The 144,179-nt window shown below is 45.3% G+C and overlaps 4 protein-coding genes and 1 pseudogene across 6 annotated transcripts; 2 read left to right on the plus strand and 3 right to left on the minus strand.

The window, feature by feature from the left end:
- Positions 1-28,444: 28,444 nt before the first annotated feature.
- On the minus strand, positions 28,445-31,425 carry CH25H (cholesterol 25-hydroxylase). The gene has a single exon (XM_027597225.1). The coding sequence runs from the start codon at positions 29,821-29,823 to the stop codon at positions 29,020-29,022; it is 804 nt and encodes a 267-aa protein (XP_027453026.1). The 5' UTR covers positions 29,824-31,425; the 3' UTR covers positions 28,445-29,019.
- A 6,321-nt stretch (positions 31,426-37,746) lies between these two features.
- Positions 37,747-105,684, minus strand: LIPA (lipase A, lysosomal acid type). Of its 3 annotated transcripts, XM_035724334.1 has the most exons (11): positions 105,607-105,684; positions 104,663-104,786; positions 65,238-65,349; positions 63,685-63,802; positions 49,265-49,463; positions 48,049-48,158; positions 46,393-46,529; positions 42,649-42,795; positions 41,542-41,613; positions 40,108-40,179; positions 37,747-39,264 (listed from the first exon to the last, which is right to left on the minus strand). In XM_035724334.1, exons 3-11 carry the CDS (start codon positions 65,346-65,348, stop codon positions 39,031-39,033), a joined length of 1,200 nt encoding a protein of 399 aa, XP_035580227.1. In that variant the 5' UTR covers position 65,349; positions 104,663-104,786; positions 105,607-105,684; the 3' UTR covers positions 37,747-39,030. The 3 variants fall into 3 exon arrangements, with proteins under 3 accessions (XP_035580227.1, XP_027452503.1, XP_027452504.1); XM_027596702.2 differs by lacking the exons at positions 104,663-104,786; positions 105,607-105,684 and adding an exon at positions 68,623-68,760; XM_027596703.2 differs by lacking the exons at positions 104,663-104,786; positions 105,607-105,684 and adding an exon at positions 68,623-68,737 and having other exon boundaries at positions 65,238-65,429.
- A 3,391-nt stretch (positions 105,685-109,075) lies between these two features.
- LOC113923676 (interferon-induced protein with tetratricopeptide repeats 2-like) lies at positions 109,076-122,139 on the plus strand. The gene is made up of 2 exons (XM_027596700.2): positions 109,076-110,559; positions 116,802-122,139. Exons 1-2 carry the CDS (start codon positions 110,555-110,557, stop codon positions 118,306-118,308), a joined length of 1,512 nt encoding a protein of 503 aa, XP_027452501.1. The 5' UTR covers positions 109,076-110,554; the 3' UTR covers positions 118,309-122,139.
- LOC113923679 lies at positions 111,942-114,683 on the minus strand (annotated as a pseudogene).
- Positions 122,140-130,740: 8,601 nt separating the features above from the next.
- Positions 130,741-138,853, plus strand: LOC113923677 (interferon-induced protein with tetratricopeptide repeats 2-like). The gene is made up of 2 exons (XM_027596701.1): positions 130,741-130,956; positions 134,961-138,853. Exons 1-2 carry the CDS (start codon positions 130,952-130,954, stop codon positions 136,360-136,362), a joined length of 1,407 nt encoding a protein of 468 aa, XP_027452502.1. The 5' UTR covers positions 130,741-130,951; the 3' UTR covers positions 136,363-138,853.
- Positions 138,854-144,179: the final 5,326 nt, after the last annotated feature.

The following is a 144,179-nucleotide window of genomic DNA, read 5'->3' on the forward strand; positions in this document are numbered from 1 at the left end:
AAGACCCCTCTTGCATTGTCTATATGTCTGTTGCTCCTCAGCCTGTAGCCTTGTTTGCTTGGATATGTGTTCAATTTACCTGCATGGAAGTCATGGCTCTTGAAAAAATTATTTGGGGGGGTTTCCGGAGGCCTAAGGGGAGGATACCCTCCTTCAGAGAGTCTTTACAAATGTACCTAGAATTCTACCAGCTGATAACAACCTCGAATCAAGTCAATCCCTCAAGGTTCCCTGGTACATGAGTTAAGTTATGTGAACCCAACATGCACAAAAGGAGAGAGAAGCATTCTGCAACCACAGATTCCCAAGAATTTCTTTCTTGTTCTTTTTCTGCTGATTTTCTGCCCTTCCCACAACAGCCTTCTCTAAAGTTTCCCAGGACTGAGGAGGTGAGGGATGCTTTCAGTTCTGACTCGCCTTTTTGCCATAGGTCAATTTACAATATAATTCAGGGAAATTGATGGTTAGGCATAAAGTGAGCAGAGAAAAGTTGCCCACACCTTTGGTCACAAAATATGCCAGGGTCTTATAGTAGTGGGGGGAGCTTTTATTGCTCAGCTCAAAATCAAGAGACCATTAAAAAAAAAATTGAGACGTTCAATTCCATGAAAATATTTTTAAAATAACTTTGCTTGGGTAAAATTCACCATGAACAAATCAAAAGCCAAATGAACGAGCTGGGAAAACTAATAACAGTTCATCACAGCAAATGATTAATCCCTCTAGCGTATATAGAATTCCCAGGAATTAAGAAAGAGAATATGTGAGAAAAATGGATAAAGAACACCAACAGATTATGGGAAAAGATATGCAAATGAAAGAAAGTATCACCTTACTCATGACAAGAGAATACATTCAAACTACAGTGAAACAGGGGTGCTTGGGTGGCTCAGTGGTTTAAACATCTGCCTTCGGCTCAGGTCATGATCCCAGGGTCCTGGGATAGAGCCCCGCATCGGGCTCCCCGCTCAGCGGGGAACCTGCTTCTCCCTCTCTTTCCCTGTGCACTCTTTCTCTCAAATAAATAAATAAAATCTTTTTAAAAAAATAAAGGCTATCTGGGAAACAGATATTTCCATATATCACTTTGTGGAAGTGCAAGTTGGTCTGGCCACTATGGAAAGCAGTTTGGCATGATTTATCAAAAGCACAAATGCAGAGGTACACCCTTTGCCATGGGCAAACTCTGGACCTTGACTCTTGATCAAAATCAGTAGAACAAACATTCTGCTAATAACTCTGAGAAAGTGGTTGTTTACATATCTAAGAAAAAATAATTTGCATCTTTATCTAACTTGTGCCAATATGCATTTAAGAGGCTACATGAAATGCTAAGTGGAAAGTGCCAGAGTCTTAGGGAAGAATTAAGAAGAAAACAGAGTATTGGGTGGCATACCCCAAAGGTGCCTTCCAGTCCTGAGAGTCTGTAAGAACAAAAACATTCATAGGTCCAAATGTTGACATAGGAAAGATCTTTCCTGGCGTACTCACTACCCTCCATTCACAGTTTGTTTCAAGGGAATTTGTGTTAAAGATCCCACTCCTAGTGAGACACAGAGAGAGACGGTGCGCACAAATACACTGAGGAGTTAACATTGGTTATTATTAGAATGGAGAGTTTAGGAAATGTTTTTTCTTTCTTTCCATATCCTAGATTACCATCAGCTTGTTTATATTAAATATATTGCTTTTAGTTTTCTAATTTAATTTTTGAATCAGTATTACATTTGTATTGTTCAAAAATATTTAATAAGGAATACAGGACAATCCCCCACCCGTTTCCTCCCCTGCTTGGCCCTTTCTCATATACATTTATCTATAAATGAAAGAGAATAAAGATGTACTTGTATTTCAAACAGGGAAAGCCAGTCCAGGTGGTGAGAGTACCATCCAGGAAGCAAGGAAGGAGCTAATATTTATTGGGCAGCCGCTGAGTTTCTGCACAGAGGTATCTGCAGGTGAGCAGATGTGCTGATCCCTCTGCCAGTCACCACGAGGGACACAAATCCTTGCGAGACCGGATCCAGGCTGGCCTGACCACTTGGGGCAATCGATGCAGGATGAAGCTTCACGGCTGCCTTATAGACGTACCAATACAGATGGGCGCAGAAGACATAACTGAACGAATCTATCATGAACCACATCTTCCAAAGATCGCCAAAGCCAGGGTTGACGCAAACCGATGCCAACCAAAAACCTGGTGATGCTCCGTGAAGTTCCAACATTGGAACACACGCTTCCCCTGTCAGAACACAGGAGCTGCTTAGACGGAAGGGAAAGACAAGTATGTGATTTGGGCCTTGTCCATGTGCCAGGAGACACAGCGGAGAACAGGCAAATCTGAAAGGCCACAGGCCGATGCTGAAGGCAAAGAGCCAAGTATGCAGAACATGGCAGGCAGCTCCCGATCGGCGGCGGGGGGGAGGGGCGGGAGTCGTGTGATGGGGTATTCACGCCTGCGAGCGGGGGTGCGGAGGTCCCGTGTCCCAGTGTGCACCATCATCCAGCCCCAGGCACCATCCAGCTCACACCCTCCCCGGTCAGGAGCAGCTACCCCCGGACACACAGACAAACGAGCTGGCTGGGCAGAGGTCACGTCATGGGCGCTCCAGCAGGACAAGTGACATCAGACTTCTCCCTGATAAGAGACACAGGCTAAAGATGTTTTTTTTTTTTTTTTTTAAGATTTTATTTATTTATTTGACAGAGAGAGACACAGCGAGAGAGGGAACACAAGCAAGGGGAGTGGGAGAGGGAGAAGCAGGCTTCCCGCGGAGCAGGGAGCCGGATGCGGGGCTCGATCCCAGGACCCTGGGACCGTGACCTGAGCCGAAGGCAGACACTTAACCGACTGAGCCACCCAGGCGCCCCTAAAGATGGTTTTTGACGCCAGAACATTCCAGGAGCTAAGATTGCCCTGGAAACTAGGTGACTCTTCACTTTCTCTGAAAAGCTGGTGAATTTTCGTCCCATGTGAAAGTACCCTTAAATTCTTTCATGATGACTGTTTCCGTGGAGATATCTCCCCTTTCCGGTGAGTGACGGCACCTGTCCTATTAGAAATGGAAGTCCAATCTGCAGGCTGAGAAGAAGATGAAGCCCCAGATCAGTCGGTGGGATGAGTGTGCCAAGTCACGCGAGTGTGCCCAGATGCCCCAACACACACCTGCACACCCACACAACATGCACACACTACACACAGGCACAAAACACACACACTGAGGAACACACACACACACACTTACACACAACCTCATGACATAACACCGCACACAAACCCCACACCACGCGTACTATTCTATCTCACACACACACATACACACACTAGGAATACACCACCCACATGCACACACACCAAACCACACACATACACAAGGCAAACCATCACCTTTTGCTGTTTACGTGTCTTCCTCTCACACACGATCATAAACACAAAGGAGACAAACACTCTTGTCTCTTTTATCTCTGATCTCTAGGGTTTCCTGGCTCCTGATTCTGTCTGTGTGACCAGCGGCATGGTGTTTCCTCAGTAAAGGCTGAAATCTGGCACCTGCCACCTTGAAGGTTAAAGGTGAGATTTCTTTATGTATGACCTAATACGGAGTCATATTTTCTCTGGCTTCTAGCTGTCTCGCTTCCCACATCCACTCATCTCAGGCTATGTTAAGGGAAGATGAAAATGAGAAACCACATAACAGTAGGAGGGAACAGAGGTGAGGGGGCTGGAGTGTGGTATCCGTGGATTTGAACCACGTATAGCCACGTGGCCTTGAGTGAGCTGAGGAATATCCACACGCTTCGCTTTTCCCACTTGCAAACTGAGGATGATATTAGCAGCAACTCCCCCTAACAGTTGTCAGGATTAAATACTATAATGTGCTCTCCCAAGCACCTGACACCCTCCCTTGGGTTCAGTGAGTGCTGAATAAACATTAGCTATGTTTTTATTAGTTCCCAAAAGATATCAGGAACTCTAGAAGCCAGACGATCCAACCCCTGACTTTCATGTGGACACAAGCTGGAACAATTTCTGGAAGAAGAAAGGTCACAGTCATTTCAGCTAACAAAAAGTAATGCGGACTGTGTGTTCATGCGTTCTCCTGAAGAATGCCAAGTGTGGTGGAATCCTACATCTGTGGTCTGTGCCTTATTCGCTATAACTACATTCTAGGGTCTTACTGGGCAGAACAGCAATACAACCCAGCAAAGCAGATTAAGGAAAGGGGCATAGGAATAAAAACTTCCCAGGGAATCCATGAAAACACCCAAAGTTTTCAACAATCTTCAAAGAAGACTTTGAGGCAAAAAATTCTGTCTTATCTTTCTACGTATTTGGAACGATTTTCTGCACATGCCTTTCCTTTAAAATGGGGCTAAAAGAGAGCAAATTGATTCTGCTGATTCTGCTAAGTTCATCCTAATCCTTCCTACATTCAGCAAGAGAAGTGTGGCTTGTGATTTTATTCATGGAGAAGTACTACGAAGAGAAAAATCTCACACTCCAACTCAGGATGGTCTATCTTTAGTAACCCTACCATGGCCTTCACTATTTCTTCCATTAACAGCTAGAATTGACTGGGCAAATTTCCTGCCTTGATGAACAGTCACCCCTGAGAAGCCACACAAAATGAGGGAATTATGACCCCCATCATGATACTCTAAGTTCATTTTTTCACATCCCTATGAACACTTGATCCCTTGGGGCGAGGGATGTGGGGCAAGACTAGCCTCTGGATAGCAACCTCAGATCTACTCCAAGGACAAACAATATCCTTCCAGAAAACTTGAGGACAAATGTTGCCTGCTATGGTCTGAATGTTTGCATACCCCGCAGAATTCATAAGTTGAAATTCTAACGCCCTGTAGATGATGGTCTTAGGAGGTGGTCTTTAAGAGGTTCTTGGGTCATAAGCCCTCGTGAATGGGATTAGCGTTCTCTTAGAAGAGACCTCATAGAGATCCCTACCCCGTCCACCAAGTCCAGAAATGGTGAAAAGGCATGGACTACAAATTGGTCTCTCATCCAGCCATGCTGGTGCCCTGACCTTGGACTTGCCAGCCTCCAGAACTATGAGAATACATTTCTGTTGTTTACAAGCCACCCAGTCTGTGGTCTTTAGGTATAGCAGCTTGAATGGACGAAGACTCTTGCTGGTTCAAAAGTGAGGTATTGGAGGATCCTGCTTTGGGCTTATTTATGGATTTGTTCCATTTGTTTCCCCATTGGGGAAGAATATGGAGAGGCCATGGGGTAGGTTTCAGCACTTGACCACCAACTTTTGGGCTAGGTACACACACACACACACACACACACACACACACACCCGGAGATCAGTCGCCATGGAAACGAAAGTGAATCTGAATAGTCAGAAAAAGTAACCTCAAATCTCAGAGAGGAAACTTCAGATCAGAGCACATGAAAGTATGCCGAGGGCAGTAAGAGTCCATGCAAGGGCTTCATGACACCTTCCCCAACTGGCCTCTGCCTTGGACATATCAAAATTCCTCAATAGAGGGCCATGTTGATGGGGGGTGGAAAGTCTGGCTCAGGTAACCTAAGTCCAACTACATTGTTCCGGGAACAATACTCACCAAAGGAGATCCCCACACAGAGAGAATGTGAGTGGAAAGAGGGAAGGAGAGGGCGCGAACAGGGAGCTAGGAAGACCCAAACTCTACTAGACCCTTGACTACACGGGGAGAAAGAAGGAGACAGGGTAAGACTCTCAGTAGTCCTTAGGTGCTTCTGCAATCCATTCTCACAATCTAGCCTACGTTTTTGGGGAAAACAAATAGCAGAAGATTTGGAGGCAGGCCAGTCTTATCTGGCATTTCTATAACTCTGACACCACTTTGTTAGAAAACCAGTTTTCTTTAGCTTGCTCTGTAATCCATGATTCATCTTCCGGAGGTGCAACATTTTCCAGAAATTTCAGGGTCTGATGGTTATCTTATACATAATTTTTACAGAAAAAATTGTGACAACTGAGGTTTCCATCTGGGACACATGTGCAACGTCCACAAATTCCTTTCTTCTCCCACTTTTGCTAGAAGCCCCGGATCTCGAATCCCTCATGCTGTTTCTGATGGCTACATTATTAATGTGGAGAATGCCATTTCAGTTTTTGTGTCCTAAATAGGGAGCAGGAGACTTTGAATAAAACGGGACCAAATGGTTTGTTGTAAGAAGGAGAACTTAAGGGATGATCCAAAAAGAGACAGGAGACTCATCTTCAAGATGCTATGCTCCAACCCCACCACCTATTCTCTCCCCTTCTCCTACCCCTCCCCATTCCCTGTAAACTCAAATAAAATCAGCTCTTGGACTTATCATTCATGGTCTGCAAAATCACCTTTATCTTTATCCTTTCTTTGTGAGGATTCCATTCACTTCCATGTCTTAACTGAAACCTGTCTTTCCCCTGAGAATGCCGCCCTCCCAACCCCACAGCCTGGATCTGAAGATGGGTAACTGGATGTCTCTCTTGCCCCTTAATCCAACTTGCAACCATTCTCCCTCACTCCCCCGGAAATCACCTAGCTTCGATTCCCCATCACCAGATTACAACCATACCACCCTCTATCCATCGGTCACACTCATCTGAGGATCCCTGGGACACTCCTCCCCATTCTGTGAAGAATTAACTCCTGGCTCACTGTCATTCTCTCCAAATCTCTATAAAAAAAAAAAAAAAAAAAACCCTCATCTTTCCAATTCCCTGATTTCTGAATTTCATGACCTTCTGTCCTACAATGATCTTGTCCACAAACACTACCTTAGTCGCTCACTTCCATAGTCATGACCTAGACGTTGTCATGACCAATACCTGCTTTCCCACCAGAATCTAGTATCAGTCATCTCGTTTTTCAACCACTGCACCACCTCTCTCTGCACCTGACTCTCCCTAAAAACCCACCTCCATGAGTCCTTTGACCCCCACCAAGACCCATAATGCTTAGGTTCTTCTCACATTTCAGGAGCCCCGCTCAGTCATGTCTTTACTCTCCTCCTTCCCCAGGCTAAATGCCATGGTCAATCATTATAACCATTCCCCTGCTTTCTCCTCATCTTCCTTACCTTCTGTTTGACAGAGTTCTTTAGCAAAACCCCAAGCTTTATTCAATCAGAATCTCCACCTACTTTATACCTGCTCCCACACAGCTACTTGGACTGGAGGAAAAAGACACAATCGTGTTGATGGTCATGTTAAATTCATAACCACTAACTCCAAATGGAAACTTAATGTTGCTTGGCAATCACATTATTTTCCCCTGGTCTGTTCACTTTTCCACTCTCTGAGATGGTTGTTTTATTCCCTGCCCTCTTTCCTCAAACTTCCAGCCCCTCTTCCCTTATCTTCTCTCTCAGTTGATAATCTTGACTTGTACTTCACTGAGAAAACAGAAGCAAGCATAAGGAAACTTCCACAAGCTGCCCCCACTGTGTCTACCTACCTGTCGGCATGAACGCCCACATGGCTGCCTTCCTCTCCCCCTGTTGGTGTGGAAAAGAACTTCCCATACTTCCAGTGAAGGCCAGCACCTCCCTGAGAAGGACTGTGGTTCCCACCCCTCTTCTATCCTCAGGGATACTGCTCCCACGGTTCTCCACTTCCCTCCATCATGAATCCCGATGGCCATAGACTCTTCTGTTCTGTCACTGATCTTTGAAGAATTCTCGACTCCACCTTCCTCATTCTCTCTTTTTTTGATAGTAAAGTTCTATGAGATTTTCCCAAACTCACTGCCCCTGATTTCTCTCTTCCCATTATCTCTTGGCCACACTCCAATCAGATTTCACTCTGACCACTCAACCAAAACGTCTCTTGTTGAGATCCCCAAATTTTTCTATGTTGCAAAATCCAGTGGGCAGTGCTCACCTGTCTGCTTGCTCGAACCATCAGGGGCATTTGACACAGGAGCTCCCTCCCTCCTTCGAGCTAGTTCCCCTTCACCTGGCTTCGAAGACACAACATGTGCCTGGCCTTCTTCCCATGTCTCCATCCGCTCCTCTTTGCCCTCCCTTGTTCTTGCCTCATGCTAAGTATTGGAGGTATGTCTTCTCTTTTCTATCTATGCCTTTTTCTTTGTGCATCTCATTGCGTTTCAAGGATTTTAATGCTTTCTGTATGCTGATCACTCTCAAATTCATATTGCTGGCCCATAGTTCTCCCTTGAGCCCTAGATTCAAGTATAATCTGCTAAAATAGCATCATATCCATCTGTATTTCTGGGACATTTTATTTAGTTTTATTAAATTTTTAATTTTAATTCCAGGAGAGTTAACATACAGTGTTCTCTTAGGTTCAGGGGTACAATATACCGATTCAACAGTTCTATACATGACTCAGTGCACATCACGATAAGTGTGCTACTTAATCCCCATCACCTATTTCCCCCTTCCCCCCCGGCCCACCTCCCCTCTGGGAACCATCAGTTTGTTCTCTATAGTTAAGAGGCTGTTTCTTGGTTTGCCTCTCTCTTTTTCTTCCTTTGTTTGTTTGTTTTGTTTCTTAAATTCCACATATGAGTGAAATCATATGGTATTTGTCTTTCTCTGACTGACTTGTTTCATTTTGTATTATACTCTCTAGATCCATCCATGTTGTCACAAATGGCAAAATTTCTTTCTTTTGATGGCTGAGTAATATTCTATTGTATATCTACGCCACATCTTCTTTATTCATTCATCAGTCTACAGACACTTGAGCTGCCTTCATAATTTAGCTACTGTAAACAATGCTGCTATAAAGATAGGGGTGCATGTATCCCTTTGAATTAGTGTTCTTGTATTCTTTGGGTAAATACCCCATAGTGTGATTGCTAGAGCATAGGGTAGTTCTATTCTCAACTTTCTGAGGAACCTCCATATTGTTTTCCACAGTGGCTGCACCAGTTTACATTCCCACCAACGGCGCATGAGGGTTCCTTTTTCTCCACATCCTCACCAACACTTGCTGTTCTACGGACATTTTAAACTTAATATATCAAACACTGAGTGCCTACCTCTCCGCCATCCCAAATGCTACTGCTTCCATAAATGTACTCACCTTAGTAAAACCCAAATCGCGTTCTTCCAGTTTCTCAAGCCAAACTCTCCTATTTCTCTCACACTTCACATTCAATCTGTCACTAAATCCTGTCTGTTCCCCCCTCAGAATTCCTCCAAAATTCAGCGCTCTTCATCATCTCACTGCTACACCCTGGTCAAAGCCACCACCTTTTCCCAACTCCCAACTCTCTACTCAATTTCAGACTTGCTTCCGTCGCCTGTTCTCCACACAGCAGCCAGAGTGAGCATGTTAATCTGAGTCAGAACACGTCACTCCTCTGTGCAACCCTCTCCCATGGTTTCCCATGGAGGGAAGACGTCCTGGTCTCTCTGACTCCCTCCTGTATCCTCCTGGGTGCTCATTTCACTTGAGCCTTTTTGTTCCTCACCAACTGTAAGCATGAGTCCACCTCAAGTCATTACCACTGGGGGTCCCTCTAACTGGAATTCCCTTCAGCTAGGTCCACAGCCCCCTCCCTTCCTTTGGCTGTTATTCAAATGGTACCTTCTTAGTGAAACCTTCCCTCACTACCCCTATATAAAACTGTGACAACTCCACACCATCCTAGCGGGGGGGTGGGCGGGGGGGAAGGGGGAAATAGGTGATGGGGATTAAGTAGCGCACTTATCGTGATGTGCACTGAGTCATGTATAGAACTGTTGAATCAGTATATTGTACACCTGAACCTAATAGAACACTGTATGTTAACTCTCCTGGAATTAAAATTAAACATGTCCTCTAACTCTTTTCTGGCCTTAATTTTCCCCTCAGCACTGAGATATCTCAAACATACTGTGCATTTTTCTTATACATCCTGGTTATTGTCTGTCTCCCCACTGTGAAGTAGGTTCCGTGCAGGTTTGTTTACTCATAACCATATCCCCAGTGCTTACAACAGTCTCTGGCACAAGGTAGATGCTCATTTGGCGAAGGAATTAATAAATTAATGAAAACATGCTTACATATTTGTTAGGTATTGAAGATTAGAGTGGGAGCAAAAGTCCACTGAAATACAATTCCTGCCTTTCAGGTGTTAATAGTTCTGAAGAGGTGATGATAAAGGCACGCCAGTCACTATAACACAGGGCAATGTGTGATGAGTGCCATGACACGTGGCAAAGAAGAGATGGAGAAATTGCAAGGCAGGTTGAGAAGGCTGAGGATGTGTGGTGAATTAGCCACTTTGTGCCAAGGAAGGCAGGCTTGGATTTGATTAATCAAGGTTGAACTGATCTGAGATAGAAGCACTCCCATGTTCATTACAGCATTATTCACAATAGCCAAGATGTGAAAACAATCCAAATGCCCACCAGGGGTTAAATGGATTAAAAACGTGGTACATTTACACAATGGAATATTATTTGGCCATGAGAAAGAGGATATCCTCCCATTTGTGACAACATGGATGGACCTTGAGCACATTATGCTAAGCGAGGTAAGCCAGACAGAGAAAAAAAAGTACTGTATGCTATCACTTTATGTGGAATCTAATAAAGTCAAACCTGTAAAACACAGTGAGTAAAATGGCAGTTACCAGATGATGTTGGGGGGCGGGGGTGATGGTGTTTAAGGGTACAAACTTATAACAGGTATTAAATAAGCCACAGAGATCTATGCACAGTATAATGAATGTAGACAATAATATTGTGCTCTAATTATATCATGTGATAAATATTGCTACATTGGCAGTCATATTATACTATATAAACATATCAAAGTTACATATCAAAGTTTGTTACTTTGTAACAAAGTTACAAACTTTGTAACTTTGATATGTTTAAGGTGCTATACACCTTAAACTTACACAATGTTTACCTGTTAGATTTACTCAATAAAAAAAGAGAACAAGAAAGTAAATAAAAGAAAATGTAGCAACTTCAAACAACTTCAAAATTCAGATCTTGAAGTCAGTATATGGTCTGTAGTGAAACTGAATGGAGGATCTGTTAAGAATATGACTTCAGGGTCAACATTTTAAGCTAGGCCAAGTAAATGAAATTTTCATCTATGTGTATAACTTTTAATCCAGTGGTCCCTAAGGGCTTTTGCATTCCATGACTGGATGAAAATCAACTTTATTAAACTCTGTGAAAGCAAGTTTAATATGGGCAGGGGAAGGAGAGACACAAAGGGGACAGACCACGGTCCCAAAGGGGCCACTCTGTTGAGTAACGCTTATGTGGTTATAGAAGAAAGAGCCCCAGTGTTAAGAAGCAAGATCTCTTCAACAAGTGGGATTTCTTTGTTGGGGGGAAGGGAGGATGGAGGCTAATATTGCCTAAGCTTATCAAGGTGACCTTCTGGAAGAGGCTGAATATTTGACAGGCTTACAGGATGGGAAACCCCTGAGGAAAAGGGTAAAATGAGGCAAAGGAGGTTGGAATTTGCCAGAACTAAAGAAGTAGCCAAAGCAGGGACAGATGGTGGAAGTCTGAAGGAGGTCAGCCAAGGTCAGAGCAAGGTTACATTGCCCAAGGTCATGGAATGACACACCACTGCTGATGCTCAGCCCCACGCCCAGAGTGTGGTCTTGCCAGGCATGAAAATCTTGAAATACAGTTGGTCCTCATTAGTCACAGATTCTGTATTTGCAAATTTGCCTACTTGCTAAAATTTACTTTTAACCCCCACATCAATTCTCTTGGCCTTTTCACAGTCGTCCGTGGACATGTGCAGAGCAGAAAAAAAAAAAAAAGTCACCTGACATGAATGCTCCCAGCTGAGGTTGAACAAGGTGACATGCAGTCTTCCTGTCTCAGGGCTCACACTGCAAACAGATGACCTTTTCAAGGTCCGTGTAGTGCTACACTGTTTGCGTTTTTGGGTGTTTTGTGGGTGACTGCACTATTTTAAATGGCCCCCAGACACAGGGCTGAAGTGCTAGTTTTCCTAAGTACAGAAAGACTATAATGTGCCTTATGGAGAAAATAAGCTTAGTTCAGGGCTGAGTTGAGTACAGTGTGAATGAATCAATAATACATAATAAATAAGGTGTCTTTAAACCCATAAAAAACATGGTTGTCAGCTGATAAAAATGTTGTGGCTAGAGGCTCTCAGGGCCTCACCTTGTATTTCCCAGAGGAGCCATGGTCAGTGTTGGCTGATTCAGAGTTCAAAGGAAACTTACATCACACGATGACCTCAATGGATAAGAATCAACTGTGCTTCCACGTTCTCTAGTAAACAGCTCGTCATCCTGCACCCTCAGTTCGCCCGGATGCCTTGGCTGCTTTGTCCTCTCCTCACTCACACCCATCCTTCTAGACTTATTTATTAATGGAGCCTCTATAACTGGTTGATGTCCATGCTTCCCTCCAGGAAATAAAATAAGTCCTCCATTAGCCACAAGTCACCAAAGGAACTTTTATTCAATCAAAGTTGTGCAAGTGCTTTCCTTTAAAAGAGCGTGCACAAGAGAGAGCAGAGACAACTCATAAGAAAAATTAACGATTTTGTTAAAATAACTAATACCCTGCCATCCATGAATTTTCAGCCAATATCCTGACAAATGAGACTGAGTTTCAGAATTACTAAGTTCCCAGGGTTCCAAGTTAAAAGAGAGAGAGAGAGAAGTGAAGGTGGTAAGAGGTGAAGAAAAAATCTGATTATTGAGATAAGACTCCAGAATTTGCCAAGTTAGGATCATTTTAGTGGTTAGATGCCACTGAGAGAATTAGGGTTTGGTAGCAATGGAACATTGAAGAACTGTCCTGATTTTGTTAATGAGACTATTCCTCAGGCCCCAGAATCTCAAAACACCTGTGTTCAAATCCTGGCTTTGCCATATATTTACCATAGGAACCTTGATAAGCCTACTCCTAAATTGGTTAAATGTAAGTAATGCAAGTTCCACTCTCAACGGGGATCTGGGAGAATGAAAACAGACGAGGCAGACAGAATATAGAGCCCAGAACCAGGCACAGAGAAAGGCCTCCAAGATTGTTAACAAGTATCATTCCACTCCATTTCCCGTAACATATAAATAATACATGCTTGTGGTTTTTTTTTAAAGATTTATTTATTTATTTTGAGAGAGTGAGAAAGAGCACATGAGGGGGGGAGGGTCAGAGGGAGAAGCAGGCTCCTCGCCAAGCAGGGAGCCCGTTGCGGGACTCGATCCCGGGACTCCAGGATCATGACCTGAGCCGAAGGCAGTCGCTTAACCAACTGAGCCACCCAGGCGCCCTTATGTTTTGAAAAATTGGAAATCAAAGAGCATATTGGACCTACAACCTGGCTCTTTCGGGTCTTCAGCTTACTGAAGTCATCGTCACATGAGTTAATTCCTTAAAATAAATCTCTTTCTCTAGGTATAAAAAAAAGCATAGGAAAGAACACAATTGTAATCTTAAATTGTGATCTTAATATCCAGATTACCTCTTTAAAAGATTAGGTGTATATTTTTTAGACCTGATATATTATAAACAATATCTACAAATGTTGTAGGCACATATGTGTAATTTTAGGGGTAAAAAGCATATATTTCAATTCTTTGATGAGGAAAATAATTGGTTTCCCAGTGATTTCCTCATGTAAAGATTCGAAGTGTTGTTTATCTGAGGAGTATTTAAGAATTGGAAGGCAGGTATCAGTCAAGGGCAAGTTTCATGCAAATGCCAACAGTGATCTCTAGAAGGAACTTCTAGCCGTATGTATGGCTCTTCCTGCCATTTTTCTGTCTCCACAAAGCCCTCAGTTCATACTCTCATTGCTTGATTCTAATTTATCAGACAGCTGCAGGATGGCCATCTAGCTGGCATTCCCAAAAGGGAAAGAACCACTCGATGCTTGTCAGAACACAGCTTCGCTTTCAGTCCAGAGGACCACTGCAAACTGTCTTGACCTATGTGCCAAGGAAAGAAAATGCTTCCAGGCCCTTCCCATGAGAGTAGATGTTCTGTCGTGGGTGAACTTTTTCACAGCAGTACTTTGAGCAGAGCTCAGCCTTCTGGGCAGGGAAAGAGTGGTTTCCTCTTGGACTAATATGGCTCTATATTTATCTAGTTATGCTGGCATCCATGTTCCTATACTCAGTCTTTTCCAGATAACAGACTAGCACTGATTGGACCCTTGATATTTCTTTCCCCTCCTTCCCATACAGTGACGTGCTCTCCAGAGTCCCCTCTGAGAAAATTATCTGCCTGGGAAACAAGCCAGCTACTTTACATTTCCCATCTATCGTCATGACAATTTATAGCTGTTGTATTTCTGGTGGCATAATAGAATATATCAGAGCTGGAAGGAAGTTAGAGATTGAGGCTCATAAACGAAAAATGTCAGAACACACACCAAGGACTAAAGAGGGAGGTGAGTTGTACGAGGCTATAGTTAATGGAGTAAGGGTCATGCGGATGAATAAAACCCATCATTTTTTTTTTTAACTTCTACTCTAGAGGTCTTGATCACCCAGCTATATTCTATTCTGTACTTGCAGAAGATTATTTTTAAGAATCCCTGCTCACAGACAATTCCATCCATGAAAAATTTAGTGATTCTCAAAGGAAGAAGGGGGAATTACTGAATTGGGGCAAGATGGAATTTTGAGATTTTTAATGTTAATTAAAAGGGAGACATATGGGGACGTGTGGGTGGCTCAGCTGGTTAAGTTTCAGCCTTCGGCTCAGGTCATGATCCCGGGGTCCTGGGATCGAGTCCCGCATTTGGCTCCTTGCTCAGCAGGGAAGCCTACTTCTCCCTCTCTCTCTGCCACTCCCCCTGCTTGTGCTCTCTCTCTCTGACAAGTAAATAAATAAAATCTTCAAAAAAAAAGGGGGAGACATATGTTCCCAAAAGATTGAAAAACATTGTTTCTGTAAGAGAACTCTATCAAAAGTCTTCTTGGCAGGAATCTTCAGTTGAATGTTTTTAAGTTCTATGAATTTTGGTGTGGTGTTTCCCACTTAGCTATTTCTGAGTAAGAGCTGACAAGAGTGAGGGATGATTGAGGGATGACAGACCTCATCAATCATCTGGGGATGTTTTGCCTATAAAAGACTGATTATTCAGTATTTTGTTGAAACAAAAGATACCATCACTGATCCATTCCAATGAGACATGATGTGACTAATTCACACCTCCTAAAAAGATGCCACTGTTGCTCAGAACATTCTGGAGGTGGTGGCGGTGGGGGCGAGAAGGGAGTTCCCTTTCTAACCTGCCTTCAGAGGCTTTTGTCTGCTACATATTATTTCAACCATCCTCTAAGGTATTAAAATTTTTTTTTGACCTTGAAACTGATTATGGAATGAGCATCATTTCAAATGATATTTCTTTGTTTCAAAAATTACTTAATATTCTAGATTTCAGTCAGATGTGAAATGTAAGAAACGAAACAAGCAAACAAGGAAAGAAACGAATCAAAACAGACTCTTAGCTACAGAGAATAAACTGGTGGTGACCTGGGGGTGGGGTGGCCGGGTGCAGCGGGGGGCGGAGATGGGTGAAACAGGTGCTGGGGATGAAGGAGGGCACTTGTCTTGATGAGCACTGAGTAATATATAAAATTGTTGGATCACTATATTGCACACCTGAGACCAATATAACACTGTATGTTAACTATACTGGAATTAAAATAAAATAAAATTGATACTCTAAATACACTTATTATACAAATATCAGTTGTTATTACCATCTAAAGGTTATGCCTTTATAGTCATAATATTTAGCTACTAGGGAAATATCATAATCACAAAGGAATTTGGTTTTTCCATCCTGTCCTGCTGGTAGGTTTCAATAGTCTCCTAATAAAATGGCTTTCTTGAAAGAATGTGGTTACAGAGATTCCCAGTGCATTGTTGTGTCACTCTTCCTACATTCTTTTTTTTTTTTTTTTTTTTTTTTTTTTAAAGATTTTATTTATTTATTTGAGAGACAGAGAATGAGAGAGAGAGAGAGAGCACGAGAGGGAAGAGGGTCAGAGGGAGAAGCAGACTCCCCGCTGAGCAGGGAGCCCGATGCGGGACTCGATCCCAGGACTCCAGGATCATGACCTGAGCCGAAGGCAGTCGCTTAACCAACTGAGCCACCCAGGCGCCCTCTTCCTACATTCTTTTGAACACATTCCAACTATGACTTTGGGACCATTCCAGGGTTTGAATAAAAATGTGTCAAGAGAGCAAATCCGGGCGACTGCTATAGTTGGGGTCACCTTCCCAAGGCCTCCACCTGGCAAGCCCCATGCAGGGCATGGGCTGGAAAGCCTGCAGAGGTGGAATTTCCCATCGTGGGAGCCTCTGGAGGAATAGAATGCATTGGGGCTGACTTCGAAGTTGGTGCGGGGATTCTTACTTTGCCCAGAATTCACAAAATCTAGAAGGATAGCTGTCACCTCCAAGAACACACAGTTACCTCTCATCTCCTGCACCTTTCACCCACGGCAATCAGGGTTTCTCAAATTATGTGAGCCATTTGTAAAAGGGCTCCTGGTTCCTACCCAAGACCTGCTGAATCAGAACCTCTAGTGTACCACCCAAAATTTATGTTGTTTACCACTTCCTGGAGTGATTCTTAGGCACTCTAAAATTTGAAAACCACGGTTTACAGGTTCTTACGGCCAACTTCAAGGGAAGGTATGAACTCAACCTGACAATATATCAGGGTACAGCTTCATTAAGGTGGGAAATTCATTAGTGTTAACCAATTTTGTTCCTCGGTAGGCCTCATTTTCTCCAGGGAGGCAACTGATGAGGACATCAAGTCACAGAAGGCCCGCATGCTTTCTCCTTAAGATACTTACTTTCCCGTGCTCCCTTGGTTTTAGGTACTTTTGTCACTCAAATGCAGATTTTGGAAAATACAGCCACTTATTTAACAGACGGCTGGATCAATTAGCACTTACCATGAGCTCGGTCGTATGCTTGTCACCAACCATACAGAAAGAAGTAAGTTAGAATCCTTCCCATCAAGAGTTCACACCCTAACCCCCTCTTCCTTGACCTCCTCTGGAATTGCTCAAGAACAAACACCTCATTTCCCACAATGAAATTCTAGAAATTCCCTAGACCCCTGGGTTTTCACTGTGTTCCTTCAAGCTCTTGAAGTGCCTCAGATGTTCTCCCGGAGGACATGTGGGTGACAGATCAAGTAGGCTCTGTGTGACCACCTCACCATTCAACCATAACAGCTCCGACTGTCTCTCCTTATGTTTTATATCGTAGCCACATGAAATTTCAGTTAAGACAAGAAAGAAAAGTGGTAAACTTGTCACCCTCGAACATTTTCAAGTATTTCAAGTATTTGTCTCCAACAAAGAGTTTCCAATGCCATATTCCACTCCCCCCTTCTTGTCTTGTTGGATGTTTCTGGTTAATCAGAGGGAGCACCTCCCATGGTGCTTACACTGTGTAAACTCTTTTCCCACTAGCTAAAATTTGATTAAAGGTGTATACCCTCAGGGAGCTGGAGGCAGTCAGAAACACTAAAATTCAATGGAATTACTGCCATTGTATTTCACTTGGAAGACATTTTTGGAACCATGTCAAGACACACAAGGAACTTGGAAACCTCAAAACTTAACTCTCCGTCTCCTGAATTCTCTCTCTCATTCCAACCTGTCTCAGTCCGATCTCTGTGCTCAACTCCTCCTTGAGCTGTGGGTCAGCACCAGCTTCCACTGAATTAAAAGATGTATCTATTTTCTTTTTTTTTTAAAGATTTTATTTATTTGACAGAGAGAGACACAGCGAGAGAGGGAACACAAGCAGGGGGAGTGGGAGAGGGAGAAGCAGGCTTCCCGCGGAGCAAGGAACCTGATGCAGGGCTCGATCCCAGGACCCTGGGATCACGACCTGAGCCGAAGGCAGACGCTTAATGACTGAGCCACCCAGGCGCCCCAAGACGTATCTATTTTCAATGATAATATTTACCTTTCACATCAAGAGCAGCCTACTCCAAGCTCATTCAATTGTTCACAAGAACTTAGATGTTGAAAGAGAACAGGACGTCCCTCTTTGTCATTGGTTCATGATGGGCCTTAACGCATATGGTTCTATCACCAGACACATTTAGATGCAAAAGACTTGAGCCCCCGCCGAAGACCACATTTGAAGACAGAAGTAGGAGAGGGAACCATGTGGGGGTGTAAGCATAGTTTTCTGAGAGGATAAAGTTATTTCCAAGTCCCTGAGGACGAATATAGCATCATAATCTGGCAGAATGGGGCGCCTGGGTGGCTCAGTCGTTAAGCGTCTGCCTTCGGCCCAGGTCATGATCCCAGGGTCCTGGGATCGAGCCCCGCATTGGACTCCCTGCTCAGCGGGGAGCCTGCTTCTCCCTCTCCCTCTGCCTGCCGCTCGCCCTGCTTGTGCTCTCTCTCTCTGTCAAATAAATAAATAAAATCTTTAAAAAAATAGTAATAATCTGGCTGAGTGACCGTCAATAGTCGGCGCTGTTTGTGCTCTACCTCCACTCAGTAGGTCATAGGGGGTTGTGAATACCTGTTGGTCTTGGGGTAGTTGTTGCTGAAGCAATTCTTGACAGAGGACAGTTGGAGTTCTGCCCCTTACTGTTTATGTTGCCTCTTGTAAATGAGGTAGAATGGGGGAGAATTACAGAAAGGGCTACTTCAGGATGAGGCAGCTTACAATGACATAGATTTATCCTGCCAGAATACTCTCTGGACTTAGCTTAAAATCACTGTGATAATTTGGAGAGGTTTTAAATGTTCTCTACATTGCCATAGTGGATCTTTTCACTAAGGAATTGAAAAAAAAAAAAAAAGAAGAAGGATTTAAGTCTCCATGGCCTCCAAATGGATGCAGCGGTTGCTATGGGAATCCTGGGAAGGAAAGCTCAAACACGGTCCAGACTCTTATTTGCTTTGTGAACTTGGACATCGTGTTGGACATCTCTAGCCTTGTATTCCAGATTTGTCTTTTGCAAGACATGAAATTATCTGTCACAAGGTTGTAATACAGATCAAAGCTCCCAACTGTGAAAGCATTCTATAAAACCCAAATACATGTAAGGGAAGTAGAATAACCTTTTTGTTACTATTCCTGAGGTCGTTAAATAAAACCACTAAATGTGCCTAGCCCAGAGCACAGACCTTGCTCAGATCTACTGAAAGTTAGTATTTCTACTGCCTCCTTTGCGTGCAAACAGCATTATCGAAGCTTGGCTGCTAGGGAAAGACCTCAGTAAACCAGAGCATCTAGGAAGTGGGGCTAGAGAAAAAAAGAAACACGCCCCAGTGGAAACTATTCATGTCCTCTATCTCATCCCTAAACTCACATTTCCTCTTGTGTCTGAATAAAGGCACTTCTCACAGCCTAAGGCACAGAGCAGTGCTGAGCTGCATTTTCTGGAAATGAGACATGAGGGAGTTTATTTCACAGAAGACGGCCTCTAAGACTTGGAGTGGCTGACGTACACACAAGGACATGAAGAAACTCTTCGAGGATGAACTCAAAGAAGATAAGTGGCTTTTGCCCATGTTCTGGCATCATACCATCAAATGCAGCGAGGCAATTCACAGTCGCTGCTTGGAGGGTGGCAGGCATGTAGGCACATGCAGAAGGTAAATACCCAAAGATAGTACAAACGCAGGCATGTCCATCACCATCATGTTGAGAAAATCACACCACATGCTAAGATGTAGTGTGGTCAGGCCCCTTCAGGTCATTTACTCAGAATTTTCAAAGAATGGAAAGTACCTCCAAGAACAATTACAGGAAGGAATGCAGGGTTGAAGATGTGGTTGCAGCAAAATCTTCTCTGCTTTCTGAACAAAACCCATTAACTGCTCCGGAGTCTCATCATATGTGTCTGCAGGTTGTGCACTGCGCATCTCCAGGGCGCGCTGTTTGAATTGATACCGATGAAAATGTCACTCCCTGGAGTTGTTCAGTGTACAACCTGCATGGCTGTGCATGGCAGGCTCAGGAGAGCATCTCCATCATTTCAGGCATGGAGTAGAGGGGAGGTGTGTGGAAGAAAGAGGCATTGCTTAAAATTGACTTTGTATCCTGGTTCCCGTATACACTCTGGGCATTATTTTTTTTAAAGATTTTATTTATATATTTGACAGAGAGAGAGCACAAGCAGGGGGGGAGGGTAGAGGGAGAAGCAGACTCCCCACTGAGCAGGAAGCCCAACGCAGGGCTCGATCCCAGGACCCTGGGATCATGACCTGAGCCGAAGGCAGATGCTTAACCGACGGAGCCACCCAGGTGCCCCTCACTCTGGGCATGATTATGAGCAAGTCATGTAACCACTCTGAGTCTTGATTTCCTCTGTAAAAAAGTGACAATGAAAAAGATCCTACAAGTTTGATAGGGTTAAATGAGGGCTAAATGAGACCAGGTAGATAATAGTGCCTCCCCCATGGAAGGGACTAAGAAATGACAGTTATCAGTATTGACTCGGACTGCCAAGCAGACACTGAAGGAAACAGGCTTCCTCTATTTATAAAGAGAGATAATTATAATAATAGTACCCGGTATTTAAGTAGCATTTTACATATTACTATCAAAATAGCTTTTTTTCTTTTTTTTGTAGGCACGATGAGTAGATCCATTTTACAGATCACTTAAGTCACTTGCCCAAAGTCACCAAGTCAGGAAGTGAAAAGCCAAAACTCAAATCCCTGCTTTTGACTAAAAGGTCAATGTCCCTGGCTCTGAATGATTCAGCAGGAAACAATGGGCTAGGGGGAAGCATTTGAAGGAGGCTCAATGAGCAAAGTAGGGTTAGCCGTTGAGTTTCGTTGGCAGTGGGTCTCATGAACTCACTGATAGATGGCTATTTAAGATGCTTCCTTTTTCCCATCAGCCACCTTGGGACTGCTTTTGTGCAACCCAGGGACAAGAAGACAGAGCCTCAGCTCTCTCAGGCCATACAGACTTTACTAGAAGAGAAGAACAGAAACGTGCAATTCAAAAGTTGGCTCCAACCTTAATTCCTTCTATTTCACCAGGAAATGTGTGTTGTTTTCTCATCTCGATAAGAGGTGTGTGTGATGTGCCAAAATTGGAACCAGTTCAATCGCAACAAAAGGCCAAATTTCCAAGGGAGGTTACGATCCCTACCCCGGGCCTGGCCCAGAGTTGGAATCACCACTGCACACCTAAAACAACACACTCATGAAAACCAAGGACTCTGGCATCTAATTGCTTGGGTTTTTTTCCTGCTGTGTAAAACCTCGTACGTCGATTTTCTTTTCCTCTCTAAAACTGAGATCGTGGTTACTGAACACACTTTTTTTTTAAACCACCTGAGCCACCCAGGTGCCCCCTGAATATGCTTTTAACAAGGGAAGGAGGTTACATGGAGAAAGCAAGTAGGAGAACACTTGCCACAGAGTAGGTGCTCAATAAATTAGGAGTGCGTAATAATCCTAGACGTTTCTACATCTCATGTAACAGAGTTCAAAATACACGAAGCAAAAACTGATAGAACCAAGAGAAGAAACAGACACACCTGCAACTATAAGCAGAGATTTCAAAACCCATTTTCAGTCATTAATAGAACAAGTAGAAGGAAAACCAACATATAGGGGATAACAGAGAGTTTATGTCATTTTAACTTACCTTAATCCGAACTCCCACTCCTGTGCTCAGCGGTGGCCTTGGAGAAACAGCCCACGTTCCCAGTACAGGAATCCAGGTCCAGGCAGAAGAATGGACTCCATTCACAAAGAATCACAGTTGTTGGTTTTGACCAGCCTTGTGTTTTCCCTCTTGAGGATGGGCTCCACTTACTTGCCTTTATCTAGTCTTAACTCACAACTCACAGCTCGCCACAGTGCTGAGCCAACTGCCCTGGGGGGTGGAATTTGTCAATAACGTTTACAGGTAAATGTATCTGTCACTGCTGCTCGGGGAGTTCAACAAGCCATCAACTAACCAAAAGCTTGGAAAGCAATTCACCCAAATTAGGAAAATTAGGAAAAGAAAGATGCATTGTGGAAAAAAACTCTGAAAAGTTCCAAAATATTCCCGGGAATCTAAAGGTCATACATAAAACCCAGGGCTTGTGTGTATGCTCAAGAAAGATGGGGAAAGGCCCTGAGCTTTCACCTCTGACTGACCTTCAGGCTCCGGGCAAGCAGGAAACGAAGATGAAGGCAGAGTTGTAAGCTGCCAGGCTGACGGTTCAAAGTGTGTCCTAACAGAGTCCGCTTGCAGTGACTGGGGTATTTGTTGCTTCCAGGCATTTCAGGCTTTGGATAAACCACTAAACAAACTCAACAACGACAATCAGCGGGAACAACACAACCTTCAGAGGAGAAAGAGTCTCATTTATGGAGCTGCCATCCCATAATATTTGAAATGTCTGCTTTTCACAAAAATTACGAGCCATGCAAAGAAACAATCAAGTATGGCTCATTCACAGGAGGGGAAAGCAACTAAAAGACGCTGTCCCTAAGGAAACACTGTGGACTTAGTAGACAAAGACTTTATTTCTTTAAAGACTTAGTTATTTATTTGAGATAGAGAAAGAGCGAGCAGGGGCTGGGGCGCAGAGGGAGAGGAAGAGAGAGAATCCCAAGCAGACCCTGAGCTGAGCGCCGGAGCCTGACGCAGGGCTCAGTCTCACGACCCTGAGATAATGACCTGAGCCGAAACCAAGAGTCAGATGCTTAACTGACTGCACCACCCAGATGCCCCAACAAAAACTTTAAATCAACTGTCTTAAATATGCTTAAAGTTTTGTATATCACATATCTGATAAGGGTCTGGTGTCCAGAATATATAAAGAACTCTTACAACTCAGTAACAAAGACCAAAAATAAAAAGGCAAAGGACTTTAATAGGCATTTCTTCAAAGAAGATATACAAATGACCAGTAAGCACATGAGCAAATGCTTGACATCTTTAGTCATTAAGGAAATACAAATCAAACCACAGCAAAAGACCACTTTATGCCCACGAGAATGGCTACATTTTTTAAACACCCATGCATTTCTGGTGGGAATGAGAAATAACACATTTAGTTTTAGAACAGTGTGGCAATTTCTCAATAAAGTGTTACCGTATGGCCCAGTAATCCCAATCCTGGTTACACCCAAGAGACATGAAAACATATGTCCCCACAAAAAAATCTGCATGAATGTTCATAGCAGCATTATTCACAATAGCAGCCAAAGGGGGAAACGGCCCAAATGTCAAACAGCTGGTCAATGGATAGACAAAATGTAGTATACCCATACAATGAAATATTCAACAATAAAGAAGAATAGGTACTGATAGATGCTACAACATGGATGAACCTCGAACATGTCATTTTACTTGAAAGAAGTCAGTCGAAAAAGGCCACACATTGTGTGATTCCACTCACACAGCCTCTGGCCATCACTTAGGATGTACCTATTTGGTGTCCACTCACAACTCCTAGACTGGTTGGCATCTAAGGGATTTCCTCCTTCCACCTGAAGTCAGAAAGATGTCACAGAACCTTTGTGGTTTTTTTTTTTTTTTAAGAGTTTATTTATTTGAGAGAGAGAGATAGCAAGGGAGAACATGAGCAGGGAGGAGAGGGAGAAGCAGGCTTCCCGCGGAGCAGGGAGCCCGATGCGGGGCTCGATCCCAGGACCCTGAGATCATGACCTGAGTCAAAGGCAGACGCTTAACGACTGAGCCCCCCAGGCGCCCCAGAACCCTTGTGTTTTAACCATGGTATCTTTGTGTACGAGAACCACAGTGACATCTCAACAGCAAAGAAGAGACATTTCATGGAAAGTCATGAAATGCAAAGGCAGGAACCATAGCAGGCTTAACACCTAGAACGGGGCATAGAGACCCCTCAGGAACCAAAGCAGCCGGCTGCTGTCTTTACTCTCCTTCCCCTCACTCTCTTTCCAGGGATGTGTGCATCTCATCGCTCCTCCCTGAAAATCTGCTCATCCTTCCTTTGTTCTGTAGACGAGCTTCCCGGTGCATCTCCATTCACAGGGCCCAAGATGGTAGCCCAAAATGGTCATCTCGACCCCCTTGTTTACATGTCGTAAATTCCTGGGAGAGAGTCTATTTATTCCTCTGTGAAACAGATTTCCGACCAGGTCCAGAAAGCTGTGGCCACAATAGACGGATCATGTAGTACAACATGGCTACAGGAATCTAACCTGGCTGTGTACATGATGGGGGGAGGGGAGGTCCTCAGAGAAAGGGGTCTCAATTTTGTAGGCTCTCAAGTAGGTCTTCTTCCTTGTGAGGGTGTCTATTTCCAATAGGTCAGGAGTACAGATGGGCAAAAGATAGATCTTAGACTCTGTAGGTGTGTGTGTGCTTATCATGTTATTGTGATGTCCCCCGCCATATTTTTCTCATGGTGAATTGGCTCCAAAGCTAAAATTCATAAATGATTAATCATCATTGACATGATCATCATTATTTTTCAGTATAATTGATGTATAATAAGCTACATATATTTAAAGTATACAATTTGATACATTTCAACATATCTATATATACACCCATGAAAGCAGCACTACACAATCAAGATAGTGAACATAACCGTCTTCCCTAAAAGTTTCCTCGTGCCCCATGGTGATACATCTTTGAGGCCCACTCCCTCCCCTGAACAACTGCTGACCCACTTCCTGTCACAATGGATTCACTTGCGTTTTCGGAAGTTTTATGTGAATAGAACCATAGAGGACATACTCTTTCTGTCTGGCTTCCCTTAATTATCGTAATTATAAGATTCATCCTTGTTGTCGCAGGTACAAATAGTCTCATTCCTCATTGCTGAGTTCATTGTACTCCATGATATGGATGCTTTCTTAAACATTCTCTAGACAGAGATTGTCAGGGTTCACAGGGACATAGTAAAAGTTCACACCGATTACCCGCAAAACTATATGGCGGGATAGATCTTAGCCAAGTGCGGAATAAACACCTCACTCAAGTTGCTAAAAGTTAGCAGAGCTAATTATGTTGTGTTTATGCGAGTGATTAACAAAGACTATGGATTGCAACAATTTCTACTCAGCAGGAGGCTCTGAGGATCTGAGGGTGGGAGGGAATCAGCAGGGAGGCACCGGGGGGAGCACAGGTCTTAGTTCTAGCCCAGCTGTGTGACCCAGGAGAAGTCACTTCCCATGCCTGAGCCTCAGTTTCCTTATTCGCCAAATAGGGAAACCGGACAGTGCTGTCTCAGCCTTAGCATTTGTACAATCTCCTTGGCTTGACAGTGTCAGCCCGTGAGCTATCTTCCCTCGGCTCTGCTGGATCTCATCAAACCCACTTCCAAGGATGAGCCCTCTTGTCCATTTTCACTGGGAACTCAAAGTGCCTGGTAGGGGGTAAGTTTTTTTCCACTTAGTGTCCAAATACAGGAGGCTTCTTTCAAAAGCCCTGAGCTCCCAAATTCTAGTTCTGTAGCCAGCTGCAGCTCTTGGCTTGGCATTCATCCTTGGCACCGAGAGAAAGAAGAGCCCTCTTCTGGAGCGTCTCAGCCCGGGGTTCCTTCTGCAAACTCGCTGCCCGGGGGCCAGCTTCCTCTGTCTCTGGTCACTCGGAAGTGCCCTCCCCTCCTGTATTCTCCTGAGATTTAGCAGGGAGGCAAGAACCAGGGCTTAAAGGGGGGAGGATTTCAAGGAAGGGAGGTCGGCATGAGCCCTCGAGGCAGGGCGATGGAGGAAGGGGGGATGCAGGATTGCTGTGGCAGAGATGGATGGAGACAGGAGCCGCATCACCTCAGCACCTTCCAGACATGCCCAAGGTCCACGTCATCACACAGTGCACGCGGAGCATCCATTCCTCCCTCAGCATCCACCTGCTCTGTCTCCTTAGGTCTCCACAGCAGCCTGAGGACCAAGGCAACCCACTTCCCGTTTACCCCCAACCTCCACCCATTTCACAGAGAGGGAAACTGATGTCCCAAGGGACTCAATGGTTTCCCGCAAAATGGAAAATCAGGGAGCTCAGCCACAGCCTGTTCGGGCTTCAAACCCCAAAGCCTGCATGCCAGACACTGACTGAGCACCTGCCAAGGAATCAAAGATCTGTAATCCGTGGCCTCGTCTTTCAGACACCTCTCTCTCCAATAGCAAAGGCAGAGAGTGGAGTTTCCAAAAGAGGGGCCAAGGAAGGGCTGTAGGCACGAGGAGAGGGGGCAGGAGGCTCCTGCTGCAGGGAGCGAGGAGAACCTTGCTTTTCCTCCGTCCTGCCCTTTCTGTCAGCCCGCCGAGCAAGCTGCCCATAGAAGCTGGGGAAGACAGACAACTTAAGTTTCTCTTCTTGTTTTGAGTCGTGATCAAAAAGTACAGAAAAAGGAAATAAGCAAAAGATATTTAGAGGGAGGAAATGCCCTTGGGCTTTTTTCTAAAAATTTCTGTTCACATTAACTTGCACTTTTTTTTTTAACTTTCGTAAACCCTTTAATGCATCCTAGCTGAAGAAGAGACTGAGAGACTCTGAATGACTGGCTTTCTGGTCTGGTACCCCAAAAAAGGGTTAACTGTGATTATACCTGCAGTGGAAATGAGTTCACTGAGTGGGGATGGAAGTTACTCTACTTCACACTGTTCTCAAGTGTTTGAAATTTTTCCATGAGCCTGTTAGTCTCCAGAGACATCCACATCCAAGTAATGGGCTGGGGGGGGAGGGGGGCAGGGTCTGAGGGCAGTGGCTGGGGAGGAATAGCAGACAGAGGCCATTGGTTGGTGTTGCGGGGCAATTGTGGAGAGTTTCACAAGCATCCAAAGACCTGAGTTCAAGAACTGGCTCCAACGTCTAGTGCTCTAATAACCGGGAGCAAGTCAGCAAGTCACTTAACCTTGTGCAGGTACCAATTCTCCATCCGTAACACGGGACAGTCATCATAATGGTAATAATAGCAACCATCCTATCTCCCTTCGAAAGTAAGGAGCAAGTGAAACAATGTGAGAGTGTGAACATGCACGCAGAAGTGAAGTATTTCACTCTTATTATTACGAGGCTCTTCAACTATCTGAAAAACTGCTCCTCCTCTCCTCTCCCCTTCCTCGCCTGCCAAGGTATTAAAAACCGATAAAACATCCATTGAGAGAAAGTGTTTCCAGACCCAAATAATTTCCACGGGTACAATTTGCCCGAAATGCAAAATTTCCTTATACACTGAAGCTACATGAGACATTTTACAAAGTCTTTGAGTGAGCTGTGATAAATTGTCATTATCTCAGATTTGTAGGCATTTGGGGGGGGGGGTGCCCGGAGCTGCTCAAAACAACTGATAGTTGTGCCATGTACTTCACGCCTGCACGTTGCTTCCTCTGTTTTTTCTCTGCGCAGTCTGTTGCTCATCACACTCCCTCCAAGGCAGCACGCTCCTCTTACCTCTGACGGCCTGTTTGCACGGACCTCACTTTTACACATCAATATAATCCTTAAGACCTGGTGTGGAGCCTCTGCAGACAGAGGAGGAGGTAGCTTTGGTGAAGAAGCCCAAAGAGCACATGTTTTGGGAGGGAACATGAAAAAATCAGCAGAGCAGCAGGGCATTCCGACTGCAACTTTGCCAAAGATTGGGAAAGCATGAACACACTTCCCAGCAATCTCATTTGGCAGGTTGTGGAAACCAGGTCTTTAGATGGATGCTTCACCTTTAAACAGGACAGTTTGGTTCATATATAATGAGCCTAGAATTACATGCAAAGTTGCCATTCTTTATACTTTTCTGTCTGAATTGTCTTGATGTTTTACTTTCCCCTATATAACCCTAAGCCAAAGAGAAAATGAAAACAATTAGGTAGCAGCCGCTTGGGATGAGGTACATGACGGGTAACAGGTGTGTGGTCGGTCATAGGGACATTTACTGTGGCATATAATCTGGTAGAACATCTGGAACACAATCCCCTTTTACAGATGAGGAACCAGGGACCTGGGGCCAAATTTCACTTTTTCTCTCTTTGACAAAGGGGTATGTAACTTGCATGTATGTCTTTACTTAAGAAAAGCAAATACCCCAAAATCCCCAGTTGCAGAGCTGTGTGTATGATGGGTCACTTACTCTAGATGGATTCATAAAAAAAGGAGGGCTGACTCAGAATCTCTTTCTCTATCAGCCCTTCTCATGCACAGATTTGACTCGCCAGTTTTGCAAAGCAAGGCACTCCACTCATTCTATTCATCCCCCAACACCACTGTCCTCCAAATAATCAAGTGGTTGAGCAGGGTTGATCTCTCTGAAACTTGAAAGGGTATTTCTTTGAGTTGCTTGCTATGCAGAAACCAGCTGAAAATTATTCAGAACAATAGTGGTTTTCCCTCTGTGCAATGACTGGACCCAAACAAATTGATCCCTTCTCCCGCCTCCGCCTCGCCTACAAATCCCCCACAAAACAGCCCACCACCAGATTCCTCTCCTTCTAGGGCTGATGGAGGCTCTGAAAGACACCTGCCGGCCCAGCTCCCTCTTCTGGTTTTAGTATCCGTCAGTCTAAATGCCAGTGAAACAGTAGCCGGGACTGGTTTGGTTTATGTTCTGTTCTTTTTTTTTTTTTTTTAAATACAAATAACATTTCTTTCAATATAAATATACAGTTACATGAAAAAATAGAAAAAAGCACACCGATTGTGATTACTGTCCAGCAGGAACATGTTTTGTGGCTAATAGAGTCAGAGATCACATTCTCCATAAGAACACGTTATTTTAGCCTATTTCTAGGACACTTTCAAACATAAGACCTTCCTTGTCTGACAGTCAAATCCTCTTTGAGATGATTTAAATATGCCAGTGATGAGTGTCTAACATATCCAGGAATCAAGGCTATTGAAGTGAGCTAGAATCTGACTCCAAGAATACAACTGTCAATACACGGAAACGATATAAATCACTTCATCAGACTGTGAAAATACATCCGATTTTAAATCTCCAGCAGGTAATCAATTACTTACAAAAAACAAAACAAGACACAACAGCTCAGGTGTGTTTCTCCTGACTGAAGCTGAAGTGCCCTGCGGCAGTCCTGGGTCGGGGGGGGGGCGTGGGGAAGGGGGCGTCCCCCCCCCCCCGGGGTATACCAGCCCGGCCGGGAGGCTGCGAGTCACTTGGACCGAAGAGTGCCCAGGATTCTGTCCCAGTGCGTGAAGTAAGGGGCAAAGTTGCAGTTGAACTGCGAGTGGTGCAGGTCGTGGTGCGTGACGCCGCCGTACCACCCGAAGGGTACCAGTCTGTGCGTGGACCAGGGGAAGTCGTAGCCGGAGTGGTCCTCCACCGACAGCCAGATGTTGAGCACGTGGAACACCAGGACGGTGAGCGGATGGCACTGCAGCAGCGTGACGTTCACCGCGTCGAAGAAGCCCAAGGAGAACAGCTCCCAGGCGCTCATGTACTGCGTGGCCAGGGCGAACGAGGCCGAGTTGCGGTGGTGCATCTTGTGGAAGGTGCGGTAGAGCCAGGGCACCTTGTGATGGAGCACGTGCCACGCGAAGAACTCCGCGTCGAAGAGGAGCAGGCAGCCCAGGACGTGGCGCGCCAGCTGCAGCAGCTCGGGGGCTTCGCGGGGCCAGGGGGCCGGGCCGCAGGCCCAGGACAGCAGCGTCAAGGGGAGCACGAACACGGCGTGCTGGTAGAGGGTCTGCCCCAGGCAGGGCAGCATCTGCCGCGCCGTCGGCGAGAAGTCCGGGTGGATCTTGTAGCGCCGCAGCGCGGGCACCCAGGGGCACAGAACGTCCAGCACCACGAAGGGCAGGCAGAAGCCCACGTACGTGCTGATGGAAAAGATGACCGCGAACAGGGGCGACTGCGTGAGCGCGTCCCGGGCGCGCAGCTGGTCCCAGAGCGGCTGCAGGACCAGCTGGTCCGAGCTGCCGAGGATGTGGAGCTCAGACGTGTTGCGGCAGCTCATGGTGAGGCTGTGCCGGGGCCGCTCGGGTCCCGCCGACTTTTCTTAGCGCCGCGGCCCCGCCCCGAGTGATGTCAGCCGCCTCCTCTCTCCCCCATTCCCGGCCGGGCCGAGCTTGCAGAAATAAACAGCCCCACAGAGAGCCGCGCTCCGTTGCCAAAATGTACGTCTACGGCGGCGCTGAATCGACTTTTCTATGCGCAGTATGTAATGTTACTTACTAACTTTTTACGTGCACGCACATTTATGTTCCGTTTTTTTTTTCCAACCGCTGTACCGTGTACGCGCGATACAACGCGCAGATCTTCAGTGCGGTGTCTACAAATTTTGACACCTTAATTCCTCTGCCACTATCACTCCCGAACAAGATAGAGAATGTTTGCGCCACCACGGTAAAGAGCTCCTTCTCAGTCGGTGCGCAATCGCTTGTATTTTTTAAATGCATACATATAATTGCGTCTGTGTGCTTTCCTAAAGAGGCAGCCATCACTGCATTTTTTAAAACTTTTAAAAGCGACGTACCTTCTGTATTTCCGATCTTTCTGTCGGCACACCTCGTATCGATCTAACGATCTGCGAGCGGCACACCGACCTTCCCGCAGGGGGAACCGTCGGGCGCCCGGGCGCGCGCAGCGGCGATCGGCGATCGGCGCGGGAAGTCGGAGCGGACGGCCGGCGGGACCCGAACCTCTCCGGTTCCAGCGTCTCGGAGCGCAGCTCTCGCCGCCGGCTCGCCGCAGGCTCCCGGTCTCACTGCGCGCGGACTCCCCACGCCGGGTCCGCTCACCCGGGCGGCCGCTCGTTTCTTTCACCGCGGCGAGCGCTGAGCCCAGACCAGCGACCCCGACCAGGAGGCACGGCGACAGGGCGGGGACCGGGGCTGTGAGGCTTCAATTAAAAAAAAAAAAAAGTGCTGGGTTTTAACATCCACAGCCTGCCCGGATCTGGCTACAAAGACGCTATGTCTCAATCTGGGATGGAAGCAATGAAAGCAGTAAACCACCCGCCTTGTTCCTCAACGGAGCATCCGTGCATCCGTGCGCGGGACGCTGTGCCCCGAGCGGAGGAGGCGCGCCTACCCTGCGCTCCTCTCGGCGGGCTTCGCGGGGCCAGGCTGCCGCTGGTCCTCAACCCGCGTTCCCCCGACCCACCCCTGGCGCCCAGAGCCCGACTGCGTGGCAACCCCTCCCCACCTCCGCGGCTCTCGGGGGACCGAGCGGGAGGAGGTCGGTACTGGGCGAGCTCGGGGGTCACCGGGGACCCGCGTAGAAAACCACCCCCGCCTTAGACCCGGGTGGCTGCCACGCGACACAAGAGTCCCCTAGAGGATAGAAGTTGGGGACGAACACTTTGAAGGCGGGCCCACTCGGAACTAATTCTAGCTTTGCCTCCTGGGTCTGTGAGGTTGGGGTACGGCGCTTCACTCCCGGAGGCTTTGCATTTTCTTGTCCACCTCCCACCCCGCTAAAGGAAAATAAGAGTAGCCATCGCATGAGGTTATCACAAGCATTAAAATGGGAAAACAACAACAACAAAAATAACACTACAACGTCTGCCAGGCATTAGCTAAGTGTTTCATTTGAAGGGATTTCATTCGTGGCTGGGAACCCCAAGCTGCCGGGAAGAGGCATCGCCATCAGTGCTGTGGCCCTTACAGAAGCAAAAGCAGAGCGCTTAGCACACAGCACGCTTGCAAAGTAAGACGCCTATTATTTTAAATTTGTGCTCCACATTTTACCTAAAGAACCGAGGAAGTTTACAATTTAATAAAATCGTGTAAGGAGAAATAAAAGATGTAAAGCCACGTATTAGGAGGACCGGTATATGGACCTAGAAATATAACAATATATAGGGTATATATATATGATATATCATAAGCCAGTTCATAATATTTAATGATATATATATTTTTTAAGGATTTTATTTATTTATTTATTTGACAGAGAGAGGGAGAGAGACAGTGAGAGAGGGAACACAAGCAGGGGCAGAGGCAGAGGGAGAAGCAGGCTTCCTGCGGAGCAGGCAGCCCAATGCGGGGCTCGATCCCAGGACCCCGGGATCATGACCCGAGCCGAAGGAAGACGCTTAACGACTGAGCCACCCAGGCGCCCCATATTTAATGATATATTAATATCTAATAATGTATCGGGTGTTATACACACGCCCTATAACATATATCATAAGCCGGTTCATAATATTTAATGATATATTAATATCTAGTAAGGTATTGGGTGTTATACACACACCCTGTAACAAACCAGGTCATAATTCAGAACTTCCTAGGTGGCCTTTGTCCCTGAACCACCACTGATGGAATACACATACTCCCTAGATGCCCATTCTCTGGGGCCTCCAGCCTCTGGCTATACTGCAGCTTTGTTTTCTTTGAAACTTCAGTGTGGGGCGCCTGGGTGGCCCAGATGGTTAAGCGTCTGCCTTCGGCTCAGGTCATGATCCCAGGGTCCTGGGATGGAGTCCCGCATCGGGCTCCCTGCTCCTTGGGAGACTGCTTCTCCCTCTGCCTCTCTCTCTCTCTCTCTCTCTCTCTCTCTCTGTCTGTCTCTGTCTCTCATGAATAAATAAATAAAATCTTAAAAAAATGTTTATAAAAAAAGAAACTTCAGTGTGCTAAGAATATTATGATATTCTACTTGTGTATTGATGAGACAAAGGTCCAGAAACAGCTCCGAGTCTCTTGACAGGCAATGCAAACATGGAAAGAGGGTGGATTTTCTAACTGCTTGGATATCTGGCTGGTAGAAGAACTGGGTACGATGAGGCCCCTGGCCTCCCTTGCTGGTGAATGTCTAGCACATAGACAACCTGCCGCTTCTAGGCTCCTCTTCAATCTTCCCCTCCTCCAAGGCTCTTTCCGATTCACCTTTAGGGCAACCCAGGAACTTCTTCCTTTCCCATTCCTGGCAGACAAGACTTGCCCTTGAACTTTGCGTGGCTCCAGCAGCATCTCAGAGAGAAGAGGAAGGGCTTGGTCTCCTTCGCTCTTGGACCCCTCAGTGCTCCAAAGGGACTGTCAGAGCTCACTTTCTCAGACTTACAAGTGAATTCTGCTTAGAGGTAAATTATCACTCAGATTTGCCCTCCAAAGAAAATTAACTCAATCTTCAAACTTCCATTCAGCACACACTGTCCGCTTCTTGTGGTGTCAGCCATCATGCTTCGGTGCTTTGGATACTCCTGTGGATTTTTTAAGTGGGTGGCATTGGCAGACTTGCTTAATTCGGACTTAGCTACTAGGTTGCTGTCCGGACTGCCCCTTTGAGCCCCCAGCCCCACCCAACCCATTCTTTGCCTTCTTCAGTTCTTCCATCGTCTATCACTAAGCCTGTTAGAATACTCTCCACGGGCCGGTTGCTTAGAGCCCTGTGCAGCAAGATCCAGAAGCCTCGGCCGCCCCCTGCTTGGCCCAGGCTCTCCCCTCTTGCTCACAGCACTTTGAACAGGCATCCACCGGCGTCCCTGCCTTTCCAGCCCATCAGCTGCCCGGGACAGAAGTCTGTGTCCCATATACAAATGCAACCATCCCGGAGAAAGTAGTCAGTTAAAATCGCATCGTTGTCCACTCGATGTCATAGGGAGGATGCCAGGAAAGGTAAGCGCAACATTACGGGCACCCAAGACAGCACCACTTAAATGGACCCAAATGAAATCAAACCCTGTTTCGTCTTGACTAAAGTGGTACCATTTCCTCAACTGGCAAATGTGCACCTTTAAGCACTTCATGAACACAAAATATATTTAACAGCTTTCTATGTGAATAGTTCTTTTTAGGGCACAGGTACTATCTTTTAGGATTTTTTTCTTCCCACAGTACCAAGCATTATACCTTGCACATAGCGAGCATTCAAAAGACATCTGTGGACTCAATGCTTGTTTTTAAACATACTAGCTCTAAATCGAAGCTAAAAAAGTTTTGTTTTGTTTGTTTGTTTGTTTTTGGCTAGAGCACTGCTTGGTGTGGTTTAGCTACTTATCTACTGGGATGGTTTTCCATAGAAGCGGGTATTTACCGAGCTCTGGTGGTATTAGGACTTCAGCCATACTATTGCTTGTGCTTCCCCAGTTGACTTTGACTTCTTATGTATCATTTTTAAGTTGGCATGGTCTTTCTGACAAGGTTGGAGGACGGGATTCTTTTCTTCTCCAGCTACCCCAGAGATCAAATCATTTTTATGAGTGCAGCAATCGAGTCTGTGCATATTTAACACAATCTCGAAGTTATTGGGTATTACTCAGCAGAAGACTTTGGATACTGCCCCCACCCCCACAAATAGAACACGTACTTGGATTACCAATGACATCCTCTCTTTTTCTATGTGACCTTTATGGTTTTTTTCTTTCCAGAATTAGAGAGGATGTTCTTTGATCTAACTGAAACACATACTGCCAGATATCAGAGATGAGAAGTGGGTTATAATGCCTTACAGCTGTAACACATAAGACTCACAGAGGATGGAGTAATCTCAAAGATTAATCTCAAAGATTAAAATGTAATCCCTTGAGGCACCTGGGTTGTTTTGTCGGTTGGGCGGCTGCCTTCGGCTCAGGTCATGATCCCGGGGTCCTGGGATGGAGCCCCAAGTTGGACTCCCTGCTCAGCGGGGAGCCTGCTTCTCCCTCTCCCTCTGCCTGCCGCTCCCCCTGCTCCCCTCTTTCTGTCAGATAAGTAAATAAAATGCTAAAAAAAATGTAATCCCTTGTTATAAAAATGAAGGCTTCTTGTCAGAAAAGTCAGGACTAGCTAGGGTTGAATAGAAAGTTACAGCCAACATGAAAGCAGAATCTTTTGTCAGTTTCAAGGTAGATACTTCTACAAAAGGACTTTGGTGTTGGAATGAGGCACTGAAGTTTCACTTACAGGGAAGTTTCCAAAAGACTCAGAAAACACTACTTACCCACACCAAAACAGAAGATACTGATGAAGAATGTGGGAGATGTTAGCTCCCCCAAGAGACTCCTTGACACCCTATTACACACAGATGCTGATTCATATTTGGTTTCAAACACTTTCTCTTTATGTTTTTTATCCATCCACCTAAGTGTGTGCTTCTACTGAAATTGTCAGAATGCTCATCAACCCCTTTAAAATATTTAAAGCATGTAAAAATCATCTCCATTAAAAGGCATCCCATTGCCTGTAAAGCAGAGAAAATACCTCACCTACCAAGGGAGTTGCTGCAAAATTCAGGCCTTGTGAGAAGGTTTTAAAAATCAGAAGGCACAATATAAAATGCAAAGTATTTTTTAGTATCACTAAAACAAATTGGCAGAAAGAGTTTTACTTGCTTAGTTTGGAATTGAACTTGAAATCTGCACCTAGCACGGTGTGATACTCAGTAAATACTCTTGAATGAATTACTGATGAGCTTTTTAAAAAATCAGAGGGGCACCTGGGTGGCTCAGTCGGTTTAGCGTCTGCCTTTGGCTCAGGTCATGATCTCAAGGTCCTGGGATCGAGCCTGTTTCTTCCTCTCCCTCTGCTCCTCCCCCAGCTCATGCTCTCTCCTGCCCTTGCTCTCTCTCAAATAAACAAATAAAATCTTTAAAAAGTAATAAAATAATAAAATAAATAAAAATCAGAATAATTATTGTCACCTAATGTTGCCTTTTGGGGGGGTCACATTTTGAAAATATCTCCCTATATTAAAAACTAAATGACAAAAGTTAAAAATACATATATTTTCAATGTTTACATTGAACACATTAACACCTCTAATAAAATAATCTTCATTATCTGGAAATCGTATCAATAGTCTCAATTTTGGTCCTTCATAAGTGTGAGACCTAGGTTAAAGCCTCCCCCGCTGCCCCCTCCCTGTCTGAGGTTCTGACCGTTCTTTTACCCATCAGGCAAATTTTCATCTTCATGTCACATCTGGGGCACAGCTCTTCTTTGAGGACATTTTTCAGATATTATGAATTAGGCCTGAATTGGTCATAATCCTGGCTAGAAATGACCAGAGACATGGTTGGTCTCACCAGTCCTCAAATTACCAACTGGCTCTCGAATTAGCAAAATGCCCCGCCTCGCCCAGAGGAAGACACTAGAGAAAGCCTCCTTACAGAAAGAAAAGGTTTGGCAGCAAAGTCAAGGGCGCCCTCTGATGGCGAATAAAAGAAATGACTCTGTTCTCAACTGTACCTTCATTTGGCGGCTTTGCCCCCAGTGACTATGGGGTCTTTGAGTTCCAAGTTGGCAGTGTATTAATTAGTCTTTCTTGCCCTAGAGATCTGTGGATATCTTTGTGTGCTGCTCAAAGGAATATGTATCAAACCAAGTTGAAGAGTCAGAAGTCCTACCAACTGGTAACAGGACATTTTTTTTTTTTCTTAAAGATTTTATTTATTTATTTGAGAGAGAGAATGAGGTAGAGAGAGAGCATGAGAAGGGAAAGGGTCAGAGGGAGAAGCAGACTCCCTGCTGAGCAGGGAGCCCGATGTGGGACTCGATCCCGGGACTCCAGGATCATGACCTGAGCCGAAGGCAGTCGCTTAACCAACTGAGCCACCCAGGCGCCCGGTAACAGGACTTCTTAAGGCACAAACTCCTACCTTGTATTGCACTCAGGCGAAGATAAAACAAGACCGTTTTGTTAAACAATAAAACTGGGTGGCTCAGTCTGTTAAGCAACTGTTTTCGGCTCAGGCCATGATCCCGGGGTCCTGGGACTGAGCCCCACATCGGGCTCCCTGCTCAGCAGGGTCTGCTTCTTCCTCTCTCTCCCTCCACCCTTCTCCCTACCCCCACTCATGCTCTCTCTCAAATAAATAAAAATCTTTTTAAAAAAAACAATAAAATAAAACAACGATGAAACATTAAATGCAGCCAGGGTTGTAAGGATATAAAGGACCTATGCAGCAGTGTCACAGCACTGTACCAAGAACAGCTATGCCACATCTCTACCTCTAGGCGGGCCCCACACTGAAGAAAACTCCCCAGAGAAAAGTCTGGAAAGAAGAGAAACTCTCACCAGTAAGAGGTGGACTGTATGGAATGGACCCCCTCCCCCTGCTCATCCATATCACCTCGTGTGTGAAAGCTTTACTCACTCATTGTCAAGGGAGTCTGGGGGCGCCCCCGTGGCAGCAACCCAAGCTAGAGACAGCAAGTCACCTATGGTGCGGAAGCCATTCTCGGTCGGGCAAGCGCTCTCCCACTAGTGCTGGAAAACAGCAAACAAAAATACCTATTCACTGTCCCTTTCTTTCCAGCCCTACCCAAGATTCTTGTACCTGGTTGGCCAAACTGGTTTGCTTTGATCAAAGGAGAAAGAAGGTTGGGGGTGGGGTACATAAAGCCTGTGGGGAAGGTGGCATCTTCCTGCGCATGTACATCCTGTGCATCCAGTACACTTGGACTCTTTTCTGTGGGTGCCATGAGGAAACACTGATTCTGCTTCAGTCCTTAGACCCTCCCGGGTGTTACTTGTGCATCTAATTTCATTTAGCGAACTGGGAAAGTCTCTCACTTTTCACACATCTTGTGAGTCCACATGTATTTTTTGACTCACTATATTCCAGGCTTTGTGTTCGATTCTGGGTATATAGAGATAAATAAGATGGACCTTCTGCCCTCAAGCTCAGAGAGTAGTGGAAGAGATCCCATCAGATGCCCTCCCCCTAAGATCTATGCTTTGGGGATCCTATGGCATGAACGACTTGTCTCTGCCTCCTTCAAGGAGAGAGTTAATGGGCAGTCCCTGAATCCACGGTCCTATCTGCGGATGGGTCAGTCTCTGCTCGCTCTCCACTCAGCCTCACGAGCTCAATGGACCCTGCGGGGTAAGGTTGAGAGCCAGAGTTTCCAACCGATCTCCCAACCCCCCTTAGTTTGAGAACGCTCTCTCCTCACTGTGGGAGGGGATCCAAGGTTCACGGGCAATAAAGGAGAACACGCACATACCTACAGTCCTTCCAGCTAGGAGGCTACTGAGTTTTATTGAAAAGTTCAAATAAGACTTCTTAAGTATTACAAAGTAGTTATCGCGCTGTCTGCATACATTAGCCAGTTTCAAGTATTATTATCGCAGCTAAAAGAACTGTATCAGGAAAACATCTCAACTGTATTCCGTCCATCTGTCAATATTGCAAGGACAATGTGCAGCAAGAAAAGCAGGTGAATAAGGGCTTCCCGAACTAGGAACGCAAATCAGGAGTACTGAAAATATGGTCATGTGCAAAACTAAAAAACAGAAAGAATCCCTGAGCATTTGTCTTAAAACATTCACGCTCACATTTCTTTCATGTGAAAATGAGTAGGACACTCCTCCTGGGCAGCCCCTGGGCTTCTACTTCCCACACAGGAGCACTGAGCTAGGGCAGCTAAGAGAATGCATTGATTTTGCAGAAAAGAGTGGTACTGTCTCCCCACAGGACTTGTCTTCTCACACACGTGAATTTACGGCCCACCACACAATTATGAGTTCATGAATACAGATGGTCGCCTGCAACAGTCTTCAAGCTATTTAAAATAGAGGGCTGGGTTTTTTTTGTTTGTTTGCTTTTTAAATGAATGTCATTTATTTTCTGAAGATTCCAGCAAATTATTTGGCTTGATCTGAGCAATTTAAACATTTGCTAAATAATGACTATCATGGTTAGGTTTGATAAAATTCCTCATAGAATCTTCGCAACTGGCCCGGCTGCGGTGTCACAGGATTAGACTGTGTGCCTACTGCACGAGAGCAGGAGTACTTGTCATTTAGCTCCCTAGTGACCGCAAGGCCACTGGACTGAAGAGCCCTTTAAGGCAAAGAGGTAAAAACTGAGTACATGCGGAGCTTTTTCAAATCGGTGTCAGGTTATTTACCAACGGACCACACACCCTAAAAACTCCAACACCTACTTGGCGTGTCCTGTGTGACCGCAAGAAGGCAATATTGTAAGGATAAGTTGTAAGGATATCCAGAATGGTTAGGATCTTTTACAAGTCAGTGGTATTTTTAAAAAAGTCTTCAAGAGGCCGCACTACCTTCTGAGATGCTAGCCTCGACTAGGCCATGATTAAACAAAAAAGGTGCAATTTCTAATTCTGGAGGCACTTGAACGACGTCAATCATAATTTGATCAGAGACAAAAATGCAAGCAGCCTGGGAAAGACAGACAGCTATTTTAGAGGAAGAAAGCACACACACTTGAACGTGGCCGAACACCCAACGTGACGGTCCACTTCTGCAGCATGCCTCACGTCTCTCAAGGGTATTTCTTCATTAGATCCACCACATCATTATAGAGCCGCCAAGGGGCATCCAAGCCCCAGATAAAGTCCAGGTGCTCCCACTCCGGGATGAGCTTGCTGTACACCAAGTTGGTGATCTGTGGCAGTAAGATGCCGATGTCGCTGACGTCCGCCAGGGAGTCCTGGCCCCCACTCCAGACGGCCGTGGGCACCAGCATGTCCTTCACGTTGTAAGGGGGAGGGTAAGTCTGTAATAAAACCGACAGAAGGCTTTGTTGGCATTTTACTTTATAGAAACACAGCCAAATAATCCCCCGTGAGATACTGATTAGTAAATGTGACAGTGGAAGACCCAAGTTTTGAAAACTGTCCTCAGTTTTCAAGTTACGGTTACCAGAACCAAAAGACACCTAGCTTTTCCCCCAAGGGCAGAATCCTAGCTAGAAGAGCTTCCAGCTGTCGAGTGCCCTGGAGGAAGGGGCTCCTCTCCCTGCTGGTGGTCATGAAACCCTGGAAGCCAAGGGGTTGGGTGGTGGCTCTGGAGTCCTGCCTCCTACTGTCTCTTCTTCTCCGTCTGGGGTGCGACACATCACAGGAATTCTGTAGCCTCGGTTCCCTCACCTTCCATGACAATAGCCACCACATCTGTCACACAGGCACTGCGAGAATTAAACAAGAAAAGTAGGGGCAGAGTGCCTCCCACTTCAGAGCACCCGGGCCTCAGAATATGGTCCGTGTCTTTGTATGTGGAAGGCAAGGCGTAGGCGATGGAGTCTGGCCAAGGCCCACCAGCTGCCAGGGAGCAGACCGAGGCTAGTCTGACTCTGAAGTCTGTGTTCCTGGTCACGACGAAGCACGTGTGACCGTGACCGTTGTTACAGACTCAGGGAACAGGACTGAGAGGGGAGGCCCAGGCCACAACACCAACCACAAAGCTCGGGTTGTTCCGGAAGACGGACGGAAACCCACAGCATCTACTCAACTCTCCCCAGCATGTCCCGCAGCAGCTGCCCCCCCACCCCCACCCCCCAGCCCCGTGACTCCAGCTGGCTTCCCTGGTGGGTTTAATTCTAGACTTTTGAAGCCTTTACCTGGTTGTAATGGAAATAATTCCTGGCATGGCTTCCCCAGTCAAAGGCTTGAAACTTCTGGAATTTAATAAACTAAAAAGAAGATAATTTGGGGGAACATGTTATCTGACACAGAAGTTTGAGAAAGCCTCACAGGTGGCTACTTAGCTGTATCCTCAAAAGTCCCATTTTACACTGTACCCAGATTTACTCTTTATTTCCAAAGTGTAATTTAAAATAAAATGGTGGGGGGGGGGGGGCGCCTGGTGGCTCAGTCTGTCGAGTCCAGTGCTTGACTTCAGTTCAGGTCATGATCTCAGGGTTGTGAGATCGAGCCCCGTTTCGGGCTTCCTGCTCAGTGGGGAGCCTGCTTGTCCCTCTCCCGTGCTGCCCCCTGCTGGTGCTTCCTCTCTCTCAAATGAATAATAAAAAAAAAAAAAAGTTAGGGGCGCCTGGGTGGCTCAGTCGGTTAAGTGTCTGCCTTTGGCTCAGGTCCTGGGATCGAGCCCCACATCGGGCTCCCTGCTCAGTGAGGAGTCTTCTTCTCCCTCTGCCTCTCCCCCTGCTCTCTCTCTCTCTCTTGCTCTCGCTCTCTCTCTCAAATAAATATTAAAAAAATAAAAGTTAGGAAGGCAATTCCTACAAAAATATGTCCTGAGGTGGAAATAAGTCCCTGATATACTGTTAGGTGGGGAAAAGGCAAGTTATAAAAGAATAAGTAGAAGAAAATAATTAATCTATTTCTACAACTATTATTTCTATCTGCATCTTTAGCCAGTTCTTTCTGAAATGATCTGCAGCAAGAGGTAGAGAGTAGAATGCAGAGACACTTCCTATCTCTGGGTACACATTCTCTGTCTCTGCGTCTGATTGCCAAGTCTTGTTTTTTAATTGTGAAGAGAATTTTCGTTATCTTTTTCCTATACGTAATTACTAAATTTTCTAGAATGAACATGCACTGCTTTTGTGTATGTGATAAAACAATCAAAACTGCATTTTAAAAGTGAGTGGTTCCTATTTACGCCCATGACTGGTTTCGCTCTGGTGTATCCACTAATGGTTTCAGTATGTCGTGTTCATGGGTTCGTGACGACATCGCAGCCTCCCTCTCAAAGCTGCTCCCAAATCTTGCTTTGTGAAGCAACTCCGAAATAAAATAAATCCAGGACTCAGTGAAAAACTGACAGAGGGGAGGGGTGGGGAGGGGCGGGATGGGGAGGGGCGAGGAAGTCAAGCCCAACAGCAGTTGGATGAACTCGCCCGTAGTACACGGGCACAATGACAGGAACCCAGGACTCTGGGGCAGGAAACCAGCTCCCATTTGCAAGCAGCCTGGTTCAGTGCAGGACAGGAAGGGCTTGGGAAGGGCTCGCAGAGAAGTGCTTCATGGGGAGCACAGAACTCTCTCTAAGGCTGACTTTACACAAGCCCCGGGTGCACCCCGGGGATGCCTACCTGGCCCCAGTGCACAATGTTTTGCACAGAAGTTCCGGCAGGAGAATGTGCCACATAGACGGGCACTCTGGACTGCAAAAGAAACATGGTGAAATGAAGACTGAACACAGCATGAAGGAGGCACTGATGATAAACATCTTTTGCGTTTCAGAGCCACAATCTCAAATACAGGAGATTAAGAGCAAGGAAAAAAGTTCTAGTTCTTTGATGACAAATATGTCCTATAAGAATACGTACAACCACACACGTGCAGAATACATACGAAGGAAGCAGAGCAACATGGTAGCTAACTGTAGGGCTGTGTGGGCTGAGCTTACTGGTCGTTTTGATTTTCTTCTTCAAGCTTTTCTGAATTTCCAACATTTCATATAATAATCAGACCTTGTTTTTATCATCGGAAACAAGAAAAATTAATACTGTAAAAAAAAAAAAATTCCCTAGAGCCTTCATTCTAGAATTTTAAGGCCTGTTTTCAAAATGCAACATTACCAATGACAAATATATTTAGAAATACCAGCAAAGGGGCGCCTGGGTGGCTCAGGCGGTTAAGCATCTGCCTTCGGCTCAAGTCATGATCCCAAGGTCCTGGGACTGAGCCCCACATTGGGCTCCCTGCTCGGCGGGGAGTCGGCTTCTCCCTCTGCCTCTGCCCCTCCCCCTCGCTCGTGCTCCTTCTCTTGCTCTCTCTCAAAATAAATAAAATTTTCTTTAAAAAAAAAAAAAAGCATTAGAAACACCGGCATATTGCTGGCCGAGGGTCTACATTTTATAAAATAAGTAAATACGTGTGTACACACACACACACAAATTTAAATACTTACCATAATCTCTTAAAAGAAACAGATCACTGGAATGAATATAAATACCAGGACTTAAATTACGACAAGTGTCCTCATTCAGTAGGAAGTTGCTAACAGCAGGCCTGAGGAGCACTGCACACAGCATCCCAGGCACCTGCCAAAGCTACTTCCGTGCCTCTTCAACGAGAGACCCGTGAGCACTCTGAGGGAGTCGTCCTCACTTCTCTCACATCCTCCAGCACAAAGACGCATCTTCACAGATAAAACAAACTCACGGACAGTAAACACTGGCCGTAAACACACATACCATGTTTAAGTTCCTCTCGTTAAATCCGCAGAGAATAAAAAAGGCATTTCCACAGAGCTCCTTCAGAATGACATGACTGCAAACATGTATGCTCAGCCACTTCAAAACCGTACTCTGGGGAAAAAATTCTTTGACCCCAAACATGTCCTATAAAATAAAAGGGAACCGAAGAATATCTCAGCATTTCATTCTGGCAGACAAGCCTCCCTGACCCACCTCAGCGACACACGCCAGGCGTCTCCCTGTGTGACCCCAGAAAAGAAATGGCAACCAGCGGATGGTCGCACCAGGACACGCACATGATACGTTTACTAAGGCCAAAGCAGATGTTAGGGAGGTGTATTTAAAGTCTCCTGTGAAGGGAAGAGGCAGAAAATCAAATCAGTTCACAGCAGACTCTTCACCACGGGAAGGAACATTAGTGATCACCCATCCCAGGGCCATCCCCAAAAGGTGTCATGGGCTGGTGGGCTCGTAGTGACTCCCAAGAGAGAGCCAAGACCGGTCAACAGTGTGTCTGCGTAGGACCCATACATCCCATCCAATTCTACTGGCCAGGGAGCTGATTCCGGCCCCCTGCCTGTTGTCTTTTCCTTTTAACACTTTTTTCTTGCGCTAAAGCGTGCGTAACACAAAATTTACCGTTTGGGCCATTTTTAAGTGTTCAGGGGCGTTAGGACACTCACATTATTGTGCAACTAGCACCACTACCCATCTCCAGAGCTCTTCCAACACCTCAAGCTGAAGCCCTGCTCCCATTAAACAAGAACTCCTCATTCCTCCCCTCACCAGCACTGCCTAGTCTTATAAATAAAGTTTTATTGACACATACACAGGCACACTCCTTTTTCTCCACTTTTGTCTCTGGCTGTTTTCACACTATAGTGGCAGAGTGCACAAGTTCCAACACAGAACGTAGGAGCCACAAAGCCAACAGTATTTACTATATGGACCTTTAGAGAAAGTCTGCTGACTCCTGGTGTACATAAGCCCTGACCAACGGCCCCTGAACTTATGCGCCAGTACTTCTGGGGCAATCGCTATGCCCACAAAGATCTTCGCATACTGGTGCAATGGGAAACAGGAGAAAGATCTTCCATATATTGAACCCAAATGTATCCCCCTATAAGTTACACTTCTGCTGATGCCTACCCCGTGGAGGGACGAGCAGGAGTGAAAAATTCAAATGCCTCCCAAGGCAGTGTCCGCCCACCCCAGGAAAAAGAAAAAAAGGTATGTTGAGGTCCTAATTCCCAGTAGCTCAGCATGTGACCTTATCTGGAGACAGGGTCTTTACAGAGGTCATCAAGGGAAGATGCGGTGATCAGGGTGGACCCCAATGCAGTAGGGCTGGGGTCCTTACAGAAAGGAGAAATGTGGGCAGAGACAGACACACACACACACGGGGCATACACATATGTGGACATGAAGGCAGAAATGCGAGTGATGCTCTTATAAGCCAAGGAATGCCAAGCAAGGCACCAGAAGCCAGAGGGAGGCTTCGAGAGTGCTAAAAGCCCCAGGGAACTGTAAATCGTATGCCCAGCCTAAGGGTGCAACTGCTTGGTGATACAGAGCACCCTTTTCTCCCCCACCAACCCCCAGCCAAAAAATAATCAATGATCAAGATTTCAGCATTAGATATGCTTTTCAAAGGGTGTGACTAATTTGAAGTTTTAACACTGTATGGGCCATATTCAGCACTTCTTTAGGGAAATTCCGTCCACGTACACACAGCCTGTGACTGTGTGTCAAGTCTGTCGACTACAAGACAGCCAATCAACATCTAAACACAGATACTGGGTCTCCCTGAATGTGCCTCTTCTCCGGACTAATCACATGACAAGTAGCTGGGGAACACTGAGAAACATCGCGTGCAGAGAAGGTCATACCGCAGGAAAAGGCATCAGTATTTAAAACTCCTGGCTTTGAGTCTACATAATAGTCACATGTGATAAATGCAGAGATTTTTGAGGTTCTCTCCTAAAAACAAGAGGCTGGTGCATCACCGACCTAGAGGGCAATAAGCCACGCTTTCCTTTGGACTGACCAGGGATGTGAAGTTGACCCTGAGCTTCAGAACTGCTACCTGAACGCCACTGTGGTACACTCCCCTGTGAATTCTGTCCAAGCAGGACCGCACGTAGAGAAAAAGAAAGATCCATCTTACACACTTACAGGCCCGCTCAGATCAATCTTGATGTCTTTCTAATTCATATCTTTGTATTCTGAGAGTTAGGGCACTAAGCTTCCGTGGGGGCAACGCAGATTTCCCAGAGCAGATCATTCAAAGGTTTTATGAACATTAATTTTTTCGCTCTGTCACTGTCCCAGGATATCAGAAAACACCACTGCCGGGAACAGTGACTCCCAAAGACCAGTCTGTTTCGTCTCTACTAGGATCCGGTGGGGTGCTCTGTGAAAACGCAGATCCTGGGCCCCTCTCCCGATTTCATGAGCCACCGTCTCCAAGCTGGGGAGTGGGGAGGTCTGTATCCTTACAAAGCTACTAGATCACACTCTCCAAGAATTAAATTAAATCAGAAACCCTCCTAGGACATCGCCATTGCAGTTCTTCGGAAAGAAGGGCACAGGGATGCGGCAATGGGAAATGAGCAACCACCTAAAGTCTGGTGAAGGAAGCTGGAATTCCTGATAACGGAGTGCTTCCTACGCGGCCGTTTAGAACGTGATGTTGTTTTGTGCAGTAACATGATAGCTCTCCAAGTGTGAAACACGGAATCTGCAGAACAATATACATAGTTGGCTACCGTCTTCATTAAAACAAAACACTACATTTCTCTCGGGATCTGTGTACATATTTAAATTCACACGCAAGGTCTATAGGAAAAGACCCACCCTGAGCACTGTGTTCAATTCTGAGGAGTGAGAGCGGCCTCGGTAATGGAAGAGGACTTTATGTACAATTTCTGAATGGTTTATAATGAAAACTGAAGAGTCTATATGACCCGAGACATTAAAAATAAATTCGGTTAGAGGGGGCCACATCTTATCTGTGTGTCTGGTCACTGGTGCAGAGAATCCATCTCAGGTGAGGGTCGGATTCTGAGATCCGAGTACAGTCTATATTCCCCATGAACATCTCTTAAGTGGCCAATATGTTACACCTGCTCCTGTATGGGATTTCATGTGTGTGCATAAAAGTATCATACATGAAACCCAGAGAGTGTGTGTGCATGACGGGCCATCTGGCCTCAGCTGGCTCTCAGCTCGTCCTCCTGAAAACTGCTTCCTCCTTGAGCAGGGCTTGGGGGTCACACCGTTCTAGGGGTGAGGTTACCGGTTTGTGTTAGGGGCCATGTTAGGAAATGTTAATAGGAACAGCGTCTTTCGATGGTCCTCAGCACGGCCAGGGTGGTCCCCTCTCCCATCCCCCGCCTGATCCCAATACCCGCGGGCTCACCGCGCACGATAAAGAGCAACTCCGGGAGTTTACCTTCTCCCGGACTCCCCTGGGCTCCCTTTGTGTGGTGGGTGGAGAGCGCCGACAAGTTCCCCCGGAGAACATGGTGCTCCCCGGCGGGGTCAGTGATACACCTTACCCCCCAGAACCTGGAGGTAGGGGTGAAGGGGGAAAGAAACACGATGGGGAGAAGCTGCCCCACTGTTCCATCGGCAGCAAAATAGAGAGGAGGAAGGCGCCGATTCTCCCTCGAAAGGCCAGTCCTTCAGGTCTGAAAAGGGAGTCTGTGGGGCAAGAGAGGGTGGGGGGAGCCCAAGTACCTTCAAGAGAAATTCTGGAAATCCTCCTAATTTACAGAGAGGGCTAGTGGAGAACGAAACTGAAGCCACAGGAGCCAGGGCAAAAAACATTTTCACCTTTCTGGCCAGCTCGGGGATCCGTGAAAATGCTATAAAACCTGTAGGAACAAAAGGGAAAGGACCGGAATTCGATCTCGTAGGCCTTTGCTCTGGAAAAGGCAAAGGTGGGCGTGCCTGACGCCCTCTAGTGGCAGCCTGAGAACCATGCAAGCAACGCCACCGCCAGCAAGAGGCCGAACACTCCCGCGGGGGCCTCTGAACTCAGTGCGCACTGAGTTTGAGTAAACTAGTAAATCAAGTACTTGTTAAGTGCTTGACTCAATCTTCAACCTACCTACGCACTGGAAGAGAGCCAGAATATGTCCCTGCTCCCCGAGTCATGTAAGCCGAGCAAAGGAAAGACGCCCTAGCAGGGCACCCCACCACCCAGCCCCAGGAACGATTTACAGAGGCGTTCCGATCAGTCGCCAATGACTCAGAAGGAACCTACACATTTAGAATGTTCTAGCTCTAAAATATCTTTCAGCTTCCTCTTGGGTCACTCCTTGCCTTGAACTTGGCCCCAGAGTGTCACTTCAGAAGGCAAATGAGGCAAGGGTCACAAGTAGAGAAGTCATGGGAGAAGATTATAAAATGAAGAAAAATGCTTAACTCGACTCTTAAGGAAGGTACACGCATCCGTGTTGCCTTCTGTCTGTAGCCTCTCAAACTGGCTACGAGTGTGTTCGGAGGCAGTGAGGGTGCGGACATTTAACCAAACACGTCAAGACTCTTAAGAGCAGGCCTACCTTTCACTGACTGATTCTGCTTCTTAGGAATGCATTCTAAGGAGACTGTGTGATAGAAACACAGAATCTAATCTTAGCACACACTAAAAGAAGGAATTAAATTAATTATGGGACAGGGCCCTAGGCGCTAATCAGAGGAACTCTTATTTGCTAGAATCATAGGCAATTTTTATTTTCTTTAAACTCTGCCAAAAAAAATTTCTTAAGTAGGCCCCACATCCAGCATGGAGCCCAACACGGGGCTTGAACTCATGACCCTGAGATCAAGACCTAAGCTGAGTTGGATGCCTAACCGACTGAGCCACCCAGGCGCCCCGAAATTTTTTTGTTTTTGTACACAATGAATACACCTTCCTTTTATAATCAGCATAAATAAAAAATGCGTATGACTTTCTGAAACTATTTTAGAGACGAAGCATAACATGGCACGTTTGTAGTTAGTTTTATTCCACGTAAGAATCAGTGTACTTTATTTTCTGTTTAAAAGTCTCTGCGCTTAGAACACCCTTGTTTCCTATCCTCTCATATCCCCATACTGCTAAACCAGGAAACTACGTGCTAGGCTGTGGCTTCCATTAATTCCTTCCATGTCAAGAGAACCATACACCACGTCTAGCCATTGATACTGATATGAAAGTCTGAATTTCCAGAGAACATTGTGAACTATTACTCCGGATTCCCTGCCCTTCCCCTCTTCATTATTTCTGCTTGGCATTAAAACAAAAAACGGACACACACTTCTATTCAAACTAACGTTATTTTTTTACATTTCACGTCTAAGGACAGACGCCAACTCCGTACCAAGCTCCAGTCTTTATCACATACATACCTATCGTGGTGCCTTGAGAGTGACCCACATAATACACTTGTTCTTGACCAGTTTTATTCAGAACGAAGTTAATCGAAGCTGGCAGGTCATAATTTGCCATTTCATCATAACTGGAATCCAAAAAAGGAACACTTTCATTAAGACATCGCATGCAAACACAAGCACACACCAACACAACCACCCGCAAACAGAGAGGACACAGTGGGGTGAGCACCCAAAAGCTGAGCCCAGCTGCGTAAAGCAGCACTGAGCGCAGAAGACATCGACGGGACTGTGCGGGCCCCCCACCACCGTCCTCCTCTTTCATACAGTAAACTAGTTTTACCCTTTCTTGAACTCTTCCATACGTGCGATCAAACAGTATGTGTGTGTGTGCGTCTCTGGCTACATCCATGCTGTTGCGTAGCCGCTAGCCGTTCACTGTGTAAATACACAGCACTCCATCTGTCCATTCATTGCTGATGGGCATTTGGTAGTTTCGGACTTTTCACTATTACAAATGGCGTGACAACATATATATCCCCGCGCGTGCCTTTGGGAAAAGCTCCCATTCTTGCATTTCCTGTCTTTAGGTAAGCCGTGGTTTTACAAACGGGAAACAAGCCCGAAGGAGTCTATGGCTCTGACCTTCTCTAATACCAGGTACCAAGACACCGCCCTGGACCCGTGCACGGGTGCTGTTTGTCATCAGGAGATGCGTGAGCAGACGGTTACCTGGCGTGCAACACGCCAGGCTTTCTCCCTGTATCCTCTCCTCCCCGACGACCTCATGAGATAGGTATTTATTAGCCCCATCTCACAAAAAAGAACGCTGACACACAGAGGACTTATGCGACAAGTGCCATGTCATGCAGTGAGTCAGGCAGAGCCAGAAGGAACAGAGGGGAGAGGACCATTTCTGGAAATAGAGAACAGTGCATGTTGATGGAGGAAGGAAGAAGGTTCTAAGACACAATTAACCCAGCAGCTCCCACACGGCCTGGAATGCCAAAATAACTAAAAATCCGTAAATGAATCTAATTCTTAATATGCAATTATTCGCTTGTAATTTACCCGGCTGTGATTTACTAAATTCCTCACCAGGTTTAAAGCCTTCCACGAGCCACCAGTTTCCCCTCTCCTACAATTCCGAGTTGCCCATCTATCTGCCTCCCCGGATGTGTCTGCGTTAAGGGTGCGAAGGAAACAGCCCCGGTCACGATCAATTCCAACGTACCTGAAGGTCCAGAATTCATTCTGGGAAACTGAAAGAGTCTTGTGTTTCCGAGACCAGGTGTTCCCCCTGCTGTTGCCCAGCCACACGTCGAAACCGGCGTCTGCCAGGATGAAGCCCAGGCTGCTGTTGGGCAGGTTTGTGACCCAGTTACTAGAATCGGCCAGCAGGCCGTGCTGCAGGAACACCACTGGCTTAGGACCTGAAAAACATTCGGGTTTAGGAGGCAGAAGCACCTCACTGTAAAGCCAACATGAGATCTTGCTGAGCAGATCATTCATAAAAGATCCCAAAGCAAATAATGAGCTAAGAACAAATCCAAATGTTGAGGTAGCAATATATTCCTATATGACGCAGGTAAAGAATATCTTCTTAAACAGTGCGGGCAAAGGAGTAGCAAAAATAGACTATTTTGCATAGCTGATAACCAGACACAGTGACTTAACCGTAAAAAAAAAAAAAAAGCTAATACATTTTTAAGAGCCGATGAAATGTTTCTATAATTTATTTGCTCCAGTAATTGCATTTCTTACAATGTATCCTAAGGAAATAAACCAAAAGACAGAAAAAGACTATATACAAGGGCGCCTGGGTGGCTCAGTCGGATGGGCGTCTACCTTCGGCTCAGGTCATGATCCCAGGGTCCTGGGATCAAGTCCTGCATCGGGCTCCCTGCTTGGCAGGAAAACTGCTTCTCCCTCTCCCTCTGCCCCTCCCCCGCTTGTGCTCTCTCTCGTTCTCTCTCAAACAAATAAAACCTTTAAAAAAAGATTATATATAAATTCATAAATACATCTATACATATTCTTTTATTTACATATATATTCTTTTATTTATTTTTTATTTTCTACTCACCTACACACTGATGTAGTGGAAAAACAAAGACTAGGGAGCCAGAGAAACATGACCTCTGGCTGTTTACATCAGTTAAGACCATTTAGTCACTCATTAACCAAGCATTCATTGAGCACCAACTATGTGTCAGGCGTTCCCAGCACTGGGTACACGACAGAGAACAAACACAGAAAGAAAACAATTCACCGTCACGGAGCTGATTTGATACTGACCACGAGTGTTAGAGACAGACACACCCAGGTTTGAACCTGTCCTCCCCAGTTTCGGACTGGTGCCCTGTGCAAAGCACTTCAACATCCCCTGAAACTTACATCATCCCCTGTAGCAAGGAAATGTCTACGCACTTTATAAGGAGTAACGAGCCAGGAGATATGACATGAAAAGTTCTTAGCAAAGTGCCTGAGACACAGTAAGAGTTCAATAAACATTAGCTCATTATTGTCACCTAGCCAGTCTGAGTCTCCATTCCGTAAATAACTGTCAACAGAAATAAATGAGGTAATTAAGTGACGGACACAGAGGTCACAAAGTAAGAGCTCCCTTTGCCTTCGGCCCATTTGTTAGGATAGTGAAACGCTGGGGGCTGGAGAAGCTGATTGTTGAGTGGTCAAATAACTCACGGCAGTATTCCAGCCATCTACAATGACAAGGACTGTGGCTAGCCCAGAAAAGTTCATAACCCAGCCCGGAAAGAGGGCGGGGGGGGGAAAGCAAAGCACAAAACAATAGACTACTCTGGACAATAGCTAGACAGCAATGATGTGTGCAAACGAGAAGAGGTGTAAAAATATCAAGGAGAAATGGGAAGAAAGAGTCTTCCGGACAGATGGGAAGTGAACTGACAAATGTTTACTCCTGTTTATGTCCTACAATGGATCTGGTAACTAATGAACTGCTTTTCAAGTGTCTGTCCCTCTGAAGCAGGTGGCTCTCCAGACAACGCCAGGAGGCCTGGTCCAAATACTTCGCAGCACGAACATCACCCCACAGTCATGCTGTGTGGACGCTGCTCCCCGCATCTGCAGAGACCGCGGGACGGCCTGCCAAGCAAAGGTCCAAACAACTCCTGTGATTCTGTAATGACGCACGGCAGCCCTCTGCATGGCGGGGGCCGCGCCTGTGACTTTCTCCCAGCGGGGAGAGATTAGAGAGCAAAATAGATCCAGATTGGGGCAGCGTGACAAGCACTTTGTCGTCTTGTGAACGCACCAGCGTCAGGACTACCTGACAAAGCTCTACGGACAAGGCGCTGTGGGATCCGTAGCATCTGAGAGCCTAGCTCAGTGAGGAAGATCCTAATCTAACGGGGGAAATAAGAATCATCATAGAAAGTTCAAATGAACTTCAGTGATGCAATCACAATTACTGAAATTAATTTCTCGTTAAATTGCAGCTCATGAGATGTGTTTTAAGTAACAGCTGCTCTTCAGCAGGCCTGCCCTGTGGGGATGGTGACAAGAGGCAAGGTCGCTCAGGGTAACGGAGCATTGCCCGTGAAGCCACACGATGCTGTTCAGTACCCATCCCTTCGGCGCGGTACGACCTGTGTCTCTCCTCAAAGGTGCTTTGGGGCCGCGCCAGGAGGAATAAGACTTAACCTTAAAAGATCAGCAAGTCAGGCCGATCGAGGCAACCCTTTGGCAACATTCGGGCACGACCGGGGCTGGACTGCCTGGTTCCAAGAGGCGCTCCTGCCCGTCAGCCATGACCTAAAACCATGATCTGCCCACGGAGCCATCTCCCCCCGGGGGAACCGGGACCGAGGACGGGCCAGGGGCATGGCAGACTGAAAACCTGCCTCTGCTCAGCCGACTCCTCGGGGCCCAGCTCTGAGAACGGCAGGAATGGTCTCAGTGGGGAGGGAGTGCAGAGGAGAGGGCAGGGCAGCCTGGCCAGGGCTGAGGCGGGAACGGGAGGCGGGGGTCAGCCTGTGGGAGACCAGATGTCCGTGCCCTCCCTTGGGGGATGTTTACAACTCCCCTGACATCTATCTCTCTGTGTTGTACATCCCTCCCTAACCTGGGAGCTTCAAAGGAGAAATGTGGACATTGGCAAGGTGAAGATACACCGGAAAATTCTTTGAACACCACCGGTCAGTGATTCCTGGATTCCCACAGGCAAGGAGAAGTCACGGGTGCTCTCTCCGAAGGTAAGCACGAAGCCGAGAAAGGGCGGATGGCCAGGTGAAACGCACGCCCAGGGCCCACGGCCGACCTCGTGCTAGACGTGGGGGGCACAAAGGTGGGTAAGCCACACTCCCTCCCCCAGGGAGCTCCATTCCAGCCCAGGAGACGGACGTACAGTTACCTTCTAGGCCAGCGTGAAGAAGCCAGAGCCCCACCCAGGAAAGCCCCCAGGAAAGAAAGTCAGGCAGCCAGAGTCAGGGACATGGGAGCCAGATTTTGAGAGAGAGACAGAACGCTCCACGGAGGGTTCTGGGGAAGAAAAGGGACCCTGGATTTGTGGAACGGACAGGGCGCCCTGGGCCGCAGTCAGACGGGACCCCAGAGCACACACCGACGGCCCCCTGCAGGAGCTGGACTCCAGGTGGGGCCGGGGACCACTGGTAAGGGTCAGTGCCTTGTGTGACCTGGAGACACGAGGGACCCTGTGGGGAGCACATCCTTCCAGCTGGGCCAGCTTCCTTTCCTTCTAGAACCAAAGTGCCCTTCTGGGCTTCCAGCACCCATGATTTCGTCAGACAGACAAAACATTAACAAAGCCTGGCCTGGGGTGGCAAAGGGGTACGAGAAAGTTTGTCCCTTCCCTCTGGCGATCAGCGACTGCAGGAGGACACCCAGAAAAGACAGGGCCCTGCAAATGGCCTGCCCACGTACCTGCCGGCTTCCCTTACCCGCTCCCACCAGGGTAAAGAAAGGAAGGCAATGCATCCTTCTTTCCCATCCCGCTACCAGTCAAGGACTTAAGCATTTGCTGGAAAAGAAGTATCTCTCTGGGAGGCTCAATCCTACAGCTATTCACGTCTTTCAGTGAGTTAGTTTAATTGGATTTCTTTTCACCTTGCTGAGAAAAGCTGACTGAAGTAGTAACTCGCTATTATTACACGCTCGTTCGCTCTAAGGTACTTCGCCGAAAACAGAACAAGACACGGTGGCTGAGAGAAGTCAAGCACTTTACCCAAGGTTGAACGAGAGCTGCTAAAAGGGGGAGTCAGGATTTGAACCGGGGATGTCTGATGCCAGGGTCCATGCTCTTTCCCGCTTGGCCATAAAAGGAAGGTTACCAAGAGAGATGCCATTCGGTAGCATACAGAGGCCCTTGGAGAACGACAGGCTGAAGGGGAAAAGCTATCTTGGAGGGAGCTGGAGCAGGGGCTCAGAGGAAAGGAAGTTCGCGTGGATGGAAACTCAGAGGAGGAGGCAGGGACATGGTAGGCAGACTCGCCGGCTCAGGCAGGGTGCCCAAGCCCCAGCCCAGGCCACGCACTCCAGAGCCTGAGGCCTGGCTCATCTGAGCGACAAATTAACACAACGGTACAAGGGCTGGCTCCTCAGCTGTGCCCAAACCCAGCTTGTTGGTCCCAGACTCGCTCTGGTAGAGCTGGGGGCTGAGGGAAGGGCCTGGAAGCCCCTCAGCCCAGAGAGGGCCAAAGGTCACCTCAATAGCACAGAGCCAGGGAGGGGAAGCGGCCTGGGGCCTGGCCCGCCACAGTGCTGCCTGACTCAGCCCAAATATGGGTGGAAGCGAGAAGGGGATTTCAGGCTCCAAAAACGAATGTGCTGAGCCCACAGTCTAACAGGAGGAAGCGGACCGGGTGGGTGGGGAAGGCCTTCCTGCGTCCCAAGGCACTGGCCATCTCCACCGCTGTGCTCCAACGGTGTGAAATCAGCTGAGTCCAAGAAGCACGGGGACAACAAAATGAGGTCACCGAGGTCAGGGTGGTGGTGGTGGCGTGAAACAGACCTTGGTTCTCGCCAGATGGGAAACCTTGTAAGATTTACTCAATGTCTCTGAAGTCTACGTGGTACTTTCTAAAGTGGGAATCACTCGGCGGCTGATACGCAGTAAAGCTCAACAAGTAACAGTTGCTCGTAATCGTAATAAATATATAAAGGTCATAAAATATTATCAGAACACGAGCACTGTGAAGAAAGATAAAATGAAGTGGCATCCCTTAGCCAGGATACTTAATCACGGTTACAGCAGGAGCATACTAAGTATTGACTATGTTAGGCACCATGCCAAGCACCTTGCACGCATTATCACCAAACAGCTGAGTGGGTGCGGTGGGCTGAACACTGGGCCCCCAGATGTATCCGCATCCTAATTCCCAGAACCTGTGAATGTATCACCTTACATCGTAAAAGGGGTTTGCAGATGGGATTAAAGATTTTGAGAGGGAGATATCACCCTGGATTAATTGGCGGGCCTGTGTAACCACAAGGGTCCTTCCGAGTGGGAGGCAGGAGGGCCAGAGAGAGAAAGAGAGAGAGATTGGCGGAAGACGCTTCACTGCTGGCTTTGAAGGTGGGAGATGGGGCTAGAAGCCGAGGAATGTGGGCAGCTTCAGGATGCTGGAAAAAGCAAGAAAACAGACTTTCCCTGAGAACCTCCAGAAGGAACAGCCCGCCAACGCCTTCATCTTAGGACCTCTGACCTCCAGAACTGTAAGACAATAGATTTGTGGTGTTTTGAGCCACAGTATGGCTAAGGAATCTCCACACAAGTGCATAGCCAACAACCCTGAACCAGAGCAGACAGGTGGGAGTATGTCTCTGGAGCCTCAAGAAGAGAGGCCAGGCTCCCTGCTGCTTTGGAAGGAGCCCGCATAACCTAAAACCTTCCAGAACAGCTTTGAAGGTAGGCTATGAGTCACATATGGGCTCCGCCCACCCCTGCTCCCTTGCTAAGGCAGATTCTAGACAGAAGGGCCACGAGGGCTTGCTTATGGAGCACATATGCTGCCGCCGTGTCCCACGGAGGAATGCACGGTCAGAATCGCCCGTTTCAGACACCCCTGCCACCATCCACAGGACTGGACAATTCAAGCGAGCTTGAGACCCAGCGAAGTCAACCCTCAACCATGCACGAGCCCAAAGTCCAGGGCGGGTGCCAACCATCCCTGAGACAGGATTCAGGTCACCAGAAACTGCTGAACCTTCCCCAACTACTCGCGCTAGACTGCAGCAAGCGTCCTCGTATCTGGTTAATTTGTAGGTATTACCAGTATTTGTCACAACAGTTCCCGATTATGGATCCGGCGCTGTGTTCCACATGGATTAAGCTGTCACAAGAGAGATGCAAAGATCCACCCCCACCCCCGCTACAGATAAGGTAACCGATGCCTGCAGAGAAGAGGGAGGTTAAGTGACCTGCACACTCACCCCAAGTTCTTCTCATTCCAAAGTCCCCGCTTTAACCACTACTCCAGAAAAATATGTCATTAGAGAATAAAGTGGTAGGGGAGAAGAGGTGTGCTTACAAGTATTCTATTTGAACCCGGCCACTTCAAAGCAAGCCAAGCACTCTTTCCCCAAGCTGGCTGCCTGTCGAAATCACCTAGAGCACTTCAAAACCATACACATTTTTGGCCCAGCTCCTGATTTAGGGGACCAGGAACTCCAGGGGCAGAGCCTAGAATGATTTCGACAGGCTCCATCAGCTCTTCTGAAGCAGCCCATCCACAGCTGGGTTCAAGGGGGCTTCATCCAAAGGGGAGCACGGACGCCCTCTGCTCATCAGCCTGGCCCAGAGAACACGCTGCCTAAATGCCCAGAGAGAGGCCAGATGCGGAGATCCCTGGCTGACATCCGAGAGGCTTCTGGAGGGAGTTCCAGAGCCTCCTTCTCAAGGATTATTAAGAGTAGACCTCCATTTATCCCAAGCAAGGGACGACAGAGTGAATTTCTGCAGTTAATGCTGGTTTGAAGCATTTGCCTCAAAACACAGCCAAAAGCACGATCAGCAAATAACGATGGGAAGCCTTGGTCATAACACTTAGAGTCACTGGAGAAAATAAGAAGGAAGAGCTCATCACCAAAGCATTTATTGCCAAGAACTTTTGCGACAGAAGCTGGTGCACAGGTTACCTAAACAGAGCACCTCCCACACCGTGGCTTTATCAGGGGCATCGCCGTCGTCCCCAGGGCTGCATGGGCAGGAGGTCGGTCCTAAGCCAGCTGCCTTAGCACGGGCAAACTAATCAAGCCCTATAAGCCCTGGTTTCCTCATCTGTAACGGACAGAGCTGCATGAGAATTCACTTCACGACCCACAGGGAGCACTTGGCCCCCTCCCCAGGAAGCCCTCAGAAAGGTGTGCACTTTGCCACGGGCCAGATCACTGTGCTCACATTCCAAAGTCGCCCTGCTGAAGAGGGGTGACCCTCTGCAGGAGGGGACACGTTAGTGCTCAGATCACAGAGCAGGCCAGAGAACCACCCCAATCTCCCCACCACTAGCCACAGCCACCATGGTCGCTGAACAACGTGAGGGCGGAAATCTGGGCTGAGCGATCCCCGGCAGGTCCCCAGCACCCCACGCGGGGTCTGGCACCTGCTGCTCACTCATGACAACCCTGAAGAATGAAGGCAATCGCCAAGAAATCAACAAAGCAAAGAAAGAAAACCCACGACATGTTCGCACGCACCCCACGTACACTATATGCACTTTCCGGGGCACCTTAGTTTACTGGGCACCAGGCCTCTGATTCACTCCCCCCACCAGGCAGATGGAGACCCCGAGGCCCAGAGAGAAACAATCACCCCAGAGCACACACAGTGTGCACACTGCCGAGCCAGGAACCAGAGACAGGTCCCTGCGAAGTTGCCTCTGTGTTCCCCCTGTCCCTCGCTGCAGCCACGGCCTGCCTTCCAGAGGCTTCGCGCTGTGACACCTTGAGTTCGTGGAGCCTCACCATTGGCCAAATGCTGGGGAATTATCTAGCTCTAATTCCAAATACTCAGTTAACAGGAGGAACAGAGAGAGGCCCCCAGAGGCAAGCGTGTCATGGAGGGTACTGGTCAGAGGCGGGGACTCTGACCCCCAGACACCGTTACTCCTCGCTCGTTGGCTCTCCCTCCCATACTGTCTGCGCACAGCACACAAGTCCTGACAATAGACATCTTTCTCCTTTCCTTGTAGTGTAGGATACGTTCTGCGTCCGTGCATTCGGGCTGCTACAACAGAAAACCACAGACCACAAGGCTTGTGAACAAGAGAAATTCTATCTCACGCTTCTGGAGCCTGGGAAGTCCAAGGTGGAGGCTCCAGCTGATCCGCTGTCTCGTGGGGAACCCCCCCTCCTGGTTCACAGATGGCTGACTTTTCACTGTGTCCTCACAGAAGGGGTAGGGGAGCTCCCTGGGGTCTCTTTTCTAGAAGGACATGAATCCCGTTCACCCAGCCCCGAATCACCTCCCAAAGGCCCCACCTCCAAACACCACCACGTTGGGCGTTAGGGTTCAACAGAGGAATTTATGGGGGGACATAAACATTCCACGATAGCACCTTCCCTGTCATTAAAAACAGAAACTAGAGCTTCGTGTGTACCGCACAAGATGTTCTATGGGCCTTATTTCATCTAATTTTCACAAGACCCTACAAAATAACAAGTGTTATTCTTCCTGGTTAGTAGATGAAGAGGTTAAATAAACTGCCAAGGGCGCCTGGGTGGCTCAGTTGGTTGGGCGACTGCCTTCGGCTCAGGTCATGATCCTGGAGTCCCGGGATCGAGTCCCGCATCGGGCTCCCTGCTCAGCGGGGAGTCTGCTTCTCCCTCTGACCCTACCCCTTCTCATGTACTCACTCTCTCTCTCTTTCTCATTCTCACTCTCTCAAAAAATAAATAAATAAATCTTTAAATAAATAAATAAATAAATAAATAAATAAACTGCCAAGGTCACACACCTAGTTACGGTAGCAGAGCAGGAACTTAAACCCCGGGTCGGGGTTGCAAACATGCTCACTCGGTGTCTGCACACATACGAGGTGTCCGGCCTCTGATTCCATGCCCAGCGCGGGATGCCCCCCGCTTGCACCCGTGGCTGTCTCTGAGCTCAGCAGGACTGAGTCCTTGACCAGCGTGGACTTGGCCTTCGAAGCCCTGCTCCACGTGTCCCAAGAGGGCCCAGCCCCGGAGGAACTCTCAGAGACACTGAAGACAATCAAACAATCAGAAGCAGCTTTGGCCTCAAAGAGCTTACGATCTAGTGAAGGTGCAAATCACACACACACCATCACCTCCATAACCCGTCCTGCCCTAAGGTTTTCCCGCCCTCCGTGCTAGGAAGGAAACCCCCAGAGGGCCATGAGAATGAGCGGATGGGCAGTCCTTCCTGAAGCAGTGACGTGGACGATGAGGAGGGTGGGGACAGAGAATGGGTAAGACCGGTTAACAGGGAGCAGGACAGGGAGGGTGCAGGAGACTGGGGTGCTGGCAGGGCACTCTCTTCTGCTCCAGCCTGACTCTGCTCCAGCCCCAACCTGCGTATGCGAGGAGACAGGTGGAGCTCCCACTGGTTCGTGCTGCTCCGGTAGGCAAAGGTCCAAACACGGTCCGCTACCCCGAGAGCCATCAGAACCAAGCACAGCTGGACGTGAGTTCAGTCGGCCAGAGTCCACAAGCCCCGGCATCCATTAATGACTCTACATCTGCCCAGTGTGGCCAGGAGGCAAGGAATTACATCTCAGCTCGCCCAGGGCTCTGGGAAGCTTGTTGGAACACACCATTTACTCCAAGAGACGGCTCCTTCAGGAACTGTGTAGAACAGAAAATCCAGAAATAATCAGACTCCTAAAACAATCAAAGGAGAATATAAGTCAATGGTCTTTCTGTCCAAAGATCTAATTCACAAGCCAGACTGTGAATTTTCAGTTATGACTTAAAAAGCTCAAGGGGCAAGCCACAGGGCGTCTCTGCCAAGGCCAAGTTCAAAATGCCTGAAGACAATTATTCATCTCCCAGAACACCACTTCACTCATTAGGCCATCAAATACCTATCATAGATCATATCAGATATCATATGTGCATGTATGTATTTATGTACATATACATATGTCAGGTACAAATAACCCACTATTGGTGCTTTGACAATTGCTTTATGAACAATTTATTTCCCAATGAGGCAAGAAGTCTTGCCTTGTTGTAGTCACTGTTCTATTTTAGGCAAGACAATATGCATTTCCTTATTTTAGTCAAATAAAATAAATATCTAATTATCATGGGATCAACTCGCTCAACACTTATTACATAAGGTTGCGTTCTCTAATTCAAAGAACGCTGTCTCAGCAGTCAGACTGGCTGGGCCACTCTTCTTTGCCTTAAAGCCATTTTTGTTCTCTCTTTGTCTCACCCAGTAAAATGAGGGTGTTCATCTAGCACACAGGTTCCAGAACCCAAGGATTCTACCTTGGAATCCACTAGGAAGTTATGTTAAAAATGCAAACTCTCTGAATCTCTGCCTCACACAGGACCCTGAGACCTCTCTAGTGCTGCTAACATCCCATGACTTTCTGAAATACAGCTGAGGACCCAAACGAGAACCACTTCCCTATTAAGAATGAGTTTCCAAATTTCAATTCCCTTTTGAGTTAGTGCAGAGGAGGGGTAACTCAACGCTTGACAGAGAAGTTGGCTTAACACCGAGAAGTGCACACACAGGCTCCCCAGGCTGCTAAGAACTTTCTAAATAGGTGCTCCCAGCTGACCAGTCGATAGGAGTTTGAGCGGACAGGCACATGATTGTCTAAATCAGCGTACTCTTTACTGGGTCCGTACACTCTCTACAAACATGTAACATACGTGTGGGCACAGGGTGCTGTGCTATTTTGCTACAGGGACGGTGCATTGCCTTCATGCAGTTAAGAGCCCCGGTTCTGAAGACGGCGGTGACGTGACTCCCAGTCAGGCTGGTCAACCGTGCTGAGGGGCATGAGGACGACAAAGACACAGCCCCTCCTGCAGAGAGGCGTGGTGGGGAGGAAGCAGCACAGAAATAAGTCCATCCCAAGGCAGAAGAAGAAAAGCACCTCCAGAGTGTTAGCGAGGGGTTTGGGGGTTCAGGGGAAGAACGTCTCCTTCCTGCTCAAGCAATGCGGGAGAGCAGTCAGTTAAGGTGGGCCTGGAGGGAGGGGAAGAATGGTTTTTATAAATATATAGAAATGAAGATGGTGGGCAGAGCGAGCAGCATCCGAGAGGGCTCAGCAGAAAGGGAAGGCCTTGCTTGGACTTCAGAGTGCCCAAAAGTCGTTCTTTGATATTTATTACTCCAGCGAACACGCCTTCAGTTACTCAGAGCTGGGCTAAGGTCCCAGCTTAAACCCGGACGGCTGATAAATGACAACGGTTTCTTCGCCGACACGGAAACCCAGAAGGGAACCGATGGACCTGAGGTCTCCTACCCCACCGTGAGCAGACACGGACACTGCGGACATCACGGTCCACAGCTGTCATGTGACACCGAGGTGCTGAATCTCGAAGGTCTCTGCACATACCCTTGGGAGCTTCAGAGTTCTTCTGCAGTGTGAAAGGTCCAGACAACGAAGAAACAAAATGTTAAGGAAAGGTAGGTCACTTCATGTGCCAGGGCCCTGAAGATTGCTGAATGGCCCTATCCTCTAATGACCCCTGGGCTCGAAGAAGCTTCATCCTGCAAAACTACACAGGATGGATGAGACAGGGGGCAGGAGAAGGAACCATGTGGCCAAACCCTGGGACCATAAAGGCCTCCAGTAATCTCTAGGTGAGGCGCTCTGTACAATCTGAGGACCAGTGTCTGGAAGTCGCTCCCCACACTGCCTCAACTCGGGTCGTGCAGCATGGCCAGAGAGCACAGAAATGGAGAAAACCCACTTAAAAAGGGTAAGAGAGTTTCACCGTCCCCCCAATAAATGAAGAAATGGTTTAAGGTATCCTGCAATGCCTTGTAATTAGTACAGATGCAGGGCATTATATCTGGGTGTAGTAAATGCATTAATTTCCTAAAGGACAAACAATTTTCATCTACCTGTTTTGAGATTCTTCCTTTTTCTGATACATGGCAAGCCTCAAAAAAGAAAGCGGCCCAAGCCTCCCTTGGGTCGTGAGCTTATTCCAGGTGTCCGGTTAAACGGGCACGAGAGCCTGAGTAGGGTGGCGGCCCGGGGTCAAGAATGATTCTGCAGTTTCTGGGGCAGGATCACTGGGAGGCCGACGGTGTTATTAAAGAGGAGGAAGTCGGGGGATGGAGTGGCATGAACGAGAGGATGAGCTCTGTGTTGGGTGTGAAGGACTCTTAGGAATTCTTTGTGTCTGTGCAGCTTAAGTGAGCCAAAGGTACACCACTGACAAGCCGACAACACTGATCCTGAGTAGGAGGAGAGGACAGTGAAGGGTCTCTGCCGGGGACCGTGGACTTGCAAACCATGAAGAACCTACGCAGTGCTCAGGGATGCCAGGAGCTGCCTTAGATAATGGAGTCATCTGCCGCAGAGCTCCTTGAACGCGCCCCCCCCTCCCCGCCCCGGACCCCGAGCTTAGCACACAGCAGGTGTGAGACACGCATCACTGATGCCCTACAAGGAGAGCTCTGCAGAGCACAGGTAGCAGGTGGGGGACCTCACGCTGTGACCAGATTCAGAGAGCTTTCAGTCTGAGAGCATCGAGCTCTCCTGACTACTTCCCGCCACTGGGGAGCATATGGAGACCCGGGCTCCCTTTCCTCACCTTGAGGGGCACAGCGCTTCCCCTGCAGGAGTACGAACGTGCATACATATGTACTTAGGGCAGGCGGCACTCTGCACTAACCGCTGCATGACACGGGAGCCTGAGGGTGGGGACAGAGAACACAGGGCGTGCGTTCTCTGAGCGTGTTTTTACACGAGTTCCTTTTAACAGTGATTCACGTTACTAATTCTATTAGTCAACTCACCAATTTTAAGAGAAATGATATCTGTACATATTCTTCTTTATAGAAATCAAAGGGTTTACTAAATCTGAAATCAAATCTGAAATCAAAGGGTTTACTAAAAAAAAAAAAAAGGCATGGAAAGTAAGATCAGATGTTCATGCTGGAATAAAGTATACATTTTGTGTTTTGAGCAGGAAAAAAAAAAACAGAAGCCCTCACAGCTCACTACTCATTTTTGCAACACACTTACAAGAAGAAAGCTTAATAACATATAAGGTGTAAACCATAAAAATCTCAAGAATGAGAAATGAAATTTCAAAAAGAGCACTGTCTGGCTCAGCCACTTGAGCATGACAAAATGCCTTCTTATAGTTAGAATTTATGGGAGAAAGAAATAGACAAACCAGATTATATTAAGAAAAAAATAAAGAATAATGCTACAAAGCTCACGTTAACATAGGTTTTTAGTTTGCTTCGAATAATAATTTGGGAAGGAATTGAGGTAAAAAGGCCCTTCTGCTCCCACAAAATGTTAGTTGAAGAACAGTTAGTCATCAAATTTCCTTAATATCAATCTTAATTTTCCAGGGAAAATCCCTACAAAGAGCAAATGTTAAAGAATAAGGTAAGTCTGGAGAGATGATTGAATGGGGATCAGATCCTTATTCTGATATATGTTTAACAATTTCAAGTAGTCTGTCTAGAAATTCAGTAATCTGAACTGGAAACCTCAGTTTTGCTATGGGAAGATATGTACATATCTCCAAAGCTACAAAAACTTTCATATATTGCTAGCAAGAGTAATTACTAGAACAAGACCACATGAAAAGCAATTTAACAGTATCTGTCAAAATCACAAATGTATACAAGATCCTCTGACTCAAAAATTCTATTTCTGGAAATGGATCTTATAAACAAACTTGCACACATACAAGGTTATTTTCAGCAGCAAGATCTGTCATCTATCAGAAGACTAGAAACAGCCCAAATGCCCATCACTAGGACATCTGTTAAGTAAGTCATGCTACAGCTATGCAGTGGAATGCCAAGTATCTGCAGAATTGAACGGTGAAGTCTTCTATGTTTTGTATGGAAAGATCTCCAAAATATCAAGTAAAAAATTCATGGAACAAAAGAATACGCATTACATTCCACCTTTTGTATTAAAATGGAAGCAGGGAAAAATAGTAATCTATGTTTATATTTGTTTCTAAAGAGATTTTTTTTTTAGAGCTAAAGAAATTCAAGAGATTTTGGAAGGATGCACACAGACCGGGGAGGTGAACAGGGAGACAAGGGGGAGGGATTTCACGGTACAGCCTTTTATTTCCTTTAAGTTGTGAACCACATGAATACATTGCCTATTCAATCAATTAATTTTCAAACACCAAAAGCTATCTCCTTAATGCTCAAAACATTTCATGAATAAGATATTTCCTTAAAACAAAGAAAGCAGAGACTTCAGCATATCCTCAAAATTGACCTTTTGAATCCTTAAGCAAAATATGAAATTAAATGACTCATCCTTACTTCTTTCAAAATAGTATTTTTATATGTCTTGCATAAGTGTAACGCTTTTAGTACTTTGGCCTAAAAAATAACCCCATTTCAATGTTTTCAAGTTAAATCTCAACTTGGTCACTGACATGAAAACCAGCCAAATTCCAGCCATGCAGGCACTTCTGAGAGCTTTCCTATCTCACCACCAGAAACACCCATACCTTTGGCAGAATGGTTCTTTCTCCCATGAGGGATTCGGTGAAGGCAAAGAATATACCCGTCTTCTGTCTCGACGAAGTGTTCCTCACTAGGGTATCCCCAGTGAGCGATAATTTCACTCTACAGAGAAAAAGAATATGGGAAACTCTATGGATAGAATCGGACAAGATCTCCCACGTTGGCAGGCAAAGGAGAAGACAAAATGTCAGCAGACATTCTCCAGGCTTTGAGAAAACAGTTGTTACTGAAATTTTGGTGCGCTCAATCAAGCTCAATCTCCTTGTTTTATCCATCTGCTCCGCTCCCTGGTGTCTGATTAACCTTGGTTTCAACATTCTAGCCTGTTCTACACCAAATGTGTCTAATTTCACCACTGCTTTGGGCCCCTCTGTTTGCATCCTGGCTCCACAAATAAACACACTTCTTTCTTTCTTTCTTTTCTAAATATGCCAGCTAATATTGTGATCTACCACTACCCTCATTTTAAGAGGTCCAGTCCTAGGGAACAGAGCATAGCATTAATCCGTTTTCATCAATGAACTGATAAACTTACGCTAACAAAGGACACTAAGAGACGAAAAATGGAAATTATGATCAAAATCACACTTCTCCAATCCATGGAGCAGGTGTTAATCAGGCCTCCAGCTCCTCACTGGGCGTGGAACCTGCTGAAGATTCTCTCTTTCCCTCTCCCTCTGCTCCTCCCCACCATGCTCACTCTCTCTCTAAAAAAAAAAAAATAATAATAATAATAATAATAATAATAAATAGAGTAGTTCTTTTCTTTAGTCATTTGTATTTTCCCAATATTTTATGCCTAAATGAGGTATTTCCAGGTTTTATTGTTTACTTATGATTAATAACTTTGAAATGTGTCAGTTACTCTACAAATTGTATTTGCTTATTTGTTCCAACAAAGGTTTTTTTCAGATATTTTGGTTTTTGTATTGAACTGTGTTCCCTGGACATTGCTAATCACACTCCTTATTCAACGTATTATAAAAGCAGCATTTGGGGGGACGTCTGGGTGGCTCAGTCGTTAAGCGTCTGCCTTCGGCTCAGGTCATGGTCCCAGGGTCCTGGGATCGAGCCCCGCATCGGGCTCCCTGCTCCCCGGGAAGCCTGCTTCTCCCTCTCCCACTGCCCCCGCTTGTGTTCCCTCTCTCGCTGTGTCTCTCTGTCAAATAAATAAATAAAATCTTAAAAAAAAAAAAAGCAGCAGTTGGTAGTAACATTCTTGCAAAGGTTTGATACATTTTTATCATTCTTTCAACAAATTCAGTGGGACTTACAAATGAAATGAATTTATAAAAATTTCATTTATCCCATTAAGAAGTATGTAGTTTTAACAGTTAAATGCAGTTCATAAAATACACATTACCTGATGGGAAAGTCAGGAAACCGAATCTAAGATTCAGAGAACATGAAAAGCATAATGATATATAAAGAGATTGGTTTGTGGCTTCACATAGCCCACATAACGGAATTGCAGAAAATACCTGACATTTGTCACAGATGCATTTTAAAAGCATCCTTGAGACTTTGAGAAACTTACCACATTCATATTTGTTTCAGGATCCACACCTGCCAGCTTGCTTTCGAACGCCTTGGAAGGCAGGGTCCCAAGGACCAAACAGACCACCAATCCCAGGAGCTGCATTTTCATTCTGTATAAAATAGTCTATTGTTATTTGTCTGAATTTCACCACACAGATTATGTTGGTGGATTAATGCTCCCATAAAAGTTCTGAAAACAAAAACAAAACATAGGGATTATTTTTTTACTAGGAAACTCCCCCTCCCCCCCCTTTGCCACCACCAGTTAACATGTGACCTTTGGAGCCCAGCACACCCACTCACCACCTCACCATGAGTTTAAACAAAGTGTTCTGGAGAAAAAACAGAGGAGAGAACTTAGAAGACAATAGGCTGGAAAAAAAAAAGAGGGTCCACAAAGTTCCAGAGCCTGTAAGCCTCCCACCTTTTTCCCTCGAATTTGCGATATAAACATTTTTAAGTTCTCATGTTTAAGTTCAGTATTAGTTCTTGCCTCCCACTGTCTATTTCTGTTCTTGTCCAAAATTACATGTCAGGATTCAAATTTGTCATGCAAATATTATGCTAAGTGAAATAAGCCAGACTGAGAAAGACAAAGACCATATGATTCCACATGTTTGTGCAATCTAAAAAATGAATAACAAACAAAAAGCAGAAACAAAGCCATAAATACAGAGAACTGATGGTTGCCAGAGGGAAGTGGGTGGGGGGACGGGCAAAATGGGTGAAGGGGAGTGGGAGGTTCAGGCTTCCAGTTATGGGATCAGTCAGTCACGCGGATGCAAGGCACAGCAGAGGGACTCTAGTCAACGGTATAGAACAGAGTTACATGGTGACAGACTGTAGCGGCACAACATACAAAGACGTTGAACCACTATGTTGTACACTTTAAACTAATGCAACATTGTGTCAACTAAACTTTAGCGAAAAAAGAAGAGTAATAAATTTTTAAAATAAATAAAATAAGTATGTCATCCAAGGAAAAGAGTGAAATGAAAGAGAGGCTGAAAGAGAAACAGGATAGAAGACCATTCGTTTCTCCTTCTGAGACCCTCCAACCACCAACAAAGATGATCTAGTTTCCACCAGTGATGGTGCAAAATCACAGCACAGCGAAGACCTTGGGGCTGAGTGTTAAAGGCAAAGTGAAGTGAGTCTCCTAAGGAACCTGGATGGTTAGAGGCAAAACTGGAACTACAGCCCAGGCATCCTGCATTTTTAAAATATAATCATTTTTAAAAAAGATGCCATGCATAATATATCCACACAAAGACTTGTATAAAGGGGCGCCTGGGTGGCTCAGTTGTTAAGCGTCTGCCTTCGGCTCAGGTCATGATGCCAGGGTCCTGGGATCGAGCCCCGCATCAGGTTCCCTGCTCGGCAGAAGCCTGCTTCTCCCTCTCCCACTCCCTCTGCTTGTGTTCCCTCTTTCGCTGTCTGTCAAATAAATAAAATCTTTAAAATTAAAAAAAAATAAAAAAAGACTTGTATAAAAATGTTTATAACAGCTTTGTGTGTAATAAACAAAAACTAGAAAAACCCAAATACCCCAAATGGGTGAATGGATGGAGATATGTATATGCATATACATATGTATATAATATGTACGTGATATATACATACTATTTAGCAATAAAAAGGAATGAACACACAATAACATGAATGAATCTCAAAATAATTATGGTGTATGAAAGCCAGACCAAAAAAAAAAAAAAAAAGAATACATATGATTCCATTTACATAGTACTATGGAAAATGCAACCTAATCTCTATTGACAGAAAGCAGATCTCGAGCTGCCTAAGGAAAAGGGCAAGAGGAAAGGATTGCAAGGGGGTATGCACGAGGAATCTTTTGAGGGTGATGGACAGGTTCACTATATTGAATTTACCGATGGTTTCATGGGAGTATACATAGGTCAAAACTTATAAAATTGTTCATTTAAAATACGTCTTGTTATTGTATGTCAATACAATACGGCTTTTTTTTAAGATTTAGGCTTAACTGAGTATTCCACAAATCTTAAGAGATTGGTTCTCAGGAGATTACCATAGTGAATTCTGCCCATGCGAGTCCTATTGATGCTGCAGTTACTTCTCCAGCAGTGATGAACCCTGAACATCTAGAGAGAAAGGAATGCAACCTGGAGCCTGCACTGGCAAAGCAAGCTCACTTGGCGTTTACTCACAACTTATTTCTTTATGGTGGTTGGGAAGAGCTGTATACTCCCAGGCCACCTTTTATCATAATCCCTACCTCCCCGAAGTCCATTTTTACTAGAGAACAGGGAAGAGATTGAAAAGGAAAAAGAAAGGTCATGCCCACAATTTAAAACAAAGAATCTTCTGGCAGCAGATGCTTTCCACTCGGTACCGATCCCACAGAACCTGGACCAGCTGTCCACGGAGACGCTCCAAGAGGGTAGCAGCTGAAGATCCTCAACTGCGTATGTCACCCTGTTCATGTTTCCTTCCAACACAACACTAAGGAAGTTTTTCAACCAACTAATCAGGTGATTCTTGGAAGGATGATGATTGAGAAGTTTAAACGGAGAAAAAGCCCCCTTCCAGGCTGGATTCTGTGTTTTTCTGGGCTCTCTTAGCAACTTCTATCTCCGTTCTCTCTACATTGTAACGATGCAAGTACGTGCTCGTCTGTCCTCATTTCGCCCAAGCCGGAAGGCAGGGCAGGCGTCTGACTCAACTTTGAACCCTTAGGATCTATAGAGTTGCCCTGCACCTATGAGATGCACAGTACATATTTTGAAAAATGAGATACGGGTCGGTCCAAAAGTTCAGTGGCTGAAGAAAAGAAAAGCCCCAAAGCAGCCTCCCATTTTGCTTCCTACTAATGACAAGGTCAACACCACGAACAATAATCTCGCTCCCATTAAACTCCCGCTACGCTCTAGACACGCCGGTAGTGCTTCCGACCTACGTTAACTACTCCTCCAGCACATCAGTACGGTCCCGTTATATCCTTGTTTCGGGAAGCTGAGCTTCGACCTAGGTCAAGTACGGGAAGCAAAGTGCCAACCGGTTAAAGGGAAGCTTAACCAGGGGAAGGGAGTAGCTGGGAATCAGGAATCCCGGTTGCCACCGCAATCCGAGGGCTCTGGGCGGCTTTGCTGATGGGCGACCACTCCCGTGCAGGAAATTGGAGGGCTCCCACGGAAGCGGGGGCAACTTCGGAGAGCCCGCGAAACCTGCACCACGCCGCCCGCAGAGGAGGCGCCCTCAGGTGCTCCAGGCGGGATGCGCAACGAGCCAAGCTCAGGGGTTCCCGCCAGCCTGCAGAGGCTCGGGCGTGAGGGGGCGGGGGGGGCGGCGCGCGGAGGCCCGAGCTGCAGCACCCGTACCCGGCGGCGCAGCCCGGCGGCACTCACCCGCACCGGTCCTCCCAGGACGCTGTCCAGAGCCTCAGCGCCCGCTCGTGGAACTGGGCACCTGGCGGGGCGGGGACCGCGGGACACGAGGGCAGGTTCCCCTCCAGGCTCAGGCTAGGCGCGCAGCCAATCGGAGCGGCGGGCTGCCGGAAGTGCCGCCGAGACCCCGCCCCGCCCAGCGCCGCCACGGAGCATGCGCCATGGGCGGGCCCCTGGCAGGGCGGAGCCTCCCAGCCCGGGCTGATCCCCAGTTGCACCTGCAGGCGAGGCTGAGGCTTTCTGCCGCCAGGTCCGCACCCTCTGCACCTGGCATAGAGCTGTGGGCTCTGTAAGTGCAAAGAAATTGTATGTTCCGTATAAAGCGCTTAGCATTGTGGCTGATGCAAAGCAATCTTGCTGTACATTTTATTTTTATTTCTAAAATGCCCAGTATTAAGAGACTAGGGGTATAGCAGCCAACCAAACAAGGCCCCTGTTCTGCTTACATTCCAACAGGAACAGACACACCGTGAATAAATATATAACATAAAGTAGTAGAAAGTGCTGTGAAGAACAATAAAACAGTAAAGGGACAAAGAAGGAGGATGTCGTGTTACGTGTAAGGTAATCAGAAAAGGACTCTGATGAAGTGAGAACTGAACACAAACAGGAAGCTGACTGAGAACCGTGTGGGTACTAGAGAAAGACCGTTGTGGGGTGCGAGAATAGCATGTGCAAAGGCCCTGAGGCAGGAATATTCTGGTGGGTTCTAGGAAAAGTAATGAGGTCCGTGTCACTGGAACAGAATGTGATGGTGGAGAGTGGTAGAACATGAAGTCCTAGAGGTACTTGGGTGCCTTGGAGGGGCAATTGTAAAGACTTTGCTTTTTCTTCTAACCAAGATAAGAAGCCAGTGTAAGGTTTCAATAGAAAGGCAACATACTCTGGTTTACAGTTTAGAAAGATCACTCTGACTGCTAGGGTCAGCTAGGGAAGCAGGGAGACAAGTTGGAAGTCTACTGCAATAGTCCAGGCGAGAGTTAATGATGCTTGGACTGGGGTGCTGAGAGCAGTGGAGGTGGAGACAAATACTCGAATTCAAATGAAGAAAGCACCAAGAGGAGCAGCTTGGGAGGGAAATCAAGAGTTGGTTTTAGATGTGTTGATTTTGAGACACTCTTTAAGAGAACTCTCTCAGCTAAGGCCCTGTCAGCAGACAGAACCCACTCTAGGTATTCCAAACAGAGCAAATGGTTACTCTGGTGGCGGAATTGTCGGGAAGCCAAACAGGGTTTAGGCAAGCCCCACAGAGACCAGCAATGGCAGGAAGGGCTGAGGTGGTGTTGGGGAAGACAGTGTCACCAGAGACCAGAGGTGGTTGTGTTGAACAGCAACCTCTGCCAGAGACACTTCCAAGGTCAAGAGAGGAGGGTTCGACATGCTGTGGCCTTTCCTGCCTCCTGCCCTCCAGTTTCCCACCAGTACCTCCTCTGGGTCAAATGCAACCTGATGCTGGCTGACAGAGGACCCTAAGAAACGCAGGCTACAGGGCTCAGACCCCTCCACCCTCCACGACACAGGCAGAGGGTGGGCAGGGAATGGATCTAGAGACAAAATGGCAAAGATCAGCACTGGCACGTACACATCTAGTGTTCAAAGTCAAATCCCAGGCTGGCGACAGAGACAGAGTTTAAAGCCCCGAGACTGGATGAGGTCTCCCAGAGAGAAAGCGTAAGCAACAAAGAACACACACAGAGGAAACTAAATGAAGTGAGCCCTGCAGTTGCCCAGATAACAGCCTGGGGAGAATTTCCAGGCTGCAGTTCAGGGAGAGGGGAACTTAGGTAAAAATCCAGCAGTTTCGGGGCACCTGGGTGGCTCAGTTGGTTGGGTGTCTGCCCTCGGCTCAGGTCATGATTCCGGGGTCCTGGGATCGAGCCCCACGTCAGGCTCCCTGCTCAGCTGGGAGTTTGCTTCTCCCGCTCTCTCTGTCCCTTCCCCCTGCTCATGCTCTCTCTCTCTCAAATGAATCAATAAAATCTTTTTTTTTTTAATCCAGCAGTTTCTCTGAGTGGACTCAGATGAGAATTCAAGAAGTCTAAGGCAATTGAGTTTGTAGGGCAGAGTAACGAGTTGCAGAGAGTTGCAGAGAGAGAGAGAGAGAGAGAGAGAGAGAGAGCAAGAGCTCTGGGGGGTCTACCAAGCGTTCCCCTCAAGTCTTGCACTGAGAACTAACTGGAGTTTGCATATGAAAAAACTACACTAGACCAGGGGGGAAATACACCTGAAAGGAACAAATGGATAACTCCCCCAAGTTGACACAGTAAATTGGGAATAGTTCAGGTGACACTGGGCCAGAGTGGAAAAACCTTGTTACGTAAAAGGCACTAGGTAGAAGACTAGCAAGGATATTATTGCCTCGGCGTGAAGCAAAATTATCCCTAAGTAATATGACTACTCAAAAGTAAGAGTCCTGAAATAGATCCCCAGTTGATTTTCACAAGACAATATCACGGGGAAAGAATAATCTTTTTAACAAATGGTGCTGGGACAATTGGATAGCTATATGCAAAGAGGTAAACTTTGACCTTATGCACAAATTAACTCAAAATGGACCATAGACATGCATCTGAAAGCTAAAACTATAGGACTTTCTTGGGCGGGGGGAGAGTGGAAATAAGAGAAAATACTGGATTTGCCAAAAGGATTTCTTAAACAGAACATAAAAAGCACAACCCATGAAAGAAAAAACAATTAACAAACTGGACTTCTTCAAAATAAAAAAAAATGTTGTCCTTTAAAAAGCACTTTATAACCATAGCGAGATTCCACTTCATATCCACGAGGGTGACTATAATAAAACAAGACAGATATTAGCACACATGGGTGAGAATGTTGGCACATGCAGGGAACCCAGAAGCCGGGGTGATGTGAGATGGTGCAGCTACTTTGGATGAAAGTCTGCGGTTCTTCAAAAAGCCAGCACCTCCCCTGCTGTGTATAGAACCGAGAGAAATGAAAACTCATGTTCACATAAAACAACTCATATGCAAATGTTCACAGGATTATTATTCAAAAGAGCTGAAAAGCGGAGCCAGCTCAATGTCGAGGAGTTGCTGAATGGATACATAAAATGCAATATATCTATACAATGGAATATTATTGCATAATTAAAGAAAAATGAAGTACTGATGCGTACTACAACACGTCTGAGCATTGAACACAAGCTAAGTGATAAAAGCCAGCCACAAAAAATTAAGGGAGATAATTCCACGAACTTGAAATGTCCAGAAGAGGCAAGTCTATACGGATGTAGATTAGTGGTTGCCTGTGGATGGGGGCGGGAGTGGGGACAATGTGAGTTGCCAGCTAAAGGTTGTGGGTTACTTTTTGCCCCGACGAAAGTGTTCTAAAATTAATTGTGGTGTTCATTGCCAACGCTGTGGATAAACTGAAAGACATTTAATTGTACACTTCAAATGAGAGAATTATAAGGTATGTGAATTATACCTCAATGAGCTGTTCTTTTAGACCGCATAAAAGTGATAAGGTAGGGTGCCCGAGTTGGCACCTATGGCTCAGTTGGTTAAGCAACTGCCTTCGGCTCAGGTCATGGTCCCAGAGTCCCAGGATCGAGTCCCGCATCAGCCTCCCTGCTCAGCAGGGAGTCTGCTTCTCCCTCTGACGTTTCCCCGTCTCGTGCTCTCTCTCTCTCAAATAAATAAATAAAATCTTTAAAAAAAAAGTGGTAAGGTATACTCCTTGCAATTTAACAACAAGACTAAAATCCCTGTCAAAAAATGGGCAAAAGGTAGCAGATATGCTGATGGCAAATGAAAATAGGCTCACCATCATCAGTCATCGGGGAAATGCTAACTAAAGCCACAATGAGATACCACTCTTCTACCCACCAGGGTGGCTAAAATTAAAAATTGTTGATGAGGGTGAGAAGTAGCTAGAAATCTCCTGCATTGCTGGTGGGAATGTAAAATGGTACAACTACTTTAGAAAGACATTTGAAACCTTCTTAGAAGGCTCTACTTGGCCCACCATCGAACCAGCTCTTCTACTCCTAAGTATTTACCCAAGAGAAATGAAAAGTATTTGTACACAAGTGACCGTAGCAGCTTATTTGTAATAAGCAGAAACTGGAAACGGCCCATATGCCCACCAACAGGTAAATGGATAAACAAATTTGTATCCCTATGGTGGGATATTACTCAGCTGTAAAAAAAAAAAAAAATGAACTATTGATGCAAACAGCAACATGCATGGCTCTTAAAATAATCATGTTGAAAGAAAGAAGACAAAAACAGTACACACTGTATGATTTCCTTTGTAGAAAATTCTAGAAAATGTAAATTAATCCAGATGAACAAAAAGGATATTACTGGTTGCTTGGGAAGGGATTTTTTTTTTTTTTTGAGAAGAGAGGAATTTGGATTCCCAAGGGGCAGAGCAAACTTTTGAGGGAGTGGATATCTTTATTTTGATCATGACAATGCTTTTACAGCTATAGATGTATATAAAAGCTCATCAAAATTTGTACTTTAAATATGCGAAACTTAATCTGCAACAGTTATACCTCAATAACCCTTTTATTTTTTTTTCAAGATTTTATTTATTTATTTGCCAGAGAGAGAGAGGAGAGCACAAGCAGGGGGAGCAGCAGAGGAAGAGGGAGAAGCAGGCTTCCTGCTGAGCAAGGAGCCCGATGTGGGATTCAATCCCAGCACCCTGGGATCATGACCTGAGCTGAAGGCAGAAAGATGTTTAACCGACTGAGCCACCCAGGCGTCCCTCTCAATAAACCTTTAAAAAATACTAATAGCTTCCATTCACTGAGCTCGTGCCATATGCCAGATCCTAAGTAGTTTACATACACTATCTTATTGAATCATGAACCTCTCGACAGGGTTATTTTTCCTCTCCCGCAGATGAGGATATAAAGGCGGAAGTCATGAAAATAGCCATCAAACTCAAATAGCCTGATGCCAAAAGCCCAGTTCTTACTCACTATGTGAGAACTCTAACCCTTCCTCATTTCTCTCCTGAGCGCCAGGCACTCTCCTGGGTGTCACGGATCTAGAACTAATCAACACTGGCCACTGCCCTCATATGGTGGTGCAGAAGGCAAGGAGCTGGGGAACTGCAGCCTTAAAGCAGGAGGGCCCAGCTCTCCTGGCCTGTGGGCAGGAGGCTCGGTAGGTGTAGAAAAAGAGAGGCTGAGTCTCCAGCCATTAAAACAGAATGTTGTCTCACCCTTCATGGTCAATAGGCAGCAGAAGTTCCCCTAAGGAAACTGGTTCTACGTGTTTGGGTCCTCCTGCAGGGAGGTCCTGTCCCCTCTGGGGCTTGGGGCCTCAGGGTCTCACCGGCCTTTGGCCCTGTTTTTCCATCTTTGACCCCTACACACGTTTCCGTGCTTAACGGTCCAGGGACTCCATTTCTCTGTGCTCTGTAAATTCTAGTCATCGCCCCACCTCCCAAAAGGAGGCAATTTAAATGTGTCTTGTTTTGTTCTGTTTCCATTAGAAGCTCTGGTAAAATGCTTATTGGTATGCAGTTGATGCTACCAGGTGAAGTGGGTTTGGGGGCGAGGGGAAGGAACCGTCACAGAGAATCGATGGAATTTAGGAATCCAGGACACCAGGCGTTGACCTGAGAAGGTTAGCAAGCACTACCTCTTCCTTTTCCAACTGGGGCTTTCCAGTTCGTTCCATCACAACAAAGCAGATTGTGGCTGGCAGGGGCACATTTCAGCACCAGAATAATTTCTAGAGATCATTGTGTAAGGGCTCATTACTTCCCAGCAAACAATTGCCTTTGATTCCTGTTCGCAACATTTATAGGCTCCTGCAAAAGACAAAGCCCCGGGTGGGGACACTGAAATGAATGAGTCCAAGGCTTCAGTGCCCTCCCACATGCCTGAGCAACTGGGCACGATCCTAATCCAGAGGTCAGATCCAAACACCCGCAGGTATGTTTCATTTGCCAACATAGCTGGGCCCTCAGAATGTTCTAGAAATTTGAATTAGTGCCTGCCAATTAAAAATCAAAGGAGCTCTCCACACTTCTGCCTTCGGCAGAGAAGGAACTCAGCAAAATAAACCTAAACGGGGTCCATCCGTGTGGACCAGAGCCAGCCTGAAGTCATCATTTGCTGTCTGGTTTCCAATTTCATGGTGTGTTCGGGGTGCGCGATGATTGCAAAACTTGCCCCTCCGAGGGACCCGGCCAGACTCCGTTTTGGACAAGGGCAAGATTGGGAGGGAAGCAGTTTAGCCCAGGGTCTCTTCCGGGGCTTCCCGTCAGCCCTCCCCGCTGGAGGCTATCTCTGGGAGGCCGTAGGACTCTGTGCCTAGTCAGCCCTAACCCAAGCCATGCCCCAAATCTGTTCTGCCTGCCAGCTCCACGTCTTCAAGCTGCCTCTGCAGACCCACAGTATGTCTCTCTGACTGGGCTTCTAAATCGAAAGCCTGGTGTTCATGTTCCTCTTGTAGGGGGAGCTGGGGACACAGGACCAGTCTGGAAACGGTCAAGGGAAGAGTTTTCACTCTGCACATTGTAGAGGGGACACTTTGTAGGCCCATGGGTCCTTGACGCCCGAGAGGTTGAGTAAATTTGCCTTCAGTTAACCCAGGACCTTCTGTTTTGTTCCCTCCTGCCTCCCAAAGATTTTGATCCATTTATGAGTGTGTAGACTCACCTCTGTTAACCGTGGCCCAGAAGCATCTTTGTGCTAAAAGCATGGGAAGTCTATAAAGGTAGTCACTTGCAGGGAGACGGATCCCGTTCAGGTCTGCTGCCCCTGCCCTGCTCCTGAGGCCTCATTCAGGAGGGCACGCGCTACGTAAGGCTGGCCTGAATCCCATGTCCCAGCCGGGCCAAGTGTCTGTGGAAGGTAAGCCTCCTGTCCCCTTCAGGTGTTCAACTGATTACCACTGTTGTTCCTCAGTCCCACAGTGACCAACTGTCCTATGCCCTGCTGTAGGTCTGACCCCCGGAGAAGACCCTCCTCTTTGGGCCCCATGAGCTTTGCTTATAGTTATCCCAAGTTTGACACATTCTATATCCTGACCTGCCCCCCTCAAGATGTCAGACTTTGGAGGGCAGGGGACCTGCTTCCCACGGTGACCAGGCTGTGGGGCTCTGACTAGCTTGCTTACGGACTCGCGGTTGGATAAATTTGTTGTATTCAAAAACTTGAAACGTAGAACGCCATTAAGGGTCTGTTTATATGTTTGGAATATTTGTATTACTTACAATTAATGAATAAAGGCGGGTTTAAAAACCCATCAGAAATGGGAAGATAAATAAAAATAAAGATCAAATCAAAAGGAGCTCAGATAAAAATCTATTACTCTTAAAACATGTAAAGAAATCTTGCATCCTCTATGCCCCATCTATGGGATGTTTCCACCCGTCCCATACCCTCTCCGCACAACCTGCCGGCTCACGGGGCGTCTAGCCGTCTTCCAGGGTCTGGTCCAAGCAGTACCTTGTCGATGAGACCTCCTTCTCCGCCCCCCATGCCCCTCATGCCGCCCCGGAGACACAAATTCCAGATACGTTGCTCAAAAGCAAATTGTTAACGCGCTGGTCAAAATCGATACTTCGAGTAACTGATTTTTCCTAATGCTTTAGCGATTGGGCGGACACCGTGCAGGTTTTTCTACAACATACTGTGCAGCTTTTAGGAATTTCTGTTCACTTCTCAGATATTTCTGGGGCCTTTCCTTGCATCAATTTCTTCATCCGTAAAATCGGAATTATCAGCGACTCATCTACGAAACGAGTGACACAGTCCCAGGTATTATACTTCAAAACACACAGGAAGTACTTAAACACTGTCTGGAAAAATACTAAGGATGCTTATCTGTTACTATTTGTTTTTTAATTACGTAAGTACCATTGCTGTGATGCCACAAGTAATCCTAGTCAAATGTAAAAAAAAAAAAAACAGAAAATGAGAGTAAGTAAAACAAACAAAAATCTACAATAATCTCACTAAGAGGAAAAACTTGGGTAACATTTACTATATATCTCTCCAGACCGATTTCCTACACACATAATTATTTATTTTTTCCATGATGAAATATTTTCTGTATAGCATTTTATACCCTGACATTTTAAGATTGTGTGTGTGAGTGTGTGTGTGTTTTTGTGTGTTAGTTCTGATTTATTTTGACTAATTAGGTCATCTGAATTTTTGGGCATAACTCTGAGATTTAAGAAGGATTTATTTCTGGGGACGCCTGGGTGGTTCAGGCAGTTAAGCGTCTGCCTTCGGCTCAGGTCATGATCCCGGGGTCCTGGGATCGAGTCCCATATCGGGCTCCCTGCTCCGCGGGGAGTCTGCTTCTCCCTCCCACACACCAGAGACAGATATTTGGTAAAAAAGAAGGCAAGGCGGCACTGACACCTGCTCCAATGTGGTCAGACCTTGAAAACATGCTGAGTGGAAGGAGCCCTAGAATAACTATACACATTGTCTAAGTCCATCTGTAGAAAGAGAAAGTAGATTCGTAGCTGGCAGGCACCAAGGCAAGAGGGAAACGGGCAGTGACTGCTAGAGGGTACAGGGATTCTTTGGAGAATGACACAAATGATTCAACAAATCAAATAATGGGATTGTCGGACCCCATCCCATTTAGCAAATATACCAAAAACCACCGAACTGCGCACTTGAAAAGGGCAAATTTTAGGTATGTGAATTACATCCCAATAAAGCTGTTAAAAAAGGTGTGTGACTCTGGAAAACAGTATGGGTATTCCTCAAAAAGTTGAAAATAGAGCTACCGTACGACCCAGCAATTGCACTACTGGGTATTTACCCCAAAGATAAAAATGTAGGGATCCGAAGGGCTCCATGCACCCCGATGTTTATAGCAGCAATGTCCACCATAGCCAAACTGTGGAAAGAGCCAAGATGCCCATCGACAGATGAATGGATAAAGAAGATGTGTTGTAATACACAATGGAATATTATGCAGCCATCAAAAGGAATGAGATCTTGCCATTTGCAAGGATGTGGATAGAACTGGAGGGTGTTATGCTGAGTGAAATAAGTCAATCAGAGAAAGACATGTATCATATGACCTCACTGATATGAGGAATTCTTAATCTCAGGAAACAAACTGAGGGTTGCTGGAGTGGTGGGGGCTGGGAGGGATGGGGTGGCTGGGTGATAGACATTGGGGAGAGTATGTGCTATGGTGAGTGCTGTGAATTGTGTAAGACTGTTGAATCACAGACCTGTACCTCTGAAACAAATAATACATTATATGTTAAAAAAAAAAAGAAGAAGAAGAAGAAGATAGTAGGAGGGGAAGAATGAAGGGTGGGAAATCGGAGAGGGTTCTAGAGGGGAGGGGGGTGGGGGGATGGGTTAGCCTGGTGATGGGTATTAAAGAGGGCACGTACTGAATGGAGCAGTGGGTGTTATACACAAACAATGAATCATGGAACACTACTTCAAAAACTAATGATGTAGTATATGGTGATTAACATAACATAATAAAAAAATAAAATAAAATAAAGTACAATAAAAAAAGGGTGTGTGAGTCAAAGCAAACTGGTGTGGAAAGAATTTGAGCAGTGACACACATCAGGGTGTAGTCTGACAGTTATCACTTTTATGAGTCTGGGTACTCTTAAGGTTGTGGTTTCTGTTTCGATTTTCTATTCCTTGTTATTGGTTCAGCTGCCAATAGGCCTTTTTTTTTTTTCTCCACTTCATCCCAGAGAAGGGGACAATAGATTTGAGCCCTACAGGAAATGGGGGAGTAGCCATGTAGATACCGGGGCAGGGGTGGGGGCAGTCCAGCTGGACCCCCAGCAGGTGCAGAGAGGCCTGACTACCCCTGGTGTCTGCTCTGAGGGGGCTGATGAGATGGAGGAGGAGGGTGAGGGCCATCATGCTCGGCCTTGTAAACCCTTGTGAGGACTTAGGCTTTTGCTGATTTACAAGTGTTTTCATTGTTTTATTCTAATATTGGTTATTATTGAGGAGTTCGTGGTCACTCTATTATACACTTACACGGGAGTTTATTTTTTTATTTTTTTTAAAGACTTTATTTATCTGACAGAGAGAGACACAGCGAGAGAGGGAACACAAGCAGGGGGAATGGGAGAGGGAGAAGCAGGCTTCCCGCGGAGCAGGGAGCCCGATGTGGGGCTCGATCCCAGGACCCTGGGACCACGACCTGAGCCGAAGGCAGATGCTCAGCGACTAAGCCACCCAGGCGCCCCTACATGGTAGTTTAAAGCAATGAAATTGTGTTTATGTCTTTAACCCATTTGTCTAAGGGGTCTTCTATCTCCCCTCACATTATCCACAAATTTCTTTCGGAGCTCTAGAATATATTATCACTTAAAGGTGATTCATGATTACAAAACAAGACACATTAAAAAAAAACAAAAACCTTGGGGGGAGAGATTAGAGACAGAGTGGGCATTACACGTTTAGCCTGTACCATTCATTTCAGCACAGACAAGGAATCTTCTAGAGAAGAGAAGGACTAGGTCAAATCCCTGGGACCTTCAGGAGGCAAGTGAAAGGGGCCGGCTGAGACCAGGAAAGGTCAAAGTGGGCCAGTGGCCAGTCATGCTGGGTTCTCCCACAGGATCCTTGTTACACGGGAAACCCTGGGAGCAGGGAAGGCAGTGCCCACTCTAAGTTCCAGCCAATTCTAGATGCCGGGGCCAATCTCACAACTATACTCAATAAGATCACTCTTTGCAAGTATTGCAGAATTCACTCACATATTTCTAGAGAGCACAGATCTGCACGTGGTTCAGGCTACAGATGCAATTAGCAGATGCAGCGTTCGTTTTAGAAGGTGTTCTGTGCTTTTTTATCTGCTGGCTTCTTCTTAATTTTGTAGGCAATGCTCTAGAATCTCTCCTTATCCTCCACCCATTCCTGCAACCCTTCCCCTTCCTGCGTGAGTCAGAGCTTAACGCTTTCAGAAAATCAAAGCCTTCGGGTCTTTCAGCCTTCAGTGAGAGCAGGGAGAAAGCTGGCTCTCGATTGCAAGAGAATAGATGAGTTGGAGTTGCAGGAGAACCCTGGGGTTGAGTTCAAGTTCAGCCACCCTGCAGTATGGAGGAGAAAAGGCCTTACTTTTCCTTCCCTTCACCTTCTGCAATCTATTCTTAATCTTCCTTGTTCAAGCCTGTGCATTGATGGTTTATGTTTGGTGGGATGAGCTTTTCAGGGTACGTGGAGAAAGAATATTACTGTGTTCCAAGGAGCTATTTTTGAAATCATCTCCCTGTCCCTCAAAAGTCCCTTGGGCTGATCCTTGCTATGACCAGTCCAATTCCAACCTGAACACCCCACTCCTTTACCTCAGACCTGCCTTGAGATGGAGCTCAGCCTCAGGAAGAGGGAGTCCCCTTCCCTTGCTTTTCACCTACCCCGAATCCGTGCTGTTGACTTCTCCAAGCTAGAATCAAATGAGACGGTAGAAAAAGGAGATTTTTTTTTTCACACAACTGGGCTGAGGTCTTGCATGCCCTCAGTATCCTCTACATGCAGGCATACATTTGTTAGCTCTCGTTTAGCACACACCACTGGACTGAACTTTCCAAAACAAAAATCCAGGCACACCTTCATGCAGACAATGAGGCGTTAATTAAATGGGACTGGGTCTCTCAGGGGCGCCTAAGTGGCTCAGTCAGTTGAGCATCTGACTCTTGATTTTAGGTCAAGTCATGATCTGAGGGTCGTGAGATCGAGCCCCGTGTCAGCTGGGAGTGGAGCCGGCTTAAAATTAAAATGTAAATGGGCTCAATGCCCCAATCAAAAGACACAGGCTATCAGATTGGATTAAAAAACAAGACCCATCTATATGCTGTCTGCAAGAGACTCATTTCAGACCCAGAGACACCCCCAGATTGAAAGTGAGGGGTGGAAAACCATTTACCATGCTAATGGACACCAAAAGAAAGCTGGGGTGGCCATCCTTATATCAGACAAATTAGATTTTAAAACAAAGACTGTAATAAGAGATGAGGAAGGACACTATATCCTACTTAAAGGGTCTATCCACCAAGAAGATCTAACAATTGTAAATATCTATGCCCCGAACAGGGGAGCAGCCAATTATATAAGGCAATTAATAACAAAAGCAAAGAAACACATCAACAACAATACAATAATAGTGGGGGACTTTAACACCCCCCTGACTGAAATGGACAGATCATCTAAGCAAAAGATCAACAAGGAAATAAAGACTTTAAAGGACACACTGGACCAAATGGACTTCACAGACATATTCAGAACATTCCATCCCAAAGCAACGGAATACACATTCTTCTCTAGTGCCCATGGAACGTTCTCCAGAATTGATCACATCCTAGGTCACAAATCAGGTCTCAACCGGTACCAAAAGATTGGGATCATTCCCTGCATATTTTCAGACCACAATGCTTTGAAACTAGAACTGAATCACAAGAGGAAAGTCGGAAAGAACTCAAATACATGGAGGCTAAAGAGCATCCTACTAAAGAATGAATGGGTCAACCAGGAAATTAAAGAAGAATTTAAAAAATTCATGGAAACCAATGAAAATGAAAACACAACTGTCCAAAATCTTTGGGATATAGCAAAGGCAGTCCTGAGAGGAAAGTATATAGCAATACAAGGCGTTCTCAAGAAACAAGAAAGGTCTCAAATACACACCCTAACCCTACACCTAAAGGAGCTGGAGAAAGAACAGCAAATAAAGCCTAAACCCAGAAGGAGAAGAGAAATAATAAAGATCAGAGCAGAAATCAATGGACTAGAAACCAAAAGAACAGTAGAACAGATCAATGAAACTAGGAGCTGGTTCTTTGAAAGAATTAACAAGATTGATAAACCCCTGGCCAGACTGATCAAAAAGAAAAGAGAAATGACCCAAATCAACAAAATCATGAATGAAAGAGGAGAGATCACAACCAACAGCAAAGAAATACGAACAATTATAAGAACATATTATGAGCAACTCTATGCCAGCAAATTAGATAACCTGGAAGAAATGGATGCATTCCTAGAAATGTATCAACTACCAAAATTGAACCAGGAAGAAATAGAAAACCTGAACAGACCTATAACCACTAAGGAAATTGAAGCAGTCATCAAAAATCTCCCAAGAAACAAAAGCCCAGGGCCAGATGGCTTCCCAGGGGAATTCTACCAAACATTTAAAGAAGAATTAATACCTATTCTCCTGAAACTGTTCCAAAAAATAGAAATGGAAGGAAAACTTCCAAACTCATTTTATGAGGCCACCATTACCTTGATCCCAAAACCAGACAAAGACCCCATCAAAAAGGAGAATTACAGACCAATATCCTTGAGGAACATGGATGCAAAAATTCTCACCAAAATACTAGCCAATAGGATCCAACAGTACATTAAAAGGATTATTCACCATGACCAAGTGGGATTTATCCCTGGGCTGCAGGGTTGGTTCAACATCCGCAAATCAATCAACGTGATACAATACATTAACAAAAGAAAGAAGAAGAATCCTATGATCCTCTCAATAGATGCAGAAAAAGCATTTGACAAAGTACAGCATCCTTTCTTGATCAAAACTCTTCAGAGTATAGGGATAGTGGGTACATACCTCAATATCATAAAAGCCATCTATGAAAAACCTACAGCGAATATCATTCTCAATGGGGAAAAGCTGAGAGCTTTTCCCCTAAGGTCAGGAACGCGGCAGGGATATCCACTCTCACCACTGCTATTCAACATAGTATTAGAAGTCCACAGCAATCAGACAACAAAAAGAAATCAAAGGCATCCAAATCGGCAAAGAGGAAGTTAAACTCTCACTCTTTGCAGATTATATGATACTGTATGTGGAAAACCCAAAAGACTCCACCCCAAAACTACTAGAACTCATACAGGAATTCGGTAAAGTAGCAGGATATAAAATCAATGCACAGAAATCAGTGGCATTCCTATACACCAACAACAAGACAGAAGAGAGACAAATCAAGGAGTCGATCCCATTTACAATTGCACCCAAACCCATAAGATACCTAGGAATAAATCTAACCAAAGAGGCAAAGGATCTGTACTCAGAAAACTATAAAATACTCATGAAAGAAATTGAAGAAGACATAAAGAAATGGAAAAACTTTCCATGCTCATGGATTGGAAGAACAAACATTGTGAAGATGTCAATGCTACCTAGAGCAGTCTAATCCTAAAATCTGTATGGAACCAGAAGAGACCCCGAATAGCCAGAGGAATATTGAAAAAGAAAAGCAAAGCTGGTGGCATCACAATTCTCAACTTCCAGCTCTATACAAAGCTGTCATCATCAAGACAGTATGGTACTGGCACAAAAACAGACACATAGATCAATGGAACAGAATCGAGAGCCCAGAAATGGACCCTCAACTCTATGGTCAACTTATCTTTGACAAAGCAGGAAAGAATGTCCAGTGGAAAAAAGACAGTCTCTTCAACAAATGGTGTTGGGAAATTTGGACAGCTACATGCAGAAGAATGAAACGGGACCATTTCCTTACACCACACACAAAAATAGACTCCAAATGTTTGAAAGACCTAAATGTGAGACAGGAGTCCATCAAAATCCTAAAGGGCAACAGAGGTAGGAACCTCTTCGACCTCAGCCGCAGCAACTTCTTCCTAGAAACATCGCCAAAGGCAAGGGAAGCAAAGGCAAAAATGAACTATTGGGATTTCATCAAGATAAAAAGCTTTTGCACAGCCAAAGAAACAGTCCACAAAACCAAAAGACAACCGACAGAATGGGAGAAGATATTTGCAAATGACATATCAGATAAAGGGCTAGTATCCAAAATCTATAAAGAACTTATCAAACTCAACACCCAAAGAACAAATAATCCAATCAAGAAATGGGCAGAAGACATGAACAGACATTTTTCCAAAGAAGACATCCAAATGGCCAGCAGACACATGAAAAAGTGCTCAACATTGCTCGGCATCAGGGAAATCCAAATCAAAACCTCAATGAGATACCACCTCACACCAGTCAGAATGACTAAAATTAACAAGTCAGGAAACAACAGATGTTGGCGGGGATGTGGAGAAAGGGGAACCCTCCTACACTGTTGGTGGGAATGCAAGCTGGTGCAGCCACTCTGGAAAACAGTATGGAGGTTCCTCAAACAGTTGAAAATAGAGCTACTATATGATCCAGCAACTGCACTACTGGGTATTTACCATAAAGATACAAATGTAGGGATCTGAAGGGGTATGTGCACCCCGATGTTTATAGCAGCAATATCCACAATAGCCAAACTGTGGAAAGAGCCAAGATGCCCATCGACAATGAGTGGATAAAGAAGAAGTGGTATATATACACAATGGAATATTATGCAGCCATCAAAAGGAATGAGATCTTGCCATTTGCAACGACGTGGAGGGAACGGGAGGGTGTTATGCTGAGTGAAATACGTTAATCAGAGAAAGACATGTATCATATGACCTCACTGATATGAGGAATTCTTAATCTCAGGAAATAAACTGAGGGTTGCTGGAGTGGTGGGGGGTGGGAGGGATGGGGTGGCTGGGTGACAGACAGTGGGGAGGGTATGTGCTATGGTGAGCGCTGTGAAATGTGCAAGACTGTTGAATCACAGATCTGTACCTCTGAAATAAATAATACATTATATGTTTAAAAAAAAAAGAAGAAGATAGCAGGAGGGGAAGAATGAAGGGGGGGAAATCGGAGGGGGAGATGAACCATGAGAGACGATGGACTCTGAGAAACAAACTGAGGGTTCTAGAGCGGAGGGGGGTGGGGGGATGGGTTAGCCTGGTGATGGGTATTAAAGAGGGCACGTTCTGCGTGGAGCCCTGGGTGTTATGCACAATGAATCATGGAACAGTACATTAAAAACTAATGATGTAATGTATGGTGATTAACATAACAATAAAAAATTAAAAAAAATTCTCTCTCTCCCTCTCCCTGTGCCCCTCCTCCCCACCACACTCTTTCTCTCTAAAGAAAAGGTTGGGGGACTGGATCTCTGGTGACCTTTCCCTCAGTGGCCTCAGTGCAGGCCTGGACTCTATTACCAAGCTATTCTCATGGTCCCTTCATTCTCACATTCAGCATTTCCTGCAGTCTCCTTGTCTCTGTCTGCCAGGAGCCTAATGTCCCCGTCTGGTGCCATGGGGGTGGAGGTGGTAGAATCTCACTATCTTTGGATGATAAAAAATGCTGAGTCCCAGCTTTTCCAAGCACACTTTGATGTTTTCATATCTCCATTTTGCTGGCGTTATCAGCCTGTCCCAACCTTCACAGCTTTGCTATGTAGAGCACAGTCCACAGGTCAGAACACTGACATCAGTACGTAAAAAAATGCAGCATCTGAGACCCCATCCCAGACCTACTGAGTCATAATCTGTATACCCACAAGATCCTCAGGTGACTCATATGAGGAGTGTTTGAGAAGTATACTTTACAAGATTCCAACTCAGGAAAACATTTATATATTGAAAATATTTTCCATATTTTTCTGGTAAGTTTCACTAAAATAATTCCAAATTCTTTGCTCACACTTCATCAGAAATCCTAGCGGGTACTTGCCAAGTGTCTCTTCTCTTCTCTTCTCTTCTCTTCTCTTCTCTTCTCTTCTCTTCTCTTCTCAAGGACCAACACAGCCATTGACCAATGACAGTCTAGGGGACAGTTGAAAGTGACAAGCCCCAAAACGTCTGAACTTACTGAAGTAGACTGGCATGTCACCATTGGCAGCTGAAGTATCAGGGTATGGGGACCCATTTAGCTGTTACTTTCCCTTCTCTTCCTCCTAATTAACCTCCACCACCTCTAAGAATCCCTCAGCTCCAGTGTCCTGAGTGTAAAGCAAGCCTATTAGGTCCAGCAGTAATTTATGAATTTACAATGGTGTAGCCTGGTCCCTAGTGCTGAATGGCAACAGGCTTAGTCTCACCACGAGGATGGTGATCTTGTTCCAATTTTCTGCCTTGACCCAGCAGTGAACGCACAGTTTGAAAATCCACTGTTTCAGGAGTCCTTCCTCATACAATTTAAGGAAGTGACAACTAAGATGTCTTCTTCTGGCCCATAATGTTATTGTTTGGGCAAGCCCTAAAGAAGCTTTCCCTCTTAGGTCTTCAGGGAATCAATTCATACCAAAAGAGGGAGGTTCAATTCAGCTTGTTTTCTATCAGAACCAAAGGTTGGAAAGGTCGCTGATGGGTCAGTGGAAGCCGGTCTAATGCCTGAAGCTCTGAATCTGAGTCCTGTCTGCTAGCAATAGTGTGGGGATGGAAACTGAGCCCAACGGTGGCATTTCTTCTTTAAATTCATGGCCCCGGTCACCTTCCTCCGACGAGTTCATTCGGCGGCATTGAGTCAGGAGTGATTCTTCTGTCTGAGCCTCCAATTTCCCAATCTGCTTTCCTCAATTTCTCCCACCCCTCCATACTTTTCATGGGTGTGGCCACTTTTTTTTCTGAACTCTCAAACTGCAGAAAAACTTGTTAAGCTTTGTACATGCAGGAATCATTGTTTCAATTTGAGATATGTCAAAATAATCTTCCGACTTTATAAAGAAAGACCATAAAAGGAAGAGGAGGTTGTGTTCTTGGTGTTAGACTTTACCTATGCGATGTTCCATTTTGTGAGAAACTGTGCCAGAAATCTTTTAATGGATTGCTACCGAATAACGAGAGATACTAGGTTTAATATTCTTGGATCTTTGGTTGGTTTTATGTTGGGGAAAACAACCCAATCTCTGAGATTCCTTCTGTTCACCATGGTAGAAGTTATTTCTGTCTTCCAACCCTGCCAAACATGTCACACAAAGGAAATAAACACGTACAGAGAGTTATGATTTACCGCAAGTCACTTGATGAACATAGATTTTAAAGTGCTAACAGCTTATGAAATCTTATGAAAACAGTAAACACATCCTTTTGTGGAAAAGCATTTTTAATAAGGTATAAGTAACCTTCATCTTTATGAACCAAGAGCTCCAGAAAGAAAATTTTGGTTCTTGAGGATTGGAACTAGAATTATTTTAATTTCTCTTGCACTTTAAAAAGTGTTCACTGAGTCAATGAGCATGCATTGAGCACTCATTAAAGGCAAGGGCTAGTGTTAAATATTATGAAACTTTGGCAACTCAAAACATGTTTCCAATGGGTCTAGGTAAATCTAAAAACCTGTTAAAACTTAAAAAAAAATGTTTACTATGGGTTAGAAGGACAAATACTGGTAAAATGTCTATACTACCCAAAGCAATCTATACATTCAGTGCAATCTCTATCAAAATACCAACAGCATTTTTCACAGAGCTTAGAACAAACAATCCAAAAATGTGTGTGGAACCACAAAAGACCCCAAATAGCAAAAGCAATCTTTAAAAAAAAAAACAAAACAAAACTGGAGGTATCACAATTCTGGACTTCAAGTTCTATTACAAAGCTGTAGTCATCAAGGCAGTATGGTACTGGCACAAAAATAGACACACAGATCAGTGGAACAGAGTAGAAAACCCAGAAATGTACCCACAACTATACGGTCATATAATCTTCAACAAAGCAGGCAAGAATATCTAATGGGAAAAAGAATGCCTCTTCAACAAACATGCTGCTGTGCAGTGTTGGGAAAACTGAACAGCCATATACAGAAGAATGAAACTGGACCACTTTCTTACACCATACACAAAAGTAAACTCAAAATGGGTGAAAGACCTAAGTGTGAGACCTGAAGCCATAAAAATCCTAGAAAGGAACACAGGCAGCAACCTCTTTGACATTGGCTGTAGTAAGTTTTTTCTCAGTATGTCTCCCGAGGCAAGGCAAGCAAAAATAAACTACGAGGACTTAATCAAAATAAAAATCTTCTACACATTGAAGGAAACAGTCAACAAAACTAAATGGCAACCTACAGAATAGGAGAAGATATTTGCAAATGGCATATCCAGTAAAGGTTTAGTATCCAAAATATATAAAGAACTTAACAAACTCAACACCCAAAAAACAAATAATCCAATTTAAAAAAATGGGCAGAAGACATGAAGAGACATTTCTCCAGCGAAAACATGCAGATGGCCACCAGACACATGAAAAGATGCTCACATCACTCATCATCAGGGAAATGCTCCTCACACTGGTCAGAATGACTAAAATTAACAACACAAGAAACAGCAGGTGTTGGTGAGGATGTGGAGAAAGGGGAACCATCTTGCTCTGTTGGTGGGAATGCAAACTGGTGCAACCACTCTGGAAAACAGTATGGAGGGTCCTCAAAAAGTTAAAAATAGGGCTACATTATGATTCAGCAATTGCACTCCTAGGTATTTACCCAAACACAAGAACACTGATTCGAAGGGATATAGGCACCCCTATGTTTACAGCAGCATTATTTACCATAACCAAATTATGAAGGCAGCCCGTGTCCATAGACTGATGAATGGATAAAAAAGTTGTGGTATATAAATATAAAATATATATATGAATATTATTCAGCCATAAAAAAGAATGAAATCTTGCCATTTGCAATGACATAGATGGAGCTAGAGAGTATAATGCTAAGCAAAATAAATGAATCAAAGACAAACACCATATGATTTCACTATATGTGGAATTTAAGAAACAAAACAGCAAAGGGAAAAAATAAGAGAGAGAGAGAGAAATCAAGATACAGACTCTTAACTACAGAGAACAAACTAATGGTCACTGGAGGGAAGGTGGGTAGGGGGATGGGGGAAAGAGGTAATGGGGATTAAGGAGTGCACTTGTGATGAGAACGGGGTGACGTATGGAAATGTTGAATTACTATATTGTAAACTAATATAACATTGTATGTTAACTAGCTGGAATGAAAATAAAAACTTAAAAACTTAAAAAATGAAAGTAAAGAGCAAAGAATGCTAAAAATTTTTTTAAATAAAAATAAAAAATATTCACCAATGAAGCTTGCCAGATGTGACCTGCCCCTCAGATGGACAGCTGCTTAGTCCCTAATATGGCCAAAATATAGGACTCAGCATTAAGTGGTCAAACAAATGATACTGTATTGGGCACACTTACTCATTGTGGCATATGGCTTCAGTGTTCCACAGAACATCCAGTAGACAATCAACAATATTTTGTCACTTGACTGGTTTTTCTCAAGTTGTTAAACATATTTGTATTTTGCATAAGTCTTTGCAGTGCATGCAGTGAAAGCAGAGGGACTGATTGCTATTTCTCTGAATGTCACTAAGGAGAAGGCAGAGGCAGGATAAAATTAGCTGAACCACGCAGTTTCTGGTCCTTTATAGCAAAGAGTTTTATATATTTAGCCCTTAGATAAAATTATATTTAATGATAGACCACTTCAGGATTAACATTGGATTGATAGCACAAAGTAGATCACACGACTAGAGCAGTTTATTCCCTCAAGATGCTCTTAATGTGCGTGAAAAATGCAGGGCCGGAGAGCCTCAGTTTCTCCATGGTATAAACTCCAGGGGCTTCTTGTGGCCCCTCCAGGTATCCCTCTGAGATGCTGCCACAGTCATTGTGCTGGGTCCTGCACAATCCTACAGAAGCCAATCAGGGACTTCCTCTGCCATTTAGAATGTGACCCACACTTCCTTCATCTGTGAGGGTGTCCATTCTGTGAGTTCTGATTTAAGTAAATATTAACCCAATAATAGAACAGAGCAAAGGATTGTCTCTGGTCGTGCATTATGCCAGGATAATTTCTGTACCCTTGCTACTCTGTAATACTACCCCTAGAGGGTAGGGGAGGCATCTCCCCCTGTTGCAAGTGGAAGCAGGGCGGTGGGGAGGAGAGGAAGAGAGGGAGGCAGGGAGGGAAAGAGGAAGCAAGCAAGGAAGGAAAGATTACTTTTGTACATCATCACCATCAATCACGTTGGGTACAAAATAAGAGACAGGTGTCTCGAGGGAGTGCATGGGGCTTGACTATAGACAAACCTTTTTTTTTTTTAAGATTTTATTTATTTATTTGAGAGATAGTGAGAAAGACAGCATCAGACAGGGGAGGGTCAGAGGGAGAAGTAGACTCCCTCCTGCCCAAGGAGCCCGATGCGGGACTCGATCCCAAGACCCTGGGATCACGACCTGAGCTGAAGGCAGATGCTCAACAGACTGAGCCACCCAGGCGCCCCTAGCCACCCCATATCTCACTAACCTTATGCAAGTATGCTAAAATTCTCTAGAACTGTTCCCTTCTTTATTCAAAAAAAGACCTATGTCTTCTTTCCTAATTCATTTTAGGTGCTGCCTGGCACAACTACGTACTTCACTGAAAGAAACAGAATAAATATTAATTAACAGGGTGAGAATAAGGCAAAAAAGCCGTGATCTTTGTTCATTTGGCTTAAAGGAGAAAAGAAAGTGCTCTACTCTAAGCAGCACTCAGAGCAATGCCTGACATGGTGCAAAAGTCTAACACGATGTGATGAAATGCAATATTCGAACATTAAACTTCTCAAGCACACGAACATCATCTTCTGACAGATGAACTGGGCATTTTTAATAGCTTCCTCAGTGTCACTTTATAAAGTTCTTGCCCTCAACCGTGTCTGACACTGACCTTGATACTGTCAAAAAGCTTGATATAAGATGACCCCATCTCAACAGCAAGAGACTTAGATGATCCCAATGCCTGTCTTCAGAATGGTAGCTCTGCGGTTTAATATTGAGTCTTTCAGCTCATTTTTGTTCTGTGCGCTTGGTTTGCATCTCCTCGCGCCTATTTCTGCCTTTCCTGAGGTGCTCTTTCTATGAAAGGCTGCGTGGGCATGCGGGGAAGTGGTAGGAGCCCAGCTGTGATGAGGTCATCTAGGTGTTTCTAATCCTTGCACCCTGTTTCTCCTGGGGAAACAGGAACCCTCTTCCCTGGTGATGAATCATTTCGTTGGGGAGGCAATGCCTTTGCTTTACATTGGCATGGTGGGAACACTGGGTTTGGGGCTTGAGTTCTTTGCACTCTCATGCACGACGCTTTTTCCGAGTTCTGAGTTGCACGATGAAGGCTGTCAAGTTAGAGTACTTGTGTTTTCTAGCGAGCGGTGTCCACCTCAGTGGCAGTGGTGTGCAGTGGCGATCCTTTTAACCAGATCAGTACACAGGCTGTCAGAGTTGGAGCAATTTCTGCTGGACTCTATAGCGGGTGCGGAGGGAGGTGCCCACCAGCCCCGGGGGTGGAGGATGCCCGTGCGCCTGGGCGCTGCCCTCTCCACCTGGGAAGCCTCTGTCCCTTCGTGAAAGGAGTGCGCAGTCCCTGCTTGCACGACGTTGCTTTGGAGGGCCTGCTGGTATCCACAGAGGAAAGCCAGGAACGGGGCCTGGAATCTTAAGTGTCAGTGTCAGAATTCGGGGCCCTGTCTGTGTCCACACCCGGGCGCACAGTGCCTTTTCACCTGGGTGCACGGCCTGCCCTTGCACGATGGAACCGTGCGCTTTTTCCCTCCAGCCCTCACGTTCTGCGATGGCCGTTTGCAGTTCGGCCACAGGCTCTAAGGTCTTTTTACCCTTGGTGGGCAGCTTGAGAATGCATTTTTCATCTTACAAAATCTCTGCTGGCGTTTGCTTGCCTCCCGCAGCTTGGCCAGACACTCATGCCCAGCTCGTCCCTTGAGGCTACTGATTTGTGGCCAAACGGCCACCAAGGTAGCCAGTTACCATTTGGACTTCCATCAGAACCCGTGCAATGATTGCGAAAGGACTAGATCTTATTTTGGATAACTACCTCGTGATCCATTTAAGACCGGGAAGAGGGTGAATTTTTTTCTTAATTTATTTTTTGCCAGAAAGTGAGACTAACTCTTCCCAGTCATGAATCTGCTGCAGGTCTAGTCTTACAGGTTACAATGTGAGGCAACTGCAGAGCCACTGAGGTCTAATGGCTTAAACTTTGGAACCAGACAGATGGGTTTGAATTCTGGTCAGACATTTATTGCACAATCTTAATCTTGATTTCTTCCTTTTAAAAGAAATGCTCAATTGTGTCTATACAAAGGTCAGGTGGATTTGGGTGACGTTGGCTTATTTTCAACTTAATCGGGTGGCCACTCAATTTAGCTGTGGTCGCAGGTGTCTTTTTGCTTCTAGAGCAAATCAACACATTCTCTGGCAGGTGCTATGTAGGACGTGTATCTGGTCAATGCTGTATTCTCTATGTGTGTTAGTGAAAACTGAGAAGAGCAGTTTGCTTCCAGCTGGTGGGACCAGAAATCCCCTTTCCCTGCCCATGCTCAGGGATCTGTATTCTCCAGTCCTCTATTGCTACTTCCCCTGCAGCAAACTGATCGTTTCTCCATTTGACAAGACATCATGCCGGGCCCAGCATGATGGTGGTGGCACTAGGCCGATTTGGATGTGGCAGGCAGGAGTTGCAACCATTCTAGATACATGTGTATCAGCAGGTGGGAAGTAAGCCCCCTTGAAATTTCAGAGGTCTGCCACCTCAGTGACATTTCTAGGAGTCCAGTGTCCGAGCCAGTGGACATGTGGTTTCCAGTGTGAAGGACAAGGTGTTGCATCTGTTCCCTCCCACCACTGAGAAAGAGGCACCGAGGCCTGGTGCCAAGGAAGAGACTATTTGAGCCAATTATATATGGTTCTGCACAGTATGCCAGTACCCCCGGAAGTAGACAACTGCAGCCACTCCAGCCCTATTTTGGGATGGTTCTGAAGGACAATAGTTATGGGAAATTCCTCCAGTGGAAAAAGCTTTGAAAAGTTCTGGCTATTAATCTTCCTTGGAGGGAGACATGTCCAGACTTATGGATCTACATTGATTTGTGGCTCTGTTACCTTGCAACCTGAAATGGCTACGTGCCCCTTGGAGCCTCCTTATTCCAGTAAAGCCACAGGCACCATAACTTGGATCAGCAACTGCCCCCTTCTGTTTCTTTTTTTTTCTTCTTTTTAAGATTTATGTATTTATTTTAGAGAGAGCGGGTGGGGAGGGGCAGAGGAAGAGAGAGAGAGAGAGAATCTCCAACAGACTCCCCACTGATCAAGAAGCTGACTCAGGGCTTGATCTCACAACTCTGAGATCATAACCTGAGCTGAAATCAAGTGTCAGACACTTAACCTACTGAGCCACGCAGGCACCCCTGTTTTTTTTTTTTTTTTCCTCTCCCTATACTCACCCTCCCTTTCCAACTCAGGACCACCGAGAGAAAGCTACATTTGCTCCCCAGACCAATCACATAAGGTGCCCTGCTCTACCTAAGCCCTCCTCCAGCTTCCCCGTGCCAACAGCCTCCCATCAGCACGGTGGACTCTTTCCTTTTCACCAGCAAGTTTTCCTGCTGCCCTGGCTGCCTGGAGTCTCCCCCCAAAGCAAGGGTGGTGGCCCGCTCCCTTCCGCAAGCTCCAGGCAATCAGCCTCCCTCTGTCCTGACTGGAATTGTATTTGTTTATCTCACAGAGCCAGCTGCCCTCCCCACCCTGCAGGAGAGGAGACGGAGAAGGGCAGGAGAGGCCCTGTGCTCCAGGGAAACGCCCAGGGCCCGGCTGTGCTTTGGCCCAGCTGGGCAGTGTGGCCTGCAGCTGGGAGCCGCCTCTCCTCTTGCCCCTGAGCACTGGTGGTTTTTGGAGGCAGAGGTCTGAAGGCCAAGGAGGTATGGGTATCCGTGTTTACATTCCCCGAGGCTGGGAGACTGCCCTGGAGGGTGGACCGTAGCTTTCTGTGCAGATCACCAGCCTATCTCCCACATCAGCTCGCTGGGCCCCAGAGCCCTTGTGACCTTTACCCTCCACCTAAAGTGTAGTCAGTGTGGCTTGGCCACTGGAAACTCTTTGTGTCACACTCAAAGTTGTGTTTCTCAAAGTGCTTTCCCTTCTTTCTTGGCTTTCAGGTTCATTCGAGTTTTTTTTTCTGGCAAACTTTGGACAAAGATTTTCTTCCTGTAGATTTGAACTTGAACTTCCTGAAGAAGCTCCCAGGAGTCCCCTGCCAGCCGTGGACCTTGCCGTGGGGAGGCGAGGGTCTCACCTTAGGGCAAAATCTCTGGGTCGAGCCCCTGTCTCAGCTGCCAGGGTTCCCTGTGGACACCCCTGGGTCTCCACCACCTCTGCTGACCTTGTAGGTAGACGGGAGGCCACAGGGACACACTGGGGGGTCTTCCTGGGTGGTGGCTCCTCACGGGTACTCTCCATGGGGTGCAGCCCACAGCAGCCCACAGGCACTTGGGTTTCGTGGGGCAGGGGTGCTAGGAGACTGTGGCAGAAGCAAAAGCCGCGGGGCCAGGGACCTGGCATGGTTAGGCTGCCTTTGGCATTCTGCATGGAAGCCTGGCCAAGGCTGGCTTGCTCCCAAAGTGAGGAATTCCTGCTCTGATTTGTGCTGGTCGCGAGGGTCCCTGATGGCGGCAGGGGACGGGGGAGGGGAGTGGGGTTTTCTTCTTGCCCTGCAGGCTGCAGGCTGGGTAGGGGCCTGGCAGCCTGGTTGTGCTGGGGCCCTCGCCCTGTCCCCCCTGAGCCTCCTCAGGATCTGTGTGGGTCCCTCTGAATATTCACTGAGCGGCAGTCGTGGTGGGAAGGGCAGGCCTGAGGGTGGCAGAGCCCCTTGCTGTAACTTCGGGGGCGGGGGGGGGGGAGAGCTGCTATTAGTTAGATCAGCTAAAGGCTCAGGCCTCAGGGCGGTGGGGTCACCCTCTGGCTCGGATCCCTTATAACCCAGGAACAGATATTTGGCCATTACCTCATTGCATCTCTGGCCCGTGAGTGAGTCCTGGGTCCCTCCTTCCATGTGTAACCCACGGGCACCCCAAATTCAGGCTGCTGAGGGTCCTTGTAGTCAGAGAGCAGCTCCACACAGAGCGTTAGTTCCTCATATTTGCGACTCACAGGAATCCACAGAGCCCTCACAGTTTGCCCCAAAGGTCTTGCTGGGATTGAGAAGGAGGAATTTCTCAAGCAGGTTTTCACACACCACTGACCAGAATGGAATGTGATAGATTCTGCTCAGTACTCACTCTCAGAGCTCTTTGAGTTTCTGTCCTTCGAAAGGCAGGAATCCGTCAACCACATACGGGATGACTTCCAGACACCATATACCCACCAGGTTGTACTTTTGACCCTGGAAGAGTCCTGGGGGCAGCAGAAGGGGTCTGCCACGGAAGATATGCAGCTTGTTGTAAAAGATGAACGTGCCACTGAAGCCCCAGTATGCCCTCTTGATCTTCATGCTAGCATCCAAGAGTGGGTTTTCTGCCTTTAAGTCTCTACGGACAACATACCTGTGGTGACAGTTGACATAGCAGACACTATCCGATGGCATCAGCCTTCAGCTTCTTCTCTCCCCGCCAGGAGCCACTAGGGGCTCGAACACCTCCCTTCCACTAGCGCCCTTCCCAGCAACACGGAGATTTTTCTCAGCCTCTGCCACTTCAAATATTTCACTCTGTTGGCATGATCCATGCCTCCATGATTCCTGCTTGGCGGGATGGACTCTGGAGGCTGGAGGACTTATGTTGAGTCTCATCAGTGATCTTCATGGTTGTCACCTTGCTGGTCAGGATGTGCTGGACCCACTTTACCACGGCCAAGTCACCCTTGCCCAGTGGTCTTGAGGAGACCTTTGTGGATATGAGTCTCTCCTCAGCAGAGAGGGCCAGAGGCCCCATGGCATGTTGGATGTGCCACTGTGCTTGAGTTCAAGGGGTCCTGAGGTCAGCTTACATTTGGGAAAAGCCGGTGAGAAGTTTGGTAGTCCAAATCAGTTTGAAGTTCACCTCATGAAATTTATGACAGAATCAAAACACAGTGCCAGACAAAAATAAATAAATACTAACTACAGAGAAATGAATAAAAAGAAGGAAAAGGGAAAGAAAATTTTAAAATCGAAAAAATAAAAAAATGAGAAAAAGAAAAAAGAAATTAGTAACAACAGACAAAAACACCAGGGAGGAAACAGTTAATTTTGGTCAAAGTGCCTCAGGTCATTGAAAAGCAGCTTCAGCCAGGAAATTTCTTTGGTCCTTGGAATTCCAGAACAATAATTCAGTGTGAGACCATAGGAAGAAACAGACCTACCAAGGCTGGGGGATAATCCACAGTGATTTTCTGACTTTGTGGTCTCAAAAATCCCTTAGTCTTTTACAAACATAAAGGACCCCAAAAACGCTTTTTGTTTATGTGGGGTTATAGCAAATGATATTTACCTTATTAGAAGTTAAACCCATAAGATACTTTGGTGGCCTTTTCTAGTTTGAAAATAGGCCATAATTTTTGACTTTTGAAGAGTCATAATGTCTGCACTTAAAATTTCAACTCCTTTTTCTTTAAAGAAGGATTGGTCTCAAAATGATGCCAAAACTTAATTAGCATTGTGATACCATGTGAAAATGTTCTGTTGCATAACACACAATAAAGTACATTATTAATATCTATAAGGCTGATGGGAAGCTGGCTGTCATATTTTCATATTTATAGTTTTGCCCAGTTTCTTTGGGGTAAATCTCTCCCTTCTCACACTCCCACCTCAGAGCTCTGCATGAGCTCCTATTTCTGGAACATTCAGAGAACATTCTTCATATAGCTCCTTCCATGCCCCATTTAAGCCTTTGCTAAAACACCACCTTCTTAGTGAGGCCCTCCCTCAGCTACCTATTGGGTCTTACAACATCCTTTGCATGTCTTATCTGCCGCTCCTATCCAAAACTTTGTATTATGGAAATTTTCAAATATGCACAAAAGTAAAAAGCATAAAGGCCCTTCCACAGGAATCTATCATCCAACATCAATAATCAATATTTTTGCAATCTTAGTCTATCCATAAATATTTCAGTCTGCATCTTGAAATAATTACATTTTATTTTATTTTTTAAAGATTTTATTTATTTATTTGCCAGAGAGAGAGAGAGTGGCAGGCAGGGGGAGAAGCAGGCTCCCCACTGAGCAAGGAACCCGACATGGGACTCGATCCCAGGACCCTGGGACCATGACCTGAGCCGAAGGCAGACGCTCAACCGACTGAGCCACCCAGGCGTCCCAAAATAATTACATTTTAGAAACAGCCACCATGTCATGATCGGGTGTAATAAATTAACAGTATCATACACCAGTCCACATTCAAATTTCCCTTTTGTCTCAAAGATGTCTTGTTACAGCTGATATGTTTGAGTAAAAGTCTAAATAAGGTACATACATTGTTTTATAGCTTTTCCGTAGCAATATCACTATTCAAAATATTATACATTTTGGGCACCTGGGTGGTTCAGTCAGGTTAAGTGGCTGCCTTCGGCTCAGGTCATGATCCCAGGGTCCTGGGATCGAGTCCCATATCGGGCTCCCTGCTTGGCGGGAAGCCTGCTTCTCCCTCTCCCTCTGCCTGCCTCTCTGCCTACTTATGCTCTCGATCTCTCTGTCAAATAAATAAATAAAATCTTTAAAAAATATATTATACATTTTGCATATTTGCTTAATGTCTGTCTCTCCCATTAGATTATCAGCTTTGTGCAGAGATTTTTGTTTTGTTTTTTGTATCTTCAAAACCTAGAGTGGTTCCTCACATGAAGTAGGCATTCAATGTTTAGGGAAGGAAGGAAGGAAGGAAGGAAGGAAGGAAGGAAGGAAGGAAGAAGGAAGGAGGGAGCAAAGAGGGGCAACAAGGATGTAAGGAGTATGTTATGTAAACATGGTCAGATTTGTTAGTGTCTACCTCTAAAACTTTGGGCAACTTTTCTGAGCCTCACTTTTCCCCATCTTTAAAATGGGACTAATAACGCCCAACTTTGCATGGTGGTTGTTAGAACTGGATGAAGTATGTGGGCAGTGCCTGGCGTGTAGTACACTCTCAGTGGAGCTACTATTTTTACTGACTAAGTTAAAGACCTTGACATCATCGTGGGTTTAGGCTAAGCCTTAAACCCAGTGACAGCGTCCTTATGACAGAAAAGGAGAAGACACGGGGACACAAAGAAGAAGACCATGGGGGAGTGGAAGCAGAGACTGGATAAGGCAGCCACATGCTAAATAACACCGAGAGCAGGGGCACCTGGGTGGCTCAGTTGATTAAGCGACTGCCTTCGGCTCAGGTCATGATTCTGGAGTCCTGGGATCGAGTCCCACATTGGGCTCCCTGCTCAGCAGGGAGTCTGCTTCTCCCTCTGACCCTCCCCCCTCTCATGTGCTCTCTCTCTCTCTCTCTCTCTCTCTCTCTCTCTCTCTCATTCTCTCTAATAAATAAATAAAACCTTTAAAAAGATAAATAAATAAATAACACCGGGAGCCACCAGAAGCTACTGGGGGCAGGAAGGATTCTCCCTGAGAGCCTTCAGAGGGAGCAGGGCGCTGCCAACACCTTGATTCAGACCGTCGCCTCTAGAACTAAGTGAATACATTTCCATTGCTTTGAGCGACCGAGTTTGGGATGATTTGTTGCATCAGCTACAGGAGCCTCCGGCCTAGAGTGCCGGGCAAGAGCTCAGCTGGTCCCACGGCTTTGGTGACTGATGGCTGGACGTGCTGGAGTCCCTTCCTATTTTCAGTTCAGCCAAAGTGCAGCCCAAACTGGTTCTCAAACTCCCTTTCCCCACCCCTAGCTCTAGCTCTTCTCCATACATCTCCCCCCACTCCCACCCCACTGTCCTACTTTTATGACAGAGTCAGAGGCACCGCAAGATCTAATGACTTCTTGCTGGCTCATCCAGAGGGTTGTATCAGGAGGACAAAAATCAACTGGAGGGACTGTACTTGTCTGATTCGAGGCTGCATGAGCAGATTGTCCATCCTCCTGTGAAAGGTCAGGAGGACGCAATGGGTGGGTGACCTGTAGAAGGCCAACGGTGATCGATGAAGGGAATATCTCAAACAGGAAGCAAATCCGTGTGTGCATGTGTGAATGTGTGTAAGTGTGAACACTGATGTGTGTATATGTGTATTGTGTGTGTGTGTGCGCGCGCGCGCACATTCAGGGACCCATTGTTAATGGCGTGCCCATGCCACTGTTTGGGGTGGTGCCCTTCCGGGGGGCTCTTGTGGAAGTGACTAGGAGGCTCTTGGCTAAGAGTTTAAGGAAAGGGGAAGAGAGAAAGAATAGAAGTTTGGCGCAGGGAACACGGCTCCGTGTGAAAAGGGAGGGGAGAATTTGGGCATATTTTGTGTTCTAGATCTGCCTTCCCTCCCCGTCCTAGGCACCTGTGCTAAAGCCTGGAGGAGCGGAGACTGTCACTGCAGTGTCCCCAGGTGATAACTCAGCTACACGCAGCGGGGCAGTGCCAACCTACGTCCCAGCTCACCGGGGAGCAGGTGGCTTGGTGAAGCAGCGGAACAGCCAACACCAGGCGTGGCTTGGGCTCTAGAGAAAGCACTGGCAAAAGTGTCTTTGTGGCATGTGGAGCAGGGAGGAGAAACTGCGGACACTCCTTGGAGCTCCCAGAAATATTTGGGAGTGGGAGGTGGACCAGGGCAGGACCGGATTCTGCTTTTGGGGGTGGAAATGGAGCCGGAGAAAGAGTTTGGTTTTTCTTACCAGTTGCTCCCATGGAAACCCTGGATTTGGCTCCACGCTAGAATGGCCCAGGGAAGCCTGGCGACAGTAGGGCTCCAAAGCCAGTGCTGCATTACTGAAAGCCTGTCATTGCTGGAGTGCATTGGAAGTGAGCTTGTTTTAAAAGGCCAGTGGAGTGGCGCCTGGGTTAATGTCTGCCTTCTGCTCGGGTCATGATCTCAGGGTCCTGGGATCGAGCCCTGCACTGGGCTCCTGATCGGCAGAGAGTCTGCTTCTCCCTCTCCCTATGTGCTCTCTCTCTCTCTCTCTCAAATAAATAAATAAATCTTTTAAAAAAAAAAAGAGGCCAATGGACAGAATTTGTAAGACTTGTTATAATTTAGCGAATTCGATCAATAAAAATAATTTACATGAAATGTGGATAATACCCTTGAATTACAAAACACATCTCCAGAAATAGAGCCCATTAAGGGTTTCCTATTCTTTTCCTGGATTTCTAGCATAACCCTGTGGTCGTCTGGTCCTCCCCTTCCCCCTTGGTCTCTCTCATCCATCTCAGATCTGTGAGTTGGGAGGTTTTTGGTATCTGGGAACATTTCAGCATCTCCACTCAGGCCTCTACGGACCCAGGAGCGGCTCCCTTCCTGGGGCAGCTAGGAATCCTGGAGATCAGGAATCTCACCCGGGTTGACTTTAGCTGTGGGGGAATGTTCCAGCTTTTCAATCGAGGACTACAGTTCCTGAGCTGCCATATGTGATGTGCCGTGACAGGCAGAGCCAGGAAATCACAGGGCTCCAACACCCTGCCTCCACCTGTAGGAGCATTTGGGGAGAGCGAGCATACACTGACATCAGGAAAGGAAGAAAAGACAGTGTCATGGAATAGCTAAGAGCTTGTGCTCTGAAGTCAAGGTAACATGCGAGTTTCAGCTCTCATGGGGGATTTTGGTGAAGATTTCTTGGCTTCCTTAAGCCTCAGTTTTCTCATCTATAAAATGGCAATCATAACCATGCTTGCCTTCAAGGCAGGGCCATCCTTGGGCTGTGCAGACCCTAGGCAAACATTTGTGAGTCTCCTGTCTATACAAACAATCTGGGTCTTCTCAAACAGGTGGGCTGGCACCATTCTGGCAGCCCAATCCCACACTGTCCCTCCAAAGAAATGCTGCTTTGGGTAGCCCTTTGAGAAGGACTTGCTTACTAGGCCCCTTTCTGGGACCCTGGGACGACCCCAGAGATGCAAGTTTCAGAGCTCCTTGGCTGGTGGACACTACCCCTTGTGTAAAGGAACTGCCCGCAGGGGCACCTGGGGGGCTCAGTCCCGTGAAGGCATGTGATCCCAGGGTCCTGGGATCGAGTCCTGCATTGGGCTCCCTGCTCAGCAAGGTGTTGGCTTCTCCCTCTCCCTCTGCCACCCCTGTCCCCGCACTGTCTCCCAAACAAATAAGATTTTAAAAAATATTTTTTTAAAAAAATAGACAATCCTTAATGTAATACTGAAATTACTTAAAACGCTTACATGTAATAAATTACTATGGCTAGGAATCACAGGATGAATTACCGCAATACATATTAACTCATTGCTGAATGTCAGGCCTGCCTGAGGCCCTAACTCTAACTGTTGCCTTTAAAAACCCTCCCTTGTCAGCCACTGGAGAGTTTGTGACTTTGTACATTAGCCCCCCATTCTCCTGGTAAATTGCCTCACACCAGTGAATTGCCTAGCTTTCTTCGCTGCAAAAGCTCCGTGGCAGTTGACTGGTTTGTACGTCTTCTTTGGAAAATGTCTATTCAAGCCCCCTGCCTATTTTTTTAGCGATTTTTTAAATTTGTTGCTCTTAAGTTGTATGAGTTCTTTATGTATTTTGGATATTAACCCTGATCAGATATACGGTTTGCAAATATTTTCTCCCCTTCCTTAGGTTGCCTCTTGTTGATTGTTTCTTTTGCTTCTTAGTTTGACACGCTCCCACTTGTTGATCCTTGCTTTTATTACTCGTGCTTTGGGTCTCAAACCCAAAAAGTCATTGCCAAGACCCATGTCAAGGAACTTCCTCTACAAAGGCAATTTTAACAGAACCTAGAGGAATGGAGAGAGCTAACAGGCTTCCTCACTAGGGGGCTTGCTTGGCCTAGTGACCAGCACCTCGGAAGCCGTCTGCAGGGATGGGTCTACCTGCCTCCTCTTCGGAAGTGAGTGCTTTATAAAAAAAAAAAACAACCATTTTTCTTTTGTGTTTCCTATTTAAAAAAGAAAAAGGGTGGGTGGGTTCCTTTTATTCAGGGTTAGGATGAGTATTTAGGTAGGGGAGCCTTGTCATTGGATGTAGAGGCAGGGATGAGGTTGAGCATGCACCTTAAGGGGACCATGCCTGTACACACTTAGCATGTTATGTAAATAGGCTTGTATTCCTCCTTGGGTGGAGATTTTAGTGTTATAATGAGGTAGAGGTAACCGTGGGTCATTCCATGGTCCATCTGCAGAGGCGTGAGTCGGGTTTAAGCTCACACTGGTAGGGGTGCTCTGGGCCACGGGAGCTTTTCCTCTGGGCAATCCTTATTGTTTGAGGGGTGGTTTCAGTTTCCATCAAGAGATGTTATGACCCTCAGCAGAGTGTCAACATCGAGGCAGCTGAGTTCCTAGAGGAAGGTCACTCTGCCTGTTTCAAGGACTTGTCAGTGGGCTGTAGGCAGTAAGGAAATTTAATTTTTTTCTTTTGCCTTTGCCATATATATATGTATATATACATATATATATACATATATATGATATTATATTATATATTACATGATGTATATATTTGGCTGGAAGTTTGTACCCTGGCTGAAATGGTAGTAAGACCCAGAAACTTGATGCCTTCTCTTCATTCCTGTCCTCATACAAAGTTGTCTGTCTTGGGCACAGGACAGCCACCTAAGTGACTAGCACAGCTGCGAATCTTAAGACTGCCGGTGTGAGGTTTCCTCCTCGTTGGTCTCATGTGAGCCCCTCCACATCTCTGGTCTAGCCGCTTCTGGCCAGGAGAACTCCAATGGGAGCCGGCAGAAACCAGTACCCCGACTGAATCAAAAGCCCCCTGGGGACGGTTTCCCAGGGAAGTTGGCTGTAAAAGACCGCATGTGTTGGAATGTCGCTTAGATCATGAAGGCTTTCCATCTTTACTGTTTTCTGTCAATGTCCTCTACTAACTACCTTAGCTACAAGATTGGGTAATTTCCCCCGTTGTAAAACTTTTCTAGTGTTTTCCATGGGTTAAAAACAGCAGGTTCTTCGCAGCACAACCTTCACAGCAGGGCGATAACCCAGCCTTCAGGGCATGGGACAGCACGGCACAGGGTATCAGTCCATACGCCAGGCACCCATCTGTAGCCTCGGATGCAGTGGGGAAGCAGGGGGATGCTAGCATCCCTCCCATGGGGCTTTTACGGTGAGGTAGGATAGTGATCAATAGCGATTTTTCGTTTGAGGGAACATACCTCTGGTGGCTTTTGACACCTGGAACCTCTGACATATTCTGCATGGGACACCACTCGGGAGTTGGGGGGGATTTGGGTAATGGACTTTCTCTCTCTTCAGTTCCCAAGGACATGCCCTTGGAATGCCTTTTAACCCACTGGAGACAATTCAGTTTGCAAAACATAGGAAAGGACTGAGTTCCTGTAACACTGCATGGCCTTAGTAGGATCTATCTGTTAGATCCCTCCGGCAGGAAACAGGGCAAATAGACAAAGGTACTCAAAGTCCAGGCTTTTGGGGCTCTAAACCAGGACTCGGACCTAAGGGCCCCTTGCCAAACATGTCTGGTCAGTAACCAGGCTAGTAAACTCCCTCCTGACCTATAGGATGATAATTTTCTAAATAGGCCTCCTCCTAATAGAATCCAGGTTGCTGGAGAAAACACAGGCCATCCCTAAGGGGACTCTCTCTCTCACCGTATTTAAACTAATTTAAGTTTGGTGGGTTAATTACAATGGACGTGTCTTTAGCGTTATCAGCACTGAATATGAAACTTTGATTCTACCAAGGTTTGCTAAAGGTCAAATAAACTCATGTGATCCCTTGTTGCAATTTGTCAGCAAAAAAGATGCTTTAAGATGATGGTTAATTTTGTCTGTCCCAAAGTTTTTATGGGTAATTGTTAAGATAGCTCTCAAAGTCTTTGGTACCTGAAACTCTAAAGTTTTGCTTGGATGATAGACTCGACTGAATTCATTGGATATCTAGTCCTTTCCAAATACGATGAAGTGCTAACACATTGATTATTAGATGTAGATTGGTGTTTTTGACTTATTGCAAAGAGACTAGGATATTTTGGTCTGTTAGAAAACATGTTTTGTGCTTAGATGGTTCGTAAATTTGCCATCTAAAGAATTCTGATGTGACAATTCACAATTGGTTACTCCTTAGTTTTCCCTGGAGACTAGGGTTTCTAAGAGTTAAAATTCTGCTAAATGTAATTAAGACTGATGGGAGTAAGCAATTCTGTGTGTGTACGAAAGGTATGAGGAATGGGAATACATTTTTGTTGAAGGTAAAAGAAGGTAATTTTGTCCCAAATGAGACTGGCTGTTTGGAAAGAAATAGCTTGGGACAAAATCTGAATGCAACAGGAAGTTGTCGAAGGTCTGTGAAGGGAAATCTTTGGAAGGGAATTTTATGTGTGGTCAGGACGGACTACGGTTGCAATGGATGGATTTTTTTTAGATTTTATTTTTATTTATTTGAGAGAGAGAGCACAAGCGGTGGGGAGGGGCAGGCAGAGGGAGAGGGAGAAGCAGACTCCCCACTGAGCAGGGAGCCCGATGCAGGGCTCGGTCCCCCTGAGATCATGACCACTGAGCCACACAGGTGCCCCGAAATGAATGGATTTTTTTCAAGTACACTGGTATTCTGCTTTCTCTCTGTTAAAAAGACAAATGGAACTAGAGGGTATTATGCTAAGTAAAATAAGTCAGAGAAAGACAAATACCTTACGATTTCACTCATGTGGTTCCCCAGGTGAACATAGGGGAAGGGAAGGAAAAATAATATAAGATGAAAACAGAGAGGAGACGAACCATAAGAGACTCTTAACTCTAGGAAACAAACTGAGGGTTGCTGCAGGGGAGGTAGGTGGGGGGATGGGGGTAACTGGGTGATGGACGTTAAGGAGGGCACGTGATGTAATGAGCACTGGTGTTGCATGCAACTGATGAGTCACTAACTAATAATACAGTATATGTTAACTAAATTGCAATTAAATAAAAAATTTTTTAAAAAGACTCTAACTGCAACAAAGGTTCTGTTATGATTTCGTTCATTTCTACGTTACCTTCAACCCCAGACTACACGGTTTGTGTGACGGCACTCACAGCCAGCTCAGGTCAGAGTGTGACCTTTCTATCCAGAGCATAATTGTGTAGAGAATGTTAATCTGTAAAGGGCAGTTTTTGAGAATGGAGGTGCTAGATAGGGCTCAGACAAGGTAGGGTGAGAGGAGTGGGGCTCCTAGGGCACATCATTTAAGGGAACACTCACACTCAAGGTCATGCAAGTGCAGGGGCAGCATTTATACCCCCTGAGACCAAGTGCCTCCTTAAATTTGATTCCATAGGTCCTCACTCACCTCCTCTCCCCCTCTTCAGGTTCTGGAGCCAAGTCACCAGGGCTGAAGCAAAGCTCCCCCGTGCTCTCTCGAGTATTCGGTCTTATGCAAAGTATTTAATCCCTTTTAGTCGGTTTCCTGATTTCTACAAAGGGGATAATCACAATATATATGATAAAGCTGTTTCAGAGAGAAAACACAATGGTATATGCAGAACAACTAAAATAATTCCTAGCACATGGCTAAGGATCAATAAATGTTAGTTATCTTCGCATTTATTTGTATTATATTCAAATATTAGAGGTACAAAACAGTGTTGAAATTCAATAAATATTGACTGAGTTTATGAATGAATAGAGATGGATGGATGGATGGATGGATGGACGGACAGACAAAATATGTATTCCGAGTTCAGTTTTCCTGAATTTCCCCTCAGCTGTTGAGAAAGTAACACACACACACAACAGAGGGAACAGTTGTTGATCAATTGCTGGTGATCATTTATAAGTGGCGGAAATCATGAACTTTAGATTCTTTAGAATTTAGAATTTAGAACTGACTCTGCTGCCCACAATCAGGTTTAGGGCTGGGACTGGGCTGGGAGCAGCGGTGCCTCCTTTCATCCAGGGAAAGTTTGAACCTTCCCCAAGTCTTTTACTCTATGGCTGTTTTTACACAAATAACAGCCCCTTCCCACTCTCCTTATGGGAGCATGCCCCCGCCTTGTGGTTTTGTTTTGTTTTTAAGGGTTCCAGTCTCAGCTGAACATACAGAGGGCTGCATACATGTGGGGACAGGACATAGCAAACTAATGATTTGAGGACCTGTCATCCAATCCTGCCTCTTTCATTTAGTCCCCCTCTCCTTGGTCGGAATAAGTCTTTGTGTGAATTTCTTGGTTCAGGGCCGAGAGTCTCAGGGAGACCAGCAAGAGGGTAACAGCAGGAAAAAAGAGTGATTCTTACCGAAGTAATTCACGGAGTTTCTTTCTCGGGCAGTATAATGAGAGTGGTTTTATTTTCTCAGTTCCAACGATGTCCTATCTAGGTTGGAAGAGAAAGAAGACAGAACAAGACTTGTGCTCTCCTTATATAAAACTTCTGACAAGCAAGAGAGGCCACACTGGACTGACTCCAAAACAAGAATAGCTGGGATTCGTCACTGTGTCCAGAAGGTCTACAAACAAGACTTAAGGGATCAGTTTCTCTCTGCTTCGGCGTATCAGGGAGGTGTGGAGGAAGGCCCGTGGAATGGCCACACAATAATAAAATGTAATTCACATTTATCAGTGGCTCACAATTTGGGTTTTCTTTTATCAGTGGGTTTTTCATTTATCAGTGGCTTTTTTTGGTTTATGTCATCTAATCCTGATAGAAGCAAATATGATAAGAATCAGAGGCAGAGAGAGGTTGAGTAACTTTCTCAAGGACACACATCTAGAGTGTTGCCCTATTTTACTTCAGAGCTAGAGGACTAGACAATTATGTTAGTTTGGAATATTAGCCAAAAAATAAATAAAATTATAAAGACAGGTTCCAAATAGTCCTTTATGCTTTGAAAAAGCAAGAAATCTCACAAAATATAATTGAATTGTGAAAAATATAAAGTCTTAAGTTTAGTTTAAAAAAGTAATAATAGAAGCACATAGAATATATATTACTGATACAGATACACAAATTATATAGATATATAATATAATGATATAATACATGATAGAATATATTACTTTTACATATTATATAGAAAACATTATGATAATAATATAAATACTGTATAATACATTGATATATTTTTATTGCATTATATTTAGGCTATATTTAAATATTGCTATAATAATAGTGTATTTACACTATATAATATAAAATAATACTAATTTTAAATTTCATATATACTATCATTTAAAAGAGTATACAGATATGCTCTAAATAAATTATAAGTATATTATAATAAATAAAATATATTCTAAAAGAATATATAATGGAAACAGAATGGGAGAGATTTTTGTCGACAACCACTTTACTGCAGCTCATAAAAAATACACTTAAGAACGTGGCTTGTGTGAAAGATTAGTTGGTATCAAGTTGATATGCCCCAGAAAAACAGTTGCAATTTTTGGCTGCATTACAGGAAGTAGAGCAGTTTTTAAAAAAAGGAAGATGAGAATTGTTCAAAGCTCACTGGTCATGAGATTCTGTTTGGTGTGATGCATTCATCTGAGACTCCAGGCTTTAGAGATGAGCAGAAACCTGCTTGTCCCACCTTCTCCCTTCTATGACATACCCCACCTTCCTCCCTTCTGCTTAGCTTAGTGAGCGTTCAATCTCCAGTGAATAGTCTAAAGGGACTATTCCTTAGAAGAGGATGGATATTGGGTATGCGGAGGCCCTGGGCAGCCATGAGGTTGGGGGACAGCTCTGGAAAAGCAACCGGGGATTAACTTTCTCTCTGAGTGGCAGGTGGGGGAATCCAGGGAGAAATGAGAAAGAAGGAGGCTCCCATCTTCAGGAAGGATTTCAGATTTCCAAATGCATTGACATAAACCAAGGTCCTGCCATGACCCTGGGTTGGAGACCAGAAATTCTAGCCAAACCACAAAGAATGATAGAGACAACCAAGAGAGAAATCCCTCCATTTCCTGAGAAAGGTCTTTGAGCTGAATCTTAACCAATAATACCTTAAATTATTTTGGCCTTGAAACTTCAGAAGAAACATGAAGAAAGAGTAGAGAGGTCAATAACAGAGGCCTTGATGCAAACTCTGTACTGAGGGCAAAGTTTGATGCAGAACAGGAAATCTGGAAAAAGCTCTGAATTACTTATAAAAGTTTTATGAATTCTAACCACAAACAGCCTACCTGGTTCTCCAGATCTGAAACTCCTCTGGGGAAAAAGCCAGATGAAATCAAAATGCAAAAGCATATGGGAATGAATAAATTGTACAGGCTCGAAGGTGTGCTATCAATTTTTTTCAATAAGTACCTTTATTGTTATTTTTTTCTTCCATTTTTATTGAGATATAATTGGACAAATAACATTGTTTAAGTTTAAGGTATATAGCACAATGACTTGATATCCCTACATATTGTGAAATGGTTATCACAATGTTTAGTTAATATCCATCACCTCATGAAAATTTTTGTTACAAAAAATAATTTTTTCCCTTGTGACGAGAACTTTTAAGATCTACTCTCTTAGCAACTTTCAAATGTACCACACTGCATTGTTAAGTGTGGCAATGCGGTACATTACATCCCCAGTACTCATTTATCTTATAACCAGAAGCTTGTACATATGACCACCTTCACCCAATACCCCGGCACCCCTGCCTCTCTGGCAACCACAAATTTGATCTCTTATTCTATGAGTTTGGGTTTGTTTTTGTTTTTTGTTTTTTTTAGATTTCACATAAAAGTGAAGTCATACAGTATGTGTCTTTCTCTTAGTTCACTTAGCATAATACCCTCAAGGCTCATCTATGTTGTTGTCACAAATGACAACATTTCCCTTTTTTATGGCTGAATAATATTCTATTATATCCATATATATTTAAAAATGTGATATATATCCATTTTTTCTTTCTCATTCATCCATCGATGGACGCTTAGGTTGCTTCCATGTCTAGGCTGTTGTAAATAATGCTTTGGTGAACAATGGGTGTAGATCTCTTTTCAAAATAGTGGCTTCCTTTCCTTCAGATATATACCTAGAAGTGGAATTGCTGGATCACATGGTAGTTTTATTTTTAACTTTTTAAAGGAAACTCCATATTGTTTTCCATAATGGTTTAAATTCTTTAAAGGCAGCTACTGAGTCCAATGAGAATATCTGCTGCCTGCTGACATCTGGCTCATACATAAATGGAGACAGTCGAGTGTGGAAAAGCAAGAGGCTACGTACAGAGAGAATTAAGAAAGGAGTGAACTCCTACAAGGAAACAGTTGGTACATCTGCAATATAGCAGCTTCCAGCCACATGAAGTAAACTCTGAAGACAAGGCCATGTCCTACACACCAGGAGTACCAGCTGCCATGGGGCTCATTGATGAGGACTGAAGAAGGCATCCCATTGAGAAAAGCATGTTCTGATGGTAGCAACTTCCCCCTAAGCAAATCTGGACATGGCAGGCAGTAAATATAAAACATTCCCCCAGATCTTTACTAATCCATGAGGTGGCATAATCGGGTAAATGATGGGGCCTTTCATGAATATAGGGACTAGAAGAAGAGGAGTTTTGGGGAGAAAGATAAATTCCTTTTTAGACTTACTGAATTCGCTTATGATAGGGGTCAGCAACTTTTTTCTGCAGAGGGCCAGATAGATAATTCTAGCCTTTGCAGGCCACATATGGTCTCTGTCACATGTTTTTCTGTGTGTGTGTGTGTGTGTGTGTGTGTTTACAACTCTAAAATTGTAAAAAAAAATTTTTAAGGCATTCTTAACTTGAAGGCTATATAAAAATAGGCAGAGGAATGGATTTGGCCCTCAGGCTGTAGTTTGCTAGCTCCTAACTTATGATTATCCCAGATGAAGATGGCCAGTAACTTACTGAAAGAATTTCTTGAGTCTGAGCAAAAGATTCTCAGACAGACTGACAGAGAGGGAGACAGGTGATAGACAGATAGATAGATAATCATATAGATAGTCAGATAGATATTTATATAGATAGATGATAGATAATTAGATAGCAGAGCCACCCAGGCGCCCCCGATTTTTAATTTTTTGAGGAAGCTTCATACTGTTTTTCATAATGGCTATACCAGCTTACGTTCCTGCTAGCAGTATATAAATGAACCATGTAGTTCAGATCTTCAGACCAAGAGACTCTTTGGGCTCATAAGCCCCACAATTAAACAAGTGAGGTCTTTGAAGCAGACAGATCGGGACTTGCCTCCCTGGGCATGTTGCATAAGTAAGCTGAGTCTTCTCTTACTCACCTGCTAAAGGGCCATCTCTCACATGGGGGTCAAATGGAGTAAATCAGATGAGTCCTATAAAGCCCTGAGCAGAGCTTCACCATCAGTACTAGCTAGTGGTCCAACCGCGGCCATAGTTTCCTGAAGCCACACGGGTGCAGTGGTCACTTCGATTTCTAGCTCTCTGACTGCTACAAGTTGGGTCCTCCCTCCAGTAAATTTTCCTCCACCCTGAATGTCCTCACATATGCTTCCTCCCAAACATTTTGTCCCAGTGAGTTCCCAATCAGAAAGATCAAAGCTCTCCTTGGTCACATCTCCTTTCCCCACAATGGGAAACCAGCATAGCTGAAAGTCAGTTGCACTTGCCAGGATATTTTTCCATTCAGATGTGCAAGTACTGACAAAGGTACCCCTGGTCAGCAGCGCTGTGCTTCTCATCCTCAGGAATCTGCAGTCAGCAAGCTTGGCTGCCCCTTGCTCCAAAAGCCACTAGTTAAGATGGGAGTTTTGAATGGAAAGGAAGATGAGCTTTATTCTGTTGGTGGGCCACCTGGGGAGAAGGTGGTAGGTAGACCCTTGTCCAAAGGCCAACTCCAAGGTTTCTGCGTGGCCCAGAGACTTTTTTAAAGGGGTTTAGGGCAGTGAATTCGTTAAGGGAGTGCAGTGGTCTGTAATATTTCTTGATTCCGTGCAGACTCTATAGTGCCGGTTATGGATGTTACTGTGGTGCTCAGAAGTTGTGCAAGAGATCTGGTTCCTTGGTGCCCAGCAGGTGGTGCAGGAGAGTTTGGTGAGGTGCGGAAGTGCTCCGCTCCTTCTATCAAGAATGCATGATCCATGGATGTGGGAAGAAAGATTTAGTTAATCAATCACGTGGGCTTAAAGACCACTAGGTTGGCCAGGGGGCCGAGGCGGCTTCCAGCTCAGGGAGACTTCTGAGCAGCAAATCAGCCTTCCAGGACACTGCAGGACAGCTGGGCAGCCCTCAGCCTACGACCATGAGGTAAAAGGTTTTATCTTGCATTGGTCTCTTGAAATTGTGTCTAGAAAAATCTCAAGACAGATTTTTCTTAAGTGCTAGATTTCGGCGCCGGCTTAAATATTTAATGTACCTTAAATCTGGATCGTAATTGTTGCAGGCATTTTAAATGTTGCAGCACTTTTCAGATGCACACAGGCTCTCCCCAGTGGAAGCTTTTAGAAATCTAGCCAGGAAGCAGCCAGAGGCTGGAGCAAGGAAGAAAAGACACAGGAGGCATTGGGGGAAGGGGGAGGGGCAAGTTTATTTCATTCTGTTGCAGGCAAATTTTCATCAGTTAAGGATGCCAACCCCGCAGAAATATTCTTATAAGCTTTTGTTTTCCTGTTTTTCATATGAAAGGAAAAGTCAGGAGCTTGGGGTTATTTAATTATAATTTTTAAGGGAAGCATACTCTTTATAAGCTCAGCATTGGACGCCCTAATAAAGGATGGGCTGGATTTAACTAATTATTTTCCAAAGAACCGCAGTGGGGCATTAAACCAGAATTCACATCTCTGAGGTTGCCCAGAGCCTCCAGAGAAACTGGGCTCCATCAGTCCCAGTACCCACGCTTTCCTTTTCTGTTTTGTTTTTAATCTTCAGTGATCTCTTAAAAACAAACAAAAAAATCCAACTAGAATCATGAAGGACTTTTTTCAGTATAAAGATACAATGAGCACGCTAAAGAACTTGGGGAAAATGCCAGCTAGTCTAAGGGGAAAAATTCAATTGTCTCTTATATAACCCACCAGGAATAAACTATTTCAACATTTGAGAGAGATGTGTGTGTGTGTGTGTGTGTGTGTGTGTGTGTGTGTATACACTTTATTAAGTAGATTTGGGGGGAAATCTTTTCAAAGTTGAGGGTATAGATTCCAAACAGTTTCATCTTATCTTTTCACTTAACATTATATTGTGAGTGTTATCAGTAAAATTTTTCAACATCATGAGTATCAAGGTCTTCGATAATGCTGCAAAATACGGATGTATTATGATTTCTTCCTTCCTTCTTTCCCTTTTTTCTTTCTTCCCTCCCTCCTTCCCCCCTTCCATTCCTCCTTCTTTCTCTCCCGATTCCTTACTTTATAATCAAATTTATGCATTCACACCATTTAAATAGTCAACATGATCTACAGGGTTAGAAAAACAGCATCCCGCAACCCCCACCATACTTCCCCTTCTCCAGAGGCCATCGGTAATTCTTTTAGGGACGCTTGTGCTATTTATAGCCATATACTTCAATAACATGATTATATTGGTAGTTCTTGATTTTTCAATTTTGGCCATTATCTATTTGTTTTCCACCATTGAAGCCCCTCCCCAACACACCCCCCCCATCCTCTCCTACATCGTCCCCTCCCAATATCTCTTTGTGACTTTGGTTGGATCGATATTCGGTATTTGGATTATTACAACGACACAAACCCTACTCACAGCTGAGTCCTGTCTGGTTCCCCCACGACCTTTCTTTTCCCATATTTCGTTTCATTTTTTCTGAAGTTAAAGGAAACAAACAAACAAAAGTGGTTTTGTTTTTTGTTTCTTTTTTTTTAGGTTTCTAAGTACTTATCACCACCTCAGCCCCGAGCTCTATTCTAGTTGAACAAAACTCCTTTCCATATTTTCAAATCTGAGGCGAGCTGCCCTCGTCATATTTTGGAGGCAATCCCTCACAGGACCTGTGACCTACTCCTGTCTACCCTGGCTGCACTCCAGGTCCGTGGAAAAGCATGGACTATTTCCTTCTCCCTCCCATCTTATGTAAGACCTTCTCTTGCGCTGAGCCCTGTGTTTCCCACATCCCATTTCTTTATTTACTACCTGGGTTTACTCCTAATTTTGAGGGGGGCATCTCCTCTCAGCTTCCTGAACAAGTGTCTGTAACGTAAATTTTTTGCTTACGTGTATGAAAGGGTCTCCGCGCTTTCCTCACATTTAAATGATTGTGTGGCGAAATTTAAAATTATCTTCCCACAGCTTTTGGGAGGCATTTCTCCATTGTCTTCTAGCTTTTCGAGTCATTGTCGAGATGTTCAACAACATTTGGATTCTTGTTGTGTTATATACACCCTTTTCCCCCTGGAACTGTAGAATTCTGTCACCAGTGTTCTAAAAGCTTACCATCAAGTACTTGGTAAAGGGTTAGTTTTTTATTATTATTATTTAATAAGGTCTTATTTTTCAAAATGTGCCTTTGGTGGGATGTGTTCCGAGCATCTTCACCAGTACCTGGGACACCCCCACCCTCGGTGTTTCTGGTGTAAATGACTTCAGCTCTGTGCTCTGAGACCAGTTTAATAAAGAAGCTCCTGGAGGGCTGCCCTGGCCAGGAAGTCCTGAGTCTCTCAGAAACAACCACTGGGGGTCTAAATTTATAGTTGGGAACTCTGCACAGATTTGTCATATGTCACTTTGTCAAATGACACTGGGTTATTGAGCTTGTTCTGAGCTTTCCCTTGGGCCAGTTGTTTCTGGCCTTGCCCCCAGATCTGTGCCCTGGATCTTTGTCTTTCTTAGCCAACTTCCTGGTATCTCTCTTCTTGTCCTTGGGCGGCATCGAAAAGCTCAAGGAGCTAATGCTCCCCCTGCAGCCTCGCTAAGATGTCCGACAAAAGGGGCTAAAGTTTATTTTTACCATGTGGAAACTTACAGCCTTCCATTCAGGGAAACTTTATTGCATTCTTCTAGAATGTTCTTTCTTCCTTTCATTTCCCTTGTTCCACCTAGAACTCAAATTATTCAGCCGTTGCTCCTCCAAGGCTGTCCCTCTAATTTTCCATGTTATGTATCGTATTTGTCCTCTTTTTATCTGGTGGTTGTACTATTGAAAAGATTTTTTTTTTTTTACCATTTTTCCTTTCAATCTTAATCTTCTGAGTTTTTCACTTAAATTAATTGTTTTAATTTCCAAGACTTCTTCCATGTTCTTTAAATGTTTGGGGCTTTTTTTTGTTTTTTAAAGCATTTGCTTTTATTCCACGGATGCAGCATCTTCTCTCGTATCTCAATTTATTGATGACCCTTTATTTGTTCCTATTCTTGTTGTTTTAAGTCTTCTGCTCCCTTCAGGACAATTTTACCATGTGCTTGTTTGGGCCACTGTCCTCCAGGTGAGAAGCCTTTCCTAAAATATCTGGGGATCCTCTGACGCCCGTTCATGATTGAGAGAGAAACACTAAAATACCAAAAGGAAGCCTGGAGCACCTGCAAGGGGCTTCCTTTCACGGTGACCTCACTGCCCCATTTGAGGAGGAACCCCTGATGTCTGTCTCCTGGACTTCCTTGACTTCCTCCGTAACAGGCTACTCATCCCTTGCCCAGAAGAAATAAGCCTGGCTGCCGCACTTTTAGAGCTGACTCGGGAAGATGTGATCTCAAAATTCTACATGCAAACATTTATTTAACTCTCTCATTTGCTGTATAGTACCCGAGGCATCCAGCTGTGCCTATAACCATAGTCCAGGACCGTCTCTTTTATCCTCTGTACAGAAGACACTACAACCTTCTGCTACATTAGGGCGTGGGCGTTGCGAGGACCAGAGGCAGAGTCTATGGGATCAGTGTTCCTGTTGAAACAGAGCCGGACTAGACTCGGGTCCCCTCAATCCTAATCGGAACCCCAGCATTCCCGGACAGCTGAAACCATGCCCCCGAATAGCACACCTTGCAGGAACACAGGGGGCAGGAAGCTTAACAAAGGGGGGCTCCACCAGGAAGATTGGTAAAGACAGAACCAAACCAGTCTGCTCCGAGGTGGACCCCAGAGCTGACCCTTGACAAACTTTCTCCATCTTTATACTAAAAATCATGTCCATGGGCGGGGATTTAACATGCTAATGAGACATTTTGGTGTAGGTTCTGTCCACTGCACCTGCATGCCCAACTTCCTGTCTCCCTTCCCCACCTACATGCTTAGACATTACTCCTTTCCTGCCTCAGTCTCTTCTTAAAATCTTTCCCTGGCCTTTGTTCTGGGAGCCAGCACGGAGGGTCCTTTCCCTTGTGTTGCTTGCCTTGTGCTCGGGCATAAGCCCCAATATAAGACTTGCCCGGAGCTTCCTGTTTGGCGTCTGGTCGTTTTCAATTGCTGGAGAGCCCAGGGACCCCTCTTCACCCCTACACACACACACACACACACACACACACACACACACACACGCACTTCTGCAGCACTTTGTGCTGCTAACTCCTGAGCCTTTGGGGAATTCTGCAGTATCAATGGGTTGTTTCTTAGGTTCCCCCACTGGTGGCAGAGTTAGCTTTCCCATGTTCCCATGTTTGGAAAAACCAATCCCCACTTGTCTAGCTGTGTCAGGGTTTCCGAGATTCTGCCGTCCTTGTGTTCTCTTTCCTTTATGGTTAGAAGCCTTCATAGACCATGTCATCTTGGTAGGATTTGATCAAGGAGGGAGCTAAAACAGTCTCATGTGTTCAATGGATAGTCTCATGATACCTTTATTTATTTTCCACCATCACCTAGTTTAAAGTTTTAAGCAGTTGTAACTGATCCTGCGATGAACATCCCTTGTTCACAAACTTCTGCGGCAGTCAGGGTGCAGCCAGAGAAGCTGAGGCTGGAGATATACAAGAAGAGATATGATGCAAGGAATCAGCCTATGTGATGATGAGGGCTGCTGGTCAAGTCCAACTCCACAGGGCAAACCATCAAGGAAGGCAGACCAGGACTCCAGGGCATGGGTGTCAGTGGCTGTCCACTGGCAGAATTTCTTCATCAGGGAGCCTCAGCACTATCCTCGAGCCTTTCAACTGATTAAACCAGGCCCACCCAGGTAAAATAAAATAATCTTTCTTACTTAAAATTAAATGCTTGTGGACTTTAATCACGTCTACAGAATACTTCCACAGCAACATTTAGGTTCATGTTTGATCTAGTAACTGGGCACAATAGCCTAGCCAACATGACACATGCATAGGCCATCACAACCTTTGACTGAATATCTGGTTTTCTATACATTCTTAATATTCAGATTTTTAGTCAAGAGCTCCTTGTATGTTTTGCCACAATTCCCTGCAAGTTTTATGTCAAAGTATGTTCCGAACCATCATGTATAAGTAAAAATGCCCAGCTGTGATTCTTAAAAATCTTTTTTGTGTAACTGAAGCTTTAAAAGCCATTGAAATACCGTTAATTTAATTTGCATTTCTTTGATTAGTGACCATTTTTTTATATGTGTGTTTTTTTATGTGTGTTTCGAACTACCTGCTCATATTAGTATCTACTGAAATATGAATACTAAAAGTGCCTTTTAGATATTAAACGGAATACCTCTTGCATGCTTATAATCTGTTTTCTAGTTTGTCCTTTGATTTTTGTGAATAGCATTTGCATGTGGGCTCTTTGTGTGCTGTTTCTCCTCTGCTCTAGATGTCTCTGTAAGGAACCTGACTACTGTCTTTGTGACCATTGAGCAAATCAAAAGGGTGGTGGACCACAGCATCAGGTGGCACCCACCCGGGGAGAGAGTGGAGAGTATTTGAGTTGTTCTAGTTCGTGAATCTGCCCGAAGAGCCAGCTCAGCAAAGGCAGAGACAGTGACACAGGCGGGGCTACCCTTGTTGGCCCAATGTCAGATGGACCAAAAGCCTGCCCCGAGCCAACCTGAATAAATTAACACTCTGTGCACACTCCATCTCTTGGAAAGGACCCCTGAGGGATATCTATTCACACCCAGCCCCAAATGATCCCCCTCTCATCTCTTGGTGTCTTCAGCCCAGCATTTCCTCTTACTTATTCCCTGAATATTCTGGTGGATCAGAAGTGCAGGCTCACACCCTGGTTTCCATGCTTGAGAGAGGAAACAAAAAACCAACCTCACTAAATATTATTACTCAACTACCGCACCATTCTCTGATAATTTCTACAGAGAAATTTCCTTGCTTTGCAGTTGGAGGTCCAGGACTGCTGTGCCCATCCTTCTCTAAGACAGGTGGAATTGGGGTGTCCCTGGGTAATAAATTTCCTCCACTCCCCCTTCCTTCTGGGCCATCCCATCGACTTCCATCCATTTGGGGGGCTTTTACAAAATACCACAGACTGGTAGCTTATAATAAACAACAGAAATTCGTTTCTCACAATTCCGGATCAGAGTGCCAGCACTGTTTGGGCCTTTTCTCAGAAATGGTCAGGGGGCCATGCCCTAAACTTGTTGCTTTGTCCATCTGCTCACTCATATCCCCAAATGTCTGCTCTTCTTCCCCTACAGTGAAATCACCAAACATTCCCTGGAAAATATCTTACTGCAATTGAAATGCCATTTCACCTGGAACTTACATGATGAAGAAAGTTCCTTAGATGATCTGGAGAACAGAGTGCGTGACCAGGCACGGTTTCTAAACAAAGAATTCAAAGCAATCATGTACAATCTGTTTGCCTATGTTAAACACCTCCGAGGCCAGAACAAGGCGGCTCTGGAATATTTACAGCAAGCAGAAGAGTTCATCCTGCATGGACAGGCCCGCCAAGGCAAAATCCGAAGTCTGGTCACCTGGGGAAACTATGCCTGGGTCTATTATCACATGGGCAGGCTTCCAGAGGCACAGGCTTACGTTGACAAGGTAGGACATCTTTGCAAGAAGTTTGCAAGCTCCTACAGAATTGAATGCCCTGAGATTGACTGTGAAAAGGGATGGGCACTTTTAAAATGGGGAGAAAAGTATTATGAACGGGCTAAGGAGTGTTTTGAGAAGGCTTTGCAAAAGAAACCCACCAATCCAGAATTCTCCCTGGGACTGGCTATCACACTCTACCGTCTGGGTGACAAAGCACCAACAGAGAACACCATTTGCCTGCTAAGGCGGGCCATCCGACTGAATCCTGACAACCAGTATATTCACGTTCTCCTGGCTCTGACTCTCCAAAAGACCCAGAAACAAGCTGAAGGAGATAAGCTAGTCGAAGAGGCCTTGAAGAAAACGCCGTGCCCAACAGACGTCCTCTGCAGTGCAGCCAAATATTACCGAAATAAAGGTACTCTGGACACGGCTATCGAATTACTTAAAAAGGCTTTAGAATCGGTACCGAACAACGTCTATCAACATCTGCAGATCGGATGCTGCTACAGAGCAAAAATCCGGCAAATACAGAGGTCAAGGAGGTATACCACGAAGGAGAATGAAGAAGAGCTGCAGGAGATGACGAGACACGCGGTGGATCACTTTAAGAGAGTTGTCGAGTTGAATATTAACCTTCCCCGCGCCTGCTCAGACCTTGCCTGCCTCTATGCCATCATGGGCCAGTATGATAAGGCGGAGTATTACTTCCAGAAAGAATTCAGTAAGGATCTGCCTCCAGCGGAAAGACAAGTCCTCCACCTGCGCTATGGAAACTTCCAGCAGTACCAGCAGCAGCGTGATGACACCGCCATCAGCCACTACCTGCAGGGCTTGAACATCAATGGGACAGTGACCGAGAAGGAAAAGCTGATCGTCAACCTAAGAAAAATTGCCCACAAGCGACTCTCTGAAAACACCTTCGATGCTGTGGGTTGGCAACTCTCCAGGTTCATTCGCGAGCTGAATAGAAAGGGGCACCCGTGGGACAGTCCGCCCCCAGAGGCCGCCCTGCGGGCTGAGAAGGGCAGCGAGGAAATGACAGGGGGCGCGGGTGGGGCCCACCACCCAGAGGAGCGGAAGGCCCTAGAGAGAGCCTGTAACCAGTCTTCAGGGCTTCCGAGAGAGAAGAGACAGAGCGAGAATGAGACAGAGGGGTAGGAGGCCTGGCGAGGTGGTCACAAAGGCGAGGGAAACGGGGACACAGAGAGACAGAGAAGCTGCAACTTGCAGGAGCTGGGCCAGATGGCTGGGCTTTTCATTTTGCTGTCTCTTTTTCCGGGTTCCCCAAATTCTCTCAGCCAGACCTGAAAATGCAGAATCACTTTTCCTCTGTCCTATAGATATTTTGAGCAAAAGCTCTTTTGAGGGCAAGCACTTGCTTTGGGACCGTGGGACTCTGCTTTAGTCTCAGTTTGCACCCCCCAGCTCTCACCCAGCACCTTGCACTCGGCCTCGCGTACAGTAGGCACTCAACACCGCTGACAGAACAAGAGAAGACAACATCACTGAGGCCTGGTCCTCTTTCCTTGCTCCTTCTGCTCCCAAATGAATTCCGTACAAACCAAAAATTTAAATGTTTAAAAAATAGAAATCACAAAATTTCTACAGGAATTCTTGAGAGGATTTTTTAAATCACAGGTCTGGAAGTTGTGAGTATGAAACAAAACACGAAAGGGCAAAAGTATTAAGAAATTCAACCACATTAAAACACGCTTCCTAGAGGAGGGACCTCCGGAAAGTCGAAAGATCAATGACAGACTTAAAAATACGGTTTTAGTACATTACCGGGTAAAGGATTAACTTCCTTAATGATGAAACAGATCCTTTGGACAAATGGGCAAAGGTCAGGAAATTAAAATGGCTTAAACACGTGAAATGATTGTCAATGTTGCTCTTATTAAGAGCAAAGCAAACCAACACTATTAAGAGAGGTCATCTCAGGTCAACCAAAGAAACACCTTTCAAGAAAAGGGTACTAACAAGGATGTGGGGAAACAGCCTCCATCATGCAACGCCATTGAGATTATAAATCGTGTAGATGGACGGCATTTGTTGATGGCAATTCGGCATTCGTGAATCTTCACCCCAGCAATTCCACTCATTAATCTATCCTGTATTTGCATATGCATGCAAAGTCATGATTAAAGATACTCATGAAGCTTTGTTTATAATAACAAAGGACTGACAACAACTCAAAGGTCCATCACTAGGGGACTCATTAATTCAATTTTCATATTTCATACACAGAACAGCATGCAGCTATTGTAAAAACTAATAAGGTAGTTCTAAATGTAAAAATATAGAACACTATCTCTGAGATATATTAAAAAATAAAGAATAAAAATGCAGAAGAGTGTATACAGCGTGCTAACATTGTTCAAAGGAAGGGTAGAAGGAGGAAGAAAAGCATATCACATTATGCATAGACTATTTGGAAAAGGATGTATTTCCTCTAGGGTAGCCTCCAGAGAAGGAACGGGCTGTCTGGGAGTCTGTATGGGAGGAAGACATATATTTCAACTGCAGAGATTTTTAAATTTTGAATTTGATACCCAGAGCATATATCACATTGTCAAAAATAGTATGCAACAGAACAAATTCAAAACAAAAGATGGTCACGCCAGAATGCCAGGACCACCCCACTGGTGTCTATTCTGCAACTGGTTCCTGCTGGGTCCAAGCCACACTAATCAACGTCTGAAGATCCCTGTACCTAATCGACGAGTCTCTGGATTCCCGGTCTTCCTCCATGCCTTCATCTTTACTCCCACCACCCACCCACTCACCTCACCACTAACATGTACAACGTGTCCTCTGCTCCCTTCGCCGATCCATAATGGTGTCCATCGCAACTGATCCTTGAAACTGTAACCATGTCCTGGACCTTTGCTCTGACTGCTCTCCTCCAACTATCCCACTCTGCTCTTTCGCCATCCGTGTTCAGGAATTTACTTTTTGTGCAACAAACTTCTCTCAAGCTCCTCAAAGCTGTCAAGGAATGTGATGAATGAGAATGTACCAAGATGAAGGTCACAACTCTTTAAGTTCGTGCTGCAATATTGTGCTTCTGTCGACAGCACTCACCCTGTAGCTGTCTCATTTCCCCGAGAAAGAGGGAAGAGCTTCATCCACCCCGTGTGCTGCCAGGGTTGCAGGGCTTGCCCCCCTCTGTCATTAGATGGATGAAAGTTTAACCTTCCCTCAGATCACAAACTCCAAAGAGTTCACGGTGACGCTTCCCTTCCCTGACACCTAGGGGCAATCTTAACCGGTGTTGCCTGGCCTTGCATGTTATGGGGATCTCTGCCTGTAGCCCTTTAGTAACTGCAAGAGGAACCCAAAGGAACATACCAAGTCTGGTTGGAAACTCAAGTAGCCACGGTTTTGCTTCCAGAGAGCTGGTGAAGCAGCCGGTGAGAGAGGTGGAAAAGCTCCTGCTGCTAAGTTCAAAGAGAACCAGAAGTCGATATACATGCAGAGATGCATTTCCACACCTCTGCTGTCCCTCATACCTTTATGTGGCCTTTTTCATCTCTCTTTTATCTATGAATGCTTCCGTGATAATCAACTTTTAAAACTCTTTATTCTCAGAATCAGACACTGACAAATATTTGAGGCATACTTTGAAGGCACTGCTTCATTGAATAAATGCTCTCCATCGAGGGATACCATCAACAGAGGTTCTGTGTGCACACAGGAGTCTCTGGGGCCCAGAAAGTGAACACAGAACCCCAGCCCATGGCAGAGGACGTGGGAACACGAGAGTTAATGTCACAAAGAGCGTCCCAGGGGGTGGAGCCGGGGATATGGAGAATGTTGGCAAGGTTCTCATCAGAGAGCAGAATCTGGGTCTAAGAAAGAATCTTCCAAATGCCTATCCAGCAGACGTTCACCATTGCTACTGACTTGTGACCTCTGAGCTTCCTCCATGTTCCCTTTCTTCAACTGGGATGTTTCCTATGGTTCTTGTGCCAAACAGAACACACAGGAGTTACCTAATCTTATCTAGTCTTTTAGGTGTTTTTCTCACCAGGCCACAGGAAGCCACACCCTGTCCATTGAGGGGAACTGTGCATCACCAAGAGTTCCCTGAGCATAGCTGGGCACAATGGTTGCCTTGACTCTGGGTTGACACTCTTGGGAAAGGCCTGAGTATGTTCTGTGTTTAAGAAGAAGGGCACATTGTGGGTATTTAGGGTGTGAAGAGTCCTCTAGCAGATGTGAGTAGTATTGAACTAGCCACCAGCTCATCTAGGTAGATAAAGCTTATGTCAAACACTCTTTACAGAGGCAGAGAACAAAAAAGAGGGCCATTTTTCCCCATGAATCTCAAGAAAAACCTGTAGAGTTTTGTTTTATGGAATTAAAAGAATTTTTACTTACAGTCAAAATATAATGTGGTTCTCATACTTTATAGCGTGCATTAGGATTATTTGGAAAGTTTACTAACACAGAGATTCCTTCGCCCCACTCCTAGAATTTCTGATGCATTTTATTGAGGATGGAGCCTGAGAATTTTCATTTGTGACAGGTTCCCAGGTGAAACTGAAATTTCCTGGGATTGATGTGGCCACGCAATGAGGAAATGGCTTTCCGCATTCTGAGAACAGCAAACAAGGACTCTCCCTTAGGCTAGGCGGAGACAGGGACAGCCTCAGGCCTACATTTATGCGTCTGGGTCAAAGATACATAAAGAGTTGTAACAGCCTGACTAATCAGAACTCTCGCTGAGTAAGTTTTATTTTTCTCATCACAGACATATTACCAGAAGAGAGTTGGTTTTCTTTTCCAGTTTCTATTTTGCAATCCTACTGCATCTTCTAACACGAACCCAGCTGCCAGAGCCGCTGGTGCAACCCTCTAGTGAACGTGAACGCACTATATACACAGGCCCTGGCCATACGGATTTCTGAAGCGTAACACAGTAGCTCCAGGCATTTCAAAACACAGCTACCACATGCTTTCCCTATGCTTCTCCCCACCTGGTACCTTTATAATAAGATTTAAACATTTCTGGGGGGCGGAGCAAGATGGCGGAGGAGTAGGAGACCTAGATTTTGTCTGGTCTCAGGAATTCAGCTGAATAGGGATCAAACCATTCTGAACACCTACGAACTCAACAGGAGATCGAACAGGAGAGTAGCAACAACTCTCTGAACAGAGAAGCGACCACTTACTGGAAGGTAGGACGTGCGGAGAAGTGAATCCGAGGCGATCTTCGGGAGGATAGACGGCGGGGGAGGGGGCCTCCGTCGGCCGCTTCTGGCAAGTGCTAGAGCCGCGGAGCACAAAATCGGACCTTCTAGAAGTCGGCTCCGCGGAGGGACGTCGCTGCAGTGGCTAAGCGGGGGGTGGAATCCTCCCGGGACAGTGTGGTCTCGGGACCCCTGGGGTCACAGAGAGACCGCGGGTGCCTGAGTGCGGCAGAGCTCCCAGGGATCGGAGTGGGGAAGCCGGCTGCAGAGACGGAGCCGAGGCGCGGGCTCTCAGCTCGGGGTGGCCATAAACTGTGATCGGCGACAGTCGGGCCACTGCTCCTGCAGCAGGGACCCAACAAGCGGCAGAGCCGGGGAGACTCCCCTTCCTCCCCCGGGAGGAGCAGCGCGGGAGCGCACCGCAGGGATCTGCTGGGTTTGGAGACTCCACACGGGGTCGGGTGCCAGAGATAGAAACGCTCGGTCACAGGCCGGGTGAGCACGGAGTGCGGCCGAAGACCGGGGACGCGGGAGTGACTGCTTTTCTCTGGGGGCGCACTGAGGAGCGAGGCCCTGAGTTCTCAGCTCCTCCGAGTGGAGATTGGGAGGCCACCATTTCTGCCCTGGTCCTCCAAAGCTGTACCGAGAGCTTGCAGGGAACAAAAGCTCCTGAGAGCAAACCGGAGCAGCTTCCTTAGCCCGGACCGCCTCCAGCAAAGACATTTGGAAACCACAGCAACAGGCCCCTCCCCCAGAAGATCAGCACAAACAGCCAGCAAGCCAAGACCAAGTTGATCGATCAAGGAGAATGGGAGAACTCCAGCGCTAGGGGAATACTGCACATAGATTCATGGCTTTTTTTTTTTTTTTTTTTTACCATGATTCATTATTTCATCAAAGTTAATTTTTGTTGACTTTTTTTTATTTTTCTTTTTCCCTTTTTCACCCAACATCTTACAAATACCTTTTTAAAAAAAAAAAAAATTTTTTTTTTTCATTTTTAGAGTCATATTTTATCCCTTCATAGTAGTTACCCTTGTTTTTGGCATATATATATAAGTTGTTCTCTCTTTAAAATTTTGAGGTACAGTTTCTTCTAACAGATCAAAATATACCCTAAATCACTAGTGTATGGCTTTGTCCTAGTCTCCTGCCTGATCACATTCTCTCCCTTTTTCCTTTTTTTTTTTCCTTAAATCTTCTTTCTTTTTTCAAACAACTTATCTTACCAAGTCCTTTTATAAAATCTTTTATAATTTTCATCTTTACAGTCATCTTCCATCCCTTCATTGTATCAACCCTTATTTTGTACATATATGTCTTTCTTCCTTTAAAATTTTAGGAGGCACTTTTTTCTAACAGACCAAAATACGCCCAAAATCTAGTGTGTGGCACTGATCTATGCACTAGCCTGATCATATTTGATCATATTCTGCCTTTTTTGAATTGTTTTGTTTTTGTTTTTATCTTTTTTTTCTTTTTTTTTTCTTTTTCTCTTTCTTTTTTCTTTCTTTCCCTTTCTTTTCCCCTGGTTTCAGGTCTTTTCTGATTTGTATACAGTATATTTGCTGGGGACGTTGTAAACCTGTTAGCCTTTTGTTCTCTCATTCATCTATTCTCCTCTGGACAAAATGACAAGACGAAAAAAATCACCTCAGCAAAAAGAACAAGAGGTAGTACCGTCAGCCAGGGACCTACTCAATACGGATATTAGTACAATGTCGGACCTAGAGTTCAGAATCATGACTTTAAAGATACTAGCTGGGCTTGAAAAAAGCGTGGAAGTTATTAGAGAAACCCTTTCTGGAGAAATAAAAGAACTAAAATCTAACCAAATCGAAATCAAAAAGGCTATTGATGAGGTGCAATCAAAAATGGGGGCACTAAATGCTAGGATAAATGAGGCAGAAGAGAGAATCAGCGATATAGAAGACCAAATGATGGAAAATAAAGAGGCTGAGAAAAAGAGAGAGAAACAACTACAGGATCACGAGGGCAGAATTCGAGAGATAAGTGATACGATAAGACGAAACAACATTAGAATAATTGGGATCCCGAAAGAAGAAGAGAGAGAGAGAGGGGCAGAAGGTATATTGGAGCAAATTATAGCAGAGAACTTCCCTAATGTGAGGAAGGAAACAGGCATTAAAATCCAGGAGGCACAGAGAACCCCTCTCAAAATCAATAAAAATAGGTCAACACCCCGACATCTAATAGTAAAACTTACGAGTCTCAGAGACAAAGAGAAAATCCTGAAAGCAGCTCGGGAGAAGAGATATGTAACCTACAATGGTAGAAACATTAGATTGGCAACAGACCTATCCACAGAGACCTGGCAGGCCAGAAAGGACTGGCAGGATATCTTCAGAGCACTAAACGAGAAAAATATGCAGCCAAGAATACTATATCCAGCTAGGCTATCATTGAAAATAGAAGGAGAGATAAAAAGCTTCCAGAACAAACAAAAACTAAAGGAATTTGCAAACACGAAACCAGCCCTCCAAGAAATATTGAGAGGGGTCCTCGAAGCAAAGAGAGAACCTAAAAGCAGCAAAGAGCAGAAACGAACACAGACAACAGACAGTTAACAGTCACCTTACAGGTAATACAATGGCATTAAATTCATACCTTTCAATAGTTACCCTGAATGTAAATGGGCTAAATGCCCCAATCAAAAGACACAGGCTATCAGATTGGATTAAAAAACAAGACCCATCAATATGCTGTCTGCAAGAGACTCATTTTACACCCAAAGACACCCCCAGATTGAAAGTGAGGGGGTGGAAAACCATTTACCATGTTAATGGACACCAAAAGAAAGCTGGGGTGGCAATCCTTATATCAGACAAACTAGATTTTAAAACAAAGACTGTAATAAGAGATGAGGAAGGACACTATATCCTACTTAAAGGGTCTATCCAACAAGAAGATCTAACAATTGCAAATATCTAGGCCCCGAACAGGGGAGCAGCCAATTATGTAAGGCAATTAATAACAAAAGCAAAGAAACACATTGACAACAATACAATAATAGTGGGGGACTTTAACACCCCCCTGACTGAAATGGACAGATCATCTAAGCAAAAAATCAACAAGGAAATAAAGACTTTAAATGACACACTGGACCAAATGGACTTCACAGACATATTCAGAACATTCCATCCCAAAGCAACGGAATACACATTCTTCTCTAGTGCCCATGGAACATTCTCCAGAATTGATCACATTCTAGGTCACAAATCAGGTCTCAATCGGTACCAAAAGATTGGGATCATTCCCTGCATATTTTCAGACCACAATGCTTTGAAACTAGAACTCAACCACAGGAGGAAAGTCGGAAAGAATTCAAATACATGGAGGCTAAAGAGCATCCTACTAAAGAATGAATGGGTCAACCAAGAAATTAAAGAAGAATTAAAAAAATTCATGGAAACCAATGAAAATGAAAACACAACTGTTCAAAATCTTTGGGATACAGCAAAGGCAGTCCTGAGAGGAAAGTATATAGCAATACAAGCCTTTCTCAAGAAACAAGAAAGGTCTCAAATACACAACCTAACCCTACACCTAAAGGAGCTGGAGAAAGAACAGCAAATAAAGCCTAAACCCAGCAGGAGAAGAGAAATCATAAAGATCAGAGCAGAAATCAATGAACTAGAAACCAAAAGAACAGTAGAACAGATCAACGAAACTAGGAGCTGGTTCTTTGAAAGAATTAACAAGATGGATAAACCCCTGGCCAGACTGATCAAAAAGAAAAGAGAAATGACCCAAATCAACAAAATCATGAATGAAAGAGGAGAGATCACAAGCAACACCAAAGAAATACAAACAATTATAAGAACATATTATGAGCAACTCTATGCCAGCAAATTAGATAACCTGGAAGAAATGGGTGCATTCCTAGAGATGTATCAACTACCAAAATTGAACCAGGAAGAAATAGAAAACCTGAACAGACCTATAACCACTAAGGAAATTGAAGCAGTCATCAAAAATCTCCCAAGAAACAAAAGCCCAGGGCCAGATGGCTTCCCAGGGGAATTCTATCAGACATTTCAAGAAGAATTAATACCTATTCTCCTGAAACTGTTCCAAAAAGTAGAAATGGAAGGGAAACTTCCAAACTCATTTTATGAGGCCAGCATTACCTTGATCCCAAAACCAGACAAAGACCCCATCAAAAAAGAGAATTACAGACCAATATCCTTGATGAACATGGATGCAAAAATTCTCACCAAAATACTAGCCAATAGGATCCAACAGTACATTAAAAGGATTATTCACCACGACCAAGTGGGATTTATTCCTGGGCTGCAAGGCTGGTTCAACATCCGCAAATCAATCAACGTGATACAATACATTAACAAAAGAAAGAACAAGAATCATATGATCCTCTCAATAGATGCAGAAAAAGCATTTGACAAAGTACAACATCCTTTCTTGATCAAAACTCTTCAGAGTATAGGGATGGAGGGTACATACCTCAATATCATAAAAGCCATCTATGAAAAACCTACAGCGAATATCATTCTCAATGGGGAAAGGCTGAGAGCTTTTCCCCTAAGGTCAGGAACGCGGCAGGGATGTCCACTCTCACCACTGCTATTCAACATAGTATTAGAAGTCCTAGCCACAGCAATCAGACAACAAAAAGAAATCAAAGGCATCCAAATTGGCAAGGAGGAAGTCAAACTCTCACTCTTTGCAGATGATATGATACTGTATGTGGAAAACCCAAAAGACTCCACCCCAAAACTGCTAGAACTCATACAGGAATTCAGTAAAGTAGCAGGATATAAAATCAATGCACAGAAATCAGGGGCATTCCTATACACCAACAACAAGACAGAAGAGAGACAAATCAAGGAGTCGATCCCATTTACAATTGCACCCAAAACCATTAGATACCTAGGAATAAATCTAACCAAAGAGGCAAAGGATCTGTACTCAGAAAACTATAAAATACTCAGGAAAGAAATTGAAGAAGACACAAAGAAATGGAAAAACGTTCCATGCTCATGGATTGGGAGAATCCACATTGTGAAGATGTCAATGCTACCTAGAGCAATCTACACATTCAATGCAATCCCCATCAAAATACCATCCACTTTTTTCAAAGAAATGGAACACAGAATCCTAAAATTTGTATGGAACCAGAAGAGACCCAGAATAGCCAGAGGAATACTGAAAAAGAAAAGCAAAGCTGGCGGCATCACAATTCCGGACTTCCAGCTCTATTACAAAGCTGTGATCATCAAGACAGTATGGTACTGGCACAAAAACAGACACATCGATCAATGGAACAGAGTCGAGAGCCCAGAAATGGACCCTCAACTCTATGGTCAACTTATTTTTGACAAAGCAGGAGAGAATGTCCAATGGCAAAAAGACAGTCTCTTCAACAAATGGTGTTGGGAAAATTGGACAGCCACATGCAGAAGAATGAAACTGGACCATTTCCTTACACCACACACAAAAATAGACTCCAAATGGTTGAAAGACCTAAACGTGAGACAGGAGTCCATCCAAATCCTAAAGGAGAACACAGGTAGCAACCTTTTCGACCTTAGCCGCAGCAACTTCTTCCTAGAAACATCGCCAAAGGCACGGGAAGCCAGGGCAAAAATGAACTATTGGGATTTCATCAAGATAAAAAGCTTCTGCACAGCAAAAGAAACAGTCCACAAAACCAAAAGACAACCGACAGAATGGGAGAAAATATTTGCAAATGACATATCAGATAAAGGGCTAGTATCCAAAATCTATAAAGAACTTATCAAACTCAACACCCAAAGAACAAAGAATCCAATCAAGAAATGGGCAGAAGACATGAACAGACATTTCTCCAAAGAAGACATCCAAATGGCCAACAGGCACATGAAAAAGTGCTCCACATCGCTCGGCATCAGGGAAATCCAAATCAAAACCTCAATGAGATACCACCTCACACCCGTCAGAATGGCTAAAATTAACAAGTCAGGGAACGACAGATGTTGGCGGGATGTGGAGAAAGGGGAACCCTCCTACACTGTTGGTGGGAATGCAAGCTGGTGCAACCACTCTGGAAAACAGTATGGAGGTTCTTCAAACAGTTGAAATTAGAGCTACCGTTCGATCCAGCAATTGCACTACTGGGTATTTACCACAAAGATACAAATGTAGGGACCCGAAGGGGTACGTGCACCCCAATGTTTATAGCAGCAATGTCCACCATAGCCAAACTGTGGAAAGAGCCAAGATGCCCATCGACAGATGAATGGATAAAGAAGATGTGGTATATATACACAATGGAATATTATGCAGCCATCAAAAGGAATGAGATCTTGCCATTTGCAACGACGTGGATGGAACTGGAGGGTGTTATGCTGAGTGAAATAAGTCAATCAGAGAAAGACATGTATCACATGACCTCACTGATATGAGGAATTCTTAATCTCAGGAAAGAAACTGAGTGTTACTGGAGTGTTTGGGGGTGGGAGGGATGGGGTGGCTGGGTGATAGACATTGGGGAGGGTATGTGCTACGGTGAGCGCTGTGAATTGTGCAAGACTGTTAAATCACAGATCTGTACTTCTGAAACAAATAACGCAACATATTTTAAGAAAAAAGAAAAAGAAGAAGATAACAGGAGAGGAAGAAAAGGGGAGTATGTCAGAGGGGGAGACGAACCATGAGAGATGATGGACTCTGAAAAACAAACTGAGGGTTCTAGAGGGGAGGGGGGGAGGGGGATGGGTTAGCCTGGTGATGGGTATTGAGGAGGGCACGTTCTGCTGGGGGAATGGGTGTTATGAACAAACAATGAATCATGGAACACTGCACCAAAAACTAATGATGTACTATATGGTGATTAACATTACAATAAAAAAATTAAAAAAAAAGATTTAAACATTTCTATCCAATCATCTTCTTGAGTGCAAATTCAAAACAACACCAAAAAAACCCCATGCTGTTCCTAGTTTCCTTCTGCAGCATTTCTTGTACACCTAACATATATTTTTAAAACGATTTTATTTTTTTATTTGAGAGAGAGAAAAAGAGAGAGCATGAGCAAGGGAAGGGGCAGAGGGACAAACAGATTCCCCACTGAACGGGGAGCCAAATACAGGGCTGGATCCCAGGACCCTGAGATCATGACCCAAGCTGAATGCAAATTGACCCAAGCTGAGCCACCCAGGAGCCCCTAACATACATTTCTATAAATACATACTAGAATTTGTAACTCCTGAATGACACCTAAAAGTAAGGGTTTCCAGTTGGGATAGGCTGGGCTGTGTGTCCCAATCAAAGGGTAGAGAACCATCAAGAAGCATAGCTTCTGCTTCCGCCCCACTGCTCGCAGACATAACCCGCCATCCATAAGGCTTTCTCCAAGACTGAACTACGTGCCTCAGCTGTACTCAGTGGTCCTGGAGAGTAGGCTTCCCTCGTGCTCTGTGTAATTTCCTGACATCAGACTCCTAGTGCTGTTACCTCTTTTCCTCTTGGGTCCACACATACAGTAATCCCTTTGCGATCAAGGGTATGAATAAGGAAAAAGCAAAGAAAGTGCATTTCTTCCATTATAGCAAACTGCCATGGTTCCAAATTACGATGTGGGAGTGCCAGACACCAGGGTGAGCCAAGGGATTTTAAACGTTGTGGTGCTTGGGGAAGCCCAGAATGTGTACAGGTGTTAGGAGCCGTTTGGCTTAGGTTAGCGTGTGTGACGGATGGATGGTGGACTATCAGGGGAGCTAAGGTTCTCCAAAAGGCAACATCAAAAGTTTCCCTTCTGGTCTCTTTGGTTAATAATGACTACAGCTATAAATTATTATAAAAAAATTGCATGCACTTTTCATGTGCCAGGCATAGTCCAAGGACATTTCATGGCTTTAACCCATTTGATCTACACAACACTGTTATGAGTTGGTAGTTGTAGTGGGATCCCCATTCCACAGGAGAACAAACTAAGGTACAGAGAAACGTTCGATAATTTCCAGTGTCACAGCTCATACATGGAGCCTGGGTTTAAATCCAGACAGATGACATCACAGCCCACACTTCTGATCACGTATTCATTCATTCAACCTCTACCTTCTGAATGCCTGCGTGTGGCAGCTATTACCGCAGGGACTAGAGATTCAGCAGTGAATGAAACAGACAAAAGCCCACATGTGCCCCTTACTGGGGTCTGAGGGCCATGCTGGTGATAAGGGCGGGCAGAGCGAGGATGGGTTAAGATTGCGGTAATGAGGCAGGGTGCTTGGTGCTTGGTATCTGTGTCCTTCTCCAAGCTGGGCCCCCTTCATGTCAGCTGATCTGGGACATCACGACCGTCAGAAAGAGGGAGTTCTGACTCACTACAGGGTGGGGGCTGGGGGGTGCTATAGGCGCGGCTCTTACTCAAGATTCATTTCCTCTTAGAGCCCTGTTAGTTGTACTTTCCAGTTTCAGTTTCTCTTTCCTAAAGCGAAGCGCAGGAAAACAAGGCAAAGGAACCAAGAAATGCTTCCATATATAGGCCTCCTGAGCATCTCTTGGAGGCAGAGGAGGAAGACTTCTGAAGAGCACTGTAGCCTGAATTGCAGCCTTTCAGAACAGCCGGGAAGCACTCCTCAGTCATGAGGTAAATTTCCTGCCCTGATCGTGTTGAAAATGTCCAATCAGTCTTGCTGTGGAATGCAAATCCCTACTCCGTAAGCTCAAGCGCCTGGTTGTTTTGCCTCAGTGTCTGTCTGTAGCCTTGCCGTGATCTAGGTCGTGTATTTGTCTCATCACTGCTGGCTTGTTTATTTCTGCGAATTTCGGACCCACACTGTCAAGCTTCCTCAGGGCTCACGGGGAAGCTGACAGCTGAGGGCCAGAGGAGGGAGGGAGGGCAGACGGAGAGATGTTTATCGGCAGGTGCTTCATTTAAAGATGGGTCCGGCGGGGGCGGGGACGGGGGGGAGGGGCTCCTGTAGACTGTCTCTCTCTCTTGTTTCTTATTTGAAAGGATGATGCGAGGGGCTTTTAATAAGATTCTTATTTAACAAAGGATCTGTTTTTAGCAGATAAGGTTAAAATGTACTCCGGGTAGCAACCCCAGCTCATGCTAAGGTAGATTTTACTTTTAATGTGTTCATTCATCTCATATGTGCATTAGGGCTGGTAAAATGTATCCATTCATTCGACAGAAATATATTTTACCCCAAAATGCTACTGATTGGCTAGAGTCCTTCTCTCTGAAGTATGAATTGGATGTGGGGTGCTTGGAGAAAATAGCCCCTACCTCTAAAATTGGATGTGGGGTGCTTGGAGAAAATAGCCCCTACCTCTAAAATTGGATGTGGGGTGCTTGGAGAAAATAGCCCCTACCTCTAAAATGCTCTTACACCCCAGAAACATAAGATTGCCCTGCGAGGAAGCAGGGTAGGAAGGGAGCTTTCTGTTTTGTCCAGTGTGAGGGTGTGGCCAGACTAGATGCCTCAGCCTCAGTCCGGGGAGCTCCAGCGTGCAGGAACGCCAGTCCCAGCTCTCATTTCCTAGAGGACACATTGCCCTCCTTCTATAAGCTTCCTGATGTCTCTTCTTGGAGCAATATATTTTCTGCTACTCTGCATGTCTTCCTGATAAGAAAGAAAAAGATCTGATATCTCTCCAGATGTCTATTTCTAGAGTAACTCAGAATATTTAGAAACCTTGTTCCTACTGCTTAGAACTTTAGCATGGTCTTCTCTTCGAATCTCTCCCTTAATAACACAAACCCACCAGTCTCTTTCTTAATTTTCTTTGATCCCTTAGCTATAGGCACTGTCACCAGGCATTGGCCCTGTGCTCTAAGACAGTGGTTTTCAAATCTGAGCATGTGTAAGATCTAGCTGGAAGGCTTGCTAAAGACAATTCCTGGGCTCAACCCCCCCCCCCACGTCAGATTCTGATTTGGTAGTCCTAAATTGAGGTCCGAGGATGTGCATTTCTAACAGGTTCCTCAGTGGTGTGAGTAATGCCCTAAGACGCTGGTGGCAGCATTAGTTTTGGGCCTGGTAAGCGGTGTCACTGTGGCTTTCATGAGGACAAGAAGCAAGGCAAGACATTGCTGTGTGTAAACAGTTGGAACTTCTAGAGCCATCAGAAACATAGGTCTCAGAAGTCTGAGCCCAGGAAGCAAACGTCTGGAACCAGCTTCTGATTTACTGGTGAAAATAAAAGCCCATAATCACCCAGTGAAATGGGGTACTTTTGAATGGCTGCTCAAAGGGATTTTACCTAAGTGTGTATAGTAAATGCCTCTATCCTGCAAATGCACAATTGAATATGTGCTTTATATGTTGGAGATAAATTTCAACTGTATTCACTCTCTCTGCTTCTTTTATAAAATGAGAAAGTTGCGAGGCGCCTGGGTGGCTCAGTCAGTTAAGCCTCCAACTCTTGATTTCAGCTCAGATCATGATCTCAGGGTCGTGTGATCGAGCCCCATGTCAGGCTCCACACTCTACGGGGAGTCTGCTTGAGATTCGCTCTCTCCCTCTCCCTCTACCCCTCCCCCTGCTCTCATTATCTCTCTAAAATAAATCAATAAATCTTTAAAAAAATTAAATGAGAAAGTCGCTAAAAAGCTTATTGCTAAGCTTATGTAACCTTACCGAGAAGGAAAATAGATCAGATTGGACACGCACTTTTGAAGGGGAGGCTGCTGTCATTACAATGCCAGATACCAGCCAGGCACCCTCCTGGGCTCACACACACACACACGCGTGTGCACGCACATACACACACCACCCATGCCATTCCCCATATTACATCAAGAGGCTCAGACAACCTGGCTCCTCACAAAGACCTGTCCAGGACTTTGAATGGACAGAGGGTCCTTCCCCACGCAGAAACTCCTACCCATTTTCTCTTTCTCTCTATTTATTCTACTTGGGGTAGTTAAGTCTCCATCTGATTCAAGTAACAGAAATGAACAGGAACTGATTTAAAGTTCCTGGAATGGCTCACAGGATCCACACACAGGACTAGAGCAGCCCCAGAAGGGCCAGAACAGGACAACAGAGAGCGTGGGGGACCCAGACTCTGTCCGCTCCATGTACGTCCAGGTCACACTCTCTGCAGGGCATGCAGCAGATCATGGCCCCCGAGAGCCCTCCAGCATGCACGGTGCTCTCCCTAATTCCAGACACCTGGCTCCCCCCCGCCCCCCCCGCACCAGCTCCATTTCCAGCTTCCACTTGAGTTTTGGTGCTCAGCCCTGATCTAATCATCAAATTGGGGAGAGGGGTCTAAAAAGTGGAAGATAGGGGGCAGGAAGAAAATGGGGGAATATAATCTTCCATTTGGACAAGCATTTCAAAGACGGTCTTTGCCACATAACATAACTTCCCACATATCCACTGCTTGTCTATGTCAGAATCCATAATATTTACTATATCGGCTCCTCATAAAAGGGCTAATTAATATATACCATGAAAAAATGTTAAGAACAGAAATCACCAGTCTAAGAAATAGCGGTGGGGTGGAGGAGAGAAAAAAATAATTATATTTTATTCCAAAATAAAAGTTTAAAACATTGCTAAGATATACGATGATAATAAAGTTAAATGGTAGAATAACACAAAAGCAGAGGAAATAAGTAAGCATTTAGAATTGTTGAAATATGATTTAAATGGTTAAAATGGAAAAGGTCAGATAAAAGGAGAACTTGGAATGCCAAATTAATAAAAAGACAAGACAAAACCAATTTGATTAAAAAAAAAAGTTTGGATAACCAAAGAAAATCAATTAAGGATATATGGAAAGCTCAACTAATAAGACAGGAAATGTAAAGTACTAAGGGCAAAAAGGACAAATTAAGGAGAACTAAGAAACTAAAACTATAGGAGGCAAAATGCAGTTGGATTTCAGAGGGATAATGAGATTAAAATCAAGCCGGCAAGACATGAACAGAATAGACAATTCTAAAGCTAAAATTTTCAAACTAGGAAAGCATTTTCGCTACGCAAGATGAAGAACAGGAACACAAAGCAATCAAATGGCCTTTCTTAAACACTGCATCAAGTCAGGGGCACCTGGGTGGCTCAGTTGGTTCGGCGTGTGACTGTGGCTCAGGCTCAGGTCATGATCTCAGGGTCCGGGGGTCGAGCGCCACGTGGAGGGCCCCCCCCCCCAGTCCTTGGGCTCCACACTCAGCAGGGAGTCTGCTTCTCCCTCCCTCTCTCCCTGTGCCCCTCCCCTGCTCATGCTCTCTCTGTCTCTTTCATAAAATCTTTAAAATCAAAAAGCTGCATGAAGTCAATCCTCCTTGGAAGCCCGTTCCCCGAGATGTGTCTGCCCCGGCACAGGCTCTCAGGGCAGACGGCAGAGGGCCAGCTCGACCTGACACAAACGGCCCTTATTCAGGGAATCCTAGCCCCACTCCAACCCTCTCCCTAATCCTTCTGCCGCCCACAGTCACCAACCCGGCGTCCCGTGCACTTCACGCATACGCCAAAACATAGAAAGAAACGAAAAGGAAGTCGTGTTCTTTTCTGGTTGGGGTGAACACCGTCGGGGAGGAGGAGTAAGAGATTCATACTTGCCACGCTCCCCGCTTCTTGCCCGGAGAATCCGCGCTGTGTCTGAAAGCGTGCCTCTTTCTGTTTTGCCCTCCAGTGAGAGCACCAGGACCGCCTTGGAGAGCTGCCTACGGCAACTGAAATGCCATTTCACCTGGGACTTGGTGGAGCCGGGAAAGCCCCTGGATGATTTCGAAGACGAGGTGCGTGACGTCACGGAGTTTCAGAACGACGAATTCAGAGCCACGGTGTTCAACCTACTGGCCTACATAGAGTGCCGGCGCGGCCGCCGCCAGGCGGCGCTGCAGCGCCTGCGCCAGGCGGAGGAGCTGATCCAGCGGGAGCACGCGGCTCAAGCGGAAATCCGGAGTCTGGTCACCTGGGGTAACTACGCCTGGGTCTACCATCACCTGGGCAGCCACGCAGACGCTCAGATGTACGTCGACAAGGTGAGACAGGTCTGCGAGAAGTCTCGCAGCCCCTACAGAATGGAGAGTCCTGCGCTGGACTTCGAGGAGGGGTGGGCCCGCTTACAGTGTGCAGGGAGGCATCACCACAAGAGGGCCAAGGTGTGCTTTGAGAAGGCTCTGGAAAAGGAGCCCAGGAACCCGGAGTTCGCCTCCGGACTGGCCATCGCGAGCTACCGTCTGGATATCTGGCCGCAGTCTCAGAATCCCGTCGACCTTCTGCGGCGGGCCATTCGGCTGAATCCCCACAACCAGTATGCCAAAGTCCTCTTGGCTCTGAAACTTCAGAAGATGAACGAAGAGGGGGAAGGAGACAGGCTCGTGGAGGAGGCGCTGAAGGGAGCCCCGTGCGCGACAGATGTGCTCTGCGGAGCAGCAAAACTGTATCAGAGAAAAGGGGCGGTGGACAAAGCTATAGAGCTGCTGAGAAAGGCTCTAGAAGGCATGCCGAACAATGCCTCCCTGCACTGGCATATCGGCTGCCTCTACAGGACAAAAGTCCTCGAGATCCAGGACACAGGAACGAATGAGATGTACGGGAGAAGGAAGTTACAGGAAGCCATAGGACAAGCTGTGCATCATTTAAAGAGAGTGGATGAGGCCAATGCAGACTTCCCCTGTGTCTGCTCCTACCTGGCCTGCCTCTGTGCGCAGGTAGGCCAGTATGACCACGCGGAGCATTACTTCCAAAAAGAATTCAGCAAAGCGCTTTCTCCTGGGGCCAGACAGGTGCTCCATCTGCGCTATGGCAACTTCCAGCTGTATCAAATGAAGAGTGAGGACAAGGCCATCCATCATTTCATACAGGGTGTGAAAATCGACTTGGAATCAAAGGAGAAAGAAAAGATGAAAAATAAGCTCCAAAAAATTGCCTGTATCAGGCTTTCTAAAAATGAAGCTGATTCCGTAGCTTTGCACCTCTTGGCGTTTCTTCAGGAGCTGAGTAGAGACATGCGGCCAGCAGAGGAAAATCCTGAGAGGCATTTGGACTCTGGAAGCTTCCTCTGTTCAGCATCTTTTGCTGAGGAATGAGGAATCGGGATTCGGTGCGAGTGGGACGATGGAGGGAAGGGAGCAGAAACCCCACCACCAAGTGGGTATTCACGATATTGGACAACTGGTACAGTGGCATAGGCATGGACTGGGCTGCTGGCCATGGGTCTGGACCAGGTTTGTGGAGGAACCTGCTGGGCCGAGTGTTAAAACATGAATTGCTCATGGAATTCTGAGACAGGGACTAGACTGGAGCGGAGAGGGTCCCAGGGCTTGGTTAGGGGGCTACTTCCCAAGTGACCTCTTGGGAGCAGTTTGCATTGTGACATTCCCTTAGTCATCCTCCACGCGGTGATGCCTTGGGTTTGTGTCTAGGTTTCATATAAAGCAGCCAGATCCCTCACATCTGTAACAGTGTGGTCCGTTTTTGCAGTGTTTTTCCACCCTTGGAGTCATTTTAGATCTTACACAGTTTGGCCCTGCATAGACGCTAATGTGCTGTGTCCATTGAAAGGCCAGGGGACCAAAGCCTCCATAGGACTGGGTATCTCCTCCCCCTCACTTCCGCCTCCTCCCCAGACAGTCCTCAATCTAGACTGTCCTATACAACCTGAGTTCAGTTGTCCCATTGACTGAGGTGGGAACATAGTTTGAAAAAAAGAGAACAGAGCACAGGTTGAATTTAGAAAGAACACATCCAAGACAAGCAATGGGGTCAGGCCATCAGGGTCCAAGAGTTTCAGAAGGCACATGGGGAGATTTCGCCTCCATTCTGCCCTCCCTGTATTCCAGCATGTGAAGAATTAAAAAGGGGGATTCTGTAGAATATGCTAGAAAGCAAAATAATTCATTTCTTTAAAATGTCTGGAAAAATAAATGTCATGCCAGTAGGCACAGGGATTGAGTAGACAAGAGAAAGAGAGAAGAATGCTGTCATTGTAGACTGTAATCACATGGAGAAAAATCTCATTTTCTTGGCCACTGTTAGGAAAATTTCCTTGTACAACGAAGACTTGCTTTGTTCGGAAATGCTTGGATGAGCGCAGGCCCAAGGTAATAAAAAAACAGCAGAACAGAAGGCTCATTTGGACACCAAGGACCTAGCGAAAGGTCTTGTGAAATGACATCAATAACAGAGAGTTTTTTTCCCCAATTAGACATGTTGTACGTTAGGTGAAATAAAACTTCTCACCCTGAAAATCCTCAAGGGAACCATAAAATTCATGGTTTGCGTGGGGTGATTGGAGTTTTCTAGGTAAATACTGAATGGCCCATGATATCAGGATTAGTGCAAACCAAAACAGACTCAGGTGACCCAGCATGAAACAGACCCTCAGTCATCCTCTGGGTTGCAAAAGATTTGCCTGTTCAGATTAATTTAAATTTAAATAGTGGTTACCAGGGGCTGGGGGTTGGGGAGGTGGGAGAGATGTTGTTTGAAGGTACAAACTTACAACTAGTAAATAAGTCCTGGAGATCTAAGGTATAGTATAGTATCTTGGATATAGACAACAATATCGTATTATAATCATCAAACTTGCTAAGAGGCTAGATCTTGATTATTCACACCACAGAAAAGAAATGATAATTATATGATAAAGGTGATAACTATCACTACAGTAACTTTCGCTACAATCATATTACAATGTATACATGTATCAAATCAATCTTAAATTTGTACAGTATTATATGTGAAATGTACTTTAACAACTTTAAGTATATATTAACATTTTTATTAAGCAATGAAAACATTATATAAACTTCAAGATTTTTTTAAGTTAAAAATTCCAACTACCATAATGGTTTTCACATTATTTTCTGTATTAAAAATTGTGTTGTGTGCACTTGAGACCAGCAGTATGCATAGTATGGATTCCTGAAAAAAGCCATAGATTTAATGAATAAATAACTTAGAGGTGATGGAACATAAAGGAGTGTTCTGGGTTTTTTTGAAATTTTGCTGCACTATAAGTCTTCTAGACCCAGCTACTGAGTAATGCAACGTTTTATTGGTTGCAAACTGGCTCCATATAACCCAGACTGGTCTAACATTATAACCACTGAATGGAACAGACTTTTTTTTTTCTCTCTAAGCCTTAAGAATCCAGGACTCTAGCTTACACCCTGACGCCCACCACCGTGCACCCCCGTGCACACAAACCCCCAGCCCCCACACTCGGACAGTGGGTGGACTGTTTCTCCTCTCTGTTACATCTTGTTAACACCATGTGTTTCCATCTGCATTCTGTCTCCTCTTCCGCCCTCCATTATGAGAATGAGGAAGTGTCGCCCATTCTGTTATATGCCACTCTGGAGGCGATCTAAACGCATGTTGGAGAGTTTTTTCCTATTAATTAAAGAATAGAAAGAGACAAACAGCCCTGAAGTCTCTCTTGTTTTCTGAGAGGTCTTGATGGAAAATAAGATTTACACCAGCTGAAAAGGTAAACTCATTCCATTGGACTGAATTGGACTAGCGTACATCTTAGGGAAAGGTTTAGCTTCCTTTTTATTGGATCTGGTGCCTGGGGAGGAAAACCAGGGGTCTTCTGAATGGAAGGTAGAGAGGCAGGCACACTGACCTTGCGAGAGGACCACTAGTCCCTGTAGAGTGCTGAAGAAGGCCCACCAGGTGTACGCAATCTTGCCCATGCAGCAAAACCCTTGCTAGAACAGGTTCCTGAAGGGAAAAAGGTGGAAAGAATAGGGAGGAGACAGATGACATAGTACACTCAATTTTTATTCGAGGATGTAAAGCCCATGGAAATGATTAGAAAACAATAAACAAAACTATGTTTATAGCTCACGTTCCCTGAAATCTCACTATCCAGGGACAATGAATGGAGCCACGTTACCTGGGATGACTCGTCATCCCCTGGCTCTTAGCGTCATTTCTCAGTGCACGACATTTGACTCCCCTCAGATACCCACCGAGGAAAATAACAAGCCCCTGGTAGGCGTGGTCTGGGTGTTGATGAACAAGTCCGTCAGAATGACCCGATCGCATCTGTTATGTGTCTCCTCGGGCACCCATACGCACTAATGTCCTCTGCCCACAAAACTGCTTCAACACGTCTCATCATTCTCCACATCTGATTGCCACCCTGAGAGTCCTGATACCCTGACAAAGACGTTCTCAAATACGTTAGTGACCATGAAGGAGTAAGGAGAATTTCTCTCATCTGGCTGGGTGCCAAGGAGTACTGAGTACTGATTTGCCAGCCTCAGAGTCCTCAGTGAAAGAGTCATCAGCTTCTGCCCGTAGCCCCTTTTACCACAGAGCTCAGAGACAGTCCCCAGGGGCAGCAGACCTCGAGTCATGGTCCATGTTTATCTTTCTTCCTACCTCCTATCAACTGCCTTTCAATCTGCGCCCAGCGCAGCGTGTGCACAATCAACCTGGGATGCCAACCAGGGAAATGTGGGTTCCCCAGAGACCATGTATTCCTGTCTCCCCACCCTTCCTCCACCATCCCCCCATCACCTAGTTTTGGGAAGGGAGTCATTTGGTTTGACTAATAAGTAAGAAACTTTCCTTCTGGTTTACAGTACAACTGCTTCTTGCTGGTGATCTGTACCTTCCTGGGAGGCTGCAAGAGGGAAAACAACTAAAATTCTTTGTATAACACGGCGCAGGGACTCACAAACAGTTTGGCAGCTCCTCAAATGGTTAAACGTAGTGTTACTGTATAGCCCGGCGATGCCACTCCCAGGTATGTACCCAAGAGAAAGGAAAACATGCTATCAACTTACATGTGAGAGTTCATAGCAGCATTATTTATAATAGGCAAAAAGTAGATTCAATAAGGGGTGCCTGGGTGGCTCAGTTGGTTAAGGATCTGACTTCCACTCAGGTCATGATCTCAGGGTCCTGGGATTGAGCCCCGCAGCAGGCTCGAGTCTGCTTCTCCCTCTCTCTCTGCCCCTCCCCCTGCTTGTGCTCTCTCTCACTCTCTCTCTCTCAAATAAAAAAATAAAATATTCAAAAAAAGAAAAAAAAGTAGATTCTTCAACTGATGAACTGACCTATTAAATAAGGGATAGTCACACAGTGGAATATTACTCAGCAGTATAAATAAGTATAGTACTTATTACATTTATTCCAAAGAAATGTAGCACTGATACTACAATATAGATAAACCCTGAAAACATTATGCTAAATGATAGGAGCCAATCACAAAAGGTCTATTAATATGAAATGCTCAGAAAAGGCAAATCTATAGAGATAGACAGTAGATAGGGGTTGCCTAGGGCTGGGGTGAGTGGCAGGATCATAGGTGACAACAAAGGGGCATGGAATTTTCTTTTGGGAGTAATGAGAATCTTCTAAAATTAACTGTGGTGATGGTTGCACAGCTCTGTGAAATGCTGAAAGCTATTGAATTGGACCCTTTAAGTGGGTAAACTGCACGGTATATAGATTACATTTCAATGTAACTACTAAAAAACTCATAATAGCCAAAAAGTAGATTAATCAACTGATGAATTGACTCGTGTTCCAAATGAATATAAAGAAAGCCAGCTCTTCTGTTGCCTTCTATTTTTAACCTCTAGGTTTGTTTTCATTGTATTGTACCCTTCTTATTACTAGCATTTAAAATACCGTTACTGCTTTTGGGGGCCTGGGTGGCTCAGTCGTTAAGCGTCTGCCTTCGGCTCAGGTCATGATCCCAGAGTCCTGGGATCGAGCCCCGCATCAGTCTCCCTGCTCCGCGGGAAGCCTGCTTCTCCCTCTCACACTCCCTCTGCTTGTGTTTCCTTTCTCGCTGTGTCTCTCTCTGTCAAATAAATAAATAAAATTTAAAAAAAAATAAAAAATAAATAAAATACTGTTACTGCTTTTGTACTCAACAAATAGGCTGGAGAACTCCCGTATCCTATTGTCTGAGTAGAGTATGGGTATGAAAATCAGGTCCTATATCATTTTATCTTTAAACACTGGTACTGAACAACCATTCATGGGCAAACTGGTTCCAAAGAAGAGTCCAAATGCAGAAGGAAATTTGACTCCATGTAGAAATCTAATACATGCTTACAGGTGTAAGAGGACTGTGAATTTCTTAATTTGCAGAATGTCATTTGACTACCATATGCAACTGTTGCAAATACTGTACTGATTCATGAGTGCTTCTTGAGCCAGAAATTAGAGTAAGAAGAGAAGCATGAAGAGAGGCAACCGGTACTAGTGTACTGGAAAATAATTCTTCATTCAGGCTGAAAGGAAGGCTTTGACCAGGTGGATAAATTTGCCTTTTCCCTAATCTAACCACTTCTGTTGCTCAGCTCCTCCCTGCACTCCAAACCTGTTTATGTCTCTCAAATCAGCACCCTCCCAACACAGAAATTTGCACAATACAACTTCCTTCCTCTTTGAGCAAAGACAGTAAACACAGAGACACATTTCCCCTGGGCTGGATGTTTAGGTTGTGCAAGTCCTGCTCTGCTAGGGTTAAGCACCAGATTCTGAGCAGCAGAGACACCACGTCTTCTTTTAAAAATTTACATTTTTGTGTGTGTCTATGAAATGTGGGACCCTCTAAAGCACAGGGCCAAAGCCAGGGGCCCCTCTTACCTCAGTCTAAGGGTAGTATTTATACCGTTTACAGTACCACAAGTATTTGTACCATTTATAGAGGTATGTCACTTTATGATGACCAGGATAACAAATTGTGAAGTAAGAGAACCAATCAGAGTTACAGACTTTTCCAAGTTGCAGGCTCCTCTCACTAGATACAACAATCATCCCTGGACTCAAAACAGCTCATGATACTCCTGTTGTTGGGGAAACCATATGTCAGTTTTGTTACACAAGAGTCTCTGCTTTCTGTAGTTTCAAGAATGGAGGGAGCCTTTCTCCTATCTACCTGACCACTCTTTCATCAAATCAACCATGAAAACTATACTCCCTAGGTTTTTATGATTATATACATCATGGCTAGAAGTTTTACAAAAATTAAAAAAAAAAAATCTCAGGATCCTAATCAGTCCTTCAGAGCTTGAAGCATAAATACATGAATTTATGAGACAGCCTTTAAACAGTATTACATGGGTTACTATTCCCATTTTACAGCTGGAAAAACGAAAGGATGGTCTTAGGCCTCACAGATCTAAACTGCACTCCGGGGCTTTGGCGTCCTGTATTTGGTGTGGGGCAAAACAAGGAAATTCAGACTCAGTGATTTGACTCATGGATCATCCCACAGCTAGTAAACTGACCACGCAAAATTCATCCAGGTCTCCTGTTGCAAATTGTCCCCCACAAGTAAATTTACTGCAAGAAACTACTTTTTACAAAATATTTCTGGATAGTCTTTCACATCGTGTGGTCCCAGAAACCCCTGTATCAGAATCTCCTGCAGGCTGTATTAAAAATGCAGTTTCCAGGAGTTCCCAGGAGTCAGGTCCAAGATGGCAATGTAGGAAGACCCTGAACTCCCTTCCTCCACCAGAACACAAATTACACCTATTGATAGAACAATTTCCCCTGAAGTACTGAGGGCTGACTGAAGAGCTACTGAATAACCAAAGGCAGGGAGAATGGCAAGAGAACAGCAAGAGACACTGCAGGGGATGGCACCCACGCTGTCAAGGGCAGTGGGGAGGGAGATACGGAGGGACAGAGAATGGAGAACACATCCCTCTGTCCTGGGGCACAGAAAAAAGGATGTGGTTTGAAAGAGCAACTAACATATGAAAGAGACAAGGGGAGAACTCACCCCAGGAGAGGAGGAGCTGTGGGTACCCTCTCTGTGGCAGAGGGACTGTTATGTTCCCACTCTACCTTGAAGCCTAGATCGGAGCAGAGACTGGACATCATCATAGGCAGGTCCAGCTGTCACAGACTTTGCAACATCAGCAAGCCCCGGGTCCACAAGCCCACGCCAGCCCTGGTCTCACCGAGACACAGAAAAAAAGGCAGAGTTTTAAAAGCCAAAGAACTGTCCCCCTCCACCTTAAAAGCCCAGACTGGAACAGGGTCTGGATGCCATAAGTGGTGGGTCCGGGAACCACAGAGAGCTTGTAAACTCAGCAAGCCCGGTGTCCACAAGCCCAAACCTCTGTGGTGCTGGGAGACAGAAAATAAGCCATGGGTATTTTTTCCTTTTTTGTTTTGCTTTCGTTTTACTTACAACCTGTTTCTTAATTTTTATTTTATCTTACTTTTTAATTTTTTAAAATTTGTCTTGTCTTGTTTTAATTTGTGTTCTTTTTGGTTTTGTTTTATTCTCCTTATTCATTTTTTCTTTTTTTTTTTATTTTTTTATTTTTTCTTTTTTTTTTTAATTTTTTTATTGTTATGTTAATCACCATATATTACATCATTAGTTTTTGGTGCAGTGTTCCATGATTCATTGTTTGTTCATAACACCCAGTGCTCCATGCAGAACGTGCCCTCCTCAATGCCCATCACCAGGCTAACCCATCCCCCTACCCCCCTCCCCTCTAGAACCCTCAGTTTGTTTTTCAGAGTCCATCATCTCTCATGGTTCGTCTCCCCCTCTGACATACTCCCCTTTTCTTCCTCTCCTGTTATCTTCTTCTTTTTCTTTTTTCTTAAAATATGTTGCATTATTTGTTTCAGAAGTACAGATCTGTGATTCAACAGTCTTGCACAATTCACAGCACTCACCGTAGCACATACCCTCCCCAATATCTATCACCCAACCACCCCATCCCTCCCACCCCCAACCACTCCAGTAACACTCAGTTTCTTTCCTGAGATTAAGAATTCCTCATATCAGTGAGGTCATGTGATACATGTCTTTCTCTGATTGACTTATTTCACTCAGCATAACACCCTCCAGTTCCATCCACGTCATTGCAAATGGCAAGATCTCATTCCTTTTGATGGCTGC

Source organism: Zalophus californianus, chromosome 15 (genome assembly GCF_009762305.2).
Source record: "Zalophus californianus isolate mZalCal1 chromosome 15, mZalCal1.pri.v2, whole genome shotgun sequence".
Classification (NCBI taxonomy): domain Eukaryota; kingdom Metazoa; phylum Chordata; class Mammalia; order Carnivora; family Otariidae; genus Zalophus; species Zalophus californianus.

What these genes read in the sequence shown, in the direction of transcription:
- CH25H (XM_027597225.1), bottom strand. Translation starts at nt 29,823, where the DNA reads ATGAGCTGCCGCAACACGTCTGAGCTCCACATCCTCGGCAGCTCGGAC.
- LIPA (XM_035724334.1), bottom strand. Translation starts at nt 65,348, where the DNA reads ATGAAAATGCAGCTCCTGGGATTGGTGGTCTGTTTGGTCCTTGGGACC. An exon ending in AAAGAACCATTCTGCCAAAG is followed by an intron (nt 49,464 to 63,684) that starts GTATGGGTGTTT and finishes AATGTTTTTCAG; the next exon opens with GTCCTAAGCCAGTGGTGTTC. An exon ending in AATGAATTCTGGACCTTCAG is followed by an intron (nt 48,159 to 49,264) that starts GTACGTTGGAAT and finishes TTTGGATTCCAG; the next exon opens with TTATGATGAAATGGCAAATT.